This window comes from Nymphaea colorata, chromosome 5 (genome assembly GCF_008831285.2).
Source record: "Nymphaea colorata isolate Beijing-Zhang1983 chromosome 5, ASM883128v2, whole genome shotgun sequence".
In the NCBI taxonomy this organism is placed as follows: domain Eukaryota; kingdom Viridiplantae; phylum Streptophyta; class Magnoliopsida; order Nymphaeales; family Nymphaeaceae; genus Nymphaea; species Nymphaea colorata.
Window position 1 is genome coordinate 24,077,701 of NC_045142.1, and position 143,235 is coordinate 24,220,935.

The window sequence follows — 143,235 nt, forward strand, 5'->3', positions numbered from 1 at the left end:
TCCGTTTCGAATTCTCATAACATCAACTCTTCCCGCTAAAACACCAAACATGTATATGCTCACTCACTAAACATGTGAATAATAGCAACTGATGCTAATGGTTGACTTTAAATTGATAATGATGAAAACCATTGCCTTTATGCTTAATTATTTAGAAACTTAAACCACGTGTTTGTTTGTAAGTGATTATACAAAGGTCTTTGACAGATTGGACTGACATAAATTTCATCTTTTGTGGGAAACAAAATAGTTGATTTTGATATTGTAGCTTCTATAAAAAATATTATATTAAAAGTCAGAACTTTATAAAAGTTCCCCATTAGTCTTGTAGTTAAACCTTGTCTTTTACCAAGACTGGCAAAGCTAATCAGATTGGGTCTGGTTTAAAAAAAATCAAATTCGAATCCAAACTCAAGTTAAGTTGCAATAGGTGAAGCTTGGGTCTGACCCGAAACTCGTAGACACGAGCCATGTTGAGGTCGAGCTCGACTCATATATCGCTTGGCTTGATCTCGAATTGAACCGTGTAAGGTTGGCTCGAGCTTGACTCGTTTAAGCTAGTTTAGCAACTCTTCATTTGATTTGATCCCTTTTCTTGATTTTAAGTCTAGAAAAAAAAAAGTAGCTTATATTAAACCAACTCACTCAAGTTTAATCGAGTTGAGTTTATGTAACTCGAACTCGACTTATTTATAAGTTCCAAGTCAACTGGGTTAAATCAAACTTGAGTTGAACTTAATGAACGAGTTCGAGTCGAGCTGAAGTTGGTTCATGTAGAATCCAAAACGGGTCAAATTTAGATCCAAACTAAATTGGATCCTTTTTCAGTATCGACACCTATGTGCTCGTAACTACGAGCGACTCAGCCATATGTTTTCCACAACGCGCTAAAAGCCGTTGTTGTGCAATGATGAAATTTTGGTTTTTTTGATAGAGTTCGGATCCGATCCGGAAATACGAAGGCCCGCATCATTAGACGGAAGGTATTCATTTAAAAGGGCTAGCCTTTGACGTTAATTGCACATAAGGTCTCCATGTTTCTCAATTTTCTAAAACCCTCGCAGCTCTAAGGAGACTCTCCCTTACAAAAGCTTCCCTTCTTAATTGCACCATTTTTCACCAAAGTTTGGTCATTCTCAACTCTTGAATCGTAATATAAAATTCAAATTTCCAGTAGTTGATTGCTTAAATTTCAACTTTGAATTAGTTATGTATCATCGAGTGGTTACATATTCAAAAACTGTAGCAAAGTATATCATAAATTGTTGCTAAAAACACCTTAAACCGCCGGTATACCTTAAACTCTTTATAGTACTTTCATTGGATAGTGTTTTCAGACAAATCATCAACCATTTAGTCGAGACCGTCAAATCCAACATGAGCGAGGATTAAGAGAAAAACAAAAACAAAATAGTTATGAATGTTTTTTTCATATAATATTAGTTCATGCGTTTTTTTTCAACCATTCATCTATTTTAGATAAATCTAGTTTAATTTAATGAAATCGAGCTCATTAAACTTGAACTTGACTCGTTTACAAGCACTAGTTAGCTTAACCGAGCGAGTTTGAGTCAAACCTGGTTGGCTCGACCAGTTCATGTTAGATAATATAAAAAATACAGCCACTTACTACAAATTCACAAACATGGAGCCTTTTTAAGGAATAATACACAAAAGGTCGGTTTGCGGAACAAATTTTCATATATGCGGTACGCTTCATGGCATTCCGGGTCAGGATCCAGACCCGATCTGCGAAAGAAACAAAACCGATCTCCAGGGAACAAAAAATCCGATAACGGAATCGAACACGTACACGGGAAGTGGGGCCCGTTTCATCATTTTCGTAAAATTTGAAGGGGCTTCATAGTAATTCAGTGCTTTATCCTCGATCAGTCATCGGCCATCGTCATCCTTCTCACGCGACGCACAGCCGCTTCCTTGAACAGAGTCGGGCTGTCAGAGAAACCCTAAGAAGAAGAGGAAGGAGGTAGAATTGGCAGAGAATGAGAGAGGAGAGAGGAGATGGAACGGAGAAGCACAGATGCTGCAGAGAAGCAGAATAAGAGAAGGGATTGAGAAGGAAAAAGAAGAAGAGGAGGGAGGGGGAGGTGGGGGGAAATGGCGTCGGGGAGCAAGGGGAGCCACCCGGACCAGCAAGCGAACAAGGCGATTGCGCAGTACAATCTGGACGCGAGGCTGCACGCAGTGTTCGAGCAGTCGGGGGAGTCCGGGAGGTCGTTCGATTACTCGCAGTCGGTGAAGTCCACGGTGGAGTCCGTGCCAGAGCAGCAGATCGTTGCCTATCTGTCCAAGATTCAGCGAGGGGGAAAGGTGCAGCCCTTCGGGTGTACGCTTGCCATCGACGAGTCGAGCTTCCGGGTCGTCGCTTTCAGCGAGAACGCCGTAGAGATGCTGGACCTAACGCCGCAGTCGGTCCCGACCTTGGGCCTCACCGCCGGCGAGTCCCTCCTGGGAGTGGGAACCGACGTCCGCATGCTCTTCACCCCCTCGAGCGCGCTCCTCCTCGAGAAGGCCGCGAGCGCCCGGGAAATCACGCTCCTCAACCCCGTGTGGGTGCACAGCCGGAGCTCCGGCAAGCCCTTCTACGCCATCCTCCACAGGATCGATGTCGGAATCGTAATCGACCTCGAGCCCGCTCGCTCCGTCGACCCCGCCCTCTCAATTGCCGGCGCCGTGCAGAGCCAGAAGCTCGCTGTCCGCTCTATTTCTCGCCTTCAGTCCCTTCCCGGCGGCGACATCGGCCTCCTCTGCGATACTGTCGCTGAGATCGTCCGAGAACTCACCGGCTACGACCGCGTAATGGTGTACAAGTTTCACGAGGACGAGCACGGTGAAGTTGTGGCCGAGAGCAAGCGGGACGATCTCGAGCCCTACTTGGGGCTGCACTACCCGGCCACCGACATCCCCCAGGCGTCGCGCTTCCTCTTCAAGCAAAACAGGGTGAGGATGATTCACGATTGCAATGCCACGCCCGTCCGGGTGATTCAGGATCCTGCTCTCCTTCAGCCGCTGTGTCTCGTTGGTTCCACTCTCAGGGCTCCACATGGCTGCCACGCTCAATACATGGCAAACATGGGTTCGATTGCTTCTCTGGCCATGGCGGTCATAATCAGCAGCGGCAATGAGGATGATCTGGGCCACGGTGGTGGTGTAGGTGCCGCCGGAGGTGGTGCTAGCACTTCAGGCAGGCAGCCCGTGACGAAGCTCTGGGGTTTGGTGGTGTGCCACCACTCATCCCCAAGGTCGATTCCGTTCCCTCTGCGCTATGCCTGCGAGTTCCTAATGCAGGCATTTGGTCTTCAGCTCAATATGGAGCTCCACTTGGCCGCTCAGTTGATGGAGAAGAAGATTCTCAGGACGCAGACCCTTCTCTGCGACATGCTTCTTCGCGACTCTCCGACGGGAATTGTCACGCAGTCGCCGAGCATCATGGATTTGGTTAAGTGTGATGGAGCGGCTCTCTATTTCCAGGGCAGTTGCTGGTTGCTTGGGGTGACTCCCACAGAGGCGCAGATCAAGGAGATCGCCGAGTGGTTACTTACCTGCCATGGCGATTCCACTGGGCTCAGCACTGATAGTCTCGCGGATGCGGGTTTCCCAGGTGCCGCTTCGCTTGGTGATGCGGTCTGCGGTATGGCCGCTGCGAACATCTTCTCGAGAGACTTCTTGTTTTGGTTCCGGTCGCACACGGCGAAGGAAATCAAGTGGGGAGGTGCGAAGCACGATCCGGAGGACAAGGACGATGGGCAGAGGATGCACCCGCGATCTTCGTTCAAGGCCTTCTTGGAGGTGGTTAAGAGCAAGAGCTTGCCGTGGGAAAACGCAGAGATGGACGCCATTCACTCGCTTCAGTTGATCCTGCGAGACTCGTTCCGGGACGCTGCTGCTGCTGTGGCGCAGGAGGGTGGATCAAAGATGATGATTGATGGACAGCTCGGGGAGCCGATGCTACAGGGAATGGACGAGCTTAGCTCCGTTGCTCGGGAGATGGTTAGGTTGATAGAGACGGCCACAGCTCCAATTTTCGCTGTAGATGCATCGGGCCTTATCAATGGCTGGAACGCCAAAGTGGCAGAGTTGACAGGTTTGACGGTGGAGGAAGCCATGGGACGGTCCTTGGTTCATGATCTTGTTCACAGCGAATCAGCTGAAGTTGTGGATAGGCTTCTTTCTCGTGCTTTAAAAGGTAGATTCGCAATTTCTGTTTCGATGGTGGTTCACTTTCTTGAAAACTGGTAGTGTTAGAAATGCCATTTAACAAATTAGCTTTAAGTCACTCTGTACGTATGAACGCTCCCTTTTAGGCTTTTTTTTTTTGGGCATCAGTTTGTCACCTCGTGGTTACCTGTTCCTATTGGTGCTTCTGTTACTATTAAAAATTAATTTTGCCTGATTCTGAACTTTACTATGATTGCTGAACTGCTAAGTACACCACTATATGGTTTTCACATTAAGTTGGTGAACTTTAGTTTCATTTTTGGGAACCATGTGGGTAAATTGCTTATAATTGTGAAATCTTTTTTTGGGGAGCGTGATTCATTAGATGCAGGTATGTTCAGGTGAAGAAGACAAGAATGTGGAGATCAAGCTTAAGACTTTTGGCACACAGCAGCAGAAAAAGGCCATATATGTGATAGTAAATGCCTGTTCAAGTAAGGATTACACTGATAATATAGTTGGTGTGTGCTTCGTTGGCCAAGACATCACTGGTCAAAAGGTTGTGATGGATAAGTTTGTCCACATCCAGGGTGACTATAAAGCTATTGTCCACAGTCCAAATCCATTAATTCCACCAATCTTTGCTTGTGACTTGAACACTTGCTGTTCAGAGTGGAATACTGCAATGGAAGTGCTAACTGGTTGGGAAAAAGATGATGTCATTGGAAAACTACTCGTTGGGGAGGTTTTTGGCAGTTGCTGTCGGCTAAAGGGCCCAGATGCATTGACAAAGTTTATGATCATCCTACATGGTTCTATTGGTGGTCAAGACGCAGATAAGTTACCGTTTGCATTTTTTGACAGGAAAGGGAAATATGTCCAGGCACTTTTGACAGCAAACAAGAGAATTAGTATGGAAGGCCAGATAATTGGAGCTTTTTGCTTTTTACAGATCGCAAGCCCTGAGTTGCAGCATGCACTTGAAGTCCAGAGGAAGCAAGAAAAAAAATGTATGGCTAGAATGAAAGAAATGGCATATATCTACCAAGAAGTGAAAAACCCATTAAGTGGAATACGATTTACCAATGCTCTCTTGCAAAACACTAATTTAACTGAGGATCAGAGGCAGTTTGTTGAGACAAGTGCAGCATGTGAGAGGCAGATGATGAACATCTTAAGGGATGTAGAGTTAGAAAGGGTGGAAGATGGGTAAGTTACTCCTTATCTATCCATGTTTTCTCGGATGAAATTGTATACCCGAAATCAATGTTTTAGACATATGTCCTATAAGTCATAACTAAATTGTATAAGTGAACTTTGTATGTGATGTCTACGTTAACTTGATGAAATGTGCCGAGAAGTTTGTAGAATGGTACATATACAGTTGTAATTAGCTGAGAGACCACAAATGCAGTAACTGTAGGGCATGCCTATGTACATATATGTGCCCCTATAAATTCATATATTTCCTTTAAGAACGTGACTATGAGACGTACATATCTGCATCCTTCAGAGTAGATGTGGCCTTTCCTATATTTAGATCCTGGAGGTCCCTTATTGCCATACATAGCAATTGTTTCTCCAGTCTCCATTGGACTGTCCTTTCCTCACGTATGCTCTGAGAGAGTTAAGCACCTAGTTGTATTCATGTACCTTATTGTCATATGTTAGTTGTTCATAAGAATGATTTTGCAGCTTTTGCTGTTATTGTTCTTAATATATGTCATAATAATTGCTCTTTCTTTTTGCTTGTATCAGCTCCCTGGAACTTGATGTTGCTGAATTCCTGCTAGGCAGTGTTGTAAATGCTGTCGTTAGTCAAGTGATGATTCTTCTGAGAGAAAAAAATCTGCAGTTAATTAGAGAGATACCTGAGGAGATCAAGTTAATGACCTTATATGGTGATCAACTAAGGTTTCAGCAAGTTCTGGCCGACTTCTTACTAAACATAGTGCGATATACTCCAAGTTCAGAAGGTTGGGTTGAACTTCAGATCAGGCCAAGTTTAACAACTGGTGGGACTGAGTTGGCACATCTAGAATTCAGGTTTATATCCTTTTTGTCCTTTTCCAAGTTCCGTCACATTTTGGCTTCTTTGCTGATATTGATACATTGCTACAGCTACCACTTTTTTGACTGCTTCTTTATGTCCAACTCCTTAATTACGAGAAAAAAGTTCAGATCCTTCCTCACATGAATCACATTGTCAGCTTATGTGAATATTTAGGAGTCTTTACAGCCCCTCCCGTAGCTACTTTTTTGCTGCTGAGTTGTTGTTATCTTATATTTTAACACAGCAATTTTCTCTTGATTTGGGACTGTTGTACTTGTGATGCAAACTTACTTGTTTCTGAGTGGTTTGATAATCTTCTATTGTTTTTCGAATCAATCATTGAACTGCCAATGTAGTTTCACTTTCTCCTGCGAAAAGTTACAAGTTACTGTTTGAACTTTGAATCGAGTCTTGGTATTTGAAGCTTTATGTACATGAGCTATCTATCATAGAGAGATTCTAACCACTGCTGTTAGGGGGCTACGTTTTGTTTCATCCATATCGTATCTGGTCCTCTTATATGGTTTTCATATGAAGCAGTTTGTTGACATGGTGTATAGACTATAGAGGTATTCAGCAATTTTATTTGCTGAACTTGCCCTTTGCTCGTGTTTCTTAAATGACTATTGATGTCAGAAAACTTTAAATAAGCATAATTGTCGAAGGTAATGAAAAGTTATGGTGTCCTCTATGAGGATTTCATTTGACATATTTAACTCGCAAAGTCGTCACTTTTGGATATCTTTTTCTGTGTAAGGTGTGATACCTGATTCTGTCCATATCCACATAACATACAACATCATCATGCTGAGTTCTTTTTTTTTTTAATATATATATATATATGAGATCATTTAAATCTTTGCATTGTTTTCTCCTTTTCTGAGGCCTAGATATATTCATGCAAATTTTCATGAATAAATGCATTTTCATACCCATTTGTCATTTCACCTAATTCATGTGGCTGCTAAGGCGTGCAATACAATATAGTTTAACAGTTCTGGAAATCTGAGTATAATCTGGTCCGTGTGCTTGACTTTGAATAAACGTTGTCTGCTTTATGTCTCTAAATTGACCCACGGCTGTGTTCTTACTACACTGCTTTACCTTTTGTGCTTTAGCCTTTATGTCTCTGAGTGACCCGAAAGCTGCCTTTTTTTAGTCATAGCAAATATAATGTCCTAAAGGGAGTTATCTGCATTATTCTTTCCCATTTCATGAGAGATAGTGGAAGGTTAATATTCATGGTGGAACCAATTACAATGTAGTAATAGTATCTTAAGTACTAGGAGTAGGAACAGGAGCTGGACCTTAGGGTCCGTTTGGCAAACGGAACAGTATGTAACTGTCCCATGAATATGTTCCAAAGATTAGGACAGATTCATGGAACATCTTGAAAAGTGTTCTATGAATTTACCCTAACATTTAGGTCAGATTCATGGAAGCAGTTACAAATCATTCCATTTGCCAAATGGAAGGAACAATTAGGCAGTGAGGTGTGATAAGGAAATAAACTGACCAACACACCAAAAATATGCACAATAAAAATGGATTTCATATAGGGATTGAAATTGATAATTAAGGAAAATGATGATAGTCAACACACACACACACACACACACACATATATATATATATATATCAATTTATATGCAACAGACAATTCAATGTTATTTTTCTTTCTTTAAAATATAAATGAGATGGATTTTAATGCAGGAATTCTATTTATACATGTTTGAAACGTGAATGAATTTTTTTCAGTTCACTTGTTCTTTTGAGGTTTTAGAATCTCTGAAACTAGAGGGAGAAAGAGAGCTCTTTGTTGCCAAAGTGCTAGGTTAGCCTAAGTGCTTGACCTTCAAAAAGGCTTAGATGGGCCAAAAAAAGCAAATGAAAGAGAAAAAAGGATGAGGAAGAAGAAAGAAAAAGAAAAATTGAAAAAAAAAAGAATGAGAAAAGGTAACAGTAGAAGAAGAAAAAAAAAAGTTAAAAAATTAGAACTTCTTTTGGCTTGAGTTTTCTAGGTGTTCCAACCTAATCGAAAAGGTGGGCACCTAGGCAGGCTTTTGACTATACTATAGTCACTCTCTGAGATTTTTGTCCTTTTATTGCCAAATGGATGGGACATTTTTATTGGTTAAATTAAATGTTGTGGGACATTCAATTTATAGCCAAATTGCATTTCTGACGACAATATTGTGAGAAAAAGGTTCTCATTTCTTTAGAAAAGGCTTTTCTTAAAGCACATTTTTTGATTTTTCAAAAATTGCAAAACTGTGAAAGAGAAAAAGAAGAAACCTTGAAAGTTGAACTTGAAAGTCTAAGGGAGCTTGAAACTCTTGCCATTTGGAAGTTGAAACTTTGAACTCTGAATTTTGTTCATGCATTGTTATATTCTTAATGCAGTGGTTTGTTGATGACTTCGTATGCCACCATGACTTATGAGTTGTGTGGCCCACTTAAGGTGTTTTATGGTTAGTTTTGATTGTAATGCTTTACAAGTAACATCACTTGTTTGTTACTTGTGATGCATAGCATGTTGTTGAATTAGCAAAACTTAACTCATTTAGCCTTCTATTTTACATTTTTTATGTCCTCCTTTTAGCTTTTCCTCTATCTTATTTTTATTTGTCTTCTGCTATTTTTCCTTTTCCTATATTCCCGAGATTTTACCAACAATTTTGTTGGAAAATACTAAAAAAAAGCATCACTGACAAAAACACCAGAACTATGATGATTATTTTGATTACTAAGAGACTGCAAGAGAAAGAGAGAGAAAGTATTGGTGAGTTATGGTGGGATGAGGTTGCTGTTGTTGGGAGGAGAAAGGGGAAGAAAGAGAGTTGGGCTGAACCCTCTCTTCACGTTTTTTTAGTATCTTATTAATTTTTAACCCAAAAGTTGATGAAAGTGGAAAAGGTCATCAAGTCCAAATTTGGATAAAATGGTCCATGGATGTGTTGAGTGGATTGACACGCATTGACCACTTTCAAGCTGAGTCTAACCCTGCACCCATATCCGCAACCATGTCCTGTTTCGTTGATGTGTGTGTGTGGCCCTTTTGGGCGAGCCAGTCTGTAAGCTTCTGTTTGATAACTGAACAGCTAAAGCATTAGAATGCCGTGCTCAGGACAAGTGCTATAATGCACTTACGTGGTGTACTGGTGGACGGCTTGTTTTTCTTTTTACTGTTTGCTTTGCATAAATTCTGGTGTGACAAAAAAAGTGTCTTGTGTTTGACTGCGTTCTTTGGACAAGTATAGCAAAATTTTCTCTGAAAATAAATTTCCTATTTTTTGAGGTTAGTGCACCCAAATTAGTGTAAGTTGCATTAATAATTTAACATTCAAACACATACTTATATCATGTAACCCTATTTTCGTAAAAATCATCAACCTATCACACATAATATATCCATGTAAAGTATCATACATGCAGCAGCTATGTCACATGATGGGGCAGTTTGGGTGCCGCAACACTGGTCTGGTGCTGCTTGGGACCTCCGCTGGCCCAACACCCCCTCCCCACTCTTCCAAGACACTCAAAAAGGTGGGGTGGAGGGGAGGACAGCCAGAAGAAAAGAGGAGGAGTGTGGAGTAAGGAGAAGAGCTCTTACTTGAGGCTAGAGAGTGGAGAGTATAAAGCAACAACCACACACTATTGGAGTTTTACAAACTATATTTTTGTTTTAAACCTCTATTTTATTGTCATTTCCAGGAAAAGACCTGTTTAATCGTTTCTTTTTTACCATCTTTCTTTCCAAATTCTCTTTTATTAGAGGCTTATTATAATTTTTCTTCCTTCACTTTCAACCTTTTCACACACACTGAAACACAGACTTATACTAACTGCCACACCCTAAGTTCTTGCATTATCAACCTATCATATGGATACATATATGCATGTATATTATCATGTGCTGCAAAAATTACCTGTCAGGCTGTCACCAGTGCATTATCAACTTGTGATGCACATGCATGCATGTGTGACAATACATGCATTGTTGATCTATTATAGACATCATGCGTGTGGATAGATCATAGATGTATCATAGATAGATATAATCTGCGATATAAAAAAATGAAGAACAATGTCATATTCTCCAATGAGTCGGTGAATGAACATATAAATTGCTTCCTCTCCTTGAACCAATGGCTCTATATGAAACAAAAAGTTGGCTAGCTTTATAACTTCTAAATATTTTATCAATCTATAGTACATAATTTCTTATGAAACTGATGTCTTACACTTAGAGACTGTCAAGTTCCTCCATTCAATGTGAAAGAAAAAGAAAGATGCAGAAAATAAAAGTACAGCCAAACTAGATAGAAAAAACATAGTATTCCAACTTCTTACAAAGATGCACTGAAAAAGAAACAAGAAAAAAACATAAATGAGAAGAATTAGAAGAAATGGAAGCCTGATGAATAAAAAGAGGAGAAGAAGATTCTGGAAAAAGATGGATATTCTGTATGCCTGAGACTGACGCTTAATGCAGAAGTGGATGAAAAATCAGGGGATGATAACACAAGAAAAAAAAGAAAAGGAAAAACAAAAGGGGAGGGTGGGGCAGGGGAGAGGGGACAAAAGGAAGAAGAAGGGGGGTCTTCATATACGAGAAAGAAGATGCTATGGTGGCTAGTTGATGCACCCATAACGGCAGGAAACAGCAAGGAAGGGTAAATTGAGCATCAGTGGATTTCAGGTTGATTTGGCAGCAAAGAGAAAGTAGAACAGAAAAATGGAAGAAGAAAAATAATGAAATCATGAAAAGGCAATACAGAGAGCACAGAAAAAAGAGAAAAATCAAACGAACAAGAGTAATTGGGCAACCAGTAGCAAAGAGAAAAGCCAGACTAAAAGTAGGAGAAGAAAATCATAGGATTACTGCTGGAGGACAACTACTAACTCTTGCTTCTCATTAAATATCTGTTGTTTTTTTATGCACTTAACCGATTTTTGTGTCCTATATGCTTGGCTAACGCTAGATTTTATGTCACAGGATGGCGTGTCCAGGAGAGGGTCTTCCAGCAGAGCTTGTCCAAGACATGTTTCACAAAAGTAGATGGGTTACAAGGGAAGGGCTTGGGTTGAAAATGTGCAGGAAGATTCTCAAGTTGATGGGTGGAGAAGTACAGTACATCAGAGAGTCTGAAAGGTGTTACTTTCTTATAGTCATCGAACTTCCTATAAGGAGAGGTACAAAGAACGTAAAATTGTAGCGTCCAGACTGCTTTGACTAGATTTGCTAAGGAAAATCTTCAACAAGCCTTTCCAGCCTCTGTTTTACCAACTCTTGCAAAGAACATGCGTTCCTAGGCTTGAACCAATGCAATTGTGCACCTTGCTGATGGAAACTTAACCAGTAAAGTTAAAGAACAAACTGAACTGGAGATGAACTCTTCAAACTTCAAAGTTCCCCACTGATGAAAGGATGTGGAGTCACTTATTTTCTGTCTGATGACGTGGTAACTTCGTTCTGCTCCCACTGCCCAGTTGCTGGCATTGTTCCTCAAGGTCTCCCCTTCTTCTATTGCTTGTGTCATGGGATTCAAATAGTTGTCCCTTCCACGTGGAGACATAAGAGGCTTCCTTTCCTTGTGATCAAGAGGTGGCATGATTCCTCAGAGAGTGGTTAACACCACGGTTGAGCGTTCTTCTCTTAGACTGTTGTATGATTAATTAGAACTGACTTCAATTATGGTAGCTATCTTGTATGTACCATTGTCTAGTACTACTGCTTGTAATATAACTCTGCTTGCTGCCATTTGTATTTGGCCTGTAAATCCACCAGTATTGAGTTTCAATGTAAGTACTAACTACTGTATGCGTTAGAGGAGGGAACGTTGGTTATTGGCCCGATGCAAATTGTCACATAAAATTTCTAGCTTTTATTGTCCACTTATTTTATCATCGGGAAAGATGATTTGCGGAACAATGGCTGATATTAGATAAATTGTTTTACATGCCTTTGTATTGTACAGAATTCTAGGATGCTTTTGGTTGATACAAGGCACCGCGAAACATTTTGGCTCAAGATACATGGTTAGTTTTGTTTTTCTTCTCGACAGTCATTTCAAGAAGTTATTAGGTTTGCTGACTTTATTCCCGCCTCTTTTTGGTATTCGGAATGACATTTTGGTTTAATAACCTTTCTTCTTGTACCTGTTAGTTCTCCCTGCAACATGTTTATGGGTGCTCATATGTGTTTCCGTTGCGTGTGCACAGGACTGACTTCTCTGCATCCTGAGTAGTTATTATACTAAAATTTAGAGCTTCTCAAGTAGTAATGAAGTTTCCTTTTTCTCGGTTTTCTTTCCCTATCAAATGCTGAAGTATATCTTCTGATTCTCCACCAAATGCTAAAAGTGCATCCCCTTTTTATCCAACTGTTGCTTAACAGATAAGGAACAGAGCTGTGATCTAAAAGACTTCTGAAATTGATCAAGTTTGGTTGGTCTTTGCTTTTGAAGACCTATTAAGCTGAACCGATTAAAGAGCCCAAGTGGTTTGGACTAGCTGGTCGGGCCAATGGCTTGTACGAGGGCCAAGCTCCGGTTTAATTTCCGTGGGCGTCAACCTCTCTCATAAGTCAAAAGCAGGCCCGCCGGCAAGCGATAAGGTTTCTTTCTCTTGAGTGTGGTTTTAAGACAGTTAAAACTGATCAGTTTTAAAGATAAAAAGAAATTAGACAACATAACGATAATGCATCATCACAGGCTCAAGTCTTCAACTTCAATTCAAAAATAGAATAAAAAGGCTAGAAACGAAAATAAAAGGTGTAAATCTAGATTCAAAATCAACCCGACATGCACGGAAGGTACGTAGCACCTGGGCGTGGCTCAATCTTCATCGAGTCAGCTCGAGCTCCGGTCAAACTTGGTCCGAGTTTGACAGTTTGGGTCTGGCCGACTCTGGACCCAGATCATGCTCAGTCCAACCGTTCACCAGCCATTAGCTAGCTTCGGCTTGTCCCTAACTCCACTAATTACTTAATTTCTGTAAAACGCATACGCTCTCTTTATAAAAAAAATTTATGGAGAAAGAGCAGAGCATGTTGCTAAACATGCTCACTTTTGTGAATAACATGCGACCTCTATTCCCCGTCGCAGCATCGCGTGATCCTCAGTCTCGGGTTTAAGAGATGTCATGTCTTAAAAGATGGCACATCCTGAGATATTTTGTCCACCATTCGAACACATGCTAAATAGAAACTGGCATCTTCAACAAACTTTATATTTTTGGTGTTTGTATCACTAAATTTACTATACATTAGATCATATATATATATATGCGTAGCATGTACAAAAGTATGATGATCTTGTTTATAAGGGACAAGTGGCTAGATTCTAAAGTTGCCATGATGTTGGTCTAAAGAGTTTGGAGAGCCTGTAAGCAACTTTCCTCCTCAAAGGCATCTTGCTTTCTTCAATAAATTTGACTACGGCTAGAGAGAGTCGTGTGATTGGGGTCGAAGTCACGCCCATAAACGCACCTGAGTTTTTAAGATTTTTTTTTATATCTAAACATTTTCAAAATTCTCAATTTCATAAAGTGTCTAAGAAATTGTAATTTCTGAAAGATGCTTTTTTCGAAAGTTTTTTTTTTTTTGTATTGCATTATTGACATATATGTGCCAATAAGTATGAGCTCTATGGTCACCACATTAATGCGTAGTTCGCTTAGCACCTGTGGATTTGTATAATTTCAATTCAATGATATATATATTTTTTAAATTACTGTTCTCCTTAATCTAAACATGCAAATGTGGTATTATAACTCTTGTAGTCGAACTCATTAGATTGACTAGGTAGATGCAAGAAAATAAAAGACTAATTTTCCATAAAATGAAAACACTGCTGTCACACGTAATCAGGGCGAGGTAGGGGGGTCTGTACGAGTCATGGTCCTTCCCCATATTTTTAAAAATTCAATAACTTATGTGTAAATTTTAAAAAATTTAGTTTAATATATATAAACAATTTTAAAAAAATTATATTTTGACTCTTGTTAAAATTTCGAAACAATAGTTATAGTTTGACCTTTGTAACAGGTTTCAACCCTACATATAATTTACTAAAAATGATTACTATAACTAAATAACAGTGAATACATTTATAGATTTAGATTAAATTAATAACACGTCATAGTATATCATTGAGCATTTCAATCAGAAAGAACAATATATATATATATATATATATATATATATATGTATATATATATATATATATATATATATATAATTTCTCTTCATGTAGCTCGAGGGAGAGAAGGATGTCACACCATAAATTGGTCCTTTGGTATAATTTAACCTTAAATGTAATATTAATAGTAATTTAAGGGAAAATATACATATCTTATGAGTAATTTAATGGAAAGCATACATTAAGTTAGTCTTTTCTTGAGTCTAAAATTAATTTTTGGACTACTAATGACTAACGGCTTTATAAGACAAAATTTTGTTAGTAAAAAATTCATTTTAAAATAAAATTTAATATTTTATATTAAATTAGTAGTCATAAACAAATAAAACGTTGACATTATGAACGCATATCAATCATGCATTCTCAGCCAAAAACTAAAATCTTCTCATCAAAATTTCAAAAGATGAAAAATTAGAACACCTCGAAGCTTTCTCCGGTTGGGTTTCTTTCAAAACAAGACCAAGTGGCTGAAATCTCAAAAGGCGCTCTGCTCATCTTTGATAAAATTGGGAGCAGAACCGAAGTGCAAAGTAGAGAGAGAGAGAGAGAGAGAGAGAGAGAAAGAGAGAGAGATGCCAGTTGAGTGTGGTAATGGCGCTCAATTACAGGCTCAAAAAGTATCCTCTCGCCACCAAGTAGCAAGAAAGTTTTTGGGGGGAGAGAGAGACAGAGATGACTTGAATGCGAGGAATCCACACGCATGATGCCCGTTGGATGTTGATGACGACAGATTAAAAAAAGCGTCACATGCTTCTTTTGGTCAATTTGGCCGATGCCAAACACGAAAGCGGTGAGGGAGAGCCCATTGATTGTGGGGGCCGAGGAGGCTCTTCAGAGAATCCATGACCATTACCACCACTTGTCCACCACTGTGGATGCGAAACATAGGAAACCCGAGAAGTCAGTGAAGGACGAGAAATCCTCGCCATTTTTTCATGGGGACTCCAACGGAGCATCTGCTGAAGAAAATCCAGGAACTTCAAGAGGGACAAGAGCAACTGAAGCAGGAGATGTCCAAATTGATGATCAGCAAGGAGGAGAACTCAGAGGGCCGCCTCCAGCATACCCGCCACCCACCCCACCCCCAGTCTCACTATCACCAGCACCGCCAAAGATCTCAATCCGTCTCGCCGCGGAGGTCGAGGTCCCCCGGCTTAAGCCACAAGACGGATGACGGTTTCCGGCACGCCAAGGGCCAAGTTTCTTCGTCTCGACCTTCCCCGTTCCTGGGCTGGGCAGTCGATGATTCACCGTCTGGTTCTGGAACCGAATACGCGAATGTTGTTCAACAGTGCTTCAACATTCTGCATTCCATGGGACAGGCCGTCCACGTGACGGATCTTTCCGGGCACATAATCTACTGGTTAGAGTTCTTGATTCGAAGTTGTATGTTGCTATTGTTTGTTGATTTCTTGCACTTCTTGATGACTTAAAAGGTTCAGGGTTTTTGGATTCCCTTTGATTGATGGTTTGGTTGGATATTAAAAGTTGATTTGCATGGAAAGTGTAACAATCCTCTTGTAGGCCGTTTAGTGGAACGCCTATCATTTCTCATCGATGGGTATCCATTCATTTTGATGAACTGATTTGAATTTGTGAATATGCACGGATGTTCTTGATTTGTCATTGTTGGGAATCCTCAATTCGTCTTTCTGGCGAATTGATTAAAATTTTGAAGTATGTATTATTGTGCATGTTATTGTGCCGAATCAGCAATTTTTTGATTCCATGACCTGCATGGTTGCTCATGTCGCCTGATGCTAGGAACTTGCCTGTAGCCTGTACGGAAATCTATTTACAGGTTTGAAAGTATTGATGTCAATCTTATGTATTCCTCTTATCTTGAGGTTACTGGACCAGGAAAAAAAAAACTGCATTCGAAAATGTTCGCTTGGAAACTTTTCATTCCTGAATTCTGGAGATGTGAATGATCACCACTTAACTACTGGCTTTTGTGTTTCCTCAAGTGATTCATTGATCTTTGAGAAATGTAAGAAACAACCAAAATTGTAATTTACCATCTACGGAGGCTGAATATGGAGCTATAGCAACAATCAGGTTTGGAATATTTGTGTTGAAGCTTTAGGTGAAGACATGGGCATCAAAATTTTTGTACCAAGTAGTTGTATCATGCCAATGATAGTGCTGTGTAATTCTTTGGCAACCATACCTTTCGCGAGAGAATGAAGCACAAAGAAATGATGTCAATTTGTTAGAGGAAAACTTTTGAAACATTACGTAATACTTCCATATGTGATGCTGGAGAAACAGATAGTTCCAGGTCCCTGTTTCATATTCCTCCTCGGCAAACTTTTGGTGGTGGCACCTTAATTTTTTGTGGGGTGGGGTGGGGGTGTACACACACACACACACACACACACACACATGCACACGTGCACACACACATGCATGTGCACACTGTATAGATGTATATGTGTGTAGGTAAACATAGGTATTAACATGTGTATTTGTATTTATTGATCCAATGTGCATAGTTTGTTTCCCTTTCATGGGAGTACTTTTCTTCTTTTTCTGTATTTTTTTGTCTCAGTGTTGTAATAGGTGTAATTATGGAAGGGCATTATAGACTTTAGTGTTCTGGCCATTTGGCTGTCCATCAGCTAGATAGGTAAGATGAGTCTTCTATTGTCTACAAATAGGGACTCGTCTCCCCTGTATTTGTTATGAGACTTTCGCATGCATTCTAGGGGATACGATAAACAAAAAATTTTATTATTACTTTGCATGTGCATGATATAATCCGTTTCATTTTGTGGTTGAATATGTTTGTGATATATATCAAGTATGTTAGTATATTCATTACTAAAAATGTTTTGGTGGTTCCAGGAATCAAACTGCAGAAAACCTCTATGGTTATTCCACATCGGAGGTGCTTGGGAAGAATGCCTTCAAGCTAATTGTTGGCATCTCTAACTTTGATCTACCAAATCACATAATTAACCAGATAAAAATGGGAAATAGCTGGTCTGGTCAGTTATTAGCAAGGAAGAAGTCAGGGGAACAGTTCTCAGCTATTGCTTCATATACTCCATTATATGATGATGACTGTAAATTAATGGGAATTACTTGTGTCTCAAATGATGTACGTCCCTTCAAAGAAAATATAGTTGCATCAAATAGTTATAGCCCTTCTGGATCAGATTCCAAACAAAGTCAATCTAGAAGCATCTTCACAAACAAGCCTAGAGTTGATTCTCAACAACCATTTCAAGCTGGGATTGCCTCGAAGATATCAAATTTGGTGAGTTCAGCAAAGTGCATGTATCAGGATATAAAATATAATCATGCATATGCATGTACCTTTGTATGTATAGCATGTTTTCTCACATATGCGTGCATATGTGGGTATGACATCCTAAAAAACAACTAACTGCTGCATGAAGGATCCTTTTTATTCTAATATTGGTTAACTGGAGCAGGCAACTAAGGTGACAAACAAAGTCCGTTCGCATATACGAACAAGCGAGAACACTGCTGAACACGGAACTGCGGTTGTGGATGCCCATCTATGTGAGAATGGATGTTTGTATGCATCATTTATTGCTGACCAAAGAGAAGACACATGTAGCAGAGCCACTACACCAACACGTGATGTTCTGCAATCACAGTTTAGCATGCATACACCTACAGGTCCAGGAGGAAGCTCTCCAGGAAAAGTCCATAGAGATGCTAGTGAGGAAGGGGAGGGAAAAATTGGTATTCAGAAAACCTTAACTTCAAAAGTAGAGGCATGGAGTGGGAAGAAGGGAATATCATGGCATTTGAAAGGAAATGGGCATGATGTAGCAGAGGCAAAATCTCGATCCTCTTTCCCTCAGCTTATTGCTTCCCAGGAAAATAATGTGAATCACCAGAAGGCATGTGAATGTTGTGTTTCTTCTGAGAGCCATTTTGTTGAAAACAATAGAATGAGCAACAATGATGCTATGGGATCATGGAGTAGCTTGAGCAGCAATGGAAGTACTAGTAGCAATGGTATGCATAGAGTGGACATGGAAACTGATTGCTTGGACTATGAGATTCTCTGGGAAGATCTTGTCATCGGAGAACAGATTGGACAAGGTAAATATTTCAACAAAATCTTTTATCTCAGAAGGCATGTAAGGGAATATTTGTTGGAAATGGAACTAAAACTCTATCCAGGATTATGGTGCTAACTTTTGTATTCCCGATTATTTGGACATAAATCATCACAAGAAAAAAAACCAGGGGAAAGCAGTACAGTATTAGTTTAGGGACTTCCGACACAGTGGTCCACCCAAAATCAACTTTTAGAACTCAAGATGCTTTCAGACCTTAAGTCTGATAGGCAGCTTTCCATGCTTCACTGTAACCATTCCGGAAGGCTTGTATCAAGCCACATTACTTGGATTACAAAAGCACTCCATAGTGAAGTTCATGTTGTGCATCTTTTGGAAACTATAGGTTTTCTATTCCTCATTTCTTTTCTGATATTGTCTGAGATGGATAATTGGTGTTGGAAAGTTGGACATTCACATAGCGAATTATTTCCCTGTGTAAGTCTAGGAAACTTCAAAGATACATCTAACCAGGAAGAGAACAACAGAAAAAGTGGAAAAGGATTGAATTGCTAAAAAAAAAAGAGAGGAAATTACTAAAAAAGCTTGCTCAAAATGAAAGAGTCGAGACAGTTTCCCATTTTCGTACTGTATGATGAAAAAGCTATATTATTGAAAACACCATGAAAATTTTGGATTTCAATTATATTTAAAATTTCCTTGAATATTTCGAAACATTGTCATTAACCATATAAACACAAATATGTAATATATATTTCTTTTTGAGTTAAACATTTGAGATGCATCTGATCAATTTAAATGAAACTTTTGGTGCCTTCATTTAGGTTTGAGATGATGATTCCTTTCCAAATGAAAAAGGTCTGTCACTGTTCCACTTTCTTGGATGCATGAATTCACTTGTCCTTGTATGGTGAATGGTACGGGAATATATTGTGGGGATTGGTAATTCACAGTCTTCTCATTGTTCACTTTAGGAATGTTTCTTTCTCTCCTCTATAACCTCAAAATGATATTTGTGTAGCTGAAGTCAGTTGATCTCCAAAAACAAAGGCCTGAAGTTGATCCATGATTTTTCATTTTGGAATATATTGGCATGCAAAATTGCAAATTTCTTTTGTCCTTTGTATACCGCCAAAAATTTTCTTTCCCTTATGTATAAATACTTTGTGGCATGCTGAGAATTTGTTCTGTTTTTACTGGTCCTGGTCCAATCTCATCCTGTTGATGCCAAAATCAGGTCTTATAATTGGGGTAGCTGATCAAAGTGTAGAATATTCCTCTCAACACTATCCTCTCAGCTTCTGTGATGCTATTGAAATGATGGTCATGGCTTTTCCTGCTTATTTTATAAGTAACATATCTGCATTTTGAACAGCTTGTGCTTGCAATGCTATCCACATAGATCTCCCTCAGCAAATTTTCATGCCTTCTATTTTCATATATGGTCGGGCTTGTCAACTATTACCTTATCAAAATTAACTTTCCTTGGTTGAATTGATTTATTGATTATCTTAAATGAAAATAACCGGTACTCTCAGAAAATCTGCTCTCTGATTATCACATAGATGTCACAGTCTGTTATCTGTTCCTTGTTGATGAAACTGCGGTGAGGTGGATAATTTGCTCTTATGTGCTTTTACCTGAGTCTCTCATCTCAGACCTGTTAACTGTCATTTTGAGGTGTATAGTTTTGTTGCAAAAATTCATTTGTAAAACTTGACCTTTTTCTTTTAAGTGGAAAAAATGAACTCAAAGTCTTTTTGTTTGCAAGTTTAAATCTTACCAGCTTGTCAAAATAGGGGAATCACCATTAATTCCGATTCAGGCCCTTCTGTCCCAATGGAGAATATTAGTCTATTATTGGAGGCCATATCTAATTCTTCTTGCCAACTTTTGGTGTTTAATTTGGATTTTTTTTTTACCTGTGAACAGGTTCCTGTGGAAGTGTCTATCATGCGCTTTGGTATGGCTCGGTATGTGTCCTTTTTTGTCTTTGAAGGCTGATATGAAAATATTTCCTTTTGAGTATATCGATAGCAAGTGCATACTTTGATGCTTACCTGTTGAACAATTTGGTCTGAAAGCATGTTTTGCATCACTGGAAAATGTGCATATGGTTATAAGTTTGATACATGAACATCTCCTCACAGTATCTATTTGTTCACCTTAATGTTTTATCTTTGGATAAAATATCCATATATTTGTGTCTGATAACCCAACTCTTCCTGCATTTACAGGATGTGGCAGTTAAAGTTTTTGCTAAACAGGAATATTCTGAGGAAATCATTGAGTCCTTCAGGCAAGAGGTAATGAGATGAAGCAATTATTTGTCAAAACCTGATTTAGCATCAATGTTTAACTGGCTTCATGGTGCACAATGGTAGAGGATTAAGGAAAATCATGCAGATCTTGCTGCTCTTTTTTCTAAAAGTTTCCTGAATCTTCTTTCTTGATTGTGTTGCTTTATCCTGTTGTCAAACCACCCCCTCATGCATTGATGCTTTAACAGGGTGTGAGATACCTTGAACAAACTTCTCTTACTCTCCGAGACATTTTTGCTGTTTTGTGAACATATCTCGACGGAAATGCCATAAATATCAGAAATTGGTCACTTCCCTTTGAAACCTCTATATACAAGATTGACAGTTTCTAATTGCTGCTCTTTCATGTAAAGTAGTTGCTATTAACCCTGAAACTTGTTACCAGCAAAAGTCATGATAAAAGACTGTCCTTGAAAGTTGAAACAGTTTATCAAAATGATAAACGACTCAATTATAGAATCCCATTTTCAAGCAATGCTATATTAAAATATAGGAAGAGGATGTGGTCCTAGAAATACACTTGAGTATCAGGTAGTGAAGCTGTCATGCATTATTAATTGTTGGTTCTTAATGTTAGTATGTGAGAGCTTTGACACAATTTACTTCAGTAACATTGAAGTTTGCACAAAGGCATCTCATATTTTCATGGGGAAACTTGATGGTTGTTTCTGTCATATCTGTTCCACTGTTTATTTTTTGCAAGCCTTGTATGAATGCAAATCTGTGGTAGGCCTAATATATTTGTTGATGTCAAATAAATTCTGATGTCATGATTTTATCCTCATCAAGGCATTGCCTGTTCCCACTATTCCAAATGGAATTATGGAAAGCATAAAAAAAGCTACCTTTTTGTATCCCCACAAGATAGATACAACTCTTCGATCATGAAACCATAAATGGCATCAAGAAATAGCATGGTTTACACTGATTATTCAAGTATGGTGAAAGCTTGTTAAATTTCGTTTTCTGTCTTCAGTCGGAAACATATGTGCAGAATGTTTATTAGTAAACTCACAGGCTTAATAGTGGATTTCTAAAATTTGTTTGCTTTTGCCATTTGCTCTTCAACATGAAAAATGAAGTGAAACCATGAAAATGAAAATGTTGAACTGACTAAAAACAGAATTAAGAGAAAGGTGAAACACATATTCCAAGTGAAAAGCATCCTAAGGCCTTCTGACTTCCAAAGTTAACTTTCCTTTAATGCTAAAAAGAATGTTGAGAGAATCAAAATTTCATCATAACAACATCTTGTGTTTGGAAATTTTTGTGAAACAATTTATGATAATATAGGTGGAAGTGGTTCTTCTCAAGAATGTTTTGTTTGAGAAAGACAACTTCAGTAGTTATCATGTTGTTCTAGATCTGGATTCTAGATGCAGCCATAAAAAGGAGAGAGAACTAGAGAAGGATTTATTTTGACAATTTGAGCAGACATGAAGAATTTCATTGAAAGGCTAGGTGTCAATGCCTGGTTCAGATCCTGTCAGTTGTGATAAGCCTGTTTATCAAAATGCAGAATTGATCAATTTTCCAACTACATGCAGTAGCTACACAGTATGTTCCCTGCCAAGATTTTTAGCTTTAATGATGGTTTACCATACTTGATTTCACCTAGGAAATTTATTTGGTGGTTATCGTTGTACCTTTTTGCTGTTTGAATGTCTAGCCTTTTGATGGTCGTTTGTTTCTGCTGATTACTCGAAAAAATTGGGGTAGGATCACCATCTCTTTTGCATATTTTAGTGCTATTTAATGTGAAATTTTATTTTTTGCTTCCTCTTTTCTTTTTCTGGTGAAGGTCTCACTAATGAAGAGGTTGCGGCATCCAAATGTCCTACTCTTTATGGGGGCAGTCGCTTCCCCTGAGCGCCTTTGCATCGTTACCGAGTTTTTGCCACGGTTGGTTTTCCTTCTTTGGTTATTCCTCAACAAAAGGAGCACTAATCTTTTATTATGACTTAGTTGTGCCATATAGTTGGATTGCATGTGGTTTCTATTTTTTTTATATACAAATTGTTTGATTTTTTTTTTCTTTTTCCCGCCATTCCATCTGCTTGCAATCTCTGAATGGATTGCTTGATAAGTTTTCCTGTCTTTTAGAAAGTGATATGCTAACCTTTTAATGGTCAGATGGGTACCTTGAACTAGAGGTTCTTATAATTTTTTCATGGTTGTCAGAATTAATATGTGCAGTCGAAGAATCAGTAAATTAACTGTGTCATGGAGGCACTAGTTAACAACACTGTAGGGAAAGGAAACTAATGGGCTTCAAAGACGATATTCAAGCAGAAAATTTCGGGTCCTTAATTGGGTACATAGTGTTTGATAGAAGATTTATGGTGATTCATCTATTAAGACCAGTAACTATAAAGCTTTTTATTGACACTAAGACCTGAAATTGGATAATATCAGGTTACTTCCTAGAGGTTCTTTTGGTGGAATCTTGGTTTCATATGCACTTTGGAAGGAAAGAATCATGTATAGATATTTATTCTCACTATACCTATCGTAACTTTCTTGATTTAGTCTATTTATGTTGTAGATTTTACATAAAGATTCTTTTGATAGGACTTATGCAGAAAGATCTATCAGGACATCATCTGTGTAGTTGAACATGCTAAGCAGCACCTAGTATGTAGAGGGCTTAGCTGTGTGCCTAGGAAAAATTAGTTGGTTCTACTGTTCCAGTTGCACGGAGAGGAAAAATGAAAAAAGTAAAGGAAAATCAGGAGAAAAGAAAGAGAAGGAAGAAGAGAAAAAAGGGGTAAGCAGGAAAAGAGAGAATAAAAAGGGTGACAATAGCGGTTTCAGAACTCCTTAATTCAAGCAACACATCATAAGGTAAAAAAAATCAGGAAATTGAATTTTGATGGGCAACAACAAAAAGTTCCAAATTTTGCTGTTCGGCTGTTTGTGTGCCTGCCTAGGCACCTAGGTTGCTGTTCAATTATGTAGGTTTGTCTTCAACTAAATAGGACAGCATATGTGAATTTTAAATTTTTGCACTTTTGACACTAAATTATCTGTATTGTTGCAGTGTTGTGGTTCAAAAGTAGACATAGATTAACAGGAGTTTGCAGTTTGACTTTCTTTTCTCCTTTTCCAATTGCAGTGGCAGTTTGTTCCGTTTGCTCCAGAAAATCAATGTCAAGCTGGACTGGAGACGGCGTGTTCACATGGCAATCGATATTGTAAGCTAACATTCTCATGTTGTAATTTGACAAGTCTGAAGTCTCCATGCACAGGTTGTTTTTGATGTGCAAGTCATATTATCATACTACAGTTGCTATGAAATCTTGTGAATTTTTGCCTTCGAACTTGGTTTTTGGGCAGTCCGATAATGTGTCCTAATGGATTGGATCACATTCGGATCTGATCCAGGTCCAAAGTGTATTATTGTCTAATCTGTATAAGCATGTTCTCTATATGGGTGTTTATGTATCATTGTCTGTATTGCAGGACAATTATGTTGGTAAAAAATAGATAAACCCTATATATAATGAACAGAATGGGTCATGATTAACATTGGAAGAGTGACAGGTTGAGCACCAACATCTGCATCTACTTTTTGTTCTTCTCTGTTGACAGAGTTCATTATCCTCTTCTAAATCTGACAGCTGCGAGTATAGATGTGTAGCAGCAACTAACCATGGAAAGGAGGGGTAGTTTCATAACCGAACATCTATTGGAAGGTGCAGAGAAAGGTTAATGACTCCAACAAGTTTCCTCATAATTATGGTCCTCAATCTGGATGAAAAAAGTAATGAATAATTGGATGCCCTAACAGCATGAAAACCAGAAAATGTATGTAGCGCAGATAATTAAGAGGCTCTAGAGTTTTGTATTTCCAATTTAAATTTAAATTTCAAATTAAAAATTTTATTGCAAAAATTAACTCCAGATTCAGATTGAGAGTTGATTCCTTCAAGAGTTGGTGAGATTATGTAACATGAAATGGTACAAATTAACCAAAAGAAGGAAAAAACTGTCCTGGACTTTATAGAAAGACTTATTGATGGGGCTTCTAAAGAAAAACAAACTTGGACAAGGTTACACAAAGGTGCAGATTAGTGTTAACAAATTCTGATGTTTTAAGTGAATGTAGATTCAAATGTCCAGAAGTTTAGATAAGTAAATAATTTAAATAAATAATCAGGTCCGTATGGTAGATGTCTAAGATTGCAATGCAACATTTGTCTAGGTTAAGAAAAAAAAAAGATGATGAGTTAATATTTAGAAAAATTGAACTCTGGATAGTTAATATATGAGCCCAAGGATATTGAAATAATATTTTTTATATTGAAATTTAAATTTGAGCTTAAGAGAGTTTCACCATGGCTTAGGTAAGTTTGACAGGAGCTTAGCCAAGTTGTGTGTTATAGATTTTTTTTTTTAAAAAAAAAAACAGAGAAGGCACCAATGAGCTTTGAATCCAAAACACCTTTTGAACCAACAATTGGGGCAACCACTACACCAACACCTCTTTTGATAATGTTGTGAAAGGTATTGCATATACAGTCTTTCATCAATTCTGAATGAGTCAAGTCACCTAACTCAACCTTGACTCACTTTCTTCCTAAGCAGTTGTGTGCTTCAGCCTGAACTCCCAGTGTAGCACAGACGAGTTGAAGCTACCACTTTGCACATGTGGAGGTTCAACATGCTTTCATAGTAAAAGTAAAATTTAAGAAAGCAATGCTGCTTATTAAGTTGAACGTGCATTATGCAGTCCAAATGAAATGCCAATATACAAATGCAGTGTTTGCAAGGTGAGGCTTTTATCTTTGCATATGCACCATGCAACTTGTTACCTTATCCAAATTGAAAATTCTATGCAAAAATTGGTGAAAGAGAAAAGGTTTCTTGCTCAATGTATTCTCTGCTGAAGGATCTTATCTAGTGGCATAATGAACAGAATCTCTCACTCGTCATGTTTATATTGTTTAGATCGCATGAATAGTATGCTAGGTCTAGCTCTTCTGCAAGAAACCAGTAACAACAACAAAATGGGTTATAAGAGGCTATATAATGCCATATGCACTATTAAATCTATTGCTGTATTTTTATCTAATTTAGGGGGCCGTTTGATGGATTGGAAACCTGGAATTGGAAAAAAAATTCTGAAAATAAATTTCTTGGAATAAAGGAATGGAAAAAATGTTTCCGATTCTCATTTTGATGTGTGTGTGATGACTGAGAAACATATTTTCAGAAAAATTGTTTCTTAGTTTGATAATAAAGAAGCATATTTCCAGAAAAATTGTTGTGTTGCTTTTAGTGTGATCCCTTTCCCTTACAAGCAGGATAGAAGCTTAGATTTTATACACGCGATTGTAATAAGGAAAATGAAACCATAGAATGTGTTCAGAATAGATCAGGATTTCGCTTAAACTCTTCACAAAGCTCTAGCCGGACCCTCAACGAGGGTTGTGGTTTTTTTTAGAATTCAACCCTTGTCGAGGATTTTTTTAGAACCCTCATCAAGGGTTCTGAATTTTTTCAGAACTCTCGACGAGGGTTCTGATTTTTTTCAGAACCTTCGTCGAGGGTTCTATAATACCATTCAGAACCCTCGGCAAGGAATTTTTTCATGCCCTCGTCCAGGGTTTCGTCAATCGAAGGTTTCAAACTTTGATTGAAGAAACCCTCGACCAAATGGAGTGTTTCAATTTCTTTTCCTTGTACTCTTCCTCTGTCTTTCTTCTCTCCCTCTCTCTCTCTCTCTGTGTTTTTCTTCTCTCCCGTTCTGTGTCTGTTTTCTTCCTGCGCGCTGTGTATGTGGTCCTTCTCCAATACCGTGAAGAATTGACTGTGGTGGGGGTTGTGGCAGCAGCAGCATGAGACAGTGGCGGAGGATGAATTTGAGAAGAGGAAGACGAGGGTAGCCTTAGACGCGAAGAAGAGAAGCCTAACGGTCAAAAAAATATTTTCGGAAATTTTTTTTCCACCTCAGGCGGAAAAAAATTTCCCAAAATGCCTTCAACGGTCACTTTTTCCTTCCCTTGTTTGATGGGGAGGATTTTTTAAAAAAAAATTTGATTTCTTTTTCTCGTTGAATAGTGTATTTCTCATCGTCAAATGGCCTTGTTTTCTCACTCCAGATAATTTTTAGTTACCTATTTTGACTCATGCAGGCACGTGGTATGAACTATCTGCATCATTGCAATCCGCCAATTGTCCATCGGGATTTGAAGTCATCAAACTTGTTAGTTGATAGGAACTGGACTGTGAAGGTATGTTCTATTGCCTAAATTTATTTCCTTATCTACTTTCTGCATCGAAATGTTGTGATTGTTCTGTTAACAGGTTGGTGATTTTGGTTTATCACGACTGAAACATGAAACATACTTGTCTACCATGACTGGTAAAGGGACGGTATGTGCACTGTCTTCTTTATCATTTACAATAGGTGTAATATTCAAATATTGCATCTGATTGGTGTGAAAATTTAGTTTTAACAAAATTATTTTCTATATGCAGCCACAATGGATGGCTCCTGAGACTCTTCGAAATGAGCCCTCTGATGAGAAGTACATTCATTCTGCAATTATACAACTAAACTTGCACATATAACTGTAATGAATAAATTTATGACAGTGAAATTTCTTCTCTGATTTCTCAGGTCTGATGTCTATAGCTATGGGGTAATATTGTGGGAGCTTGCTACAGAGAAGATTCCTTGGGAGAACTTAAATTCAATACAGGTGCAACTTTCTGGAATATTGTAGCTGAGATATGTTTTAGAATTATGAGAGAAATCAGGTTCTAGATATTCGTTCTCATTATGTATAAATGCTGTAGCCTAGTACCACTTTTGAAGTAGTGAATTTATGGTTGTGTCATCTGTCCACAAAATTCTGAATTCACATTGTCACCATTGCAATGACAAAAACTGTGACCCTAGAGCCTTTTTTGAATTTTCCTCGCATGAATCAGGATGAAGTTGGTGGAGAATCTATATAGCTATATGTTTTGTATTTGTAATCTGCCTATGTGTCTCATTATCCAATCCTCGCATGGTACTTCAGCAGAATCCGTTTACAAATGATGCTTAGAAATCACCGTCAGAGTGATTGCACGTAGAATATGTTTGCCATGTCATCCTTTTGGTGATAATATGCCCAAAATGATCAGTAGCTCAGCATTATAATAAGTTCATAACATGTGATCAACTGAATGTTGGCTTACAGTCCTCGTATGAGAAAAGAACTGGTCCAAGTCCTGGACAATCTGATCAGGCATTTGCTTTCAAATTCCTACATCAGCATTTTATATGCAGATGCAAATCCATCTTAGTATGTCATATTTTATGAGATGTTTAACTTGAGCATGAGAGCAGTTTATTGTTCTTCTCAGGTTTTTTGAACTGCGTAATTAGGACGCTGGTTAAATTTCCTCTGTTTTGGAATAATAAACTGCCTATGTCATTTCTTTGATGGATCTGCTGTTTGAAGGTCATGTAAATGTCCTACACTTATGGTCCTGCATATCTGACTCCACTAGCCTACAAAAAATTTCAGGTGATAGGAGCTGTAGGATTCATGGATCAGCGGCTAGAGCTTCCAAATGAGTTGGATCCACAATGGGCTTCAATAATTGAGAACTGCTGGCAGAGGTACACTTTTTTCTCCTATAGTCAACTTGAGCATGTTTTCCAGCAATAACATTACTTCCTGTCATTATGCAGCAATCCACAGTGTAGGCCGACATTTCAGGAACTATTGGAGAGGCTTAAGGAGTTGCAGCGGCAGTATGCTGCCCATCCTTCTCAGGCATGTTCTTTGCGTGGCTGATGGTTAGCCAAAAAGAGGCATGGAATAGCAAATTATGGAACCCTTCTATTTTGCTGAGCATCTTGCCCTTGAGAAATTTCGAAGCAACAATCATCAAAATGAACTTACGGCCAGATGGAGTAATTTTTCTATTAAGCTCATGGCCGAGGATGCTGACATTACTTTCACTGTCACTGGTAATTAGGCCAAATGAGAACACTGATGCACAATAAGAGGAGGCCAACCGAGTGAAGAGTATACCAGGACATAGTTGATAATTTTTGTGTGCATGGTATGTGGGCAATGACAAGTCAATGTATGTACCACATAACCAATATTTATGTTAATCCTTGTAGCTGTTTTCCCTCTTCTGCCTGTTCATGCAACTTTTGGTAGGTGGTTGTACAGCTGCTAATTTCATATTTTTCGCTGTTAATGATATCAATGCTTGAGAAAAGGCAATGCTATCGTTCTCTGTTTGTTTTCTTAGTTTGCTTTAAGCTCATGATGCCATATCATGGATTAGTTATGTATGATCATTTTTCTTTCAGATTATTTTACGATTCATCATGCCAAATGTGTGGGAAGAGTTACAATTAACTGCCACATGGACCTACTGCTCTGCATCCATGAGTCTGCGGGAGAGTCCACAACATCTGGCCAGTAAAATTTTGAAATTTGTCTATGGCATTTCAGCATGTGTTTGATTCATGAAATCCGGGTGCAAGGCCAACGTATATGCTATGAAAAGTGTGAGCTATCTGTCGCTATGTGGTTAACCAACTTCTTAAATAGGAAAGAACCCCCCCAACAGCATAAAAGACTGGGTGGGTACCTGACCTTGGCTTGACTGCTGTCACTATGTGGTTAACCAGCTTTTTAAATAGGAAAGAAGCCCTCCAACAGCATGAAAAGACTGGGTGGGTACCTGAGCTTGGCTTGACTGCTGCAGCAGAACAAGTGTTTTGTTTCTTCAACCCACTCAGTTAGTCGAGGTATGTCTCTGTCAGCATAACCTAATTGGTTTCTGCCTGGCCTCATCTTTGATAAAAAACACAGAAAAGAAAAAGAAAAAGCTTTACAGATTAAGATTTTTGAATGTCATTACATGAAGTGCAACTACTGTATTTGTAATCTCACACTCCAAAAAATTTAGCTTTTAAGTTGGGATATATTTCGCATTCGGCACCACTACTGGCATTGCTGTAGTGAAATACTTTCCTGCGCAGGTTTCCATATTTTATTCTGCAATGCATCTGTAAGATGGTGTAACAGATGCTCGAGATCATTTCATACATGGCCTATGAGGGTGTTTTCTTCTAGTACCTCAACCATGTGAAACCCCAGACGCACAAGTTTTTGTTGTTTGTAGTTCAAAGATGTACATTTGATTTAAGTGTTCTATTTTCTGACTGCCAACTCCTGGAATAAAGAAAGTGCAGAAGGTGAAAAGTTGCACTAAAATCATCCGTTTGTTGTAAACCAAATGCAGCCCCGAGATTTGCTTTTCTCGAGACGCCCGGACGTCTCTAGGAGTAAGAACCATATGCCCCTTCGGTCTCTTGTCCACCAATAGCAGTAAAGTAATGTGTAGGTGATGAGTTCTAATTGCTATTGGACCTCCCCCAAAGGATACTGGTTTCGTTTGCTAGATCATCTTTGGCCATTTAGAGATTGAAGCTTCTGCTCTTTCTTCTAATAGATTTGAAAGCTGAAGCATCATATTCTCTTTAACAAGAAAATACTCTCCCTCTCCCTCTCCCTCTCTCTGACACACACACACACACACATACACACACACACACACACAGAGAGAGAGAGAGAGAGAGAGAGAGAGAGAGGAAAAAAGAGAATTGAAAAAGAAGCAAACCGAACTGAAAATAAGCAAATCTATGCATAACAGGACGCAATAATACGATACAAAAAGAAAGAAGAAAAGGGTAGAATTTGCAAAGGCTACTCAGGCTCTAATAGATGGTCTCCACGCAGTCTCTCTCTCTCTCTAGGTCTTCGTCTATATATGTACCAACAATTTCTAAGTAGCTGGACGTGCCTCGGCACTTATTTAAACAATAACAGTACCCTATGGACGATCAGAAACCATATATCCAGTATTACTGCACGCATTGAAGCAAATCAGAGACCGCCGCCACCACCGGCTCCTCCTCCAAAACCGCCACCACCACCAGCTCCACCTCCGAAGCCACCACCAGCTCCTCCTCCAAAGCCGCCACCAACTCCGCCTCCGAAGCCACCGCCACCACCAACTCCTCCTCCAAATCCAACACCCTTTCCAAATCCTCCTCCTATCCCTCCACCTGCACCACCTCCCACTCCTCCTCCAAACCCAGCACCGCCACCAGCACCACCTCCAAGGCCACCTCCAGCTCCGCCTCCAAGGCCACCTCCTAGACCACCTCCAGCTCCCCCTCCAAGGCCACCACCTACACCACCCCCATGACCACCTCCAATTCCACCACCTAGCCCACCGCCATGACCACCTCCAATGCCACCACCAAGACCACCACCATGACCACCGCCGATCCCACCGCCCAGACCACCACCATGACCACCTCCTATACCACCACCAATGCCACCACCTAGGCCGCCACCATGACCACCACCAATGCCACCACCCAAACCGCCACCATGACCACCCCCAATCCCACCACCGAGGCCACCACCATGACCACCTCCGAACCCACCTCCTAGACCACCACCATGACCACCTCCGAACCCACCACCTAGCCCACCACCATGGCCACCTCCGAACCCACCTCCTAGCCCACCACCATGACCACCTCCGAACCCACCTCCTACCCCACCACCATGGCCTCCTCCGAACCCACCGCCGAGTCCACCTCCAGCTCCTCCTCCAAGGCCACCACCTAGACCACCACCATGACCGCCTCCAAAGCCACCTCCCAAACCAGACCCTCCACCAAGCCCACCACCAGCACCTCCACCAAACCCACCACCACCACCTATTCCCGCACCAGCTCCTCCACCAAACCCACCACCACCACCAAGACCACCTCCGCCGAAGAAGTTATCCTTCTCAAGAAGCCTCCCCTCAGCAATGGCAGCCAAAAAGACAAGACCCAGAAGCCCAACAGCCTTCAGAAACCTCCCCATCTTTCTCCTACCCACAAGAGTACTTCGCTCGCAATGCCCACTTCCTCTTCCTTGACAACTATTTATACAACTCCAAAGACATTCAAGCTAGAAAGGGAGAGAGAGAGAGAGAGAGAGAGAGAGAGAGAGAGAGAGAGAGAGTAAATGAGCGCATCTGTAGGGAGTCTGCCAGTTAGTCCTCGAGATGAATTTCTACGCGTCTCAAAAGAAGCAGAAACATGCTGCAACGGTGCACTTATTGCTAGGTAGTGGTAGACTTCCACCATCACCTACGCTCTTAAATTCTTACTTTTCCAAACGATTTTTTTTTCTTTTTAGATTTTGGTTCTGCATGCATGCGTGCGTGTATATGTGTGTGTTTGTATATATAAGCAATAAGATTCCAAGACTGCATTCCTATACGTACACATTGAGTGCAATAAACTCTAGCTAGATTTCATATTTCCAAGCGTTTGATTCAATTCTTCGTGATTCTGATCACATAAATCTGATCTTTATATCTGAGAAGGCGTACCAATTAAGTGAACATCGTGTCTCATGCATAGATCAGACTTTGGTACTAAATAAAGATCGAACTAGTTATATTTAAGTTCTCACTATGCATTTTGAGTGAGCAATCCCACCGCCCAGACCCAGAAGGGAGCATATACTTGAATAGTGTCCTAAATAGTGTATATATATATCTATATATATAAAGAGGAGGACAAAGAAACTGGTTGTCTAAATAGTTTATAATGAAGTCATCATTTTGATAACGATTTTTTAACTATTTGAATAGTGTCCTAAAAAAAAATACCGCAATAAACTATAGCCTTGTGTGATAAATATTTTGCCTTTCACACACACACACACACACACACACACATATATATATATATATATGATTAATTATAAAGAGGAGGACAAAGAAACTGGTTGGAATCGTCTAAATAGTTTATAATGAAGTCATGATTTTGATAATGGTTTTTTAACTATTTGAATAGTGTCCTAAAAAGATAGACTGCATTAAACTATAGCCTTGTGTGATAAATATTTTGCCTTTCTCACACACACTTATATATCTATGTATGTATATAGATTTAGGCCGAAGGCTTTGGCTTGTGTTGAAGAAAGAAATAAACTCAATTCTAATGTTGTTGTTGTTATTCTATCACTATTGATTAACTTCTTATGTAGATGATACTTATCAAAAGGTGTATAAATACTACATAAATTGTGTGAAAATTAAGCTTTGTTTACATTTGTCATCAAGTCTAGAGTAGAAATGAGTGAAACCGGAAAAAGAGAAGGATTGTTGCTTAAGAACATAACTAGCTAGAAATAGTAGTTTACATCGAATCGAATTTAATCTGTATAAGTTCTCATGTCCTACTATAACAAGCTAAGTAAAAAGAATCATGAACTTGATTGTGCTTTTGGGATGCCAACCCCAACAAATTCCAACAGTGGAGTTCAAGAACTTGGTCACCAAACATGTTGAAAAACCACCCATCTTAATTTAGGTAGATCCTAAGTGCGCAAAACTCCTTGTTTGGATAGAATGAGCAAATTTTGCTAGTCCTTGTTGCATGCACGTCAGAATAACCAAGAAATCAAGAAATGACTATACATTTTTTTTTTACTGTAAGATGATTATATTATACATAATAAAATGTTGTAAATCATGCTTTATTATTTTTTGACATTCTTAACTAAGAAGCACAACTTGTGTATATATGGGAGCATACATAATAAATTTTTAGGTTCTATTATATATCATAAAAGAAGTGCCGTATTCAAAATCACGAAAAACTTTGTTTGTATCGGCATATCAGCATACAAAAGGCTATGTAAACTATAAGATCAATTGCATAAATGTTTCTAGTATCATGTTCCAGCATGTCACTCATCTGAGCAGCTGGCAAAAACGACATCCGAATTGAAGGATGTGCCGTATGCCGACCCAAACTCCGAAGCAAACCAAAACCTTGGATATATAAGGTTACGACCTTAGGGGTTTTGCTAAAGGCTCGGATCGAGTGCATGCCGGACCATGTCCGAGAGGTATGTGTTCCAGACTGCGATCCAGGGCCAGTTCAGGACAATACACACCAATACTGATAATGGGGTTGCAAATGGACTGGAACCGGTTTGAGGGTTCTCATTATTTGTTATTAATGAGCCGGATCCTAGTGGGACCTGACCGGATATCTATATATTTAGCGGTTTCAGATCCAGATTGCAAAACCCTGATTGGTAACACAAGCTAGAAGAGACGTCTCTTCTTATCAAGAGGCATCCGATTTGGATTGAATTGGATCCTGGATAAGGATTCACTGGTCAAGGCATGGATCCATAAAGATTTAAATCTTTCTCATGCCTATCAGTACTGCTGCTTGAATGCAATTGGGTACATTACTGCACATAATTATTGCCATGTGTAAAGATTAAAGCCTATAGATACAAAAATTAAATGCTTTTCAGTTCCAGTTGTCAAATATTATGCGAAAAGTATTCCATATCTACTTAAGCATGTGAGCTTATATAAGCTGGTAGGTGCAGGACTCCTACTTGCTAGAACTGTGTAAGGACTCATATTGATCATTGATCTTTTTAAGATAAATGATTGTAAGAAAAATAAGGAGAAAAATTTGTTAATTTTTTGCTAGAAGATTAAAATATCTTATCTCCTTTTTATCTTTATTTTTCTCTCAATTGTCAATAATAAAAAAAAAATCAACAGCCATGATGACTACTTAGGTTTAGCTCATAAGGGTTTTGGTACCTACCACTTTCACTAGAGAGAGAGAGAGAGAATTATAACATCTATTAATCTTAATAACTTAATTAATTTAATTTTTGAGTTTAATGCTCCCAATCACACACACACACACACACACACATGCATATATAAAGGGAGTGAGATAGATAATAAATTCTCTTGATCTTAATAACTTCTTTTTTAGTTTATTTCTCTTTTTATTGAATACACGGTATTAAACATTTAATGAGAAAAAAAGACTTAAAAAGTGAAGATGGTCCCAAGCAGTGGTATAAAAGTTAGAAGATAAATAGAGTCAGCCAAGGAATCGATTTGGTTGTGAGTTGAAAAAAAAAAACATTATTGCACTTTTTATTTTGAAACAACAACTGAACAAATATGTGCATTAATTAAGAATTATAAGAAATCCCTTAAATCATTTCAAAATAAAAAATGAAACACAAGCCGTGCACACAAGATATATACTAAAAAAAAGAGGTAAGAGTTGAGGTATTTTGAAACATTATTTTAAAAAATTTCTTTTTTATTTTATTTATTTTTTTCATATTTTTTTATTATTACAAAAAGTTCTCTTTTTTTATTAACCAAAGATATTTTACTCATACTAGTGCAAAAAAAAAATTTGTGCACCAGCATGTGCATATAACCAGCACTGGGTAATGTGGGGTTCTGTCCTGCTCACCCAAGTCAAGATTTTATATATTTCTCTGTATACCTATACATATAGTTGGAGGGTGGGGGGTTGTGGGGAGTTTATATATATATATATATATATATATATATATATATATATATATATATATATATAGAGAGAGAGAGAGAGAGAGAGAGAGAGAGAGAGAATCTATGGAGTTGTTTTTAATGGAAGAGATATGAATGTCCTTTAATTTCATAAAAAAAGCAATAACTTTCACCATCAAGGAAAATGAAAGACTCGATGAGTCATGCCAAATTATGAGTCATAAACAGGAAGCTGCATTTAATGAGTATGTGTATCTGCATGATGTGCATGACAGATAATAAATTGTGCATAGTTTCCAACTTTCTACAATTCAAAGATCATTAAATATGATACAGCGAACGCACATGCATCTCTTCAAGGCCGAAGACATGCACATAAAATGCTTTTTAATATTTTTCAATTTATTAAATGATGAACAGGTCACAAACATTGGCAGCTTTTTCTTTTTTAAATTTTTTTCTTCCAAAGATATTGAGATTTAATTTATTAAGAGATCTTCAAAGGCTGATACGATTGCAAGTAAAGGTATATCTTCAACAATACTTTATATACATTTTATTTTGATCGTGAGTTGAATACCAATGTTAAAAATCGACAGCTCGAAACAGCTGGAATATCAAACTAAACGATAAAATCAAGATATTGGATTTAGGTGCATGGATTCATACACTACTGTTTAATTTAGTTATTTTTTCCCTATACAGATTAATGTGAATTGGCTGACACAAAACAAGTTACAGAAAAGAATGAAGTCTCTATAGTTGCATCATTTAATTTAGTACTTTTTTTTTATGATTTTCTTAGTATTTGGCAGTACATCTTTTTACTTTTATTCTTTCTCAGTTGATTTAGGTTAATTCATAAATCATTTCAATGGGTCTTTTGTTTACATTTATCCCATGCTATTCCTTAGTTAATAATTTTTGAATTTTATTAAAAAAACATTATGTATTTTCAATCCTGCTTCAGTTTGACATCTGATTTAGTAAAAACCACTATCACAAATGTCGTTTTTATAAAACAATGAGGTTTTTCTCAAGTATAATATGAAAACTTTGTTTTTCTCAGGAAAATATTCTCGACACATTTTAAAAAAAGTTAAAAAAAAAACTAAACATAAACATGAAAAAAAAACCTAGTAACTAAAAAATGTAAAGAAAAGTGACAAAAAATGAATAAAAAGAATTTTCTTGCATTTTTTTTCATTTTGACAATTCCCCCCTCTTTTTCAGCTGTCTTGTTTTCAATTTCAGTTTTGCGTTTTTTTTTTGAATAAAACGCGTTTTCTAAAACACTGGGAAACAGTAAAAAGAAAAGAAAAAATTAATGCAAAATTTATTTTCCAGCACCGCCTGAATTCAACTTTTCCTTCGCAATATTTTTAACACCAACATACTTCCAAGCACTTGGAAAACAAAAGGACAAAAAAAAAAAAAAAAGCAACAATCTGAAATTCCTGACAACAAATTTGTGGCCATGAACTAATTTGTGCTTTCATTCCCTATGTAGCCACGGGGAGCTGGCATGCATACTTGCAGCCAATAATGGTGAAGTTAAAGAACTTCATTTTTTTTCTTCCCTTGAACATGGTCGTGACAAGCAGTTCAAAGGCTGCCACAGCCACTGGTTTTGGACCTTTAACTAAGAAGGTGCAAGGAAAGACAACAATGGCAGTGCTTCAACAGGAAAAGAGCAGGATTCTTTATTCTTTATGTGAATGAATCAGGAAAGAAGTTAGTAGAGCCCTTTTATAGTTCACTGCTAGTAAGAAGGTGCAAGGAAAGACGACAATGGCAGGGCTTGAACTGGAAAAGAGCAGGATTCTTCACCTGAATGAATCAGAAAAGAAGTTAGTAGAGCCCTTGTATAGTTCACTGCTAGTTTCTATCAACTGTATCTATATATCGACTAGTTAGTTGAACAACCTCTCCTTCAGCTCTAGATCAGTGGTAGACAACTGAAAAATGAAGCAGTACTGAGTCATTTTCTTTCCATATTTGAGGGAGAAAATTCATGAGTTCCACACGGGGTTGTAGAACCTGATAAGCTTTTAGGTGTTTGGTTTTGACTCGAAGAAACTGCACCCAGGATGAGAGACTTAGCTGAGTTTAATGGCGCAAGACTCCTAGAATAGCATGTACCCTTGCTTTCATGACATGAGCCTATGCTGCTTTGGCTTGCGCAGAAAAGGTGGTCGCGAGATTTTGAACTTTTGACCAGCATGAGAAGAATAGTATGTGAGAGGCAAAGTGGTGCTTTAATTTTATAGTATATCGTTCAATTCGAGTGACATGCATGCCATCATTTGGAGTATTTGAAGAGTAACAAACTAAAGAGACATCATGTATGTGTCATTAAGGCCTACCAGTTATGTTATACAGATAGGCAGGGGTGGAACCAAGGGGGTGCTGGCACGGGCCTTGGCCCCCCGTTAAATTTTTTTTTTTTTAAATTTACATATAAAGTTTTAAAATCTTCATTATATGAAAAGTTTGAAAAATGATATTTTGGCTCCTGTTAAAATTTTGAAATTATAATTAGATCCTCATGAAAACTAATAGTGACATTAGAAGACACAATTAGCTCTAGTTTGGATGAAAAGAGAGACGTTTGATAAATTTGAACTAGTGCAAAATTAAGACTGAATTGGCTAATTCGAATCAAATGGGTTGCAAGTCAATTGAATTATTTGCCCAATGAAGGGATGCCATGTGTCGTGCTCTATCTTATTTTTGATAAATTTTTAGATGTTTTTAAATTTTTTATTTTTGGCATCAATTTTGTTCCATTCAACTGATCCATCACAACATGAATCCTTTATTTGTTTATTTTATTATATTTTATCTAACAACATATAAACATTAACAATAACAAATATATAACTCGAATTAGTTTCAATTTACAAAATAAAATGTTAAGTGATAAAAACATCAGTTAATAGAAACGCCGTCACGAGTTGGAGAAGCGCGTTTCTCCAGATAGTAACTAATAACTAAGTGTGGTTGTCTCTTCCGAGACATCCGATAAAATTAGAACTAGTGTGCGAAACGCTACGGCAACTGCTTCCCTTTATGGAGAAACGAGTTTCCCGAGTTAAGGACGCGCGCTTCCCCATCTCAAGGAATATGTTTCCCATGCAACTCTTCAGCTTCTCTTCAGGCTTTCATTCTTCTCCACTTGTTTTAAAAGCATGTATAATCTATTATAATCTTTGCACGTTCACTTCTTCGATTTAATCAGGAATGACTAATAATTAGGATATATATGGATTAGAAAAGTTCATTAATTGCTTAATTTTGAATCTTTTCATTTATCACTTGCTAGTTCCTGATTCGGTGAATGGTCAGCAAATTATTGTTAATTTTCATGAGAGATTTCTTATATGATATAATTGGTCGATTTAATGCTTTAATACATTAAAAATAATGCCAAGTCTCGTAAAAGAGAAACTTTGTTTTTTTTAGTTTGTTCACACGCAGACAATTATGAAACAATATATCACAATTGAAAATTCTGGAATATTAATATCATTTTGTTCAGAAATCTAATATTGCTGACGGCACATTCAAAGTGAAGCATTCACTAATCATGGTAGAGGAAAACAAAAAACTAATTTATTTAGGTACTCAACTTTAGTTTTTTATCTCAGAATATTTATGTAATTTTTGGGAACCAAAGGTTAAATCTTACAGATCATAATATATATATATATATATATATATATATATATATATATATATATATATATATATATATATATATATATATATATATATTTGAAATAAATTGCCAGTGCATTTACTTCATACTTAAAAGGACTAGGAACTAAGAACCATATAATCAATCTCAGTTACCAGGTAAACTAGAACTTGTGGTATTTAACATAAAATTAAACGATAAACGCCCAATTAAGTTCAAGTAAGTGACTCTTAGATTTAACAGAAGAAGCAAAAGCAAGATCATGGACAAGAGGATATCCTATTAGGTCACCAACTCAGAACCAAGTTCCTTTTTTTGTTTATTAAGTATGATTACATTGGTGAACATTCAATAGTGTATATATATATATATATATATATATATATATATATATATATATATATATATATATATATATATATATATATATATATATATATATATATATATATATATATATAGAGAGAGAGAGAGAGAGAGAGAGAGAGACTGGTGTCCCAACAGAAGTTAACATCAATAAAAGTAGCAATTTAGATTCATTTGCTTGAAATATATATATATATATATATATATATATATATATATATATATATATATATATATATATATATATATATATATATATATAGAGAGAGAGAGAGAGAGAGAGAGAGAGAGAGAGAGAGAGAGAGAGAGTGGTGTCTCAACAGAAGTTAACAAGAATGAAAGTAGCTATTTAGATGCATTTGCTTGAAAGAATACAATATAGCGGACAAACTGTCAAACAGAATGATAATAAAAGGGGGACGAATCGATTTCGTTCAAGCACAGCCATGGAGGGTTAATTAGAAGGTACTACATCAACTCTTTACTAGGGAGGGGACAATAGCACTTATTTAAAGGATCTGAATGATTATGTATGATTGTAAGCCCTGATTTCAGAAACCACCACCGCCACCAGCTCCTCCGCCAAAGCCACCACCAACGCCACCTCCAGCACCACCTCCAAAACCACCACCAGCACCACCTCCTCCTCCTAAGCCACCACCAGCACCGCCTCCAGCACCACCTCCTCCTCCGAAGCCACCACCTGCACCACTTCCAGCTCCAAACCCAACCCCCTTTCCAGCTCCAAAGCCTCCTCCTAGTCCTCCACCAGCACCACCTCCAAGACCGCCACCAGCGCCACCACCTAAACCTCCTCCAGCACCACCTCCCAAACCGCCACCAGCACCACCTCCAAGACCACCACCAGCGCCACCACCTAAACCTCCGCCAGCGCCACCTCCCAGACCGCCACCAGCACCACCACCTAAACCGCCGCCAGCACCACCACCTAAACCACCACCACCTCCAAGACCGCCTCCAGCGCCACCACCTAAACCTCCACCAGCACCACCTCCCAGACCGCCACCAGCACCACCACCTAAACCACCTCCAGCACCACCTCCAACACCGCCACCAGCACCACCACCTCCAGCACCACCTCCAACACCGCCACCAGCACCACCACCTAAACCGCCACCAGCACCACCTCCAAGGCCGCCACCTGCACCACCACCACCTCCAAGACCACCACCAGCGCCACCACCTAAACCACCGCCAGCACGACCACCAAGACCGCCACCTGCACCACCACCTAAACCGCCGCCAGCACCAAGACCACCACCACCGAGGAAGTTATCCTTCTCAAGGAACCTTCCCTCGGCAATGGCTGCCAAGAACACAACACCCAGAAGCCCCAAACCCTTAAAAACTCTCCCCATCTTTTCTCCACTCGCAGAAGCACTTCACTTACTCGCAGTGCACACCTCCTCTTCCTCCATAGCTATTTATACAACCTCAAAAGCCACTCAGAAGAGAGAGAGGGAGGAGATCTCCACAGAGTGAGAGGGGTAATAAATGAATGCAGTTGGGGAAGGGAGTATGCCAGGGAGTTTACGCGGTTCGAAGAGGCAGAGAAAGAGAAAGAGCACTAATTGAATTTCGGCGTAGCCTTGCACTCCCATCGCCGTCAACAACCTTCTTAAATTCCATACGCTCGTTTTTCAAACAATGGCCATCGTCAGACAGTGTGCTTCAATCTTTCTGCACGACTGCATGTTGCAGAAAAAGATGCACATTTCGGGAGCACCGTCTTCTCGAGTCAGCGAATCATATCTCGAATCTTCTCTTTTTCTTTTCTCATTAAAAACAACTACGGAATTCTAGGATCTACTCGCAGAAGAGCGAAACTTCCTTCATGCTCTCTCTCTTTATCTCTCTACAACCATCGTTCTACGGGTCCCCCTTTTTTATAACAGACCTCACTCATATATATATATATATATATATTCTACTATTTGAGCTAATAATCTTGTTCAATCTAAAAGCTAGTCCCACGTAAATTCTTGCAGCTGACATGAACAAAAACTTTGGTGGCAACAAGGGAAACAGATAAAAGAAAGGTGCATGCAATATTCTTTCAAAGATTTTGCCTTAGAAATGGAGAATAGATTGAGATGGGGGATATGCACCAAAAAAGAAAAAGTTGGGATATTTGCTAGATTTTTTAAAAGAAATGTTTTTTTTAGACATTTAAATTTTTTACTATATTTTGTAGGTCTTATAGTGGGCTCTCCTTTTCACTGACCAGAGATATCTTCGTCATTAAATGCTTTAGTTCATAACCAGCTTCAGAATAAATTGTCTGAAAAGATTCACAAATGTGATCGTATCAACCGTTGCTTGTCCAAGTGCCCTCCTTCCATTGTTTTATCTCATCATTTTTTTTTTTCTTTAAGGGGTGTTTGATATAATCAGAATCATGAAATCTTAAAATCAAAATGCTAATTTTTTAGGAAGTTAGAATGATTAAACAAACAAGGTATTTTTGTTGGAATTTGAAAACTAAAACTTGGAATTTTGATTTCATTCCAGTTTGAGGATGAAAATGAAATTTTCATTCTTGACTCAAAATTCCAAACCATCAAACGCCCCTAAGAACAACTTCACAAAATCAGAGAAATACTCTCATGGTGCAAGTATAATGACCTAACTATGCTGGTCTAGCTTGTCATACTTATAATTAATGTCTCTCTGATGGTGCAAAACTTGAAGCTGAAATCCCCTTAGATCGCGTTTGAATGGCAGGATACTCTATCCTGAAACGTTATCTCCAAAACAAATGTTATAATTTTTATCCGGAACTTTTTGTCTCAACAGCCCCTGGTCATGAATAGAGGCGGCCATAGGGATTGAACCCATGACCAGAAGCCTAATACTGGGTAGGGTTTTCTTCTTTTTCCCACTTCTGCTCACTGATCAGCAGATTAATTTTGACTTGTCACTCTTCATCATTAGAAAAAAAAAATTCTGGTACTTACTGAAATATCTTTGCGCTCTGATGTCTCTCAAGCACATGGGGAATGAATATCATGTTAGTTTCACAAAAGATTCAGATGTTGAATGTCATTTTAGTTTCATTTATAAGTTTTACAATGTTGGTATATGTTGGCTAGTATTTCAGAAATATGTACTTCCAAAAGAAGGCCAACTTTTATAAGTCTTTCAACAAAGAACACATTTTTTTTATAAAAACTGTCACATCAGGGCCTCAAGATTTTGTTACCCTGACAGACAACAGATGTACTACCAAATTACGTTCTTATTATTTGGCCAACATGTTTGTCTTTCCCATATTGACTATCAAGAGTTATTCCCAGCCCTTATTTATAGATAATGTGACACTTATCAAGAAAATTACAAAAGGTATTGGGGATTTGTTTCTAAATAATAAGTAAAAGGTTACCGGAGAAAGTCAAGTTTGAAAAAATTTGCAGTCTTTAGGTATATAGTTAACGACAAAAGTTTGTAGTATTTTTGGCCATAGATTTTAAATATTTGGTCATCTAACAACGTAGTGTGCTGATTTTAATATATAAGAGAGAGAGAGCTACAAATTAAATGAAACTAACTCTTAGATGCATTTTGCTTGAATATGAGACTGATTTGCTTGAAAGGATACAAGCATAGTGTCACAAACTGGACAATATTAGAGTGGGGGTCGGAAGATAAGAGTCTTCATCAAATGAGAACTCAAAATAGACGACTACAACGACTCTTTTAACTACAACAGCACTTAAGGATCAGAAAGATAATGTATCATTGTAAGACGTGATTTGAGAAACCACCACCACCACCACCACCTCCTCCGCCAAAGCCACCACCAGCGCCGCCTCCAGCACCACCACCAAAGCCACCTCCTGCTCTTAACCCACTACCAGTACGCCACCAGCGCCATCTCCTAGACCTCCTCCAGCTCCACCTCCCAAACCACCACCAGCTTCTCCACTGAAACCACCACCACCACCAAGACCACCACCGAACATTATCCTTCTCAAGGAACTTGACTGCCAAAAACACGAGCCCCAGAAACTCAAAACCCGCCCCGTCGTTTCTCCACTCGCAGAAGCACTGCACTCACTCACAGTGCCTACCTCTTCTCCCTCCATAACCATTTATTCAAGTTCAGAAACGTCAAAAGGTACCTGAACATAGAAGAAGTTATCTCTACAGAGAGAGAGAGAGAGAGAGAGAGAGAGAGAGTAATAAATGAACACAGTTGGGAGTTTGCCAGTGCTTTTCTACGGGCTTGGAAAAGGCAGATAGAGGGAGACAGAGTGCACTTATTGAATTACTGCAGTGGTTTTGTTTCTTCCACCGCAATCGCCGTCAACTACTCTCTTAAATTCCATACGCTTGTTTTTCAAACAATGGTGGTCGTCAGAGAGTGTCTTTCAATCTTTCCGCACGATTTAATGTTGCAGAAAAAGATATTTCACGAACACCCTTTTCTCAAATCAGTGAGTCATGTCTCCGAACTTATCGTTTTTTTCCCCCAGTTAACAGCTCTAAGAATCTCTGAGAATCTACTCGCAGCAAGAACAATTAAAGGTTCAGCTCTCTCTCCAACAGTCTTTGTATCGCCTCTGCATTTTATCTCTCTTTTGTGTAATCAATCTACGCTGGAGTAATGTAGAATATATCTTCATTAGTATAGAATGTCTCCATTTTTCATATTTGTTTGTTTTCAAACAGTCCTGAATCAAACTAACGTTAATAAATTTCACCAGCTATGCTATGCTCTTTAGATGAAGATGCGAGATAAACAGGTCTATAATGGTAGTTTCCTTTTGATACTGCAAAAAACTTGAAATTGAGAACTCCTTTTAAGTAATGTTATTAAAATCAGCTTGATGCCAATTCGAATTGATGGTGGCTGACCCTTCCATTAAGTTCAAGAGGATCAAGACTGCCAATTTCCATTTTTTAAATATTTTAAGCTATTTTTCGTCAACATTAATCTTCATCATTATGTCACACTTTTATCATTTTAGTTGATGTTTTTTTGTCACACTTTTATCATTTTAGTTGATGTTTTTTTTTTCGGGTTTCTATCATATTAACAAATGCGTACTTCAATACCATGTTCAGACAATTTTGTAAGGAACTTTTTATGAAAAGACACTCATGTTCTTGTGATATAACAGAAACATACTTAAGTTTATAATTATTTGCTTGATTGTCTGTTTCCAATGAAATCTAGATGGCTAAATTGTGGAAGCAAATCAAAACTTGAATATGTTTTTGTACATTTTTCTATAGAATTCTGTTCAGGCTTCGAAATGACCCAAACTACCCCTCTGTTCAAGAAGATAGAGTCTGCTATAAGGACAAAATGAACATAAAAAGCTTGTGACTTCAACTTTAAGTGTTTCGCTTGCTATTATTTGCAAACTAAATGAGTAATACACGGGAATGTAACAGTGATCACATGATTCTAACCAGATCCTTTAATACAATACGAGTAATCTTGCAATCTTTTATATAATAATTTACTATTGTCATGTTCCAGTTTGGGTTTTGCTGGCATTTGCCCAATTTTCCTGCCTGCCTTCATTGTTGGTTGCCCGCAGTTTGACACCATATCGAAAAAAATAATAAATAAAAACACTAGCATCTAGCAACTTAAAACAATATATATATATATATATTGTTTTACATTTATATTTATGTTTCAGAACTATGGTTCTAATTGGGACGATTATTTCTTTTCTTGTATTAAAGAAGGGGAGCGGATCAATACTACGGTCAATTGTCAAAAACCAATTCAAATCGGCCGGTATCAGAATGGAATCGATAACAGGAAATGAATGTGGCAGGTGCATTGATACTGAGACAAGTTCCAACCTGATTCATCGTTGCCTAAGCTAAGGATATCCTTTTTAGTTTTATGTTCATTGCTGTTCTTATAATTTCAGTATCCTTACTCTCTGATCCAAAAACTACTGCGATTGAGCTTTTCTTCGAGCGATTTCATCGACAACAAAGATTTTGACAGTAATCAATGAAATTAGATGATATATATATATATATATATATATATATATATATATATATATATAGAGAGAGAGAGAGAGAGAGAGAGAGAGAGAGAGAGAAAGAGCGAGAGAGAGATCCTGTGCACGAGAGAGATACATGAGATAGGAATACGTAGTTTTACAATTCAAGAGGGACTGAATAGACTCGGCATTTGACATCGATAGGTAGTTTGCTATATCAAATAACTCTTCAACTAAGGGGACTTGGCCTTTGGCACTTATTTGAACACTGCAAACAATAGCATTATGAACCATTACAAGGCATACTCTGGCTGTTATATGAAATATAATTAAGCATCATTCTGCGTCCGGAAATTCAAAAGCCACCTCCAGCTCCTCCTCCAAAGCCTCCACCACCGCCAGCTCCACCTCCAAAGCCACCACCGGCGCCACCACCGAATCCACCACCGGCACCACCTCCAAAACCTCCACCAGCTCCTCCTCCAAATCCTCCACCACCACCAGCACCACCTCCACCTCCAGCTCCTCCACCAAATCCAACTCCTTTTCCAGCTCCAAACCCTCCTCCTAAACCTCCACCTGCACCACCTCCGAATCCACCACCGGCTCCACCACCAGCTCCTCCACCGAGCCCACCACCAGCACCGCCACCTAAACCACCACCAGCGCCTCCTCCTAGACCGCCACCAAGGCCACCTCCAGCACCACCGCCAAGACCACCACCAGCTCCTCCTCCAAGGCCACCACCAGCGCCTCCTCCTAGACCGCCACCAGCACCGCCACCAAGGCCACCACCGGCACCACCGCCAAGACCACCACCAGCTCCTCCTCCAAGCCCACCACCAGCTCCTCCTCCAAGACCACCACCAGCACCACCACCTAGACCGCCACCTGCACCCCCACCTAAACCACCACCAGCGCCACCTCCAAGACCGCCACCAGCGCCACCTCCTAAACCGCCACCTAAACCACCACCAGCGCCACCTCCAAGACCGCCACCAGCGCCACCTCCTAGACCACCACCAGCACCGCCACCTAAACCACCACCGGCACCGCCACCTAAACCACCACCAGCTCCACCTCCTAGACCACCACCTGCACCACCACCTAAACCACCACCAGCTCCACCACCTAAACCACCTCCCAAGCCGCCACCAGCTCCTCCGCCAAACCCACCACCACCACCAAGACCGCCACCTCCGAGGAAGTTATCCTTCTCAAGGAACCTCCCCTCGGCAATGACTGCCAAAAACACAAGACCCAGAAGCCCAAAACCCTTGGAAACTCTCCCCATCTTTCTCCACTCACAGAAGCACTTCACTCACAATGCTCGCCTTCTCTTCGTCCTCAACTATTTATACAGCTCTAAAAGGCAGTCGAAGCAGGAAGATAGAGATCGAGAGTGCGAGAAAGAGAAGGCATAGTAAATGAAAGTAGGTGAGGAGATAATGCCAGTTTGTCCTCATGATGACGATCGATTACATTTCAACGCGCTTTGGAGGCAGAGGCAGAGGCAGAAAGACTGCAGTTATTGCTACTTTGCTACTACTTGGTGGCCTCTTTCTCTCTCTGTCTTAAATTTTATGAAATCGTTCAAACAATAGTCCGTGGCTTGTAATCTTCTTGCACGACCCATGTTGGAGAATCTGTTCTACTTCTCCTTTGTCTTTTTACTTTAGTTTTTTAGTCCATTCCTCCGTAGAGAATAACAGTAAAAGTAGGAAGTTGAATGAACATGTATTGCCTTTTAATATTCGATTTCGTTTGCCACCAATTCATTTTGAATCCGTCAATTTAGCCTAACTTTTAGGAAGAGTACACGCCATGGGATCGACGCCAGTGCCACCAATCGGAATTCATCCCACGATCAACACAAACGCAGATCTCATTAATGAGATCGGTTCAATTTGGAAATTAAAATGGCCAGTAGCTCATTACCATTTTTCCTAAAAGACCGCTATCTGTCTACTGGGAAGGATCGATGATCCTTAGTTATGTTTACATTCATTGGTTAGTTCATGGAATGGTTCATTCTTAAAAATACTAAAACAGCATGAGAAATAAGATTAGTTACTTGAGATTTTCCAAAAATCAAGCATGGGTTTTCAAGTGAAAGACTTGATGATTGCCATTAAAGATTTGAGAAGTGGATAGATTGTAGGCTTTTCTCAGTGAATTAATGTTAACCTACGTGTTCTAAATGCATCTTGCAACAAGAACTCATGTCCGTTTGCCAATTTTCAGTTTCTTCTTTTGCTAGGCTGATTCTCTAAACAGAGATTTGCTTATGTTATGAACAACTGCATCTGCATATGTTCTGAACAGCTTCTTGAACATTAGCATCCTTTGTACATATCCAATTATGTGCAAAAGTTCATTGGGCTCTTGTTCTTGTTGATGAAGATTTACCCTTTCATGTGCACTAAACACCACTAGTTGTGCAAGAAAACAAGTGTACAATATGTATCTCAAACTGCAAAAGATTTAAAATCGCACATACACCTTACAATGCGAAGTTAGTGCAAACATGCAAATCTGTTGATCGATGCATGCAACAGCTTGTGTGACGCTGCATGTAACAATTTGCACAATGCATATAACTAATTTGTGCGATGCATGCAAGATTTGTCCATTGCATGCAACTCGACACTTTCGCATTCAAACCTGTCTTTACATTGGAGATACCATCCATTAATCTTGCAATAATAAATCAAATAATTTGCATCAACTACTTGGTTTATGACCAATTTTAGTGTCCTTTATAGTTTTTCTTCTGAAAAATGGTGCAAGCTAGATAAGGTGCACGTTATTCTCAACTAAGAAAGCAACAGTTCGCGACAATGTGGAGAACAAACAGGAAATCGCTTCATATATAGAAGCTCCTTGAGTCTTTAAGTGTGTGAACTTAGTTTCTTTAGGGGGAACTAGCCAATTTTGAATATAACACTGCATCCTTGTCTCTTTCTGAATCCTTAGATCCGGACTTGAATCATAAGGTAGCAGACAGTTTCTTTATGTGGTTGGACAATAATTATGTCGACCATCCATGATAGGCTAAACACAATTAACAAGAAATTTCTGGCTCCAGAACTGATTCGATCCAGGGTTCGAGTTTCATACCTGTCACTCTGCACTCAGATCCTTTTCGTGATATTGTCCTTGCAAGGCATGGTAGTCGGGGCTCACCCATATGTTTTACCCTAAGAAGCCAATTAAATGGTCTACCTTTTCAGTTCTTGATGATCAAAACCGAAATTTTTAAAAATAAGTAGGCAGTGCATTATTGCATGGTTCACTTAAGATTTTGTGGAACTTTTCCTCAATATTTATGTCTATGATGGATGCTGGTTGCATGCAACTGGACACCATAATGCATAATCTTGTTAGCTGTGAAGCATGGATGTGCCAATATATTATTATTTTTGGATACAAGTTGTTGGGTGTTAAGGAAATATGAATTTCAGTCTTTGATATTTCCTTTGAAATGAAATGATGTATGCTTCTTGTTTCTAGTTGGGACAGTCTTGCTTTTCTTGTTTTCCAAAAAAGTAGTGTAGGGAAAAGAAAGAAAATTGATGAGCCTTCCCAAAGTTATGAATCATAAATAGCTCACTGCATTTAATAGGTGTAACATGCTCTGCATGGCAGAGGGAAACACATGGTTCTATAATTCAAAGAGCAATAAATACAAATCACAGCAATGCACATCCCTTTATAATCAAGCACGTTAATGTTGTCAAATTTCAAAGCAATAATTTGTCCTTTCACTTTCATATCTAATTGGTAGATAGTGGTTTCTTTCGAAGTAGAAACATGCATTGAGCTAGTGATTCAGATCTCTGTAGAAAAATCTCTTCTTCCTTGGGAAAATTTCTCCCAAGAAAAATCTCATGAGGTGTGATATTTGGTTTTTCTCAAACAATTGTTTGCTTACATAGCATGAAAGCGTGGAGTTGGCAACACAGAAAATGCCATTTTCTTGAATCTAGAATGCCGTTTTCAGAACTAGTATATTTCCTATATTGCATTTTCTTCGTATCATGCTAGACTCGTATAAAAATCTCAGAACAAAATCCTGAGAATGCCAAAAAAGTCGTTGATATTTGTAACTGTAAAAAAAAAAATCAAAACTCTCTCTCTCTCTCTCTTTGAAGGGGGCAGAGAAGTACTAGCAACAGGTTTTTACAGTGGCATTAAACATGAAGTTAGATTAAAGTTGAAGTTAGAGATGACAACAGATAAGACATAAGGTGTTCTCTATTCATGTTCTTATCAGTACTGACAATCCTGCTATGTATGTGTTTGATTAGTTGTTAATGCAGCCTACTTTCAGTTAGTAACTTGTCACTGTCCTTGGGGCCTAATTGATTTGATATTTAACTTTAAGTGAGGCCAGTAAATGAAATAAATGAAAGATAAGCAAAGCATAATTGCTTAGAAGAAAATAGATGTGAACTAGAATCTAAAATCAAAAAGGGACCTTGCAAGGTAAGTTTATTGATACTGATATAAGTAGTGAACCAATTAGTGGAAATCCCTTTTTTGCTTTGCTTACTAACTGTTAAACATTAAACTCAAGTCCGCAGATGCAGTAATCTACTTACTGTATTATCTAGTAGGCAAGAAGTTATGGAGCTTTGATTCTAGGATGTATATACAAAGAATTTTCTGTGGTGCTTACAAATAAGGATGTAATGTATGATCAGATATCTGACCGAGCCACTCCACTTTAATGGGACATAGAAAGGGATTTGAAATCAGAATCAAAATCAGGCGCTGCTTCAGATCTGGTGTTGCATAAATGTCCCATCGGATGATGTTTATATATCATCTCCAATGTTACTATTATTTTATAAATATTTACTTAAGTGAAACTGCTTTTTGTATATAAGACTCCCAAGGCTATACCCTTATGTCTCAAAAGGTTTTGACATGCTTCGAAACTTGGGTGGACTTAGTACATCCTTCAATTCAGATGTCATGCTTTTCATTATTTTCACGCCAGAAAATAATGTGCCGGAGTGTGACGATCACCATGGTATTTGAACCTCGGACCCCTTGAGTATAAACTACCTTCTAGCCTAGCAGGAGAAGAGGCAAGGGGGCTGGCAAGGACTATGGCCCGACTATTAAAGTTTTGAAATTATAATTGGGTTCCTAAATGAAAAATTTATAGCTCCGACACCCCAGACACACACTCACAACTAGACATGTGAATGAAATCATCCTGAAAAGAGAGAGAGAAAGAGAGAGAGTTGGGTGTGTATGATATGCATGCCCGCAGGAGGGCATGCATGCACAAGTACACATGTGAAGTGAAAAAAAAGAGAGAAAGAGAGAGAGATGGGTGTGTGATGTGCATGCACGCAGGAGATGCATGCACAATCACATGTGAATGTATCATCCTGAAAAGAGAGAGAGAGAGAGAGAGAGAGAGTTGGGTGTGTGTGATGTGCATGGGCGGAGGAGTGCATGCATGTTTAGGCCCATATGGACCCAGATAATTCACTGCAAGTTAATGGAAGCTCTGCTTCGTCAATCGATTCAATTCATTTTCAGCAACGTCACGTCTACACCTTGGTTGGACAGATCGAAGGGCTTGCTATAACGGCAATTAAAGAAAGGGAGATTTTAGGTTGCGAACAAGAAACCGAAGCCTATGGGAGAACGGTGGATCGCGTGCATCGTACGCTGATCCGGTGGCAGCCATTAAACAGGTATAGTTATTCTCTAACTTGAGGTAAAAAGTTTTGAATTATTTTCTCATGCACTTGGACCATGATATAAGGCGCAACTGTACCACATGGATGTCATAAACACGTATTACACGATTCATTAAACACTATAATGACGTGTTCTATAAAGCTGTCCCACTTTTTATGGCGGATGCATAAAACAATAACGTTACTGTTGTCAAACAGCCCGTTTCGGTGTAAAACTTGTTAGGATTATTCTTGGATATTGATATTTTCAAGATAAAAAGTTAAAGAAAATGAATGAGAAAAAGTAGAAAGAATTTTTTTGGACATCTACCATAAATTAATAATTTTTCTCTTTGATTTTCTCTCAGCTTTCATTTTAAACATGATTCTTTATGGGTTATACTCCTAAGACTCTCCACATATATATATATATATATATATATATATATATATATATATATATATATATATATATATATATATATATGAACCATCCATCAACATTCGGCTGGCTCAATTCTTGTGTATACACACACACAAAAAATTGAGCCAGCCGAATGTTGATGGATGGTTAAGACTTGAAACTTGGGCTAAGTCTTTAGCCACATTGCCATTAACAACGGTTTATAGTATTAAAGTGATAATTCTGCAGTTGGCTTGAATATATACTGGGATAGTGCTGGATGGTTAAAATTTAAAAAATTATCGTTAAAAAAGTTTATGAAATGTCACTAAAGTCACTATAAATTGATGATGCTTTATACAACCTCACTAATGCTATTTTACCATAATTTTTAAAATTTTTGCCATCCAGCAACATTATCATCATCATCACACCCCGTTCCCCAATGGGGCGGCAGACAATTTGAGTTACCAGAAGTTCAACAGTTGACATTAATTAAATTTCAAGGTATAGCAACTGCAATGAGTGGACAAAAGTAAATACAGAAGGCAAATGTCCAGGAAATCTCATTGAACTGAAGACTGGATGAAGAAACAGTAACATTTCCCTGATCTTGGCATTCATCATAAACCATCATCATGAATTGGGGGCTCTGGAATTTGTCTCGCAAAGGAATTGCTGCAAAAGAAACAGTAACATTTCCATGATTTTGGCATTCCAAAGTATATTTCAATCAGCACACTTGTTGCAATACATTACAGTGCAGAAACTGTCCAAAATAACCATGGGAGAAGATTTGAAGTGGGAGCTCTGGAAGAGCTTCATCTGTGACCAATGCAACGTAAGATAGAACAAGCAAAAAGTTTTTTAAATTTTTAAGGGGCATTTGGATGACACCTTCATCTAATCATAGTTTTGTGAAAGTCAAGTTTTTTAATGGGTTTTGAAAACGTGGCTTATTTGTTTGTGTGACACATTCAAAACCTGAGTTTTGGGGAATAACTTGAGAGGAAGTCACATTTTTTCACTGTCTTTTGTAAAACCAGGTTTTGTCAAAATTGGGTTCTTCTGAAACCCAGTTTTGATGACATTTAAAAACTCCAAAAAACCTGATTTTGCATGCAAAACTAGGTTTAAGTGTCATCCAAACACCCCCATAGAGAAAACATTTTGTTTGGAGTCATGAATGAACCAGTTGAGCAATATAGTAGAAGTAAAGACTATTAAACACTGGTGCCATGCTTCAAGCGGCGAATGGTATTGCTTGTATTCATACTTTTGATGCAACAGCAGATGAATCAACAATAAGAATAAAGAAGACGATCCTAGAGCCTATGCAAGAACAGGCAGGGACTACCCGCACTAATCACTGAGATGCAAGTAGGAAAGAAAGGTGTGTTCTTACTGTTGTGGGTGAGACCAGCGTCTCATGCCAATATAACTCAAGCTTGTATAGTATGACAACCTCTGTGAGCTAATTGTCCGCAGCCATTTCACCCGCTTGGAAGTGTCAGAGCCAGGTCCGTCGCAGCCATACTCCGTGTATGAAAGATTTCTAAAACAGCAGAAATAGTCTATCAGTTTAGGGCTTTAATGGCAGAACAGAGTGCAATTATCAGAGCGAGAGGGAGGGGAAGAAAGTTTGAGTCACAGAATCTAAATTATGCATGCTACAAAGCTACTCTCTTATAGAAGTTTCTACTTTCAAGTTTCAAGAAAAACCGATAACTTTTCTTTTCGTAGATCCCAGAGATCTCACCCTGACAACTCAGGGATCTTGGGATCTCCTTGCAGAATAATTTTGACATAGAAATTTTTCTTGAGGAATTCACTGGGAAGATTTCCCTTTTTCAAGAAAAACTCAAGAATTCAAAAAATTAGAAACTACAAAAATAACAGCAAAAATGATGAAAATTTGAGTATACTACAAATTGTCTTACAAAATCATTGATAAAAGTAAAAATTAACTACTAATACAAAAGAACGTCAAAAAAATAAAATATATTAAAAACGTTATTCCCAGAACATGCAGAAACAAGAACACACTATTTTTGCCTAGGCATCGTTTCAGAATACCGCAGTTCTTTTTCACTTTTCTTTACTTTCAGGTTTCCACATTTTTTCCAAAAAACTTTGACATTTATAACAATAGTTTGGCACCAGCAAATGAGAGTAACAAATGAAGATAGATATGCCTACTACGGGTTCAAGGCTGTATGCTTGAATGCTTATGTGTGCATATCGATTCTGTAGATCACTGCAAGAGTTCTCGCAACAGATATTCATGGTTGGGATGTCAACTCTGAAACTATGATGAGCCACACGCTTCAAGATATGATATATATATATATATATATATATCGAGAGAGAGAGAGAGAGAGAGAGAGAGAGAGAGAGAGAGATACTGTGTTGGTTGATTCCAAGAATCCCATCCTGCAGGAACTATAACATCAGACATATATGTCCGATAAAAGATAACTCTGGAATAAGGCCTCCATGCTCTTCCCAGGAACACTGGTCCCGTACCAAAAACTTTAGAATGAGAAAAAACAAAGGCACTGCCAAATGAAGAATTGTTCTTATCTCTCCCCTGAGCTGTTATATAGCCATATGCCATATCTTTCATATCAACCTTGGCAAAAATTGTGCAATCCTACAAATGAATAGTATATATTTCACCTGTTATACTCAAAAGAAAAGCAAGTTCTTGCAACTTGAGAAGTTGAAAACAAAAAAAATAAAGGATTACTGCACCTCAAATAGGGACCTGCCAGAGCCAAATATGAAATCAACTGTGCCTTCTATATAACACGAACGGAAGAGGTGCCGCCCCTGAAAATCAAACAGAGTGTCCTGTATGCCAGAGAATCCACAGCCATAAAATGCCGACATATCTCCTGCAACTAGCGCTGCTACTGCCTGACTTAGGGGCTCATTTTCTTTGGGCGAAAAAGTATTCTGGATCCAGATTCACACAAGTCAGTTTTAAATGGAACCAAGGGGGGGCAAGTTTGGTTGTGTATCTATTTGTTTTTTGTGGGTTAAATTTTCAGTCGGACCCTAAGACACATGGGTACGGGTACAGAGGTATAGAGTACCAACACGACTACTTTAAAAAATGTGGGTATGAGGTATGAGGTACGACATGATATATGTATGTATATATGCAAAATAACACAAAAAAATCAAAATGAAAGAAATATTTTAGTGCACAAGTGATAAATAAAAACATTAGTATGTTAATGAACAATAACTCTAAGAATAGAAAAAATTAAATCAAAGTAAAATGATGCAATTTGAATCTAAAGGTTATTATGTAAAATAATACAAAAAATCAAAATGAAAGTGACATTTTAGTAAGCAAGTGATATAAATAAAAACATTAGTATGTTAATGAACAATACTCTAAGAATATAATGAAAAGTAAGGTGAAAAAAATTAAATCAAAGTAGAATTAAGCAATGTGAATTTAAAGGTACTCGAGTGTGTCTAAGTACTCATTTTGGGTATGGGTACGACAACACGGGTACGCAAACCTTACAGAAGTACCCATGTGACTTAGGGACTCGGACACTTTTGAGTTGAAAAGAAAAAAAAAATAGAAAATCAATACAGTGCAAGGGGGTTAAATCTGAAGAGGCTATTCAAGATTTTTGTGAAGAGGCTATTCAAGATTTTTGTAACGATGTCTGAGAGCTCTTGTAAGGTGTGCTATAAAAGCAATCAAACTTGCACTGACTATAGGTTATAGCATAAAAGCAAGGTTACTTACATTAAAGCTTATCCATCTGGCTACAAAATTGGGAGCATATGATGTGAAAGTTGCACTCCCTGCTGTACCAATCCTGGCTGCTGTGTCAGCCCATGTGATAAAAGTGGAAGTTCTTCCTTCACCTTCCAGAAAAATGAATGGTTTATCATATGGTACAACCACCTTCTCGCTATCAACAAAGAATGGAGAGGAAAAATGAACAACCAATTACTCGATTACTTCAAATATTAAAAGTGGAAACCCGAATTGAAATGCGAAATAAAGAACAGGATTGTCAGGAATTACGAACTTGTAAATTCCAGCCCTGACATGGATAGTGATCCACTGCTGATTTCCTGATGGAATAGAATCAATCGCCGCTTGAATGGTCCTAAAATCACCTCTTCCACCAGAATCTACCTGTATGGTCGTTACAGTCTGAGACTGAATTCTTCTCAGCAGAAAGTAACTTTTAGCTTTGGTGCCAGCGGAGGACAGAGACAAAAGAATAGCGAAAGACAGCAGAAAAAGTTGCAGAAAACATGGAAAAGTACGTGATACCACCATTGTAGAAAGTCCCAAAACCAGAACAACTGAAACTTTTGTAGAACTTACGAAGCCAGAAAAATGGAGGATCACTAACTAATACAGAGAACCCCACACACTACTTGTCTAGAATCAAGAATGGCAGATTCATCCACGAAGAAAAACAGTGAAAATAACTCAATATGAACCACGAACAAGCAAGACCTCCACCCGACTTCAACTTCAGAAACAGCAAATATCTCCAGACTAAGGAGCCCACAAAGATTTTTAAAAAATCCAAAACGAATCTACAAAAAAAAATCCAATAAACCCAAGAAAGAAAAACAGAGGAATCTGCAACTCAGAGAAAGACAAGAGAAGCTCCGTGTACAATAACCATATCTTCATTCAACATAAGCAAAAGAATTAACGGAGAAACACAATGGTGATTGTGATAAAAAGAGAAAGAAACGCACCATAATAGGAAGGAAAGCCCGAATTCCCTCCAAAATTAAGGCTGGAAATCACTAGGAGCAAGACATTTCCATAATAATCCCGTAATGAAGAGGGAGAGAGATGTCGATCCAGAAAAGATTTACGTGAACAAATTACTTTCCATAACCGGATCAGCGAATCCACCATGTCCCGAGACCAATTGACTAGAATCTGCGACCAAATTCAGCAACGAAAATTTAATCACCTCCCGTTGGGAGGTCGCTTCTAGAGATTTTTCCCTTCCTCAGTGCCTTCCTTTTTCCCGCGCTAAACAAACAGATTTGAGATCAACTTGGAAAACACAATCAACAATCAGAAGATTGAAATTCTGCTGAAATTACGTCCAAATATGCCTAGTTATTTTGGCTGTTTTTGGAGCCATTTCTCCTTGTTATGCTGACAAATTGGTTAATCTGCTCTTGGTTGGGCTTTGCTTCCCATCTTACGCAATTTTTGATGTCTGAACCAGGCCCAGTGCATGCATTCTCTGCGTAAAATATGTTCCTGGCATATAAAATGCCGATGGCAGAAGAAGTCAGTGAGTTGAGGCCCAACAGGAAACAGAAAATAAAGGAAATGCAATAGCTATACCAAAATCTATCTTCCAAGACGCGTCTGGAAGCTGGGAAAATGATTCGAGTAATTGACATCAGGCAGGGAAACAGAGAAATTTTCTCATATGAAATGATTTTCAGAAGGCGCATCTTTATCCTTTAAATGTGAAAACTATCTCCGGTGGAGGATGGAGGAATTGTGGAAAGAACTCTCATTCTTCCCTTTTTCTCAGATCTTCCTACAAGAGGGAATTTTTCTCACATCAGACCTTTCCCCGGGGAAGTTTTCATATCTATTACTTTTTGTATGAGGTAATGTGCAGACCAACAAATTAAAATCAGAAATGCATCTGCTCTGTCAACATACATTGGTTCAGAACTTCAGAGAGATGCATAGTATAAATATTCCGAAGTATTTCAATGCAACGTACGTTATATTTTGTTGTCAAGTTCGGCAGTGTTAATCTGCAGGGGTGGCTTTGAACTTGTGTAGCTTTTATAAAGAAGCAACTGCACGAGGAGGATTCGAACGGGAATCTGTTTGGCTTTCAATTGTTACAGACGTTCAAGTATCTTGGCGCTATAAATTTGCAATTGCAGCTTTAGTTCTTAGATCGTTGTAGAAATGGTGATGGTTCTGTTGAAACGAGTCAAATTTCTGCTTGCTACTAATGGGAATTGAAGCAGAGCCATTTGAATCTTTGAAATGATATATCAGCATAAGTTTGTGCTCTTCATTTATGTCTATTCACGTACTGGTGTCTCCATTTCATGCATATAAGCTTCAGTTACTGTAACTTCTACATAGTTGTGTTCAAACTGCCAAGCCAATATACAATATATCTCATTACTCTTGCAATCAGTATGTCCTCTCACATCAATGGCTGATTATTGTACTTGGGGTGAGGAAGGTTTGACCCACCGCTCAAAGAAAGCCGAAGCATCCACCCAACTCCTCATCTCCCAAAGTACAGGGCCTGTGTTGACGTCTCGAGATGCTGCCCCCGCCTTGCTCAAACTTGCGCGTCAGTAGCCCATCATTTGCAGCATAGAGAGTTGGCACCCCAAGGATTCGAAGCAGAGACTGGTCGCCGGCCAGCCCCTACCTGATTCCGTTTCCGTTATGCCGACCTCCTTGGGGATCAATGGCTGATTTTACAGTAGCGTTTATGGAGCGAACGACACAAAGGTTGTTTAACTAAATTACTCAATTGCAGCATCTGAATGGCATGGTCACTGGCTATGCTCCTGTCCTCTTGGACCACGTTGTGACAACGGCCCTGACTAATTTCAAAGCCTTCATATTAGGAATCGGACGATCTGTTAAGATCATTTGGGAGCTGGGAAAATGATTGGAGTAGTTGTCATCAGGCAGATAATTAGAGAAAAATTCTACAATGGGAAGATTTTTCCTTTTCATGTGAAACTTTTCTCCTATGGAGGATGGAGAAATTTGTCGAGACTCAGAAGAACTCTCTTTCTCAATCTTTTCCGTTTTTCTCAAATCAGATGTTCTTACAAGAGGGAGTTTTTCTAACATAAAATTTTTCTCATTGGGACCCTTCATGTGTAATTTTTTCTCTCCTTCTACGAGGCCTTATCTCACTTCCAAATGTGCTCTATAATATGCAGACCAACAAATATAAATCAGACAGAAATGCTTAGTCTTACAGTGTTGGTTTTCCCCATGAATCCCAACCTTTAGGAAGAAGAACATCCGACATTGTTGTATTGGAAAATATCACCCTTGAATAACCTTGCCTGCCATGAGCTGTTATTGTTCCATTTACAATTTTGCTGTTAAACTTTGTTGCAACTATATCACAATCCTGCATAAAGATACAGATAGACTGTTGCAGAGATGCAACAAAAGACATGAAACAAGCCATTTTTAGTGGGGCATGTCTTAATGAATACTACATAAATGGCATGATATTATAGTGAATTGGAGTGTTTCTTGATGCAACCACAACAGGATATTCTGTCTATGGAAGTATTTTATACATTTGATGCAAACAGGGAATGGTTACCTGGTAGAGTGACCGTGCAAAACAAAAGATGAAATCTACTACACCCTGTATGTAACAAGATCTGTAGAAGTGCCTGCCCAAGTGATCATTCAATGTGTCCTGCAATGCACAGTATCCCCAACCATGCAGAGCCGATCTATCAGCCCCAATTGTTGCTGCAGCAGCCTGCTTCGCACCCAAGCCGATGGGCGTGACAGAATTCTTGCAGCGGACAGAAGCAGGATTCACAAACTAATTCAGCAACAACTCCAGTTGCAGGGATGATATAAAGACACCCATGTCACTTGTGTTACATACCTTAAAGCTTATGCCTTTTGAAACACTAGCTAGGACAGTAAAGGTGGCACTCCATTCTGTCCCACTACTGTGAAGTGCATGGTCGCCCCAAACAATGGCAGTCTGATCTCTTCCTTCTCCTTCAAGATAGATAAAGGGCTTGCTGTGGGGTATTGTCACGTTCTCGCTGATGCCAAATAAGCCCAGAGATGAGAACCAGTGTTTAATCAACAGAGAAGAGGCTGACTTAACAAGCCAACATGAAGTTCAACAACAGTAATTGAAATAACTAGCACAATAACTACATGAAGATGTACCAACGTGAAATTCCAATAGAGGAAGATAATCAGTAAAAGGGATCTAACACAGAATAATCAAACAGTCACACACAGTATTGAACAACCACGAGGATGCATTCACATGTGAACTGAATTGGAATCAATTATACAAGAAGAAAGATAAAGATCTACTTGTATGCCCCAGCCTTTGACATGAATGAGAATCCATTCTGCATTGTTTTGAGGAACAGAATCGATTGCTGCTTAAACAGTAGCAAAATCACCGCCTCCAGAAGGATCTACAATAACACTTTTGGCAACATAGGATCTTACTCCGCTTGTTAAGAACATGATACTGACAGTTACATGCCAAATCAACTTGGGAAAAGTAGCCAAATTATGCAGTGGCACAAACTGCATTGAGCCCATTGATGCTGCCGCTTCAACTTTTTTTAAATATAGACAGACCAAGTAAAAAACCTCTGACGCCAAAAGTTCCAAACTGATCTCACAGAACAGAACCGGACACTTAGAATGATAATTTACACTTATTTACTTACAATGTATCTGAAGAACTGACAAAATTCTGCAAGAAGAAGAATTTGAAGAACCTATAAACCATAGAAAATTCTGACGTATCATTGACACCGAACCAACACAGAGTTCCTCATTTATAATGGTGCCAATTGCAGAATGTATAATTTTGATGCAAAAAAAGAACATACTTATTAACGCATGAAGTCGAATATTTCCTGAAATTTCTTAGAAATTGTATGAAAATGATGTAGAGACTGGATACTCTCCTAAGTTTGGAGAAAGTTCCTGAAGTGTCAATTGTCTCCCTGAGTGAGAAGAACGACTGGCACCTTCGTAAAACCACTTCACTGAAGTTGGAGAGTTTTCCCTCATGCTTGGAGCAGCAGCAAAGGCCAAAAACGACCGTTTCGGAACACTTCTGCGCGGGAATACGGATGAACGGGTCGGTTTCGGGTCTGATTGTAACAGGTCCGGTTTTCCATTGGAATTTGAAACTGGGTCCACGTGCTTTAACGGCGGAGACGAATGGCGAGTTGTTGACCGTCCATCTGAACAAGCACAATTTCCAACCCTTGATGTGCCACGAGTAGTCTGCTTATAAATACCCTTCATAAATACCCTTCAGGCTTCTGTTGCTCCAAAATAGAAGAGAGAGAAGCTCTGCCTGATGTTCCCGCGCAAAATATGCACGAAAATTTGGAAGAAATCGTACCTCCTGACGGTCCTGTACTCGCCCGAAATTGTTCCGGGGCGGGTTCGGAGGTGCTTAATGATCTCGTAATTGATTTTCCGGCTCCAGTTTGGCCGGAGAGCCTCTCCGTCGGCCACGATGCTCTCGTGAGAGACGAATCGCTGTTCTACGAAAAGCTTCGTGAATTTCATGCTTCTTTTCCCGAGAAAAAGCCAGTGTGAGTTGTACATTCCCAGCATCTAGGTTCTGGAACTAGGACGGGCTTCCGATCATTGTTTCTAGTCACTAAGTAGAGTTTCTGAGCGTTTTCTTTGTGGAATTATTGCCTTCTGGTTGAATATGCAGTTTATTTCGGCGTCTATTGCAATTTTCACTTAAAGTACGTCTCTCGATTCCTGTTTTTGTCGTCTTAATTGGAGTGAATTCGATTTTATTCCTTCTGACTTGTGTTCCTGTTATTGTTCTTGGATTTCTTGCTAAATTCTAGCTTGTGAATGCAATTAAGAGAAGTTTGCTTTAATATTTCATGAGATCTTTTCGTTATCGGAAATTTTAACTCCTTTGTATTTGATATGAAGAAATTGAAAGCTTGAAGCACTTAAAAAGGCATGTTTATTGTCATTTAGTATTATAAGCATCCACCAGGCCTGAACATACAGTACTCTGTTTATTCATGCCGTTATTTAATTCTAAAATTATATCAGAAATTAAGTTTTTCTATGAAGACGTTGAATTTTTCCTTCTTGATTTCAGAACTTTACATTTATTCGTTGAATGTAAATGGCTTAACTGGTTAAATTTGGAATTTTTTTGTACAGAAAGGATTTTTTCTAAACATGTAGTTTGAAATCAATCTACGTGATATTTGGCGTGCTTAATTCATCAAGTATTTTGTTTTCTTCGTGAAGGTTCTGAATATACCAGAAATTCCTTTTGTGGTTTTCGGAAAACTTATGTTTTTTAATGCTCCGTAAATTCCTTTTATGTATGAGATTGCACACAAGCACGTGGTAGGTTCTAGTCATGCTTCTGTTTGTCTATGCAGAAAAAGTAAGCTTTAATTCGGTAACTAAAACTTTTCTTTTTTTCACCTTTACGATAATTTGGTTGGCTGTGAAACTCATTGAGAACAGTGTCTGCATTAAATAGCTTGGCGTTTCTCAGATTATTCGCTTACGTTTCCATCTAAGCTAACAGCTCATCTGATACACGTTCAGGGAAATGAAATGAGCCGGTAAAATGATTATAGAGCATTTTCTAGTTTCTGCCCTCCGTCAATATCTGTTGGTTCAGAAAGATGCTTCATATAAGTATTTTGGAAGTATTCTTCAAAGCAGATTACATTATATATTGTTTTCAATTACGAAAATAATGGGAGACTTCAATTTTGGTAGTGCTGAAGCTGCAACGGAGGTTTTGGACTTGTACAGCTTTTATAAAGTAGTAACTGCACGAGGAGGATTTGAACAGGTATCTGTTTGGCCTTTAATTTTTACGGACGCTCAACGGTTCAAGTATCTTAGCATTATAAATTTGCAATTTTTGCACCTTTAATTCTTAGGAGTCATTGTAGAAATGGTCATGGTTCTTTTGAAATTTTACAAGCCAAATTTGTGCTTGTTACTACCAGGTGTTCTGTTTGTGCATTACGTTTCTCATGTAATCAGGCATTTAGCTATTAAAGGGAATAGAAGGAGAGCCAGTTGAATATTTGAAATGATATATCTGCACAAATGTGTGCACTTCATTTATGTCTACTCTGGGATTAATGTGCTAAAACTACTGTTGTCTCCATTTGATTTGATGTTTACAAGATTCAATTATTCCATTTCTGTAGTGTTTTGTTCAACTGGCAGGTGATATATAATATATTTCGTTACACTTACCATGGTTGAATGATTTCCCCTCCAACATTAATGGCCGATTATTGTAAATCTGTCACATTTATTGAGCAAGCAATCCAGAGGTTGTTTAACTAAATTACTCAGCTGCTGCATCTAAATTCTACAAGTTTTCTCTCCATCTCGGTTTTCGTTTTACTATGTAATTTTTTTCTGAAGCACTTTTTCTATTGCATCTGACGTATATTACTTATAGAGTTCGTCCTCTTAAATGTCATATTGAGATCGAATTTTTCATTTGCCATGAATCGTTGTTTAGGTTATAAAAGAGAAAAAATGGGATGAAGTTGCACATGCTTTGAACCTGGCATGCAATGGTCCAGATCTATCGTTCGCACTCCAAAAGAACTATGCGGACCTGCTTTATCCCTTTGAGCAAGTTTTCTCTTTCCATATTCTGCATCCACCACCTGGTAAGTGGAGTGAATGGGGTTTTCTGAAAAAAAAAAAAAGGGTTTTGAATTGTGTAGCTTTACATGTGCTGCGGTGCCGAACCATGTCCTGAGCTTGATATTCTGCCATGGCAGGAATTCTTCCAGCTCTGGTCACTCTTAAAAACTCATCAACCCAGCGCAACAACCAGGATTCTTCGTCACGGAAAGGAAAGCGCACAAGAAATCCTAACTTACTGCCTGACGGCACGAAAAAGAAAGGTTTCTGGTCGAGTTACTGATCTTATTCCCTAGCACTAACGTCCTCCATTTGATTGATAAAAACTTTCATTTTTTGCAACTTATTCAGGTTCTCTTGTTGGGAAGACTCTGAGTGGGTCGATCAGAACCGAGTTTCATGGTGGTTATCTCGTTACAGTCGAACTTGGGTCTGAGTTGCTGAATGGCTTGCTTTGTCATGAACCAGGAAGCGGAGAGAAGCCGTCCGCCGGCGGCGGAGGCGGGGGCGCCAAACTCGATGGCCACGCTGGTCGGGGAAAGAGAAGTGAGTCGGTGGGAATGGAGCTCTCCCATGTGAAGGCTTCCAGGAAGAGGGAAAGAAGAGACGGTAAAAGGGACCGAGACGCGCCGCTGGGAGTTCGTACGGCGTACCACTTCTTTTACGCAGTGCAGAGTGAGCGTCTGAAGAAGAAGAAGGGGGAAGGATCGAGTGGAGGGACACGGAAGCTGGTGACAGAAGCGTGGAAATCTCTCTCTCAAATTGATAAGATGGTAAGTCTTAGCTCTCGTTCGCTTTGTTCGTTGATTTTCTTTTTAGCTATAGCCCCCCAATTTTATCAGCCATCTTCCAGATTCGTCCTCCCGTTAACAAGTTTTCTTGATTGTAGTTCATTTTTCCTCTTGATGGTTCAGTCGCCTGAAACCTTCTGCGTGAGGGTTCGTCTCCGTGACGGATTTAGCGCTACAGAGAGAGAGAGGGACCGTCACTTTTTTTCGGCATAAAAAAATTAATAGAATTAAAAATGAGAAACCCATTTATTGTGTTTCCTCCTTAGGCTTCGGTGATTCAGCCGCTATCGCCGATGACGATCATTGTCTTTTTTTTCAATATTAAAAAAAAAACAATAACGAAAATGTTTTACTTCGAAAAACCCACATGTCACCGTTCGTCAAAGAGAGGAGAGGAAAGCTTTTAAGCCCGTCAGCTCCAACTTTTTCAACAGAATTTCAAATAGTTTGGTTTCCTCTTTAAAAAATTACTTCTACGTCCCACTCTTTATAAAATATTTCAACGATAAGCCATATCTTTCCAAAAATTACAAAGCCAATTTTGATTCCAATGGCTTCAATTTTATTCAACTTTGTTCCCGTCCATGCCCATCAAAAGCAGAAATGGGCTTCCTATACAAACACTAAACACAAGACCGTTTTGGAATTTTGAACACCTATTCCCGTTTCACCATCAAAATTCTGAAATGCTCATTCGAGAATTCTGATTCTGGGTGAGAAAGCGTTACCTCCGCATGATTCATATTAAGGCAACTTTTTATTTTGGTAAATCAAACTCACAACGTTCACAATGTTCTTAATTTAAGAATATATGCCTAGGACTATTACAGTAAATATTTACTTCGATTGGTTCAATTTGGAATTAGATCACTCAGGATTCAGCCTATTTGATTCGTTTTCTTTCATTCCAAAGTTGGAAAGGATTGGACATAGACCAGAGGAGCCAAATCCGTTGGGAGCTGTAAATAAGACTCATATACTGTACAGCCCAGAATAACAGAACCATATCCGATCCGTCCGCAACTAGGCACACTTATAAACACCCGGCTCATATCAGTTAATCAAATCTCAATATTTTGGATTTAAAATTATCAGCATCTATTTTGAGTGCGGGCACCGTCTCACATGTGAGCAATTAAGAGTATATATTACTGGGAGACCAATCTATATTACTGGGAGACCAATCCAGGTACATGTTTCCGTACCTCTCTGGTTATGTCTCACGAAAAAATCGGGCCATAACAGAACATGGATAACATATTTAATCTCTTGAGTTTTGAGGCATGATCAGTTACGGAGAAGCTCAAAGGTTGTCCTAAGAAAAGGGAAATTTTGAAGAACACCTTTAAAACTGGACAAAAGTTAAAAACCCCTTTAAAGTACACTTATGTTTTCCCTTACTTGATAAAAAGCATCCGTAAGTTTTCTTTTTGTCAAACCAACTGCTAAGGCAGTGGGAAATATTATTTTATTCGCTAAAAAATAACGTGTGACATAAATTTAAATTTGCATGAACATCAAAGAATTTTTCTGCATAACTTTCTGGCAACAATGGAAAAAATAACCTAACTAATTTTGACACTAATACAAAAGTAGTAGCTTACATACATGAGATGATAATGTTGTTTGATATAGTTGAAAAACCAATACAAGTTAAGCAACATATATTATCCCAAATTGAAGCAGAAATGGCCCATGGCTATGGTGGGAAGGTGATGTGTGGTTAATGGTATGAAACATATAACAATATATAAAGGTTACGCATGTTTAGTAGTTCTCAAATGCTTATGCGTATTTTTTATGATTTCCAGAAAAAAAAAAAAAACAGAACCCTGATACTATTTCGGTTTTTCACCTCCAACTTGTAGCCAAAACTATTATTTGATCCAAGCTTCTTATCTTACATTAACAGGTGCTCCACCTGAACTGCGTCTAACCGTGATACCTTAATGTGCTTTTCTTCTTGTAGCCATATATAGAGATGAGTCTTCAGGACAAGGCACGGCATCGTCGAGAAATGCAAGCATATGAAGAGCACCAGAAGGAATTACAGGCAGGTAAAATGCACCACAAAGACGAAAACAAGAGCAACATGAACGGCGTTGGCATCGATCCGGTGGACGAGCAATCAGAACAGGCCAAGCTTCATCCTTATTACCTGCAAGAAGATGATGACTGCTACCGCGTATCACTGGATATGGAGGCAGAAGCCGGAGGCGCTGCCGGAGTTCCGGCTGATGTCCAGGCTTTCGTCGATGATATTTTTTTCTCAGGCTGTTTGATGGATGACTCTGAGCTGTTGGCTCACGTGGGCAGTGCATGGGGTGCAGGCAACGCAACATGAAGAATGGCAGCCAATGGGGGTTCAATTTTTTGTAGGAATGTCCATAGCCTAAGGAAATATGGTCTGCTGGTTGATGATATAGAAGATATCTAAGGCAAGATGTGGTTTGTTGGGAAGGAAGATAATCTCTTCCTGTGTTTTGTGTGATGTGGTGCTTTCATGTTCTGGATTTGTATATAAAAAGCAGAAATAGTGGAGCGCAGTGAAGCGTTCGTATGAAGAACTGCAGTTGATGTATAGGGGTTATCTCATTCCTGACCCGAACTAAGTTTCCAATTGGAACCCGATTACTCCGGTCTGATAACGAAAATGAATCCCATTAGTAATAGGATGCAGATTTACAGTGCAAATTTCCTTTTGAACAATTGGCTTGAACGTATAGATCTTCGGATTCTATACTAATCATGTCATGTTGTTTGGTTTTAAAAACTTGAGCCCGCTTCTAGGTTTTTGAGCACAGTCTACAGGACCCAGAGGTGCACCAAGGCCACATTTGATAATACTCAAGTCCGGCCCGAGCCTGACCTATATGTTCATATATTCCTAGTTAGGCAGTCTTTGTGTCCTTGTTTAGAACGAGATATGATTTTTCCCCGTCATCGTGATATTGAAATTCTTCTCATATTACTTTATTGCTACTTGTTTTATGTCAATATATATGTTATTTATATGGTTAGTAGATCGAGTAAGAATGGTTAGGGAAAATGTCTGAGACTCTGAGACATCTTTTGACTAAGTCCCTCCCTTCCAATTCGAAACACACTGCTCTACGACATCTCCTAATTCCAAGGCGAGTTTACTCGCTTTTATAGTTGAACCGCCCTTAACGCTTGGTATATTTAGATGGTGACCAATATATATATATATATATATATACACGCACACTCTCATATTTTATTTGATCTGAGATATTACATGCAAAAGATTATGCATATTATAAAAAGAAAAAGTATATTTTTTATTATTGCATTAAGTATATTTTTGATCTAAATTAGTTTATATATATATATATATATATATATATATACACACATTTAGACAATTCCAACCAATTTCTTTGTCCTTCTCTTTATAATTAATGTTAAATTGTTAATATTTATATAATGAAGAAGCGGAATTTTAGTTGTCACAATATATGTTTTACAATATATATATATATATATATATATATATATATAAGAGAGAGAATATGTGTGTGTTAGATATGGTCGTCATTTTTATTACTTGTTGCATAAACTCAGTGTATTTTTTAAGAAAACTTTAATCTATCAGTTTTTATTATACTTTTTTTGTAGTTTAAAAATTCATTATGCATGTGAACAAAAACGAATTGAATTCATATATACTAAAGTACAATTTGTGTTCTGCTATTTCACAATTCTTAAATCGCACTTACTCCCTCAGTCTCAAATTTCAAAGTTTAATACAGCCTGTTATATTATACCAATCATCAAACAGTTCAAGAAACGAACCTCAACATGTTAGGGTCATCATTAGAAATGACTTCATTGACTTGGGCTCACTAATTCCGAACGAATGAAGAAGCATCGAGTCCCAGATACCCAAAATAAATTAATGAACTAAATTCGAACGTGCTTCGTTGAGCTCAGTGGACAATGAGTACAATTGTCATACTTTATTAATCAATCATGAAAATATTTACGTTAATAGAAATAAAAAATAAAAAAAGGCACTTAAAGAGGAAAAATTAGATTAATTGAATTAAAGTTTTTAAATTTTGATTAATGCTGAAATATTATTTTTTAAATTTTTTATATAAAACAAGTGAAATTTTTTTAAATTTACATGTAAAATGTTTAAAAATTTTGAAGTGGCGTCAGGGCCCAAACAAGCCTTACCTTGTCTCCGCCCATGCTGATTATTTATATTTAACTCAGGCAGTTAAATTTAACGTATTTAAACTTGAAATTGGTTTTTCTGTTTTCAAAATCTTTAGGCGTGTTTTAATCAATGGTACAGTTTTTTTGTTTAACATTTTACAGGTGTGCTTTTGAAAATATATGTAAAAAGATGCTTTCTCTTACATCACTTGTTAATGAATTCACTAAGCAGTCTTTGTTTTCCAGAAAAAGGTTTAAAAGTCTTAAAATCACTGAATAATAAAAAATCAGACTTCACTTTTTTCTATTGTTGAAAAATCACACGTTATTTTTCACTAACCAATACAACGAGCACATGAATATTTAAAAAAAAAAATTAATGAAACCAGTAAAAGTTTACTGTTTTACCTTGCAAAAATCCCACGAAAATAAGCCCTAACTTTTAAAAGTTAATGAAAAAAATCAAATAATTATTTTTGCTATAAAATTTAAGCTATTTGAATATAAGTGTCATGTACTAAATATTGCTATATAAGTGTTAAGAAAGTTAGCACAAATTAATGAATTTATCATTTCGGACATTAAAAATATTTTGTTCTTCTTATCATATTAATTGTTAACTAAAGTAATTCAAGTTTAAGTTAATAACAACTTAAAAATGACGAAAAATGTTTGCTTCACATCAATGGTGCGAAATTTAGCTTTTCGCTTTTTTAATTATGGCAACATTTGAGTGTTTCTTTTTGGTTAAACTATAAAAATTTCAGTTTCTTCTCTACAGAGGAGAAAAACATAACGTTTCACTTAAAAGTTAAAACCATGTTCGTCTGACAGTTGAGAGAGAAGGCGAGAGAGGAGAGGAGGAGGGAGAGAGTGGGGTAGCCAACGGCTCCCCGTATTTAAACCCGGTTTTTTCTCTCCGTTCCTTCCTCCTGTCCTTGCTTGATCCTCCGCCTCCTTGTTAATCGCTCTCTCTCCGGCGGTCGTCCGTCTTTGCTCGCTTAGATTCTCGATGGGAGACACATTCTCTTTCTCCGCTCAGATATTGTTATTGCGATTGAGGCAAGTATTGTTTTCCTCCAAATCTTACGGTCTATCTTCTAAATTTTGCTTCTTTAGTTCTGGTCTTCGTGCACCTCCATTTTCCTTTCCACGTGAGATCGCCGCATGCCACGCGCTTCTTGGTTTTTTGACTTACGCGATTTGAGTATATTGAGTTCGTGTTTCGACGCCCTATAAGGTGATTATTGTTTGGAAAATAGGGAAAAGAGCTTATGTACGCCGTGGAAAACGTAAATTTCTAGGTGTCTCGTTTTCTGGATCTTGGTCTTTTCGATTCAGCATTTTCAGTCACGACTTGTTTTCTGATTATTTGGATATTTTTATGCACAACCCACTACGTGCCTTAGTTTCAGATTTTCAGATCCATTGTCCTAGCCCTTGTTCTCTGTCGTTCTCGTTCTCCTCCGGCTGCAGCAGTCTCGCATCTCTTTCTCTCGCTCTTGCACACACAATTTTTGGTGAATTTTCTTTCTCTTTTCGTAGGTTTTTTTTATGGAATTGAGATTTTGGAGTGCTCACTTAATGAGATTTCTTGTAATGTTAACTTCATTTTCAGTAATCGTTCACGTGTTCCTTTGGTTTTAGAATGTAGCTTTGAAGGATATTGATTTCCGATCTTGCTTTCTTCAGGGTATTTTCTGTTTTCCTCCTGGAGATAATTAATTGTTTTTCCATGACAAAGTCTATTATTTGGGCGGTTTCTGGCATTTGAGCTGCATATGCTGGGACTGCCATAAATTTAGTTTTGGTGACTCATAGCGTTCATCTTACAGAGTTAATTTTTTGCTTGTCTTTTCTCTTGAGGCAATCATTCATTGAACACATTCTCCCTTCATGGTCCTTCAGAGTCCAGAGATCTCTCAAAAGGGAAAAATTTTGGGCTTTGGCATCTGGCTAACTCATGCTTTCTGCAGAAAGTTGAATCTTGCTCAAATTGTATTAATATCATTACCTGTACTGTAACTTTAATGGGAAAAAAAATATTTGTTAGACGAAACTTTTCAAGAGTGGATAAATCATAACACAAATACTTTCCCCCACCTTCCTCCATTTCCTGTCCTCGTGGCCCACATCTTTTGTATGCTAAATTGAGCTCAAAAGTGGAGACACCGGACAGATGGAAGCCCATATTTTAGGCATGCTGGATTTCACTTCAATGTTATGAAAATGATTCCAAAGTTTTGGGGTCAACTACAACTTTTATAAGTTCTTGGCAGACCTTGTAGAAACAATAAAAAAGCCATCGAATTGTATGTTTACGCTGTGTCATCATCATAATGCAATGCAACTTATATTGTGTTTAGTCTAATATAAATAGCTGTCTTGTGCTATACATACAATACAACCTGGTTCAAGGGTGTATCTATTGATCTTCTTACAGTAGAGCTTTCTGAGTGCAATTGCAAAATGTTAATCTTCTCCCCTAATACCCTATGACGTCATATATTGTGTCTTTCCTTTTGTAGCGGTAGCTCTATAACCATCTCTTTCAATTTATTAACAACAAAAGCGAAGACTTCATAGTTTCTTATCTTTCATATTTATAGGATCTAGCATCATTATGTTTATGCCAGAAGGAAAACAATCTGGAAATTTTCAATTAGAGTGGTGTAGTGTGGTACATTGAGCTTTTATGGAAGTGAATCCTTTTGACTACTTTTGCATATGGCAACATCATGACAGTTTCATTTTTTATTCTTAAGTTTGGTAATTTGTTCTGCTTTGCCTTTATGTAGCTTAGTTCCCTTATGAACTAAGCAGCACTGGGTACTTGTGAAACTGATGAATGAGGATTCATTTTTTTAACTTTTTCAAGTCTCTTTCATCCTAGTGAAGAAAATTTCTCTATCCTATATGTGTATCTTGATAAAAGATTAAACATGTTGCAGTGTTATTAAAATTTGCGAATGAAACAAGAAGAGAGTGAATCTCTAGAAAATGCCATGGCTGTTAAAGAGATCTCTGCAAATGGGATTAGCATAAAAACATCAGATGTAGTGGCAATGCTGGACGAAGGAAATATTCAGGAGGCAGAGTCTTCACTCCGAGAGGGTCTTTCACTCAACCATGAGGTATTTTTTTGTGATTATTAGTTCTTCACGGTTTTGAAGTATGTTATGTCATTTCTAGTGATTAAGAGCCATATCGGCATGAAACAAAAAGTCGAAACTCGAAACAATCTTAACATATATTGAACATATCGTACTGACTCTGTCTTGTTTAGTGTTATCTGTAATTCTTCTTGAATACTCTTCTCAGAAGCACCACAAACCCTGTCAAAAATATGGGACATTCCATTACCGTTGATGTAAGTGACAAGGTTAATGTGCAAAGCAGTTATCCTATGATACGGAGCCTTATCTTGTGATACATATTGTATAGGTTGGAAAAACCTATATGATACAGGCATGATACATAAAATGCATGGTGTATCAGCCGTACCTACAAATACGACCCACATATCATAATGATACAGCCAATATAGGCTGTATCTTACGATACAGCTCTGTTTTTCAAAAAGGGTTCTGATGCCCCTTTTTTGTTGTGATTTTTTTTAAAAAGTTTCTCTCCCCTTTCACTTTCAACACTTCTTAACAGTTGTGGGAGGGTGACTTTTCACCATTTTAAAAAGAAATTGCCAAGAAATCATTGTCTTAAGGGAGGAATCACCAGCTTGAAGGGATGAGAATGAAGATGACGAAGGTAATGATTATATCGACTAATAATAATCATGATGTCATTTAATCATAAAAGTTATTTCATTTTTCATTGCCAGTGAACAACTCCGGATTATATGTTTTGATGTGATGTAAAATACTTTAAAGTTTAGATTTTCTTTTATTAATGTGTCATTACTTATGGACGATAAAACATGAAGGTTAGTTATGTGTGAATGAGTTTTTTACATAGAACGGTTTTTCTTGATAGAACGGTTTTTCTTGATTTTTCTAGATTTTTGTGATTTTTCATTTTTCTCTATTTTCCTGAATTTTTCTATTTTTTATGAAATAAAAAGACAAATTTACATACGCTCATGATACATTATGATCTATAAAAAAAAATTCCTTCTCATGACTGACAAAAGTTGTAGACATTTCATTAGATTGATCTTCCTTTTTCTTCATTTTTGCTGCCTCTCTTTCCTTCTTTCTGCTGATTCTTTCAAGTTTCAACACAACTGATATTATCAGTTTGGTTAGACAGTCTAATTCCTTGACAGCAAATTGCAAGGGACATGCTTTAACTCATTGAAACCAGTGACCTTTTGTGTAGATTCATACCACAAGCTTTTCCGCCTTTTGACGGAAGTTCCCAAAGTGGCTGAGAGGGATCATGTTTAGATATAGCAATTGCTGCTAGTGTTGTTGAAATATCAACAACTATTTTCCCTTTACCTCTGTCAGCCACTGTATCTGGAAAAAATGACTGTATGCACATAAAAATGCTATCATTTACAGCTATGCAAGTACATAAAATGAATAGTGATAAGAAAAAATAGATGAAAGTGCGTGGAGTATGCACACTCACAGTTGGGAGACTTTTACAGACGAAATCTGTAGCATTTTCAATGCAAATATGGTTGAACTCTTTCCAAAGAAGTAGATATCTATATCCCTAATGCCAAACATCATGCATCACATCTAAGGTTGTGAAGGCCATTATATTCTGCTCTCTGTACACCACATGTCATGCATCTAACTGGGCTTTTTTGGTTCATTCAATGGGATTTCCTTCCTTTCTCTCCTCTTTTCGTACATATTTATGTGGACATGGTATTTGCTATTAATTTAATAGACTGTTGATGACATTGGCACGACGAATGATGCAGGAAGCTAGAGCTCTTCTTGGTAGGCTGGAGTATCAGAAAGGTAATGTTGAAGCTGCCCTTCGGGTCTTTGAGGGTATAGATCTTCAGGCTGCCGTTCAACGATTTCAAGCTCCAGTTGAAAAAACTTCTTCAAGGAGGAGTCGTTCTCGGAGTGAATCACTTCAGCAAGTGTCACAACATGCAGCTAGCTTGGTGCTTGAAGCTATATACTTAAAGTCGAAGTCTCTCCAAAAACTTGGGAGGGTAACTGGTATGTATTTGTGATAGCACAGGGTTACAAATATAACATGATCTGGACTTGTATGTGGGTCAGACCCAGTAATAGTCTGACCCATTGCTGAGCATATAGAAGCTCAGTTTTTTGTAGTTGAAGTATTGAGAATGAAATTAAGAAGTTTCTAGAGTTGGGAACCCTGGAATCGTGTATGTGTGTTCTCTTTTGATGTGAACAGATAACTGCAAGCTACCAATTTGTTAGCTTATAAAATGTTCCTGTGAAAAATACAAAGATTAAGACTAAATGTGATGCTCCATTGTGGCAGCCATCACATGGTTGGTTGAAGTTAATTTCAAGATGCAGAGAGTGGTAATTTCCTTGTCCTCCAGAAGCAGAAGAATGAAAAATAAGACATGTTCCTAAGGAAAGTGATGTTGTACCTTTTTTTAAAAAAATACCATGAGCACCACAAGCATTGACTTGTATAAAAAATAAAATTGAAAAGAGAAAAAAAAAGGAAAATTATATATATATATACATATACATGTGTGTGTGTGTGTGTGTGTGTGTGTGTGTGCATATGTTTGTGTGTGCGTGTGCATGTATATGTGCACATAATTTGGCACATGGAAATTATGAATATTTTTCTTTGTTGAAAATCATATTAACTTGTTGTTTTTCCGGTCCCAGTTCTCAAACCCTTGTGTTTGGTATCATTTAATATCCCACTAAGGGGCAACTGGTATGTCAATAAGATTGTTGTCTGATCATGGTGCATTTTAGTTCCTCACATTAGCAGTTCTAGGAATTGTTTACTTTTATCCTTCTTGTTTGTATCTAAGGCTTTGACATTGGTATTGCAGAGGCTGCTAATGAATGTAATAGTGTACTTGATGCCGTTGAAAAAATATTTCCTCAAGGTATACCAGAGGTTCTGTTGGATAATAGGTTGCAAGACATAGTAAGCAAAGCTGTCGAGCTTCTACCAGAACTATGGAAGCAAGCAGGAATGTTTGAAGAAGCAATTGCTGCCTATAGACGGGCTCTGCTGAATCATTGGAATCTCGACAATGAATGTTCTGCTCAAATTCAGAAAAAGTTTGCTGCTTTCCTTTTGTATGGTGGTGTTGAGGCTGGTGCACCTAGTTTAGGTGCCCAGATTGATGGTTCATATGTTCCAAGGAATAATCTGGAAGAGGCAATTCTTCTATTCACAATTCTTTTAAGAAAATCTTGCCTTGGTGTGATCAAGTGGGATCCAGAGGTGTTGGAACATGTTACTTTTGCACTCTCTCTTTGTAGTCTTACTTCTGTAATAGCGACAAAAATTGAAGAGGTTATACCTGGAATATTTACTCGCTCTGAGCAATGGATTGACATGGCTCTTTGCTATGCTGGAGGAGGGCAAAATATTGTTGCCCTAAATTTATTAAGAAAATTGCTTAGTAAACATGAAAATCCAAACGAGCTTTTGGCCTTACTGTTAGGTAGCAAAATTTGTTCAGAGGATTGTCTTCTTGCTTCTGAAGGGGTTTCATATGCACGACATGCTGTTGCAGTTGCAGAAGGCAGATCTGGACACTTAAAGGGTATTGCTCTTCATTTACTAGGACTCTGTCTAGGAAAGCAAGCGAAAGTTGCCTCGTCTGACTTTCAAAGAACTCAGTTACAAACTGAAGCTCTGAAAAAATTGGATGAGGCTATCTCTTTTGAGGGCAACAATCCAGAGATGCTGTTTGATTTAGGCACTAAATATGCTGAACTTCGTAATATGCATGCTGCCTTACGATGTGCAAGGGGATACATTGATGCCACAGGTGGCTCAGTTATAAAAGGGTGGAAACTTTTAGCCCTTGTTTTATCTGCTCAACAACGGTTTTCGGAGGCTGAAGTGGTTGTAGATGCTGCCTTAGATGAGTCTGGCAAGTGGGATCAAGGTCCATTGCTTAGATTAAAAGCAAAGCTAAAAACTGCACACTCTTTGGCCATGCATGCAATTGAGACATATCGACTCTTGCTTGCACTTGTTCAAGCCCAAAGAAAAACTCCTGGACCTGTGAAGAGTATTACTCAGGTTTGAACGTTAAACTCTTACTGATGGTAGACAAGAAAATTATGTTTTACATCATGTCATGATAATTTGTGCTTTTCTAGAGATAATGTGTTGCATTCCCTGAATGTTTGACCATCCTGGATGGTTCCTTGATAACATGAAGACTTATACAGGTTGTCATCCTTGGCAACCTCAAGATATGTTTTTTCAACCCAACGTGGTACCTCAATCCAAATTAGCAAATTTATCTGACTAAGTGCTGAGCAGGGACAAGAACTTGTACCTTGTTAATGGTGCTAATTCAATAAGCATAAGAGCTAATCTTAGTATCCTTCACAATGAAGTGAAAAAAAATGTATATTGTGTTTCTTGTTATGCTGAAAAAAGGCATCATATTTGTAGGTGAAATTCCGAATGTAGTTGATTGGTAAATCATTATTTTCACCAAAATATTTTCAATAATTACAAGAACGTTGAAATTGCTCAAAATGTTTCCTTTGCCCTTTGCTACACAAAAATTCTTGGAAGGGAAACACACCTAGGTATGGTGGTATGAGATGCAGTTCAAAAGCTTCAGACTCATATTTTGTATTTTTTTATGTAGTGATTATATTTTATGACTAAAAATAATCAATATATGTATTTCTTTGTTTTTCAAAATCTTATTGTTGCATTCTCTCTCTCTCTCTCTCTCTCTCTCTCTCTCTCTCTGTGGGGTGTGTGTGTGTGTGTGTGTGTGTGTGTATTGGGTGCGTCTCCACACCCAATTTTTAGAAAATGCTTTGCACCTTCCTCCATGTCCGGGCCCATACCAACTCTCTTGTGACATAGCCTGTCCCTTTTACTGGAGCTGAACCTTTTTATTGTCCTAGAAATTTTTTGAAAATTAGACTCTGTTGTAAAATTATGCATGAAATCTTCCTGTAGAAACCTTTAGGCATTTTATGCATATGTGATTGTGATGTTCAAAAAGAGATATCTATCACCAGGAAATCCATGACCAAGCCCATCCTTTAACTGAATTACCTAATGTAAGCCAGTATTTTACTTGAGAAGTCTCAAGCATCTGGAGCAGCCTATCTATAAGACCTGACTCAGTTAATGTGGACTAACCTCATTGTTCAAAATTACCTCTGTACTCTTCTTTTGTTCATGGTTCATCTCTAGAAGGTTTCTCAATAATTAAATCATCCTTCATTTCTTTATCTCTATTTCTTTTTAAGTTGATTTGTGTCTCAAAATAATGTTGTCTAGATGTTTTTAAATGTGAAAATGCCCTATAATATTTTATTTTTGACCCTTATCTACTTAATGAAACGAAAAAGGCAGTCTGGATATTTAGCAAAGCTAACATAGGTAGTCAATGATATGTACTTGATCCTTGTCAGTAGTTGTCACAAAGAATATTCTTATCATTTTCGTTTTTCCTTAAAGTTAGAAAGGCAATCTATTGTTTTCTGCTAGCAGCAAATTAAGATAAATGCAAAAGAGCTGTGCGATCATGATACATAAATACCTTCTACATCCAAAGCCTCTATTTCAAATTTTCAATTGATGAAAGAAACTCAGGTTCCTGTTAGAAATTGGAGGATGCTATTTGACATGAAATATCAACTAAAAAGCTAGGCTAATTGGTTGCTTTGTCACAGGGATTCCTCTCTTTGTTAGTGATTCCTATGGTGCTGGAGTGATGTGGACTTGGATGTTGGACGAAAAAACCGGTGTCACAAAAAACGTGTTTTTTTCGAAAAAAATGTAATAAATATAATAGCTGTTTAAAACTTAAAAAAACACGTTTTTTTTAAACGTGAAAACGAAAAATTGTTAAAAACGAAAAAAAAACGTGTTTTTTTCAATTTTTTTCATGTTTTGTAATGCCAAACATTTTTTTTTCATTTTCTATTTTTTATTTGTTGCAAATCTATTATATTTTGATGTTTGTGTTATTAGTTTCTCACTTACTTTATTTTTCCCTCATTTTTAGTTTTTTTTAGTTTTTAAAAATTTGCCGTACTTTTTCCCTTTTTTCCCTTTTTCTAAAGCTCGCCGTATTATATTCGAGAAAAATTCACGATTTAAAACTCTGAAACGTTATTTGTGACTATGGTTTCAATTTTACAGTTAACTTTTTTGCTTGTTTTATCTTCTAATTCACTGATTGAGGTGGAGGAATTCCAAAACCTGTATTTTGCCCCATAGGAAGCATGGAAGGGTCACGTGTCATCTTCATTTTGCCTATGATGACAGAAAAGAAAAGACTTCCCTATTAAAGAGAAAAAAACTCTTCTTTTCTGACATCATAGGCAAAATGAAGATGACACGTGACCCTTCCATGCTTCCTATGGGGCAAAATACAGGTTTTGGAATTCCTCCACCTCAATCAGTGAATTAGAAGATAAAACAAGCAAAAAAGTTAACTTTAAAATTGAAACTAAAAAATAGTATTTTCTTATTTTGTCTGCCTACAAGGATCAGCTGAAGTTTCTGGGCTGCCACCCTATGCTGAGGCCTGCTTTTGATCACAAACACTTGGGAATTTTTTACTTGGTTTATGGTAGATTATTTTACATTCTCCAAGTGAATTTTGTCAATGTTTTGAGTTGGTACTTAACACTGAAGAAATTGTCACAAATATCAGTAACATTTTGAAAATCTTGCCACATTTTGACGATATTATATCAAAAGACAAAAAGATCTTAGACTGTTATAGTTGTATCTCATTCCTAAAATAAAATTGTTGTGTAACATAATCCATGGAATAAAGACTATCCTTTTATGAAATGCCTATCCACATCTTGAAATTCATTAAACTTTCCCTTTCTTAATCAACCCAATCCACTTTCTGGTAAAAGGAAAAGTTTTATTCTTACTGACTCATCACCTGTGAACCCTATTTGACAGAGTTTTTACACAAAGGCCTGTTGCAAATAAGACTTTTTATGGCCTGATCTGCCAACAGCAATTTGATATTTTAGTAGTTCTTCTCTTTCTAAAAGTTTAAGTTTTTTGGCTTTTTGTTATGAGCTTCAGGAGTTAGCATCATAATTTTGTCACCAAATTTGATCCTTGGAGCTACAAGTCAGAAAGAGAAGTCTCTGTTTTCTTGTAGTACCTGAAACACAGTCAACAATGAATAAGCAATTAAAGCAATTTAGAGATCGGTTTTGCAGTTTTTCTGTCCAAGTGGTCCTTTGCCATGTGCGATAATGGAAAAATATACTCCAATAACAATCTATAAGCCATTAAACAACGCTTATACCTAACAAGGGTTCATACAATATTTGAGCACAAAGACTTATTTGACAAACTGCGGAAAGACACCAAAAGAAGTAAAAGTAATCTGTATGTTGACTATGATAAATGATTAGAAGAAGCATAGCATTTATAAGGGTAATTGTCTAGTATATACACCAATACATGCGTGCATATAAGAGGGAAAATGGCAAGCTCCCAACAGCTTGCCCAGTCAAGATCAAAGTTCAACCTCAACCTTACAGAAAAACAGCACATTAAGAAGAAAGAAAAAATACAGAAAGAAAATAAAATAACGTGGACCTTAAAATATATATACACCTAAAAGATATACATATATATATATATATATGTATGTATATATATAATTTCAATAAGGTTTAGGTGCTTTGCTTTGCTAGGAAGGCTTTTTTCATAGTTCGTGGCAATTTTACTTGATAATTTCCCTTGATTGTTGCTTTACGTCTATTTGGAATTTATTCAAACGTTGCTTTCATTTTCTTATTTCTTTAGTGAATATTTCTTCCAACATTCAAGTTGGTTACTGGAACTTTGATTTTGAGCAGCGTACTCATTTTAGAAGTTAGTTAAAACGGTTTGTAAATTGAATTACCAACACTTGAAGATCTATGGATGCCCATCATACAATAATAACATATCTACAAGCTTGCATATTATATGCATCCACATCACATCTCAATTTCTGTCAGATGCTTAAACTTCACAAAGGTCAGAAGCTCTGGCCTCAGACTTGGGATCTGTTTTTTAGTTACATATGCTTTTACTCATCATATTTTCATTGTTGTTATGTTGGTTTTGATGTTTGACATTATATTTCTTTTCATAGATTGAAGATGAGAGAGTCAATGAGTTTGAAGTATGGCAAGGTCTTGCAACCTTGTACTCCAATCTTTCACATTGGAAAGATGCTGAAATTTGTTTGGAGAAGGCTAGATCACTAAATTACTACTCTGCTACAACATTTCATGTTGAAGGTACTGATCATAGCTTTTGGTAACTGAATTATGAAGTGTTTTTCAAAAAACTTTATCTAGCTAAATATGTCTTCCAAATGAGCAGGCATTTTGATTTATAAGGATGAAATTGTTGTAGGAACATGATTGGAAGAGCTTTACTAAGGTTGCAAGAACTTGCATTTGCAGACTTTTTCTAGGGGACTTTGTCAGTCTAGAACAGGTAGAATAAAGTCCGGCACATGAATGGAGCAGTGGATCCGACCAACGTTTGTAAACTGCATACTGTAACTTGTATGTTATCAGTAAAAAAAAACATAAAATTTTGTGTAAAACTAATTTTAATAAGAAAGTAAAACTAATTTTAATAAGAAAATTGAAAAAATTGAATTACTGAAAGTCATACGTAGAAAACTATGTTAGATGCTAGAGGTTGACATTCAGATGACCATGAAATTACATAAAGAATTAGATGCACAATAATAAAAATATGTTGTCTATCATTTGCTCATTGAACAACTTTATGATTTTTTGGGCTCCTAGAAGAGAAAACTATAAAGTTCTAATATTTATGTATGTTATCAACCTTAAATTTTATTTTTTTTTCCATGAGTGTGTAAAGATTCTTCTCATGACACATTTAATGTTCTGTCTGAAGGGGAATTATGCAATATTAAACAAAAAAATCTTTTGCACTTTTTTGTGTTTTCAAAATGTAAAATGCAAGATACACCTAGTGTTCTACTGTAACGTAAGAGATACAAAAGTGTTTCAAAAGTTATGCCTTCATATTTGAAAATTATTTTCAAAGGTGTATCGTGTTGGTTTCCTATAACCATATTGGATTCAAGGATTTATGGAAGTCATAATGTGACATTTAAGATGATATAATTCAATGGTTAAACTAGTGAACCAGGGGTCCAGGACATAAAGTACAACCATGAAGCTTATGACATCAGATATAGTATTTTAACTTCATATTTTAGCTGACCCTTATAGTTGTGTATTTTATGTGGGACATCAGGTCTCTTCAGAGTTTAACAACTTCTAAGTGATTTGTACTCTAAATATCTAATAAGTCTGGATTGTTTTTGCTGAAGTTATAAAGTTTATTTTATGCAAAATTTGTGCCAAAAGGCAAAAGGAGTGTCACTTGTATCTCTAGGCAATTGAGTGCATCAATGCATGTTCTAGTGTAGCTTTGACTATCAATCTATCACTTAATATTATCACTTATGTCTCAGTTGGCAATAATGCATCGTTTGTTGCTTGATGCTTTTGTAGAGGTAAAATCAACGTTATACTATCAATCTATCACTTAATATTATCACTTATGTCTCAGTTGGCAATAATGCATCGTTTGTTGCTTGATTCTTTTGTAGAGGTAAAATCAACGTTATAAAGTGCATAACATAACCTCTATCTGTCAGGCCAATAGTTAGATATGTAACGTAACAAAAAATTGTCAATTTACTTTTTAGAAGTTAAAAATTCATAGAAGATAAGAAAAAATATAAAAAATTAGGAAAAAGCAAGAGAAATATGTTTTCTGTAATAAACAACTTCACATAAATGTGAAAGTGAAGATTCACCAGTCTAACATGCATAAATCATGTAAAGTCATGGCACATCAAGAAGGAAGTTTAAAGTTGTAGACTTCCCAGATAAACTTGTTCACTACAAATTATCAATGAAAATGGATCATACATCATCTTCTTGTTCATCTTCATTTCCATCGCCTTCTTCAAATTTAATATCGTTCCTAACGTATATGGGCTTCTTGTCATCAACTTTTGCTTCCCTTTCGTTGTCAAACCATTAAACATCTTCCTCGTGAAATATGGTGGCTGATTCTTCTTCAACTCATCGAATCCAGTACATCAAAGTGGTTCAAGTTGACAAGTTTTACTTGCTCTTTATGTCTGCTTGTTGAAGTTCTTTCTAACGACCTTCCTCGGTGGGCTTCATAAACTCCTCGCTCACCCAGAAAAAAAAAAAAAAGAAAAAGAAAAAAGGTAAAAATTTGTTAATATAAGTGAAAATTCCTTAGCATATAACGGGACAGTGATAGAACGGGACACCCCCCAATTCCCCCTGCCTTCGGGGTCTTGAGCTGCGTCGGTGTCAGTGATAGAACGGGACACCCTTCAACTTGGATGCCACGCCCTACCGTCTTAAGACACAGGAACATAGCGCCCACGGGAATCAAACTAGAGACCTGCCTTTTACAAGCCTCTAGCCCGACCAGCTACACTATGCCCCTTGAGGCTCCTTAGCATATGTAATAAAAATCTATATTAGCTTATTACCTTTGTCAACATAAAAATGTATGTTGTCTAGTAAGTTAAACTAGAAGCTAGTCACCTAGTTGGTTTAGGTACCAGTCAGCCAACTAGTCCCTGCCTCGAAATTGACTGGACCCATTGAGGCCCTAGTTGGGCAACTTGGTGGGCTAGTCAATGACTGGTTCATTGATATGGGCCCTTCTGAAAGAAAGACGTCTTCTAAAATGGGTCCTTAAAGCATGTCATCTTTTTGGTACCTTTTTGTTGATCTTTTTTGTTTATTTTTATTTTTTCACATTTTATTGCCTGGGAAAAAAGTTTTTTCACTGTCGATCCTTTCAACTGATTGTGTGCAATATTTGTAGGCATTATGCATGAGGCTCGTGGACAAACGCAGGAAGCATTGGCTGCTTACAGCAATGGCCTCTTGCTAGATATGGATCATGTCCCCTGCAAAGTGTCACTTGGTGCTTTGCTATGGAAAACAGGTTCAAAAGCTTTGCCAGTGGCTCGGAGCCTCCTTTCTGATGCTCTGAAGCTGGAACCCACAAATAGGCTGGCCTGGTACCACTTAGGGTTGATCCACAGAGATGATGGACGTGTTGCCGATGCATCTGACTGCCTCCAAGCTGCAAATATGCTTGAAGAATTGGAGCCTGTGGAAAGCTTCAGTTAAATCCAGTTTTTATCCTTCTTCTGTGGGTTTGGTTTTCTTGTGGATCCCATTTTTACCATTGTATATCTCTTGCTGATTGGTGTAGAATTATGTAGAGTATTTAAGTGGCATGAAAATTCTGGAAATGTTTCGCGCCCTGTTCCAACTTTTAGTATTTTCAGCTTCTGTGATTATGCTGTTGATCGATCATAAAGCAATCTCATTTCTTTCGATAAAGGCATGCTGATAAGTTATGTTAGTGAGAAAATCTGAATTCTCGACACTTATACAGAATGAGGACGATCTTAGCCTGTTACTAAGTTTCTGTTTAAGAAATTTTTAAAGAGAAAGCATGTTAACGGATACAGCTTCCCCGGTTATCATGAAAGAAGCAAAATTCGAAAGCATCCATGGCAGCCTATCGGGAAAGAAGCCATGGCATCGAATTTTTCAAAATCCTGGGTTTAACAATCCATCGCCCTAAGAAGACCAGACCAAAGCATCCCTTTCTCCTTTTCTCCAGAAATCTTGGGTACACCTTTCAATTTAAGTGTTTGTGAAAAACATACCAACTAGTTGAAACATCAAAAAAATTAAAAGATTTTAATGCAATTTTGTTTCAAACCAAGGGGAAATTTTCCTGGACTTTTGTTTTTCTATCCTTTCCTTCTTACTGATGGGTGGCCTTTCTATTTGTCAAATTTCCAACGCCAGGAAATTTTTTCTGGCGTCTGTGATTTCACAAACGTCAAGGACGTCGTCTCGAATCTCTGGTTGTTCTAGTCCCCATTTTTAACCCCACAATACATCATCATTTCTCTCTCTCTCTCTCTCTCTCTCTTGTGTTCATATTTTCTTTGGTGGGGTGCGCCCATCCAAAGTTTTCTTGATCTTTTAAAGGCAAATTTTCAGTTTTCCTGGGCTGATGAATTGTTTTCTTCAATTCAACCCTCTGTTAACCTATTGACACAATTGATGGGGCGCTCTTTCTCGCAACTTTGAACGTTAATTAATGGCGAAACGGTACCAAGAAAGCCCCTTCTTCTTTTAAACTTTGAATACAACATTTGGGATTAGTTTCCCTCTTCACAACGCTTCCGCAAATCAAATAGCCCACGGTTCCTTTTTTGTTCAAAATATTCGCCTCTCCAGCAGCGGCTTCAGATATTGCTCTTCTTTACATTGGTTACTGTATCATTTCCAGCACTTTTTTTTTTCCCGAGTGATGCTCTTTCTACCCTGTTCTCACCCTCGCATTAGCTATAAAACAAAATTGCAGGAGTTATAGAAACTGACATTTTCGTGCTTTTCGTTTGGCTTAATAAGCAATTGGCGTATTTCATTATATATATATATATATATATATATATATATATATATATATATATGTATATGTATCCGCATCTCCATGAGAGAGAGAGCGAGAGAACTGGGCCTCGTTGTCGTTGGTAAGGAAAAGAGAGAAACAAAATAAAAAATAAAATGGATGATAGGTCAGCTCAACTTAGATTTTACACGGAAAACCCTCAGCATAGGTCAGCTCAACTGGACAATAGTTCTCTGACGTATGATATAGATGATGACTACGGTAGAGAGCACAGATAATGATAGTCACCAACAAGATCATACATCAAACATGCAGTGAAAGAATGTTATGTGAGTGAAAGTTTTCTAACTAAAAAACCATTTTTTCTCCTTATAATCCTTACATGATTCTTTAATACAACACGATAGTCTCAGCATATACAGGAAACTTTTCCGTGAAAACAAAAACAGAGAACTTATCAGCTTTCCTTTTTTGTACTGGCCTGAACACATGAATAGTGTGCCTTGAACGCCTTCAACACATATCATGCACCCCTTTAAACATCAGGCAGCCTTGAAATGGCTTCTATTATCTTCTGAGGTGAACCCATCTACGACGAAGCCGTCCATATGTCTCCACTGTCTTCTCTGTCTTCTGGAAAGATCAAAAAGTTCCTGTATGCAAAATGTTCTCAACTTTGGCAACGGTGTCATATCGATAATTGATTCGATGAATGCCTTAATTTTTCAATTGAAAACAATCTAAAATCTTTTAAATTGATTTGAAAAATGAAAAATAGACATAAAATCGTGTGTTGTCAGGATTAGTTCGTGTCCGCAGACACGAACCAATCTTGACAACACTCATCTAATGCCTTCCGCTATAACGACGCGTGCTTCTCTCGCTATACTCTCATCTGCTCAAAATTTTCAACAACCAATTTGGTAGCATGCACCGTCTTTTTTAATTTGCTTTGTTCTTATGATAATCCTGTGTAGATTATGCTTGTCGTTCCTACGTATAGGTTCCCTTTGGTTTTGATTTTCAAATCTTCCTTCCTCTTTCCTATCTTCTGCTGCGATAATGATACTGGAATTGCAGTGTCCATCTTTCTTTGGCAGTCTGACTTTTGAGTCTGTTTTCTCTGTTGTGCTTCTTTTGCTTTCATTGAAATGGCGACAAATGATGTTTGGCCAGCCAGGTGCTGCTTGCTGCAATTCACTCTCTACATCCTGTGCTTTTAAACTATCTGATGGAAAACTTTCGGTTAATGGGGTTACATTACTTTCTGAGGTGCCTGAAAATGTAACTCTCACCAAATTCTGTCCAACACCCCTATCTTCAGATGCACCACTTTCCTTGTTTCAGAAGGTCCAATCTGCATCCCATAGAGGTGGGCTTCTTGCGTGCAGCACAGGTGAGGCCTCTGATAAGTGATAACCTGAAGACTTCACTGGGCCGATTCAAAGAGAGAAACTTTTTGAGCGTCTTTAGATTCAAGACATGGTGGACTACCCAGTGGATGGGACAAAGCGGATCGGATTTGTAGATGGAAACCCAATGGCTGTTCCTAGATGTCCCTGAACTCGGTTCCTATGTCTAATGTCTTGATTGTTCCATAGGTTGAAGGTTCATTTAGGTCTGCCCTCCATGCTGGAGCCATGTCATCCTCGGTGCTGAGATTGGTTCAACCAAAGTAAAAACTTCATCTTTTACAGCATGTGCTTATGTTCATGTGAGTGACAATCCATATGTGTTAATGGAGGCTTACGGTGCTGCTGGAGTTCATCTCAACACCTTCAGGTTGCTGGAAGAGAAGTCGATTCCATCCCTTGTCGACAAGTTTGGTTGGTGCACTAGGGATGGCTTCTACTTGACAGTGAATCCTGTTGGTATTTGGCATGGAATTAAGGAATTTGTAGGAGTGTCCCTAAGGTTCCTGACAATTGATGAGGGATGGCAAAGCATCAGCTTTGATTGAGAGAACCCATAAGAGGATACCAAAAACAGGTTTTGGGAGGTATCCACATGACCGCCAGAATCTATAGATTTGAGGAATGTGAAAATTTCAGAGAGTACAAGAAAGGAACAATGTTGAGTAAGTATCCACCAGCATTTGATCCAGCAAAAACGGAGATGCTGATCAGTAAGGCGTTCGAGCTCAAGCAAGCTAAGAAAGCATGCAAAAATGCAACTCACGCTGGTGTTACTGAATCATCCGCCCACCGGTCGAAGATTGAGGAACTAAGACATTAGTTGAATGAAATGTGTGCTGACAAGATAGCGGAGAGCGAATCGGTTGCAGAAAATGACTGTTGTGGGCAAATAAACATGGGAATGAAGGCATTCACTAGTGATCTGAGGACGGCTTTCAAAGGACTATTTATGGCATGCTCTGTTTGGGGCCTGGGGTGGTGTAAGGCCTGGAACAGCACACCTCCCGTTGTTGTTTCTCCAGGACTTGTATTGCTGTTGAGTGAGAAGCTTAAACAAGGTGGTATCGGACTTTTCATCCTATTCAAGCAACTGAGTTCTGTGACTCCATGCATTCTTATCTTGCAAGCGCCGAAATTACAGGAGTGAAAGTCGATGTAATTCATGTAAGTGATTTTTTTTTTTCTTTTATGCACACATACACCTACATAAGGGGTTCAGCGAATGGAAGAAAATGACAATTATGTTAACTGACTATGAACTGTCTGATCAGTTTGTTTAACAGTTTAGAAAGTATCATGTGCAAAGTTTATTTCTACAGTACTCCTTGTTGTTCACATTTTTTGCAACTCGTACTGAACCATCATTCGAGTTGATTGAACAATTCATAATCAAACTACAAATCTATTCAGTTTAACATATGCCATGAATTCCCTACATAGATACATATTGTAACACATATGAGTTTTGCTTTGCTTTCTTGTAGACGCTCGAATATGTCTCGGAGGAATATGGTGGGCGTGTTCAGCTAGCTATTGCCTACTATGAAGGCCTGACTAAATCACTTACTAAAAACTTCAAAGGCGCAGGATTGATCTCAAGCATGCAGCAATGCAATGACTTCTTATTTCTGGCGACCAGGCAAATATCACTTGGAAGAGTAGGTAAGTCTGCGAGACGAACAAATTCTTCAGAAAACCGACCAATCACCAATGTTGAAAACAGTACCTTCTTTTTATTATACATTTCTTCTTTGTTTATTCAGCATAAGACTTCTATTATCAAGATCCAAACGGAGATCCAATGGGAGTCTACTGGCTGCAAGGGGTTCACACGATATCTTGATGTTCATTTTTTAGGTCTCTTTCCCATTTCTTCTGTAATGGGAAAGATGTGTATAGAGATCTTGCAATCAATTACTGGAATGATCGCTTGTGTTCTGTTATAACACAATCGCGCAAGTCCATGATAATGTAGGAATTGGAGATTAATCATGTTCATCCAAAGAAGAGAAACAGCTTTCATCAGCCGTATAGAATCGGCCTGTGCATCAGAATTTTTTTACTTTTTCTGCTAAAAAACAGAAACTTAATTGTCTACTCGCAAGGCCCTTTACCTTATCCTGGCTAAGCAGTCATCTACCAGGAGAAGAGACGAAAATCACGAGGACATAAACTATGAAAACAGCGACCAGTATTCCCCCATAGACAAATGTTTGTGATGATTGAATAGGCATATTGTACTTGATCTCACAGCACTTCATCTTCTCCTCCGAGGCCAAAACGCGGTCGATGTATCTGAAGAAGAAAGCTGGAAAATAAATGTGGATCAGCAGGAAAGGTGATACCTGCTACATAAGCCAGACTTTTGCAACAACACGAATTGGGTAATGATTTCCATTGAAGCGAGTAGTAGTTATCTAATGCACCTAATGTAGAAACCCAAACAAAAATCCCAAGGAAGACAACTCAATTTCAAGAGTCTTCAAGAAGCTGACATAAATGGGGAGACATGAATGGAGAATAGGAACTCATCTGTGCATCTCCCGTAAGCGCACAAGGGTCAAAATCCACGCAAATTTAGGGAGCAGAGAGGAGAAACCCTCCCACCTTTCAAACGCCGAAGGGCAGGGTTTGCAGACTAAATTTTGAAAAGATGTCAGTGGTTGGATGTGAAATCCAACCCAGTTCACAGAAGATCACAAATTTGGAAGATGCCCATATCCGACTTCCGAAAAACCAAAAAACTAGAAATCATGAGTCTTATCGTTAACAAATTTTCAATTGCCGACTATAAGGCAGTGAAGCTTTCCCATGCAACTAGACAAGTTCACCCAATGTTCAAAACTGAATTAAGGTTTCAAAGAATGGGGTCCGTGGGTTGACCCCCACCTGCCTCACCCCCTCAGTTGAAGTCGAATTGCATCCATTAGATGCAAACTTATTATACATAAGGCACATATACACAGTTGAATGCGGAGGCGTGAAGTCTCCTTGCATTTGATCATTCTGATGGAAAATGTTCATGCAACGAAAAAGGTCTATACGTGCCCCCCAACTCAGTTTCTATGTCAATAATCTAGGACTGCCTTGTAACTTGGGTAGAAGACAGGACATAGAAGACAGGACATTCCCTAGCAATGCAGGAGACTAGCAACCATCGACTTGGAGATCAGACTAGGCGGACCAGCTATGCTATGATTCTTGAGGCAATCCATACTACATTATATTACATTATAAAAATCATGGATTTGTACTCCAGGGGAGTCTGAGCATAGTCAAAATATCACTATAAATAACCTTTGGCTTAGTCACTCTTATCATTGGTTCACCTATGGGGCTTTAATCTTTCCTTCTATAAGTGCCCCAGATTTTTTATTTATTTATTATCCTTGATTATTGTTCTAAAGTGCAAAGTAGAAGTGGTTATTTTTATACTTAATTAGAATCACTATGTTTAGGGCAATGTCAATTTGTGATTATTTTTCAAAAAACAGAATCAAAGCCTCCTTAAGTTTGATACAATTAAATTATGTATTTTGGGCCACACATACAGTGACACAAATGGGAAGCCATAGGATAAGAGGTATGATTCTGGAAGCTAGGGAAGACATGAAAAAGCAGTGGCGAAGCTAGAAAAAATCGTTGAAGGGGCACATGTTTAGAAACATTTATATCTAGAGGGGCACTTATATATGTATAAAAATAAATATTAAAATTTTTAATAATAAAAGTAAACCAATTTTAAAGAACTGGAGTGGGCAATTGCCCACCCTGGCCCACTAGGAATTGTGGAACTCTAAAATTAAAATTTTTCTTTTTGATGAAATGGGAATTGAGTTATCAAAAGAAGAATTTTTAATTTTGGAATTATATAGTTCATTCTTGAATCAAAATTCTAGAATTATGGTTCTACCTTAAGAGGTGAAATTACGATTCAAGAATTTTAGAATTTTTTCATCTTTTTTTAGAGCACATGTCATGACGGTTTTATCTCATCAAGTCTACAATCTTAATTCATGTTTTATTAAATGCATCACTTTCAGTTTTGTAGTCAAAATTCCAAACTATTAAACAGAAATGAAAACGATAACTAAAATTTTCATTCCAATTCTAGTTGAACTGGAATTTTGTTTCTAGAATTTTAGTTCTATAATCAAAATTCAATGCCATCAAACGCACCCTAATGAAGTGAATTGCTACGACTGTTTATGGTTTTGAGTCATCTTGCACAGTCACCACCGACTCAGAAGAACATATTTCAAATTATTGTATCCACTCTCTTCTCTAGAAAGGCCGAGCATCTATACGAACATATGATGACATAAATGTGACTCTTTCTCTCTCCCCTCTCTGTCTCTCCACATATATTTGATCCACTCTGTTTTCTAGAAAGACTGAGCACCTATACGAACATATGACATATGATTCTCTCTCTCTCTCTCTCTCCATGTATTGTATCCACTCTCTTCTCTAGAAACAACTATATATATATATATATATATATATATATATATATATATATTAGCGAATGGTATGTTTAACTTAAAATCGATTTTAAAATGAGAAAAGAAAGAAATGCAGCCCATACCGACATTAACAACAGTGCACCAATTTCGTCCGCTATAAAAATGCATGCTTCCCGGCCTGTACGTTCATTGGTTTCTTATTGTTCCACCAATTTGGCAGTGTGGAATGTCTTCTTAAATCTTTTTTCTTATGGTAATTCTTTCTTCCAATTACGGTTATAGTTCCGGCCTATAGGTTTCTCTTTTATTTTGATTTTTCAGACTTTCCTTTCTTTCTCCAATCTTCTGCTTCGACTTTTATACTGGAATTGCAGTGTCCATCTTTCTTTCAAATCCATACTTTCAGTCTTTCTTCTCTGTTGTACTTCCTTTGTTTCCACTAAAATGGCAACAAATGATGTTGGCAAATCAGGTGCTTCTTGCTGCAATTCACTCTCTGCACCCTGTGCTTTTAAATTATCTGATGGAAAACTTTCAGTTAATGGGGTCACATTACTTTCTGAGGTACCTGAAAATGTAACTCTCACCAAATTCTGTTCATCACCTCAGTCATCAGATGCGCCAGTGCCCCTAGTACAGAAGGTCCAATCTGCATCCCATAGAGGTGGGTTTCTTGGGTTCAGCACACGTGAGGGATCTGATAACCTGAAGACTTCACTGGGTCGATTCACAGAAAGAAACTTTTTAAGCATCTTCAGATTCAAAACATGGTGGTCTACCCAGTGGGTAGGACGAAGTGGATCAGATTTGCAGATGGAAACCCAATGGCTGCTTCTTGATGTCCCTGAACTGGGTTCCTATGCCTTGATTCTTCCATTGGTTGAAGGTTCATTCAGGTCTGCCCTCCATCCTGGGACTGATGGCCATGTCATTCTCTGTGCTGAGAGTGGTTCAACCAAAGTAAAAACTTCAACTTTTACAGCATGTGCCTATGTTCATGTGAGTGATAATCCATATGTGCTGATGAAGGAGGCTTACGGTGCTGCTAGAGTTCATCTCAACACCTTCAGGTTGCTGGAAGAGAAGTCGGTTCCATCCCTCGTCGACAAGTTTGGTTGGTGCACTTGGGATGCCTTCTACTTGACAGTGAATCCTGTTGGTGTTTGGCATGGAGCTAAGGAATTTGTGGAAGGAGGTGTGCCGCTGAGATTCCTGATAATTGATGATGGATGGCAAAGCATCAGCTTGGATGGAGAAAACCCATTTGAGGATGCCAAAAATCTGGTTTTGGGAGGTACCCAGATGACTGCCAGGCTCTATAGATTTGAGGAGTGTGAGAAGTTCAGGAAGTACAAGAAAGGAACAATGTTGAGCAATTCTCCACCAGCATTTGATCCAGCAAAGCCGAAGATGCTGATCGGTAAGGCGATCGAGCTCGAGCAAGCTGAGAAAACATGCGAAAAGGCAATTCAGGCTGGTGTCACCGAATTATCCGGCTACCTGTCAAAGATTAAGGAGCTAAGACTGCAGCTGCATGAAATGTATGCTGGCAAGGAACAGGAGAATGAAGCTATTGCAGAGAGTGACTGTTGTGAGCCAATAAGCAGGGGAATGAAGGCATTCACTAGTGATCTGAGGACTGCTTTCAAAGGACTGGATGATATCTATGTATGGCATGCTCTCTGTGGAGCCTGGGGTGGTGTTAGGCCTGGAACCACACATCTCAACTCCAAAATAACTCCTGTGGTTGTTTCTCCAGGACTTGCAGGGACAATGACAGATCTGGCTGTTGAGAAGATTAAAGAAGGTGGCATTGGACTAGTTCATCCTAACCAAGCAACTGATTTTTATGACTCCATGCATTCGTATCTTGCAAGTGCAGGAATTACAGGAGTCAAAGTTGATGTCATTCATGTAAGTGAACTTATTTCCTTCCCTACATTTAGTTACATATGCGGTACAGATGACATATCGATGGATAAAAATATCAGGAATATGTCAAATAACTATGAATGTTTTGATCAACTTGCATAATAGTTTGCAGGGTATCACATATATAAAGTTGTCTTATCAAAGTCAAAATATTAGTTTCCCTTCACATTCTTGAATCCTTAAAACTATATCGTACCTTGTGAACCGTTGATCAAGTTGATTATTGGATAACTCATTAATCAATCTAGATAATCTTCGCATTTACTCAGTTAACTTATGCAATGAATTTCTTACATATACATGCATGTAAGTTTGTTTTGCTTTCTGAAGACGCTCGAATATGTCTCGGAGGAATATGGTGGGCGGGTTCAGCTAGCTAATGCTTATTATGGGGGCCTGACTAAATCACTTACTAAGAACTTCAAAGGTACAGGATTGATCTCAAGCATGCAACAATGCAATGATTTCTTCTTTCTTGGGACCTGGAAAATATCAATGGGAAGAGTGGGTAAGTCTGTATCACAAACACATTCTTCAAAAAACCGATCAATCACCAATTTTGAGAAAAACAGCAACCTTTGCGTCATAAATTTCTTGTGTTCTTTCAGGGGATGACTTCTGGTTTCAAGATCCAAATGGAGATCCAATGGGAGTCTACTGGCTGCAAGGGCTTCACATGATTCACTGTGCTTACAATAGCCTGTGGATGGGACAAATTATCCAGCCAGACTGGGATATGTTCCAGTCAGACCACCTCTGTGCAAAGTTCCATGCTGGTTCGAGGGCCATTTGTGGAGGACCTATCTATGTGAGTGACTCTCTGAGCGGCCATGACTTCCAACTCATCAAGAAACTTGTTTTCCCAGATGGAACCATTCCCAAATGCCTGCATTTTGCACTCCCAACAAGGGACTGCTTGTTCAAGGACCCGCTTTCTGATGGTGAAACAATACTGAAGATTTGGAACTTTAACAAGGTAAAACGATTCCAGAAGTCAATTTTTCCAAACACAACCACCATTGTTACTCACTGAATTATACTAAATTAACCATATAATTGCAGTTTGGAGGGGTTATCGGCGCATTTAACTGCCAGGGAGCAGGTTGGAATAGGCAAGAGCAGAGGTTTAAAGGGTACCCACAATTCTATAAGCCAGTTTCAGGATCAGTTTGTGCAAAAGACATTGAGTGGGATCAGAAAAAAGAAGCTGCTCAAATGGGAGAATCAGAAGAATATGCAATCTATCTCAGCCAAGCAGTGAGGCTACTGACAGTGAATTCGAGATCAGAAGCAATTCATATCACCATCGAGCCATCTAGCTTTGAAATATTCAGCTTTGTGCCCCTAAAAAGGCTTGGACAGGCCTTCAAGTTTGCACCAATTGGACTGGTTGACATGTTCAACAGTGGAGGAACAATTCTGGATATGGTGCACAGTGAGGCAGAAGGTGAGACCAGTGTGAGGATTCAGGTCAAAGGAGCAGGTTCCTTCCTGGCCTATGCCAACGTGAAACCAAAGTCAATCAGCATGAATGAAGTAGGAACTGAATTTGAGTGGTTGGACGGTGCAAAACTTCTCATAGATGTCCCGTGCAATGAGCAGTATATCTCGGACCTCATGTTCCATTTTTCCCTTCTGTCCCTTGATTATTGATTAAGGATAGGCCAAAGGACCTATTATTTGTTCTATTGTCTTTGAATGAATTAATAGCATCAACGCTTGTATTTTCTGCTATTTTGGGTCCCATAAGTCCTGCCCCCCACCCAGGTCCTAAAGCAGAGCTTGATCTCAGGGAAAGGGGAAGGTGTTTCGGCCTTTTCGGCGCACCCTATTGAAATTAAAGATGAATTATTTTCACCTAGATAAAGAAAAAGATAAAATCAGCTTGCACCAATGTCTAACCTTTTCTGCTAGAACATAAAGTTATTTGCCTTTGTTATGTTATTAAGTAAAAGATGCGCAGCTAGTATTTGTGAATTTACTGGAAGGCCCTGAATCGACCCACGCAGACAAGAACAAACGGTAAGGACGCCACAATTTCAAGGGAAAATAGGTGTTTTTAAACAGATGGTGCAAGTTTCCTTTTACAAGGGGCTTTCTGCAACGTAATTTAGCGCCTGATTTACAATAATTGATGACCTTATCATGAAGAGCTATTGAAATATGAGCAACTAAAGACTGCTAACTCTAAGGTCACTTTCGGGAAATGAATGATCGATGCTTCGAGCTTGCAAAATTTTTTGTGACAGATTATTAGTGTCCGATCAGTATAATTTGGACAATTCAATTTATTTTCAAGGAACTGAGCCATGCAATAACAGAAGAGATACAACCCACGGGTATTAAGTAAATACTAGGGGCCAAAAGATGAAAATGCCCCTAAAAAGACCTTATGAAGGACAAAATTTAAAAAAATATTATTTCAACAAGGAAAAAAAGGTAACACGATGGGCCTCGTATTGATGGTATTGCGAGTGAATGTCCTAACATTAAATGGTGTTTCATAGATCTGCTTTATCCTTTGTTCATAGAACATTCACATCTTGTTTCATCTTCAAAACAACCCCTGAGCAGTCGTTTATCAATAACACAGCTTGTAACAAACTATTTCATGAATATGCTTTAAAATGTGACAGATTCATTGAACCCTTGTGAGCAGATTCATAAAATACTTTAATAAGCATTCTCTAAATCAATCCTAATCTTTGAACCACATTTTCGAGCACATTCTTCAGGGCCCTAAGTTTTCAATAGAACTGTCATAAGAAGGCGGCGCCCTTTCCCATGACAGAAAAACCACCAGCACCACCAACACCGACGCTCGCATCCCCAAACAAAATATGTGGCTCCACTGCTTTCACGAGTGCTAGGACCAGATTGCCCTAAACTTTTGTCCAAAAAACGGACGACTTGCCTGAAACCACTGTCTTAGTCCTTGCCCATCCAATTACAGGGTCAAGAAAACTTGGACGATAAACAAACAGCAAAGCACGGAAGGAATCATTCTTCCTGCTATTTCTTTCTGCATTTGCAATATAAATGACAAATCTACAATAACACTTACTACACATTGAAGGCTCAATTTTTTTTCTTGTCATTCTTCCGTTTGAGGATATAAACAAAAAGTTACAGAAGCCTGACAGGCACTAACAAAAATCGTGATGGCAAAACTCTACTTGCAAGCCCTTTCCCTTATTACCCCAGCTAAGCAGTCATCTATCAGGAGATGAAAAGAAAATCACGAGGAAATAAACAATGAAACCAGCAACCAGTATCCCCCCATAGATGAATGTTTGTGATGATTGCATAGGCATCTTATACTTGATCTCGCAGCACTTCATCTTCTCCTTCTCCGAGGCCAACACACGGTCGACATATCTGAAAAAGAAAGTTGGAAAATAAATGGGAATCAGCAAGAAAGGTGATGCTACATAAACCAGAATTTGCAATAAAAAGTAAGAACTGAATATAATTTTCACTGAGATCTAAAGTAGTTATCAAGAGACCCTAATGTACACATCCAAACTCTTGATTAAACAAGATACCACTCCAAAATTGATATGGTTCTCCATGTTGGGAACCAATATCAGATAACTTAGATTCTAATTTTCAGGGCCTGAAGCTCTGATATCCTTTCTATGGTATTGGCGTCTGGTTAAACACAGGTCTGCTGCCGCACGTACACCTGGGGAGGTCTCCATCAGAGCTTCCATTGAAACTCCAAGCCAAGTGAGTGGGTTGTTGGTCAGAAATGCCATAATACGTCACAGGCAAGAGAACGAAAGGCATAACACAGGGAGGATCACAATTTCGTATCCTAGGGCAAACATCCGAAACGCTCCCAGCATTAATGTCCACAAGAAGGCAACGCAATTTCAAGAATTTTAGGATGCTGATATAAGCAGGGATATGTATCACCCAAAAACGTACATGGGTCCTCATCAAGAAGTTGATTCAAGAAGTTCCATGTTTTATGTTTATTATCCCCTGTTCTAGTTGACCTTAGTTAAAAACTTTAAAGTTTAAACATCTGGATACACCTTGGAAGTTCCATGTTTTTTGTTTATCAACCCCTGTTCTAGTTGATCCTTGGTTAAAAACTTAAAACATCTGGATACACCTTGACCACCAGAAACTCCCCACAATGCTCTGGCCTCATGGGTAGATGATTGTGGCAATTCGTTGAGAACAACAATCTAACTATCAGTCTCAAAAGGAAAGATACATCTAGAAGACACGTAAGAAGGACAAGTGAAACGGCTTACTGTTGTGTAAATATCGTGCTCTGAAATATGTCTGAGCTGTTCAGATGTGCATCCTCCAACCGATGATCATACAACAGTGAGGAAAGGTCCACAAGTTGCTCTTCAAGGCTCTGCCATTAAGAAAGACCGAGATATTGTAAATGTTGGGCATTTAAGCAGTTTAAATTTTGAAATTTTCAGGAAGCTCCAGAACAAAAGGATCAGAGAAATGGCCTCCAATCAAGCTGCTAATTATTAGAACAGCTTCAGTTATTGGCATTTGCAGTAAGCTGAAATAGGAGAACTCACATCTAAGTACTTCTCTAAGCGCTCAACTAGGTCATGGGGAAGCGGTTCTGGTAAGTTGGTTGTTTTTTTATAGAACTTCTCTAGCCATAGTTCAGTGCCAGATTTCTTCTTTTTTCCTTTGATGGGTTCACCAAGAGGGGTTTTTAGGTATTGCCCAGCAAATGTTTGCACAGCCTGTAAGGATAGATAAAAGTTTAGTCAACAGAATATGAATAAAGCATAAAAGGTAAAAATGTTAATGCATTACCTCTGAAGTTTCACGTATTTTACGAAGAGAAGAGTCAACACGTGCATAAATTGTATTCCTCTGTAATAAAGCATAAAGCCACAACACAATCACTAAGCGGTTGAAACTTGTAACATAAAAGGGATATAAATAGCAAACTGATAATGGATGACAAACTCAATCAGATGTAAAGTGCAAGCTAATCTTAAAGAAAAGATGGAGAAATCAACAGAATGGTCCCAGCTCACAAGTTACAGATGCATAACCTGGGCTGCTTCTGATGAAGGCAGTCATGCACAAAGTATGGTACAGATCGCATTTCACACAGACGAAAATGGTCTCCCAGAATCACAATACCATTTTAGACTTTTTTTTGGAAGCTCAAAAAAAGGCAATACAGGTGGACAAACTAGAAGAACAAGTATGTAATGTATGGTAAACCATTAACATAAAAAATGAGTTCAAGGGGATTTGAGAACCAGATAGAATAGCGCAATTTCAGTAGCTTAAGCTCTCAATTAGTAGACTCACCAAAGCAACATCCTGAAGCATTTGACTAATCTCAGAAGAATTAGAGAACGGACCAAATGGGTGACAACCAGTGGCCCATAGCCAATTCAAAACTGGCCGTTCATGCACATGTGAGGTCTTCTCATAAGGCGCACTCAATCCACCCACTACAGAAGCCAGTCCAGCTAAAATATGCCGCTGTGCTAATGATGGTTGAGCATGTCTTCTCTCGGTTTCTGAAACATAGCTGCACCATAAAAGGTAACTTAACAACCAACTATTTTGGTTCACAGATAAAAATGCACAATCAATTGATAAGCTCATTCTATAGTCAAAGCCTCCAAGGACAGGACCTTCTTGTAACAACAAAAATCCCAGGATGCTTTGAGTATAAGCTGTTTTGATCAGTGTCAGAGATATTGCAACATTAACATAAAAATAAGGAAACAAAAAAACGGAAAATCTCAATATTTTGAAAAAGAAGGAAAATATATATATTTTGTTTTTTTCGTGTTTTTCGTTTTTTCACGATTTTTTCCTGATTTTTTTCATTTTTCTATTTTTAACAATAATATTACCATGGATTCAAATTAAATTTAAACTAAAGTATTTTTCATCATTTTTTCCATCATTAAAACATTCCTTCTATCACTTTTATATAGTTTTATTTATGTTTTCTTATTAATTTCATACTTAATTTTCTTATTTTTTTAAAATTTCTGAGATTTTTCAGAGATTTTCTCAAAGAAAATCCCCGAAAAATACCTGAAAATTTTTTCGCTGTTAAAAACCCGAGAATGATATTTGTGACAATGGTTTTAATTTGAAGGATCTCTTGAAAAATGTAAACTAATAGATAATATTAAGGTTATTTATGTTAAACATATCAAATTATAGTTTCATGAAGAAATGATCCAGGAAGATTGGAAAAGCCTAAACATGGCACCCACTCTATGTACACTTTACCAAACAGCTGAAGAACATAATCCACTAATACTCTCCTTGAAAAGAATGACAGAATTCTCCTCCATCATATAGGCACGACACCCTCCTTTTTCCTACATGTGACCCTTCTATAGCATGTTTGCCAACTTGTGCAAACTATATAAATTGTTAGGAACACAAAAAATATCCCTATAAAGGGACATGTAGCCATATGTAAAAGAATGCCAAAAGTACCACAGGAACTAGCCCTCCCTTCGGGATAGCTAATTGGCTACATAATTATTGACACTGTGTTTTTATAAAAAAATCCAATAAAATAACAAGAAGTTCAAAATATGGAAAAAAGGAGATACAACCAGTAGATATTAATCATTTAAGACATTGAATACAATCATAATTATTTATTTTTTACTTATTATAAAAAAAATGATAAATTGAAAAATACCCAAGTATCTTTTACACCTAAAATGCAAATTTTCTTGCTAACTGGAAATTCAGGATATCCTGAGGACCAATTATCTTCATATTAGATAACACAGTGTGCCCAGGAAACATTGGCATATAACTGAAACACAAAACACATAACTAGGTGATGCCGGAAGCCAAAGCGACACCTGGAGTGTCAAGTTGCAAAAGAAGGCAGCTCCATACAGATCCGCCTACAAAGGTTCCGCATGAATTGCGTACATACTACATAGTGATCCTATGACTACAATTGCATGCTATGGGTTTCTAATGATAATGATTTCATACTCCTTGTTCATCCAGGAACATTCTCTGATCAGTGATGCTGAATACAGCCTTATGGAATATTGAATCTTCCTCATCTGTTCAGGAATGCTAAGAGTTCCGTTCTATCTCTAGGTATATAAAGGGCATACCATATTGTAAAAATGTTTCAATCTCCAGGCACCTTGGAAAGCCCAAGTTACTGAAATCTGCAGCCGTTTTACTTCCATATTTCAAAGTGTCGCCCAGGATGGGAGACTGTTTGCGTCCAAGACAAGGGCCTGGATACTACTCTCTGTATATTATAGACATGCATAGAAACAAGAACAATTAATACCATAAAATCTTTCACACTGAGTAATGCATCACATCAAATGGTCAGGCTATAGCTACTAAATAATATTATTGAGTTATATTTGGCTTACAACCTATGTCACATAGGTGCAGGGTGCGGGTGCCAGAGTGGCACATCTCAACAAATTTAGGTGCGGCAGTGCGGCGAGGGTATTTTTTATTATTATTATTATTATAATATATGTGTGTGTGTGTGTGTGACAAGTTAAAGAGGAAATGAAAAAACCGTAAAACAGTAAAAAGTCAGTGCAGGCTGCAACAAAATAAATACTGATTTAACATTTTAATGTTAAAAACTTAAAACAGAACAGTTAAAACAGAAAAATAGCATTATAGAAGGCTTAGCAGCGCTCATAACTCTTGAGTGGCTGAGTCTTGACCGCAGAAACCAAAAAATGAAACAGAAAACAAATAAGAACAGTCAATGAAACATTCTCTCATTCAGATGGCAGAAGCCAAACTAAGATGCATCGTTACAAATTGAAAACTAACATGTAATGAAAAAATGAACAAACGTAAAAACGAAAAAGAAAATCCACAATCAATACGACCACAATAAACTAATAAAGCAAAGAAAGGGGTTGTAAGATGAGATTATTTGAAGTAATGAACCAAAGAAAGAGCAGATGTCAGAAAAAAATGCTACACGCTCTGCTGCCGAAAGAACAACACGCCTGCCTCCCGTCTGGTTGTAGTCACTGCCGGAAGATATAGATGCCTGCCGCTTGCCCGATGGTTGTGGAGGACGGTCGGTCACAGGTGCTTCAACACAAGAGGCAGCGGGAAGGGGCACGATTGTGCCCTACATTGTTTTAACAAGATAAAAAATATAAAAAATCAAATAATGGATGAAAAAGTCCATGACGCCACTTGACCGCACGCGAGTCGGGAGCAAGTCCAAAAATGACAAAAATGGTTAGGTGCGGCTGACCGCACCCGACTCTTTTTTACTATGACGGTGCAAATCCGGGCCGCACCTGCACCCCTGCCACTTTGACGCTGGTGCATTAACAAATTTGAAGTGTCTGTGTGACTTAGCTTACAACCTTTGTTATATGGGTACTACTGTAAAGGCAGTGTACCCGTACAGGTTAGGTACGACACCGGTGTTGGCACTGGTACTGTCCCGGGTACCTCTTGGGTATTGGTCAAACAGTACCAGATACGGTCAAGGTACCCAGGACTGTATCCGTCTGATTTAGGACTCGATCAAAGTTGAACGAGTCCTTTCCTATCCAAATTTAGGATTTCTATTTTGTTATTTACACCATTTACACTCAAGAAACACATTCAAAGCTGTGTTTTCATATTTTGTTCAATAGTTTCTTCTTTAGAAACTATAAATTTTGAATCATGAATGTGTTATTTTGTTTGAATTCTTATTTTATGTTTCATATATATAAAGATATACAGCCGTACTCCCGTACCCAAGTTTTTTTATTATAGTCCAAACCAGTACCCGTACCAAATACCCGTGTTGGCACACATACCTGTACCTATGTGACATAACTTACAACATGAACAACATGACCTGGAACCTTCTCACAAGGCAGAGTTCCAAAAAAGCCAACTAGACAATATGCATCTACTCACCTAGTTTTGTTCACATGTGTGTTCAACAAGATTCAACATCAAAAGGTTGAATAGGATGGAGAGTGACAAAAAACAGTTTATAGTGAAAATCGAACAAATTGGAAACATAACGTAAATAAAACATGCAATTGCTTACCTCAAAGGTATTTTATCATTGTTGTGCTGGAGAACGATGACAACATCATTGCTTGTCCACACCAAGCTTTCCTCATCCATCAGGAGGTTTGCATCAACATCAGCTAGGGACAGCACAAAGCTATCAAAACACAAAATAGTGAATGTACATTTAGTTTTAGATAAGAATAGGATATGCATTCATCCGTAATTAAGCATGACAAAGCTACAGTGCAGATGAAAGGAGGAATTTATCCAAAAAAAGGTCAGCTAATGGATAAAATTGCATGAGACAGAAGGAAAAAATTCTCAGAACCATCTATATATTTAAATTACATGACAGCCAATATAGCATATCCACAGCTGTAAACATGAGGTACACCTGGAAACAAGAATTAAAAGATGGAAGATTCTGAAATATGTGTGCATGATGACATCCATAACTGTAAATATAGCTGTACAATACATGTGTATTTGGCTACATGTAAACTAAAAGCATAAAGATGTAGATTGCGCTTTGGTTTAGTTATGGAGTATCAATTATGAATTAAAAAAATAAATAAAAGCATGTCATTTAATTAAGGGCAAATGGGCAATACTCCACGCAATTACCACAAAATATACAGATAAGTCATACAATTAAGAGATACTAGGATAACTAAAATAGATGGTTTTAATATTCAGTATAATGGATAAAATGGCTGGGTTGCAGAATGAATAAACCAGCCTAAAATCGACATTCCACACTACAGGCATGAAGCTCATTTAGTCTTTTGGAGGCCTGCTAGCTCATTTAGTCTTTTGGAGGCCTGCTAGGACATTCTTCTGTTCCACAAGTTGTTTGCATAAGAATTCTCCTTGTCAAAAAACCAACAGGTAGCCCTTTTCAGAGGCTAATCTTCTTTTGCACTTTGATTACCACATATGTGCATGTAAATATGAGGCATTTGCTATATACAAACGTCAAGAAGCAAAATTATTTAATTACAGACAGAATTCAGTGAATTGAAACAACAGGTCAGAAGTAAAGACACTCTTCTAGACCCTTTTCTTTCTCCATTTACATTATCATGCAAATGGACTTCCCTCACTGGAAAAAAGGTCAGATATCATCCTCATTCCCGGGAAAGAAGAAGCTGGAATAGAAATCACAAAGTAAAGCTTCCATAAATCAAGATAAGGAGGAACAAGAAGTGATAAGGAAATGTGCAAGAAGAAAGTTACTTAGATCCTCCAAGAAAGAAAAAGATGACACCATGGTCCACACTGGAAACAACAGTACTAACTAAATTTTATGCTTGAAAAAATTTGACAGATGTTAAATTATTAATGTGTTTTGATAAAAATGATTTCCTATTTTCTTATGTATGGAAATGTAAAATTTAGATTACCATCATAAATTGTATGAGAACACATATATCTTAAGTCCAGGAAACGACAATAACATTGTCAAAAGTATGGTAAACAGGAATTACAGCAAAACAAAGTACTAGCAGAAGAGAAATAAGAGAACATTTTTCGCATAAAAGAAAGTGCTGAATCTTTTTCTTTTGCTCTACTGTACATCTATTGTTTAAGAGGTCATAATTTAATAAGAACATGTTAGGGAAAGAACCTGCCATGCATGTTCTTCTTTTATCCAATTAAATAGATTAATTAAAATATTCTCCCTTATAGAAGGTGTATCTCATTCGTTATGAATGCTTTGGTTCTTATTATGTCTGCATATGCCAAGACAAAAACTGACATATGCAGAGATGTGCACCCCATGAGATGAGAAACGAAGTTCGGAATTGTCTAACTTTTCCCTCAAAGATATGAACAAAAATGTCTAGATAGACCAAAAGATCTCGCTTATGAATTCTAACCGTCAGGACAATATGAAAATTTCCAAATAAAGGGTTACTTCTGAAAATGATGTGCATGATAAGGAATTTTAAGTCCTTAATTTCTCATAACAATTTGTTTTAACTCACACAGGAATAACTCTGGTCCCATAGGTTCTATACAGATTCCCATGCTTTTTCTTCTTGCTTGTTTTCTTCTCCTTGGCAGAGGTAGGGGTGTACGAAGCCCAAATAGGCCGATGCTTGATAACGGAATCACCTGATTCATCAGACTCGTCCATCCAGTGCTGAGTAAGACATGGAGTCAGTTAAAAAATCAAATCCAATGATATGAAATAACAGCATACACAGAATAGCATAAGTATGTTCTGTAATTCTGTATGCGTCTCTGTGTGTGCGCGCATGTGTGTGTGCGTGTGAGAGAGAGAGAGAGAGAGAGAGAGAGATGACTAATTACCAACCTGGCGAAGAAAATATTTATTTGAAAGGGTAGGATCAGAAACCTCAAGCAAACCAGCAGCGAGGACATCTGTTGACCGTTCCATTTCCTACAAATAAATGGTCTTGCACAAACTATTAAAACAGAAGGAAGCAAAAATTACAATATAAGAGCTTGATAGAGAACTAAAAAAAAAAAAATGATTCTGACAATGGAAAATATCATCATTCTGGCAATGGAAAAGCTTTTGCTAAAAATGAAATATAGGGTAAATTATGTTCATTATCTGACTCTATGCAAAAACTCGAGAAAGTTCGGCTTTAAGACTTCTGCTTTTTTTTTCTGCACTGATGAAAACAGAACATTATTTTTGACAACTGTCAAAAGCTTTTATCGAGACCGTATGTTGTTCCCAAGTAGCACCTTTAGGTCAAGGAAACAAATAATGTGAATCATTTGAGCTGGAGGAAACAGACATTTTTGAAGATCAATTATTACTCCATATATTTGCACCTAGAAGTTCCACGGAAGAGCACTTACTTCTTTTAGAACTGCACCATCCAAGTAAGTTTTTGTGTGAACATGAAAGCGACCATCCGTCTTCGTCTCTTGGAGGGAATGGCCGCGTAATGCTTTTGAAACTGCAATTGCCAACTTCTCATGGCCATGTAAAGCATGAGCACCTCCAACAATGACGACTTCTTGCCCAGCATGAACCATTTTTCTCACCTGAAATAGAAGTTCCAGCATTGAATAAAAGCAATTTATTCAAAGCAATTTCAGCTTCAATGTAGTTGTATTTAACATGGCAAGATCCATTTTCATAGCTATAGTAGCAAATACCACCAATATTCAGGAATATTGAATATTCTTTGGATGCATATGAAAAAGACAAAAACAAAAAAAAAGTACATATTGAATAAATGCTCCCATGATTTCCCATAAATGTACAAAAGGCAGACAGAACGCTTGCATTGTTGTGATAACAAAGAAAATACTAGATTAAGAATCATGAGGTTCAGTTAAACCAACAGGAAAAAAATAAATTTTATTAGCATCTGTCGAGAGAGGCGAAGACACAAAAACAAGATTCTGGCCAGAGGTTGTCCCAGAAGTTGAGACATTAAAGATATCTTTGTACAATATTAAGCATGTAACCAGCTAAACATCAGGCAGCAGTCAGCCTCTCACATCAGCTCACAGGTAAAAGGAGATTTATATGTCATGCATGCTCCCGATCCACCTCCACATAGTTCTATTTTCTCGAAAAAGGAAGGGCGACCTCCTATAACACCTCCTATAACGCACGCACACACACACACACACACACGCACAGAGAGAGAGAGAGAGAGAGATGCAATGAAAACAACATTCATGTGAGGACGTGTCAATATAAGTGTCTTGACAAGGGAAGATACGTATGACATGATATGAATACTCCAGCTTTCTGCACTTTACCTTCTATATTAGCAGCGTATACCACTAACAATGTGAGGGCGTGTCAAATAACCAGCAATATCTTTTCTTCGTGCATTGCAGTTGCACTCCAAATTAGTAAAACCAAACATATAAAAACTTGCCGAGTCAACCCGGTGACTCGGCTAGGCTCGCCCCCCTAAGGAGTCAACCCAATAGGGTGACTCATTTCACTTCATACTTCAATATTTTATTGCTGTTTATAGTTGATACATGTTAAGAACTTAAGATATAAGTTTTGTTTGTTACTTTCTTAAACATGTAAGTTCAGTTAGTTAAAGTCAAGCAATATTAAATTGATTGAGTTTATTAATGTCTTTCCATTCGGCATACTAAATTGCAACAGTTCAAGGAAGATGAACTTAGTTGTGACTTCACTTTATGTTAGTTTGACTTTTTTTTAATAATATAAGTGAAATCAAGTCATTTTACAAACTTTTTATGTTTAATAAACAAGTTATATATTGCTTTTTCTTAAAGAAAAGTAAACGTAACCCGGTCTAAGTCACTGAGTTGACCCGCCAAGTCACGAGTCGAGAACCAGCTCAAAGGCTTTCCCATCCCAGAACCTAGTCGAGCCGAGTCCAGAGTCACTGGGTTTTCAAACAAACGTTGTTATGACTTATGAACATGTTTACTACAGCAAATAATCCATAACATGGAATAATAATAAATGAAAACAAAATTATGTAAGGAAATAAAGATGTGAAGCGTGGAGAATGTATCAAGATGTGAAGAATGGAGAATGTACTACAAAAGAATCTATGAAGTAATTGAGCACACCTCTCTGTCAATTGCGTGTATATCAATGCTGTAATTATGGCCAGCCTCAAATAAACTATACCGATTATGATTTTGCAGGACAATTATAGGCACAAGTAACCGAGTGTTTAGTTCAAGAGCTTCAAACCTGCAGGAAACAGAGATATTCAAATCAATGAAAACCTTGTGAATACATATAGATATGAACTTCTAGATACACACAGGATGGCGTAGCCCAACTAGGTCCATAGGCCATACAGATGAGCCAGAGCAAGCCCATGGCCTGTGGCCTGTTGCCAAGCCCAACCAGGTTAACATCCCATTAATCAGGCAGTGGTTTCCCCTACCTTTGTGCAATTCTGGAAGTGTTGTGTGAGAGAGAGACACAAAGAAGGGGGTGATGGGAGGTTGCAGAGTTGCAACCTTGAGCAAAAAAAGGTCACTGTGCCTGCATATGCAGTCATGCTTACAAGCAAAGAAGAAGATTACCGAACATCCGGTGCCATAACATGCTCAATTGTGGTTGAAATCAAAGCAGCCAGCTGTCCAACAAAGACATCCTCAGTAGAACTACTGCTCATTAGCTTGTCCCTTAAAAATATCACATTATGCAGCCTAGGGATCGTCTTATAACTGATGCTTCCTTCTTCAGCTTCTATCTTTCCATATGTGCAAGGGCCTGCTGAAAGGTCAATGACAGCATATCTGCATGGCACATAAATTTTCAATTTCCAGTCTTATGATAAAAGAAAAGTACGCAAAAAGTCACATTAATGAGGACACAAAAGAGAGAGAGTTATGGTTCAAGCTAAAATATGGAGATACAATGAAAAGTCATCAGTCATGCACTTGCAGCCACAACAATTGGTGGAGAAACTGAGTGAAGGATTATCCATAAGTGTTCTGAACCACAAACTGTAACTTCACTCAGGAACACGATCATCTAGAAAATGACTGATGCCTTAGGAACTGCACTTTCCATAAAGTTAAACCAGCGCACTAGAAAATTTATATTATTACTGTGAAAGGGGTGAGTTTATAACAAAAAGTCAGTAATCTTAGTTTTCCATTATGCCAATAAATGAAGGATGTGATGAGATCATGAAACCTTACCCTCCAAAGAAAGCCCACTAACCTCAGCTCAGGGGTCAATTGCATGTAACATTTCTCTGAAGCATCAATTAAAAAGCCAAAAGCAAAAAGCCCCCGCTCATTCCAACCAGGAAGCAAGTCTTAGCACAATGATAACTCCAGCTCCAACCAAAAAAATTCTTTAAGGGAATGAAAGAAGCAACAGAAAAGCCTCCTCCATTAGACAGCTCCAGCACCAAACCAGAATTTTTATTGCAGACAAGATGAATTTGAAAGAAAGAGACTGTAAGAAGTTCACCAACAAATCCACCTCATCACAGAAGAGGATGTCCATGAAGATGAACTATAGATGAAGGGCACCAGGAGGTTCACTTCCAAGTTTATAGACGTAATCCCAATTCAAATATCACATTATGTGGTTCGTTCTTAAAAACCATCCATCATGTGTATATCTATTAGGTGATAATGCATATGCAGGTCAGACATTTTTCCAAAAATTGAAGCTGTAGGATGAAGAGTACAGCATAAAGCTAAGAATGCATGATTCAAAACAATCTCTTTACTGACTGTACTTATATATTTTACTATGTGCAAGAAACATCCTGCACATGAAGTTTGCCCCAGTAAAAGAAAAATAATAAACAAATTGATTCTATGATTTTGTTTCCTCTTGTTACAAATAAGGGGAAAAGGCATTCAATGAGGATGAAAGCACAAGCTCTAGGTAAATATTAAGATGTCCAAGGAATGCAGATTATACAGGATGCTTTAAAAAAAATGCATGTGTCATAAAATTTATGAAATAACTTCTTTGCTAGTGCATATATTGTTCCAAAGTTCCAGCTAGTACTTTCCATGCATCAAGAGGAAACCAAACTATAATACTCATCATTATCATGCCAAAATTGAAATTTCTTGACATTGTCAACTTATCCAAAAATAAGCTCAAGCCACAGGATATCACTAATAAGGACTTCATCAAATAAGTTTAATTAGATGTAACTGCAAATCAAACATACCTGCCAGAACCTAACCAAACTTGAGAGGCACCACCTCTATTATAACGATAGCGATAAATGTAACCACCCTCTTGTTTCCTTAGCTCATCATTTGTGAGCTCATTCATTCTGTCATACATTAGCCTATCAAGATCAATTTCTTTGTTTCTAGGATCCATTCTGACCTGCAAAAGGAGGAGATATCAGCTCTAACTTAAAACAATAAACAAGAAGTTTCTTGATTATTCAAAGAACTTAGTCATCAGCTAGACAATAATGTCAACAGCATCACCCACATATGTTCTCATTGCATGCAAGCATCAAACAGAGGAAGAAGTGACATCTCATACTATTGATATATCCCGGTGTTAGTATTTACAACACGAATTAGAAGAAGCCCTTCACCTTGTCAAAATTCACAATGAAAATGACACTGGGTAGAGGTTGATCCTTCTCAGTCCTAGAAGAATCACCATCCATGTCAAATATGAAGGAGTATAGTTGCTTAAAGACAGGCTCCACTTCAGTTGCTTCCACCTCAAAAACAGGGACTGTCATGCCATATTCACTCTAGAGTGCAAAGGAATATATCAGCTTATGCACCAGCAATCCAATTTCACAAAATTATATTAAACTAATACCAACCTATTTAAAAGAAAAAATGTATGACATGGTGAAAGGCAACATTACCTCTCTTGCAGTTCCAGCAGGAACCATGGCTGCCTTCAATGATTTCTCAAGAGCTATAAGTTCTGGCTGTCCAACCTGCCAGAAATGTTCGCAATGCATATACTTATTTTCAGACTAGCAACTTAATATCAGAAAAATCCAACAAAATACAGATGATACCATTCTTAGACACTTCAAAAGTCTAAACAATGGCAACAAAAATTCTATATATTACCAGTGCTTAAGGACAAAATTGACCCTAAATGGCTAAATCCTTAACAACAACATGACAAAAAACCAATAAAATCCTAATGGAGATTAAGGTTCCTTATTCATGCAATAAAGGAAATAAGTTTCAGGATATTACATCAACATCTAATTATCAAACTACATTGATTGCTTAATTATGTAGTGTAACAGAAGATTGGATATGTTATAAATAACTAAGTAAGCAGTGCTCAAGCAGTTCCATTGCAACAGGACCATTATTATAGAAAAAAAGAGTCATAATCAACGATAAGTGATGTATTATTCAGCAGTAAGACTTCCATAACATATTGCCAGAGGCTTAATGCACATGTCCAAAGTTCCAAAAATTTTTACAACTCTTAGCATGAAAGATAGGATAATGACAGTGAAAAACCTGTTCAGAAATGGCAAATTGAAACAATAAATCATTTCAAAGCCAAACAAACTAGCCAGCAAAGAACAAAATTACATAATTACATTCAAGTGCTCCAAGTCAATAGCAAAAGGCTTGTGACAAGGTTTCTGTTCTTAGTTTGTTGAAAACACAACATATGAAATATCGATGGTACAGTGCGCTAAGTGTGGATGCCCCACATGTTTCATAATCAAGGCTTACGCACACAAACAAGAAACTTAGAAGCTGATTTTAATAATTTTATGTGGCATCCAATCTTGTCCTTGGAACAGCAAATCCCAAAGCAGTTATGCATTCATAATACATAACAGGCTAGCCAGCATTGAGGTTTTGTACTACAAAGAAAGATAAGATACTTTGTCTACTTCTATTCCAAGTATGGTACATCATATGAAAGCAATATACAAGACCAACAATCAATCATCAGAATAAAAGATGTTTAATTATGCAAGGCTTGTTCGCTTTGAACCCTGGAAAATTCAGACGTACAAGATTTGACATGTAGTCTATTATCAATTGTGTACATATCAATGTTCCGGACAACCTTCAAAGGCAAAAAAACTTTGGAAACCACCTAGATTCAAAGCTTGGAGAAAGTTTTTGAACCACAAACTCGATAGATAACAATCTAAAGTTCACAATAAATTGCAGAAAATCAAAAGTTGTCACTAAACATGGGAGCAGCTGCAACACCATGCCACAACCTCAACTACTTTTCATCGACCCAAACGAGGAAATGAACAATAACTTGTTCCTTCTTTTGCTCCCTAGGGAACGCAAGAAGCAGTCAAAAACTTACAGAGATAACATTGTAGAACAGCCGGTGTATGGGGAACGCAAGAAACAGTCAAAAACTTACAGAGATAACATTGTAGAACAGCCGGTGTTCGATATCCAGGAGCTCGCCTGTCTCCAAACAAGCGGGTCGCCGCGTCGGATAGCTGATCTTCAGAAACTCCTCCAGTTTATGTGCATCAAGTGTATATCTGTACCCGCCGTCGGCGTTAAATCCGACCAGAACAACGTTAATCTCTAGCGGCACTTGAAACGGGACCTTTTGAAACAGAAACAAAAAAAATGCATCGATAATTAGAAACCCAGAAAACGAATCGCAAACATCCTTCAATCTCCATGTCAGCAGTAGACAGTAATAGGACGAACTCAAGGCGAATTAGACAGGATATAATGGAAACCCTACAAGGATAACTTACCGTTCAGAAAAATTCACTCAGAAATAACTAACCTTCATCTCTAACTGGTAACTGCTCGCTAATTAGAACGTCAGAAAACGAATCACAAGCATCCGCCAATCTCCATTTCAGCAGTAGGAAGACGAACTCACGACGAATTGGATAATACATAATAAAAACTCTACCCAGAGTAATTTATCATTCAAGAAAGCTAAAGCGAAAATAACTTTAAGCTCTAAATGGCACTGCACAGGAATCGGGAAACAGAGAAAGAGTGTGTGCACATCCTTCAACCTCCCATCAGCAGTAAGAGCAACCAAGTCGTCGCGAATTGCACCACATATAAGAAAATTACTCGCCCGATACCGAGTTGCATTTTAAAGACACCAGAAGAAAAAAGAGCCGAAAAGAAAATTTTCGGAATAATTCAGAGGAGAAAAAAGAATTAGGGTCTAATCACCTCCGCACGGGAATGAAGCATCCGATGGAGATCAAAACGGACATCGTCCCTGACGTCGTGGAACGCGCTATGGTGCCAATGAGGATGTCCGGGATCTCGCCTGAAAACCTGCCGGACGGCGACGCATTGCGAGAGGAGTAGGAAGAAGAACAAGTAGTAGAAGACAGGGGAACTAATCCCTGGAGAAACGGGTTCCATTTTCCTCCCCCCTCTGGAGATCATCGAGTGGACTTTTCACTACCTCATCGTTCCCTCTTCAATGGATTTTCTTTGCGCCAAGATCGGCCCCTTCCCTCACGGTCGCCGTTTTATAGGCGGCTGCTTGAAAGGATCGGAAGTGACGATCGAGTAATCCATAGAATCGGCCATGGCCGATTCAGGGCTGCCAATGTTAATTGAAATATCTCCCAAAAAAAAAAAAAACTTTTATGTTTAAATTATTACTTTTTACATGTTCTGTTTATGACACTAGAAAATTAAAAATTACATCGACCCCGTATAAAAATTTAGGCATTTTTTATATTTGAATGAAATCCTTCCTCCTTCTCCTCTTAGTTTATAGGGTCTAGGGTTGCATTGAACTAAGAAGTGACCTTTTATCAATTATTTTGCCTCATAAACTATAATAAACTTTTTAATGTTATATTAATGAAATGTCTAGTCACACAACGTCTAAAGTCACCCTATTGACACTGGGTTTCCGAAATAAGAGAAAAATGAAACAATTCATGTTCAAGCTCAATTTGTTGACTTATCATCCTAGTAGCTCGAACTTGGTTCGTTTTAATTTGTCATGGCTAAGACTAACATCTAAAGAATCGACTTATGAACCAAAATGTGACCAAAATGTGTCGGCGAATCAAATGATCTATTGTTTCTTCTAAATTGGTTGACAATAAGGAAAAGTGTTTATCTTTTTTTTTTAAAGGTGAATAGTTCATTCCATTGCCTCTAAGAGATGTCACTACCTCCCTTCATCCTATTGTGTAGCCTCTTTAAGTTCACAGGCTATGTTTCGAGACCTTTTTCAGTCTAGAGGTACAGCATGCTAGGACATGACAAACATTCGAACATGAGTTTTTAGATGAGTCGGGGCAGCGGACCACCTTGCTGCCCAAATACGCTACCATTCCTCGGAGTAAAGTATTTAAAATTATAAATCTTCAAAACATTTAAAAATATTTATAACAAAAAATATGGCAGCCTTGAATCGGCCACCGAATCAAATCGGTTTGCCACATATTCTACTTGAATCGGTCAATTATTGTAGATTTGAGCAAAAACTGGTTAAGACCAACTCATTTGATAACGTACATAACTTGTTTGCTCCTCTTGTAGATTGTTCCGTAGGTTTGAACTCATTTATTTATTATTATTTATTTATTTTACTTATTTTATATTCTCATAGTTTGTATACCAAAACTCTCCCCACCATGGCTTATGGGGACATCGGACATGAAGTTCAAATTCGTCACTTGCTTTCTTTTCAATAAACTTCCCAATTTATGTTTGCCTTTTGGAAAGGAAACCCATCGCTTGCTTTATTGTAGTCTTTCTGAAAACATTGTTTTCTACTTAGGCTTCTTCTTTGCCATGTTTTTTAAATACTATATTTTGCTTAGCTAATGACTATTTGTGTCACATCCACACTTCATTTGCAAATATCAATTGCAAAAAATGGTAGCAGGATAAAAAGTTTCAAGCTATTTGAACAATTTGTTTCTGATTAGAAATATTTGAGAAGCATTAGGTTTACATACAAATAATATTTGAAAAGTATATGAGGAGAATTTCTCTCATCGCAATTGGAGTGCATACAAATGTAATGCTAAAATACATAGAGAATTTTCCTTTTTTTTTTCTCCTACCGAATTAAATTCATAATACCATTAGGTAACATTTGGTACGCTCAAATTTATTTCAAATTTTTAAAATTTTTCCAGTTTATCAAACATGAAAAAATTCTTTTGATCGTTGGAGCTGGAAACGGAAATATATGTTCGGAGAGCCGGAAAAAATTTTTCCTTTTTTATTTTGACCATTACCACCGCTGCCTCCCTCGCTCCCCTTCTTCCTCTCTCGCTCGCCTTCTTCCTGCGCCTCCCTCGCTCGCCTTTTCCTTACGCCTCCCTTCTTCCTCCGCCTCCCTTCTTCCTCCCTCGCCTCCCTTCTTCCTCCCTCCTTCACCTTCTTCACTTGAAAATATATTTCTGTTTCCTAACAACAAACTGTTATGAAATAGGAGTTGAAGAAAGCATCTGGTTGCAATCCCATTTGTCAAATGCACAAAAGTTGCAGTCAACACCAACCAAACTTTTTGCATATAAATACAATTATTTGGATTGGTACCTTGGTTGTGAATGAAAAAAAAAAAAAAAAAAAAGCCGACATCGAAACATTGATTGATGCCATGTATCAAATATAACGTACCGACGCAAACAAGTCGATTAAATGTGACATAAAATACGGCCAAAAAACACCATAAATGGTTGCTAATGCTTTTTATTTCATGGTGTTTTTAACGACAATTTTTCAAAATTTTTGCCTAACGTTGCCATGTCGGGCAGCTTATATATAACTAAAGTTCACAAAAGGCACTATACTTATAAAGATATATCAAACAAAGTTTTTTGACATTAGAGCCTGTTTATTTTTAACTAAATTTTTAAGGGTTTTTTTTTAATTTTAAATCATAAGGTGACTAAATTCTAATTCGATTCCGATAGATGTCATGGCTTTGCATATAGGAGAGCAAATGTGGATTTATTTTTAAACGGCAAGAGGTTAACCTCCGATTCACCTGGAAAGTTTAACCTTTTCATAAAATATTCAACGTTCTCTCATATTTCGTTGGCTTTTCCGACACTCCGTAGAGAAAGAAAACCTCTTTTTTCCTTCAAATATTATATACTGAGAGAGAAAGATGCATTGTGTCGGCTCCCAATTGTAAATTCAGATTGGTATTGGTGAATATTTTGCATCAGATCCCGTTTTTAACGGTTGGGTTTGTGAATGTTGCGCGGATCCAAGTTTTCCCATCGGCAATTGGAAGCTATGCCCAGAAAAGGGCGTATAGTTTCAATGCTAGATCCAGATCTGGATGATGGTACGAGGCAGACTTTGAGTCCTATATCCGAATCTATGTAAGGGTGGAATCTCATCAAAGGGTGAAAGAAATTAGTAATTTATGCAAACGAAATTCTTTAATTTATCAGAGTATCCTTCTAGGTGTGTTGGATTTTTTTCCTGGTGTAATTTGCAATGTAATAATCACTATGTTCTTTGGCTGATTTAAAAAATCTTCTAATAAAATATGGTATTTTTGCAAGTAAAATTATATGGCGCCTACTATTTTCATTATTATATTTTTCATACTTATAGGATGGTGTCAGAAAGGGCTGATGGCATATGGTATATACGGGTTTTACGTGCAAAACTTGTATAGTTAGAAACTGAAAGAAAGTATATGAAATACGTACGATTAATTGCAATTAAAAATACAAAGATAAAAGTAGACATTACGGGCTTCGGGCAAGTTTGGAATCTAAATGATCTTACATGAGAAGACACTTTTAGACTACCCAATTTGATTCCAACATAAAACTATAGTGTATCACGGGCATGTTCTTGGTTACATTTGGGTAACTCAGAGAGAGAGAGAGAGAGAGAGAGAGAGAGAGAGAGAGAGAGAGAGAGAGAGAGAGAGAGAGAGAGAGAGAGAACTAAATTTAATGTATTATTGTGCCCAATTTATTACATGATGATACATAGCACTATAAGTTGGGTTCAGCAAATGGGCACCAACATGGTTGATAGAGTGGAAAACAATGACTGGTGGTTTGCTTAGGCAGTCTAGATGGGCTCGACAATGAGAGAGTAGACACAATCCATGGACTCATGCTCCAAGACACCGATGCCATCTTCATAGTCGTACATACACTGGGAGACCCTCGCAATATTGAGAGCCACGTTTATGAAGGAACGAGAGAAGAGAAGACAGTTTGCTGCTGCTGCTGCTGAGTTGAGAGCAGCTCCCTGTTCAGCCTCCTCCATGCATCCCTTAGCAAGTTCCTTATATGCTGACGTGCTTGCTCCTCCACCACCCTTGCCTAGTTCATATAAATCTTGACCGACCTAGGTAGATTGCCTCTCCCGAATCCAACCTTAGATCAAGTGTTCAACATATAAAGAGAAGATCATCAACTAATCAAAACAGAAAAATAGAACAAGAATATTCTCAATTAAAGAAGCTAATACTAGTTAACCAGTAGAAAGTAAAGAAAACTAACCCTGTATCTCTGGAGGTCAACCGAAAGACGAACTATCATTGATGACAAGTTGATGATGTTGGAGTCAGACTACAGCTGCTGGATTGCTTGTTCCTCAATATTTTAGGAGAGGAAGAAGTAGGCAGGGAGGAGAATAGGGCCGGTCATGGTTGCTCGAATGTTGTTCAGATATTCCTCTAGCCTTGGTGTCTGTCAGGCACGGTGCCACATTGCCTCAACCAAGTAAGCTCTGCACACACTCACCCACTACCCAAGACTAGAAGAGAGCAAGTCAATTAGAAAAGTGAAGCTAATATATTAATTTGATGATGTGAAGAGTAGAAGAGAGATTAGATAGAGAAAGTGTTGTACTACTCTCCTCATGTGTGAGGTAATATCATGGCCGTGCCTCCTAAGAACAGTGTAGCTAATTTGGTTAGTTGTATTGTACACAGCCGCACAGAAGACCCTCAATGACTGTGGCAGTTGCTCTGTTGCTTGAAGATCCCACCTGCATATATACAACATAGAACCGTCATTGGCTCCTAACTATGTTAAGCAGTAACTAGAGACAGAGTTGCTCCCTCTAATATACCAACCATAATCATCATTTACCTCTCAACAACTTGCACAAAGCGTTCGAGTTCCTCAACAGACTGATGCTCACCGAAGATGTCCTCAACAGTGGCCATCAAATAGGAGACCCTAGCGAGTTGCATCCTGTACTGTGAGAACTGTGACTCATGCATCTTTCCCACTGCCATAAAGTAGCTCTCCACCAGCCTATCTCTAGCAAAGCTAATGTGCTCGCCCAAGCCCAAGTCCCTCCACCACCTACAAACACCCAAAAGAAAGGACTCATGGTTGATTATTAGTAGACCTAATGATGCAAACCGGCAATAATGTAACATACAAGACATTCATTACTGATCTACATATATACATAGAAGGGCATTAGTTGCTGCATTATTATCAACTACTAACCAAGTTATTTACGCAAAAGTGCAAAAATGAATTGTACCAGAATAACTCCTTGAGTTCTCTTTGGTGAATTGTTGCACCATATTGAAGTCCAGCCTAGCAAATTCATGCAGCACTTGGCTTCTGCGGTTCGTCCTCGCGAATGTCTCAATATACTCTCGCGCCTCGACCCTGCGAACCCTTCTATGGAGCAGAACCTGCAGAGCACGCTGTACCTGTCGAGACATCCTCTGGTCCATGCGGTTTATCTTTGCTCTAAGATGCTCTGAAGAGAAGGCCGAAGCTTCTTCCAACACAGTTTCTCCTTCAGAGGCTAGTTGTGATGCTTTGTAGAGGCTCAACAACCCTCTCACATCCTTGCGAAGATTTTCAAAGAACCGGCCAGACTGGTCCCTAAACCTACTAAAGCACTCTACGAAATGCAAAAAGAAACTTTAATGGTTCGTATTAATTAACACATTTGTAATAGACAGTCTAAATTAAGAACTAATTATAGAGTCAATACTTTGGAATTAACACACAATATATATACCTGCAGAAACATTGTAGCCATATTGCCTCAGAGTTCTGAACCGAAGTGAAGATGAGTACATGTCCTCAAATCCTCTTGTGCTCGTGGATATGACATCTAGCGACCGCCTGATCTCACTCTCAAAGTGATAGGCTACACCTAATCGTTCGAGTGAATCGATGAGCTCCAACTGAGCCACTTGCTCACCTGTCGATGTTATGATTTGTCGGACTTCTCTTCTCAATTCTTCAACTCTGGTCCTTTGTGTTTCGATCTGCCGTCGTTTCCATGTCTTTGAATCAGGATCACATCATAATACCAAATAAACAAAATAATAGTGTTAACTCAGAAGTATGGAAAATTACAGATGTTACATGGGTAATGGACTGGATGAAGTCATAGTTCCATGTTGACTGGTATCTTGAAGGCCTCCTTTGAGCAGTAGACCTACCGGACCCCTCAGCCCTAGGCTCACATCTGACTAGGGTGGTTTTCCATGGCTTGAACCCAGCCTTAGTACTAGGAACAAGCTTCGGGGAGGCAACGAAAGGAGTGGAAAGGGAGGCAAGATGAGTAGCCATTAAAACCAATATGATATTGTCAGAAGCGTGTGTTTGCTATCAAATGCTTTCAATGTCTCTCGAATGACTTAACATAAGATTGGTTTGCTATCTTATATAGTGTTGCATTTTGAGTGTACATTCTGTGTCGATCATGGTTAGACAATTTCAATAGGGTTCAAGCGCTTAAAATTTGATGTTTGCGTAAACTACGAATGTTTGATGTTTTTTCTTTGTATATAAATAGAATGCAATAAAATATATATGGTATTTGCATTAGTCATAATTATTTGGTACTGTAGAAACATGCAACACACGAAAGAAGAAGAGAGGAACACACGATATACGTGGAAAAACCTCAGAAAGAGGAAAAAACCACGGGAAGCTCTGACCTAGGTGCACATCGCAACCCTAGGAGAGAGAAAATTATATTCACTTAATCACACAATTACACTTAAGTGAAGATTATATAGGAGGGAGAGAAGAATGCCGCCTAGGGTACCGAGCCGGCCTCGGTACCCGTGCCCCATGGGACCGGGTCCAGAAATGGACCCGGTTCCCCATTACATCTATTTTAACACTCCCCCTCAAGCTTGGCATACATGTCAAACATGCCAAGCTTGCTAACATTTTTCTCAAATTGAGATGTACATAAAGACTTAGTTAAAACATCAGCAACTTGATCTTCAGACTTCATGTAGGGCAGGATCAACTCCTTAGAATCTATGTGTTCCCGTATGAAATGGCGATCGATCTCCACATGTTTGGTTCTGTCGTGCAAGACTGGATTGTTTGCCAAGTTAATAGCCGACTTGTTGTCACAATACATCCTCATCTTCTCTTCCATTTTCACCCCAATATCTGCTAACAGAATTTTGAGCCATAACATTTCTGTAACCCCCATGGCAACCGCCCTGTATTCAGCTTCAGCACTGGACCTGGAACAAACTTCTTGTCTTTTACTTCTCCATACCACCAGGTTACCTCCAAGAAAGATGCAGTATCCTGTGGTAGACCTTCTAGTATCTGTGCAACCTGCCCAGTCGGCGTCAGAGTATCCTTCAATACTGAGTTGACTTTGTCGAGTATAGAGCAGTCCTTTCCCTGGGTCATTCTTTAAGTATCCCAATACTCTTTCAGCACTTTTCCAATGACAATCAGTAGGGGCATGCATAAACTGACTTAACACACCCACAGCATACGTAATATCCGGGCGAGTAAGGGTGAGATAAATGAGTTTACCAACCAGCCGCTGATACCTCCCTTTTCCTTCATCATCCAAGATCGTCCCAGTTTTGATACTTATCCTTGTGCCAGACTCCATTGGAGTAAGAAAGGGCCTGCATCCCAATTTACCTGTCTCTTTTAGAAGGTCCAAAGTGTATTTCCTTTGGCTCATAACAAGACCAGTCTCAGATCTAGCAATCTCAATTCCCAAAAAATACCTCAGTTTACCCAAATCTTTGAGGTCAAATTCAGCAGCTAACGTTTCTTTCATCTTCCTTTTTTCTTCTTCGTCATCACCTGTGACAATCATATCATCAACATATACTAGTAGGAGGCTCACCAGACCATTTCTCTGCTTGATGAAGAGGGTGTGATCACCATTTCCCTGTTTATATCCATTAGTCTTCATCACAACCCTTAGTCTTTCAAACCACGCTCTAGGGGACTGCTTGAGGCCATACAATGCTTTCTTGAGATAACAACACTTTCCTTTCTGCGCATATCCAGGCGGCATGCTCATATAGACTTCTTCCTCAAGGTGCCCATTCAAGAAGGCGTTCTTGACATCAAGTTGGTCCATGCTCCACTTCTTTTGTACTGCCAGAGCTAAGATGACCCTTACTGTCTTTAGTTTAGCAACGGGAGCGAACGTTTCAAGATAGTCAATCCCATATTTCTAGCTAAACCCCTTTGCAACAAGACGAGCTTTATAGTGTTCTACAGTGCCATCAGGTTTGTACTTCACAGTAAACACCCACTTGGAACCAACTAAGTGAGTTCCATTAGGAATATCAACAACCTCCCACGTATTGTTCTTTGCCAGGGCGTCCATCTCCTCTGTCATGGCCTGTAGCCACTTGGGATCCTCCCTGGCATCCTCCACTGACCTGGGAATAACAGCCCTAGATAAAGAGGTAATAAAGCACTTGTAGTCTTTACTGAGTTTAGCATACGAGACAAATCTCTGAATAGGGTGAGAAGTACATGACCTGGTGCCTTTGCGTAGGGCTATGGGAAGATCTTCATTCATTGGACTTGGATCATCCGGGGAGCTCACAAGATCGGGATTGGTAACATCAACAACCTCCATCACATCATTCTTCTTCCTGGTGTATACCTGACCAAACAAATGATCACGGGACTGTTCTTCCACAGGGCCCCCTTCCATCTGACTGTCTCTGTCCTCACTGACTGTGTCATCCACACTCACACTCGGAGAACTAGCCGTGTAATCCAAGAAATCTGTGAACTGAATCAACTGATGCGAAGAATACTCGTCCACTCTCTCACCTAAACACTCCCCCTGAAGAGGATTCGCAGGAAAGTAGGCCTCGTGTTCATGAAAGGTAACATCCCTGGAGACATAGACTCTAGAAGTGCTAGGGTCAACACACTTGTATCCCTTCTGAGTGGAGGAATACCCCAAAAAGACAGCTTTGATGGACCGAGGATCAAGTTTCTTGAGAGTGGGACTATGATCATGGACAAAGCAAACACACCCAAACACCCGAGGGGTCAAAGGCCAGGGACTCTGATTAGGCCACAAAACAGAATAAGGGGAATGACCATTCAACACACGAGTAGGCATACGATTAATGAGATGAGCACTAGTGAGAAGTGCATCACCCCAATACCGCTTAGGGACATGACGTTGAAACATAAGGGCTCGGGTGACATTTAACAAATGACGGTTCTTCCTTTCAGCCACGCCATTCTGAGGAGGTGTGTGGCTACAGGATGTTTCATGTATAATACCTTTGCTTCGCAAGAAGTCATCAAGGGATAAGGAGGCATACTCTCGAGCATTGTCAGTACGAAGGGTCTGAACAGGGGTTTGGAATTGAGTTTCAACAAATGCAACGAAGTTTTTGACAATGCCGGGAACCTCACTACGTTCTTTCAACAAGTACACGAACGTACAACGAGAGTAGTCATCGATAAGAGTCACGAAATAACGAAAACCACGACCGGTGGGCACTCCCGAAGGACCCCAAACATCAGAGTGAACCAAAGCAAAAGGACGGCTGGTTTTATTGAACGAAATAGGGTACGAGGCCCTAACATGCTTAGACAACTGACACACTTCACAGGCGAAGGTGTCCAAAGAAACAGACCGAAACATCTTAGGAAACAATTGTTTAATCAACTGAAAAGGAAGATGACCAAGTCTCTCGTGCCAACGCATAATAGCGGATCTGTCCTCCACGTCAGATAACTGTCCACTGGTGGCTGAAATCAAAGCAGAGGCAACCTGTACTGGCATTCTGTAGAGACCATCAATAGCCGAACCAATCCCAATCTTCTGCCCCGTCCCCAAGTCCTGCAGTAAACAACGATCAGCAGAGAATATTAGATTACAGTTTAGCTCTTTGGTAATACTGCTGACAGATAACAAATTCACGGGAATATTAGGAACATGCAGGGCATTATGAAGACAATATTTGTTCAGTAATGAGAAACTCCCTTTTCCAGCCACAGAAATAGAAGAACCATCAGCCATAGAAACACGCTGCTGCCCAGAAGTCAACTTGTATTCTTGAAACATCTTAGGGTCCCCGGTCATATGATGAGTAGCCCCACTGTCAACAATCCAATCACCAGGAGAGGAATTACCTTGATCACTTGTAGCAACAAGAGCCTGAGCTAATTTAGCTCCATCAGACGTAGATGTGTCCTCTAACGTAGTAGAAAGGCGACTGATGTAAGCTTGTAGTTCCTTGATTTGATCAGGGGAAAGCCTCGATTTTTCACCACTTGAAGAACCACTCTGAGTTGAGTCCTGCACAAGAGGACCTCGCCGACTAGACGGAGGGCGACCACGAACAAGTCTCTTCTCAGGGTGAAGATCCCAACAAAAGTCAACAGAATGTCCTGATTTGTGACAATGTGTACATCGCCTAACAGGGCGTGGTCCAGACACAGAAGAACGGCTAACAAAGGCCGAGGGACCAGTCCCGTGACTGGGGTCAATTTGCATCACTTGACGCCTTTGTTCCTCTGATTCCACTCTGGCATAAACATCTTCTATTCCAGGAATCTCATCACAGTTGAGAATTTGACTCCGAATGGATTCAAACTCATCACGCAAGCCTCCAAGGAAGAGGAACGTCCGGTCCATCCATTCCTTTTCCCAGTACCGAGCATGATCAGAACCACAGTCCCAGTTATCATTCACATGATAATCAAGTTCCTCCCACTTAGTTTTCAGGGCTGCATAGAAGGAGGCAACAGACAGGTCACCCTGTTTCAGAGAATAAATACTGCGTTTAATCTGATACGTACGCAGAACCCTTTTCTTGCGACCATACATCCTTGCAAGCACAGTCCACATATCAAACGAAGTCGGCTTTCGCAGAATAAGAGGCTGAATATCAGCAGACACAGAGCTGATGATCCATACCTTAACCTGACTGTCTTCCAACACCCACGTCGCCCATTGAGGATCAGTTTTGCTGGGCGCCGGTTTGTCGCCTGTGATATTGGAAAGACGACCACGGCTCGTTATCCCAATCTCGAGAGTAGCAGACCAAGAAAGATAATTGTCTTTAGTCAGACGAATGGGTGTGACCTGAACCGGCAAGATCTCGCTCTTGGGAACGCTGCCCGCGTCAAAGGCCATATCACTTTTAGGTGCAAGCTCTTCTGCCATCACAAGTAGTCAAGTCAGACACAACCCCAGGCAGCAACAAAACAGCACGGCGGCGGCTGAAACACCAGCACCACACGGAACCTTAGGTGTCGGCGACGGTGCTGGATCGCCCGACGGCGGCGACGCAGAGGCGTGACGGCGCTGGACACCCACGGCAGCGGAAAGATGGGATGGCGCTGGATTGACCGACGGCGGAAAAGGAGACACCCACGGCAGCGGAAGTCACAAGCGGCAACAGGCGGCGGCGCTGGATCGTCTGACGGCGGCGGCGCAGAAGATCCCAATGGTGGCGGCGCGGGAAACCCTAACGGCACAGGCGGCTGCGGTGCAAGGGCGACTACGAAAATACGAGACGAAGCCGAACGATCTCACGGCTCTGATACCATGTAGAAACATGCAACACACGAAAGAAGAAGAGAGGAACACACGATATACGTGGAAAAACCTCAGAAAGAGGAAAAAACCACGGGAAGCTCTGACCTAGGTGCACACCGCAACCCTAGGAGAGAGAAAATTATATTCACTTAATCACACAATTACACTTAAGTGAAGATTATATAGGAGGGAGAGAAGAATGCCGCCTAGGGTACCGAGCCGGCCTCGGTACCCGTGCCCCATGGGACCGGGTCCAGAAATGGACCCGGTTCCCCATTACATCTATTTTAACAGGTACTTTATTTTCTTTGTATATAAATAGAATGCATTCACTCTTTACACTTTCGATATGCATTAGAAGCTGGCACGTGTACAATGCGCGTCTATAATGGTTAGACAATTTCAGTAAGGTTCAAACTCTTAAAATTTGAACTTTGCGTAAACTATAAATCTGTGTTTTTTTCTTAATATATAAATAGAATGAAATAAAATATGTATGGTATTTGCATTAGCCATAATTATTTAGTACTTTCTTTTCTTTGCATATAAATAAAATGCATTTACTCTTTACATTTTCAATATGCATTAAAAGCAGACACGCGTACAATGCATGTCCATAATGGTTAGACAATTTTAATAGGGTTCAAACTCTTAAAATTCGATGTTTGCATAAACTATGAAAGTTTGATGTTTTTTTCTTTGTATATAAATAGAATGCATAAAAATATGCATGATATTTGCATAAGCCATAATTATTTGGTACTTTCTTTTCTTTGCATATAAATAGAATGTATCCACTCTTTACACTTTCGATATGGATTAGAAGCCGACACGTATACATTGCGTGTCTATAATGATTCGATAATTTCAGTAGGGTTCAAACTATTAAAATTAGATGTTTGCATAAACTATGAATTTTTGATGTTTTTTTCTTTGTATATATATAGAATGCATTAAAATATGTATGGTATTTGCATTAGCCATAATTATTTGTTACTTTCTTTTCTTTGCATATAAATAGAATCCATTTACTCTTTACGCGTTCGATATGCATTAGAAGCCGACACGTATACATTGCATGTGTATAATGGTTAAAAAATTTCAGTAGGGTTCAAACTCTTAAAATTTGTTGTTTGCGTAAACTATGAATGTTTGATGCTTTTTTCTTTGTATATAAATAGAATGCATTAAAATATATACGGTATTTACATAAGCCATAATTATTTGGTACTTTCTTTTATTTGCATATAAATAGAATGCATTCACTCTTTACACTTTCGATATGCAGTAGAAGCCGACACATGTACATTGCGTGTTTATAATGGTTCGACAATTTTAGTATGGTTCAAACTCTTAAAATTTGATGTTTGCGTAAACTATGAATGTTTGATGCTTTTTTCTTTGTATATAAATATAATGCATTAAAATATGTATGGTATTTGCATTAGCCATAATTATTTGTTACTTTCTTTCCTTTGCATATAAATAAAATCCATTTACTCTTTACACTTTCGATATGCATTAGAAGCTGACACGTGTACATTGCGTCTGTATAATGGTTAGAAAATTTCAGTAGGGTTCAAACTTTTAAAATTTGATGTTTGCGTAAACTATGAATGTTTAATGTTTTTTTCTTTGTATATAAATAGAATGCATCAAAATATGTATGGTATTTGCATTAGCCATAGATGTTTGGTACTCTCTTTTCCTTATTATAAATAGAATATATTCACTCTTTACACTCACGATATGCATTAGAAGCCGACACGTGTACATTGCGTGTCTATGATGGTTAGACAATTTCAGTCGAGTTCAAGCTCTTAAAATTTGATTTTTGCGTAAACTATGAATGTTTGATGTTTTTTTTCTTTGTATATAAATAGAATGCATTAAAATATGTATGGTATTTACATTAGCCATAATTATTTGGTACTTTTTTTTCCTTGCATACAAATAGAATGCATTCACCCTTTACACTTTCGATATTCATTAGAAGCCGACACGTGTATTTTGTATGTCTATAATGGTTAGACAATTTCAATAGGGTTCAAACTCTTAAAATTTGATGTTTGCGTAAACTATGAATGTTTGATGTTTTTTTTCTTTGTATATAAATAGAATGCATAAAAATATGCATGATATTTGCATAAGCCATAATTATTTGGTAGTTTCTTTTCTTTGCATACAAATATAATGCATTCACTCTTTACACTTTCGATATGCATTAGAAGCCAACACGTGTACATTGTATATATATATAATGGTTAGACAATTTCATTAGGGTTCAAAGTCTTAAAATTTGATGTTTGCGTAAACTATGAATGTTTGATGTTTTTTTCTTTGTATATAAATAGAATGCATTTAAATATGTACGGTATTTGCATTAGCTAGAATTATTTGGTACTTTTTTTTTTTGCATACAAATAAAATGTATTCACTTTTTACACTTTCGATATGTATTAGAAGCCGACATGTGTACATTGCATGTGTATAATGGTTAGACAATTTCAATAGAGTTCACACTCTTAAAATTTGATGTTTGCGTAAACTATGAATGTTTGATGCTTTTTTCTTTTCTATATAAATAGAATGCATTAAAATATGTATAGTATTTGCATAGCCATAATTATTTGTTACTTTCTTTTCTTTGCATATAAATAGAATGCATTCACTCTTTACACTTTCGATATGCATCAGAAGCTGGCCCGTGTAAATTGGGTGTCTTTAATGGTTAGACGATTTCAGTAAGGTTCAAACTCTTAAAATTTGATGTTTGCGTAAACTATGAATAGTTGATGTTTTTTTCTTTGTGTATAAATAGAATGCATTAAAATATGTATGGTATTTGCATTAACAATAATTATTTGGTACTTTCTTTTCCTTGCGAATAAATAGAATGCATTCACTCTTACACTTTCAATATGCATTAGAAGCCGACACGTGTACATTGCATGTCTACAATGGTTAGACAATTTCGATAGGGTTCAAATTCTTAAAATTTGATGTTTGTGTAAACTATAAATGTTTGGTGTTTTTTTTTCTTTGTATGTAAATAGAATGCGTAAAAATATGCAAGATATTTGGATAAGCCGTAATTATTTAGTACTTTCTTTTCTTTGCATAGAAATATAATGCATTCACTCATTACACTTTCGATATGCATTAGAGGCTGACACATGTACATTGTATGTCTATAATAGTTAGATAATTTTAACTGGGTTCAAATTCTTATTATTTGATGTTTGCGTAAAGTATGAATGTTTGATGTTTTTTTCTTTGTATATTAATAAAATGCATTAAAATATGTATGGTGTTTGCATTAGCCATAATTATTTGGTACTTTATTTTCTTTGCATATAAATAGAATGCATTCACTCTTTACACTTTCGATATGCATTAGAAGCTGACACGTGTACATTGCGTGGTTATAATGGTTAGATAATTTCAGTAGGGTTCAAACTCTTAAAATTTAATGTTTGCGTAAACTATGAATGTTTGATGTTTTTTTCTTTGTATATAAATAGAATGCATAAAAATATGAATGATATTTGTATAAGCCATAATTATTTGGTATTTTCTTCTCTTCGCATATAAATATAATGCATTCACTCCTTACACTTTCAATATGTATTAGAAGCCGAACACGTGTAAAATGCATGTCTATAATGGTTAGACAATTTCAATAGGGTTCAAACTGTTAAAATTTGATGTTTGCGTAAACTATGAATGTTTGATGTTTTTTTCTTTATATATAAATAAAATGCATTAAAATATGTATGGTATTTCCATTAGCCATAATTATTTATTACTTTCTTTTCTTTGCATATAAATAAAATGCATTCAATCTTTGCACTTTCGATATGCATTAGAAGCCGACACGTGTACATTGCCTGGATATAATGGTTAAACAATTTCAAAATAGGGTTCAAGCTCTTAAAATTTGATGTTTGTGTAAACTATAAATGTTTGGTGTTTTTTTCCTTTGTATATAAATAAAATGCATTAAAATATGTATAATATATAATCAATAAGTATATAGAGAAAATGTTAACAACGATAATATTAACTGCAATGATGTTGGAGTAAATCCTCCACAATCCTGAGCAGTTCTTGTTTCCTCAACGAGAACAAGAAGTGAAATTTTTCACCTTAAAAAGTTACTCTATTTTTTCTTTTCTCTTTCTAAGAGACTGTTTGATGGGGCAGGGTGTTGTCTTTTCACATATGCACATCAGGTGAGTTTGCCATTAATGAACTTCAATGCAGTTTGATGATCAGTTTTACACTTCATGCATATTGCTCAACTTGTGTTCCCCAAATGGGGCCATAAAAATAATATATATATATATATATATATATAACCAAATTGGAGAAATTGGCTGGTCGATTCTTCCAAGCAACCCACTTCAAACGTAGCATGTGTCACTTTTTAAATCTTTCTAGAATTTTTATAAGTTTCTTATGTTTTTAATAATTTTTTAAAGCTTTAGTTAAATTTTTTTAAAAACATTTTCATATTCTTTTCATAAAGATTCAGCCAAAATGTGAATCGGTCGATTTGCCGACTCAGCAGTGATTCTTGCAACGGTAGGGTGGTGCTGCCTATCGACCAAAAAAGGGAGCTCATGTTAAATTGTATCATGTTACGGCTTCTTCTTTTCAGCCTTAGAGATTTTGAGTATTTGGGCAAACGCCAACAACAAACATACAACATTTGTTTACAAGGTGACAGCAAAAGTGACACCAATTGAAAAAAATTAACCATATGTGAAATTATTTAACTCATTGATAGGGACACAATAATAAACAACCATTAAAATAACAATAAAGTATTACTATAGGATAGACCTGCTAACACTCCCATTGCTTAGAATTTTTAATAATAGTTTTAAACCAACTGATTGAGTTTTTCTCTCCCTCTCATATATGTCCCTCTCTTATATGGAAAGGAGGTGAAATCTTTTGGTCATTAAGACCTTCATCTAATCATGACTGCTTGATGCACCTGTAAGAGGTCATATGATTTGTTAATTTAAATTCGGATGAAAAAATTCAGTGATTATATATATATATATATAAAGGCAAAAATGATTTTTTTTCAAAATATATTTCCACAAATTACCAAAATACCCCTTAAGTTTAATCTGAGCAGCATAACATAGAAATCGTTTGATATATATATATATATATATATATATATAAAGGCAAAAATGATTTTTTTCAAAATATATTTCCACAAATTACCAAAATACACCTTAAGTTTAATCTGAGCAGCATAATATAGAAATCGTTTTCATTGTTGCACAAGTGTTCATAATCAAATCAGATGCAAACACGTCTGATCTACTTGGTATCATGTGAAAATAAATCTTCGCCTAATGCAGGAAAAAACACGAGATTTTTAGACGTTAAAGAAACAAATACTTGAGTTTCTTGGTTTTCTAAAACACCTACAATAGAGAGAGCATTGACGCATGATCATAGAGCAAGTTATGGTTTATATTTTTAGGAGGCAAACAGGCCTGTAATTACAAATGTGTTATTTATAAATGCCAAAATCGCTTCAAAAGTTCAGAAAGTATATGAGTTAGAAGCAATATATGATTTTTTTTTTCAAATATCAAAGAATGTTTCAAATTTTAAAAGCTTACTAAAGTTGTGAACCATGTAAATTAAAATAGTTTGAAAGTGCTAAAAAAAATTAACATTAAAATTTGTCACGTTAGTCCAAAAGTTTGCATCTCCTATGAAAGTGTAAGAAGGGCAACAAGTTTATAACACAAGAAAAAAATTGAAATGATAATAGAATAAAAGTTTATATGTGAAAAATATAAGTTTATAAACCTTGTGAAAGTTTTGAGTTTATTAAGATCAGAAGCAATCTAAAACTGTTTACAAAAGTTTACTAGAAATTTGATAAATTCTTCAAAAAGTTTGAAGTGTTTGTATAACATGTAAAAAAAACATCGTAAAACAAAAGTAATTGTTAGATTTAACAATTTTCCAAGTAGTGTGAAGAATTTTAACAAAGTCTTTGATGAAATATTAGTTTAGAAAAGCTTAAACAATTACAAAAATCTCTCAAAACTGTAAAAATGTTATGGGTTCAAAACCATACTAATAAATTTTTTAAAAATGTTCATGATTTTACGAAACTTACAAAAGCTGTGTTTTTTGTAAATTAAAAATAGTTGGAAACGCAAGAGTTTCATAAAACTAGAGAAACTTTATCAAACTCAGATAAATTTCAATTTTCAAATAGTGAAATTCTTCAAAATTGAACAATGTTTTGAGCTTTTGAAAATTTTGAAAATTTCAAGTTAGAATGGTTTTGAGTTTGTAAGACTTGTTAAAGTTGTAATTTTCATAAAATTAGAAATGGTTTGAAAAATCTAAACAAAGTAACTCCTTGATGAAGTTTGAAAGAATCTATATAAAGTAACACTTGGATGATCTGGTTTAAAAAAGTCATTTTGCAAAGTCAAATTTTACCAAAATTTGTTTCTTAATCAGTTTCTAAAATTTTGAAGAACACACCCAAAATAATATTTTTTGTGAAAAAATGTAAGGGGACTAGAATATTCACTTACTTTTAAGAACGAAGGTTTGTGACCATCGTACAAACACAAGCTTTAATCAACATTTGCAAAATTTAAAAAATTGAAAAATGTATTAACATTTTGAAAATTTTTAAAACTTTAACATGTTGCTGCAAAAGTTGAGAGGTTTGGGAAGCATGTGGACGTTGAATTTTGTAGAATGAAAAAAGTTAGTATGTACATATGTTTGAATAGAAATATGTCAAATTAGTTACAAATGAAGTTTGGATGTTTATTAAACTTGTAAAAAAATGAGAGTTTTTAAAAGAAAAAAAAAACATTTATAAAGTTTTACAAAATTGTAAAAAGTACAAAACTTTTACAAAAATATAAAAGTGATAACCTTTGAAAGCCAAAACAATTGTCAAAACATCTTCAAAGTTCAAAGTACAAACATTAAGGGCGTGTTTCATGCACCCAGAAAATAAATCCATGCACTTTTTTACCATGGAAAAAAAATCCCGAAACAAGGATGGAGCAAAATTTTTTCCAACCCATTCAGGTTGTATTTGGTAACTCCAAAAAATATTTCTACAAAACATTTCAAGTGTTTGATAAACATGGAACATTTTAATTTTTATTAAAACTATAAAAAACATACCATTAACACCTAAAAACAACTCAAAACTAACCATGGATTTTTTTTTACTTTCCCCACCCACTCCTCTCTCTCTCTCTCTCTCTCTCTCTCTCTATCAATGTGAAGATGACAAAAGTTTTTCAAGAGTAATTAATTAATCCAACAACTAATCTATATCACCAAATTCAAAATTTTTGTACTATCACATGAACAGCCACCAAAGACTACAAATGAATAGAAGGCAGTGCTGAAATCGAACTTCCATTGAAGAGCAGATGTTTCTAACAAAAATTTCGTGGATATAGGATGTGCGAGACTATAATATAATAAGGAACCATCTTCACCAAGATTGGGGGTGGGAGCGGAGCCAAATGGTGGTCAGATCAGAGAGATGCCACCTAAGACGGGTATTAGACGGCGAGAAAAAAGACGGGTATAATACATCAAAGTTGTATATCTCGGAAATAAAACAAGAAAATTAAAACATTTAATAAGTCTTAAAAATTATAAAAAAATAACAATTAAAAAAATGAAAAAAGGAAAAAAAACATATAATACGGGTATTATATGGGCATTATACTTGTTTTTTGTTTTTTGAAAAACGTGTTTTTCATGTTTTATAAGGTTGACTTATTTTTCACATTTTATACGCATTTTTTTCAAATAAAACATGTTTTTTGTGACAAACTTTATCCCTTTGCCGTGAGACTATGACCGTAGCTAACTAGTGTTACGGCAGATTGAACTGCCCAAAATAGTTGAAAGTTATCGGTTACAGCTCTCCAACCCCTTTAGTTGTAGATTAAAGGATCGGACTCTAGGTTAATGAAGTTTCATCCTGTGGTTCATAAACAAACACTAGATTTTACCACTATATGGAAAAGAGGATTTAAGATCCTTAGTATATGGCTAAAATATCATCCATGAGGTTGGACTTTTTTGTGAGTGCAATCTTAAATCCATGGATATCATATTCTCAATGGTTTCAGATCACCTTGGATTTCAGATCCAACGCTATCAAACACCTTTTAAGGTTGTGTTTGTTTCACTGCGGCTCTCTAGGATCTCAATTCCATGGATTTGAAATTGGACCTCCCTCCCCCACCCTCCCCTTAGTGCGACCTTAAATCCATGGTTTTTAACATGTAGTATGGATTTTAAGTCCATGCTATTGAGATCCAAACTGAATGTTATGCAACCGTGGATCTTAAATCCAAGGTTTTCAAACTCAGCCATTGGCATTAATAGTAACCAATTACAACTTTCATTAGATCCAAACAGCACTTGGATTCTTACTAATTACCCAATGTTCAAATTTTTTTATTCATTAATATTAGCAGTCATACGATTGAATTTGGAGTGATTATATAACAGGATTCTTTCATTGTAGTTCATTAATCAATAAGAATGAGAAATTTTACTATTTGATGAATGAATTTCTACTGTTTGACAAATGAATTCCGGACATTCAAAAAGTTCAAAATATTTCTCGATGTGAAATGGGAAGCGAAAAATTTGATTGGGGGAAATTATCTCAAAATATAGTGTATGCCTTCAAACTTCTTCTGATCATTAGAAATAGTGTCATGAGTCCACTGAGGAAAATAGGCTTCACTAGGAAGATCCATCAACTGGACCAATTTTTTCAATGAGGAAAATTCTTTTTGTCCAGCACACACAAGTGGCCCCCATGACAATTGACAAGTCCTAGCTACGTTACCAGCTGGGCCCCACGGATAATGACATGGAAAAGAAGAAGCCTAGTAGAAAACAATGTTTTCAGAAAGACTACAACAAAGCAAGCGATGGGTTTCCAAAAGGCAAACATAAATTGGGAAGTTTATTGAAAAGAAAGCAAGTGACGAATTTGAACTTCTTGTCTGATGTCCCCATAAGCCATGGTGGGTAGAGTTTTGGTATACAAACTATGAGAATATAAAATAAGTAAAATAAATAAATAATATTTTCTTGTGATTGCCAACTGAGCAATCAATTTTGGTTGACTGGACCCTAGCTTCATATATATTTTTTTTAAATTTACATGTAAATTTAAAAAAAATACATGTAAATTAAAAAAAATTACTTACCTTATATAAAAATTTAAGAAATGATATGGTATTTTAGCAGGTACCCTTTCTACCTTTTCTACATCATCGTCGTGGTGTGAAGTATTCTTTCTACCTAGAGTCGATGGTGCCCTCCTCTTACCAATTGATCGTTGGCTACTAAGGATTCAGCATCAACTGCAGCATTGGCAACCCCATCCTCACCCTCTGGAGCGATGTCTACCTAGTGAAGCGATTTTTTTTATGCTATACAATTATTCGAGTATGTTGTACACATTAATAACTAAATTGCAATAATAATATATATATGCTTATTCTGTTATATATATTAAATTAAAAATAATAATAATAAAATATTCTCACCGTACCACTGTACTTAAATTTTTGAGATGTACTGCTTCGACACCCACACCTGCACCCGGCACTCAGGTGCTTGAGTAGCCAATATTACAGCTCCTACGTCCTTACTCCATATCAAGAGTCATTGAGCGCCCAGTGGTTGCCGGCTTGCAACAGGTCCGTGGTGGTTCCCTTCCACGGGCCATGTCAATATCCCCAACAACGGCAACTTCCCGATGGCCCTTAAGAGTGGATTCATGCTGGACTGGAGCCAGCCGGCGCTCTGCAACAGCTGTGAAGCAACCCAAAGGTTGCTGTGGGCAAAAGACGACCATAAAGCACTTCGTTTGCTTCTCACAAAAAACACGTCTTATTGGAAAATGATGCTTATAATACGCCAAAACATTATCAGTCATATAAAACCCATACAAAACACACTTTTTTTAAAAAACATGAAAAAAACCATTGTCAGAAAAAGATGAGTATAATACGGCAAAATTGTATATCACAGGAATAAAACGAAAAAATCTCAGCAAATTTTTAAAAAAATTAAAACATTTAAATCCTAAAAATTATAAAAAAATAAAAAATCATAAAAAATATGAAAAAAATGCAAAAAAATGAGTACAACGTGTGTTTTTTCACGTTTTTTTATTTTTTGACATTTTTTTAAAAGACGCGTTTTGTACGAATATTATATGGCTGACTATGTTTTGCCATATTACAACTTCATGGATGAGTATAATATGGCAAAACATAGTCACTCGTATAATACTCGTACAAAACGCGTTTTTTTAAAAAAAAAACATCAAAAAAAATGTAAAAAGAACACGTATTATAACATTTTTTTTGCATTTTTTAAATATTTTTATTATTTTTATAATTTTTAGGATTTATTAAATATTTTAAATTTTTTAAAAATTTGCCGAGATTTTTTCGTTTTATTTCCGTGATATACAATTTTACCGTATTATACTCGTCTTTTTTCAATGGTACTACTAGGGATACTGGCACAACTGATGATTGAGGTGATGGACAGAATTTGGTGAGAGTTACATGAGAGTGAATTGCAGCAAGAAGCACCTGATTTGCCAACATCAATTGTTGCCATTTTAGTGGAAACAAAGGAAGTACAACAGAGAAAAAAAGACTGAAAGTATGGATTTGAAAGAAAGATGGACACTGCAATTCCAGTATAAAAGTCGAAGCAGAAGATTGGAGAAAGAAAGGAAAGTCTGAAAAATCAAAATCAAAGAGAAACCTATAGGCCGGAACTATAGCCGTAATTGGAAGAAAGAATTACCATACGAAAAAGATTTAAGAAGACATTCCACACGGCCAAATTGGTGGAACGATAAGAAACCAATGAAGGTACAGGCCGGGAAGCATGCAGCTTTATAGCCGACGACATTGGAGCACTGTTGTCAATGTCGGTCCGCATGGGCTGCATTTCTTTATTTTCTCATTTTAAAATCAATTTTAAGTAAACAGACCATTGGCCAATACTTTGGCATGGCAAAGTGATACGTTTTACTTTTTGTCTGTTATTTTATTTTTAAATTAATTGCTCTTGAGTATATATATATATATATACAAATGGTAACTTTTGAATTTTAGTGGATTTATTTTTGAGATAAAATAGAAGGAATCATTTCATCATTTCATTCAATACGTGAAAAACAGAGCAAGTTCGCTTTTTCGGTGTACATTCTAATTACTATCTTGAGTTGGGAATTGAAGTTTTTGGTGTAAATGATCTTTCCCCGTCACCAGTTTCCATTATCTTGATGTCATTGGCAAATGCTGATACAGACAATATGCCCTGAAGGATAATAAGCCAGTCAGAGCAATTTATTTCCATTCTCTAGAAAGATCCAAGTTTCCTGCCAGTTTCATGCTTTGAAACTCCCTTTTTCTTGCAACAAAATATGACATACATATGATTCTCCCTCTCTCTCTCTCTCTCTCTCTCTCTCTCTCTTTATTGTAGTATCCACTCTCTTCTCTGGAAAGACCGAGCATCTATAAAGACATAATATATATATCAAAGACACATAACATGATATATATATCATGTCATATGTCCTTATAGATGCTGGGTCTTTCCACAGAAGAGAGCGGATACAAAAGAGGGAGAGAGAGAGAATCATATATATGTCCTTATACATGCTTGGTGTTTCTAGAGAAGAGAGTGGATCAAATATATGTGGAGAGAGAGAGAGAGAGAGTCATATTTATGTCATCATATGTTCGTATAGATGCTCGGTCTTTCTAGAGAAGAGAGTGGATGCAATAATTTGAAATATGTTGTTCCGAGAGTCGGTGGTGACAGTGCTAGATGACTCAAAAGCATAAATAGTCATAGCAATTCATTTCATTAGGGGGCGTTTGATGGCATTGAATTTTGATTATAGAATTAAAATTCTGGAAACAAAATTTCAGTTCAACTAGGATTAGAATGAAAATTCTAGCTATCATTTTCATTTGTGTTTGATAGTTTGGAATTTTGACTATAGAATTGAAGACGACTTATTTGACAAAACGTAAATTAAGTTTGTAAACTTGATGAACTAAAACCGTCATGACATGTGCTTAGATGAAAAAATTCTAAAATTCTTGAATCGTAATTTCACCCCTTAAGGTAGAATCATAATTCTAGAATTTTGATTCAAGAATGGGCCTATAATTCCAAAATTAAAATTCTTTGTTTGGCAACACAATTCCCATTTAATCAAAAATGAAAATTTTAATTCTAGAGTTCCACAATTCCTACCTCATCATACACCTCCTTAATGGCTCCAATATCTTCTTGCAGGCCAGTAGGCCCCAACATTCCATTTGGCCAACAAAAGTGAACCTGTCATGAAAGATTTTCTTAAATTCTTTTCTTGTCTCTTTTCCATTAAAGGCTCTGTACAAATTGACATTGCCCTAAACATAGTGATTCTAATACAGTTTCCTAAAGGAAGAGTGGTTCATTTTATTGCCCCTATGTCCTTCATCCTCAGAATTTACAGAGCTTGCTTCGTGACCTATTAACAATAAGTAGACCACATTGCCACCCAGTGTGCTACAATTGCTTGATAGCATATTTTATAACATATTTGGTTTCCTGAAGAGAGACAAGATTATGACAGCAACTGTGCCTCTGGCACTTATCTAATATCACCCTGAAAATCAATAGCACTCCCTCATTTTAATCTCAATAGAGCCTTTTTCAACTTAAATTAAAGTAGAAGAGTTCCATTTTTTTCATAACCACTTCTGCTTTGCACTTCAAAACAATAAGCAAGGAAAAATAAATAAATAAAAAATCTGGGGCACTTATAGAAGGAAAAATTGAAGCCCCACAGGCGACCAATGATAAGAGTGACTAAGCCAAGGGTTATTTGTAGTGATATTTTGACTATGTTCAGACCTCCACCTCCGAGTACAAATTCATGATTTTTATAATGTAATATGGATTGCCTCAAGAACCATAGCATAGCTGGTCGGCCTTGCAAGCCAAAAGTCTGATCTCCAACTGGATGATTGCTAGTCTCCTGCATTGCTAAGGAATGTACTACTGTCTTCTACCCAAGTTACAAGGCAGCCCTAGATCATTGATATAGAAAATGAGTTGGGGGCACATATAAACCTTTTTCCTTGCATGAACATTTTCCATCAGAATGATCATATGCACAGGAAACTTCAAGCCTCCGCATTCAACTGTGTATATGTGCCTTATGTATAAATAAGTTTGCATCTAATGGATGCAATTCGACTTCAACTCAGGCATGAGGCAGGTGAGGTCTCACACGGAGCCCATTCTTTGAAACCTTAATTCGGCTTTGAACATCTGGTGAACTTAGGTCTAGTTGCATAGCTCCAGAGAGCCAGGTTACTGTCTCATAGTCAATTGAAAATTTTTTAATAATATTTTAGGGAATCCTGAGAAAAAATTTCTAGCTCCACCACTGCTTTCAACTCTAACTCTAAGATGATTTTTGGTTTTCGAGAAGTTGGATATGGGCATCTTTCAAATTTGTGATCTTCTGTGAACTGGGTTTGATTTCACATCCAACCACTGATATCTTTCAAAATCTAGTCTGCAAGCCCTGCCCTTCGGCTTTTGAAAGGTGGGAGGGTTCCTTCTCTCTTCTTCCCAATTTTGCGTGGATTTTGACCCTTTGTGCGCTATACACAGATGAATGTCAACTTTTTGGGACATAGGTGCAGCAGCCCTTAGCACTGCTAATATATGGTCAAAGCCATCTTTGATAGCGCCAATGCACCAAGTTATTTTCTTTTCTGATGTTAGCTTCATTCAAATTTATCCAGGATCAATCTCAACTTTTCGCATAACTTTTTTCTGAAACCTTTTAATATTATTTTGACTCATTCTATTATTATCTTCTTCAACTTTTCAATTACGACTTCTTTATTATGTGTTGTTAATAACTTCAAAATCTTATTTCACCCAAGGTCCTTGAAAATGTTCCTTACGTATATGCATCCACACCCATGTAAATAAACAAGTAATCAAAGTTTTATCCACTGTGTGAATGTTTGCAGCTATTATATTCCCATATTAGCCTCCGCACTTAATTTTTCAAAAGATTTTGACGGTCATCCATTTCAATCTTCATACTCATGCTGTCCCCCATGATTGCACATGTATCTGCTCGACAAAGTTGAGAAAATGTGCCCAAACAGAAGGTCATCTTGGAATTACATGCCACACCCACTCTAGAACATAGCTAATATTTGATCTCACAAATCCACGTCATGCAGATATAGCATGCATATAACTTGAAGCAAATATGAAACTGACAAAGATCCTACACAAGGCCTTCATGGAGAATATTAAACCCATATTAGACACTTGTCTGCCCTTTCATGATCATGCCATTTATTTTGAAGTCAATTAAAAATTAGTTGGTCTCAGAATTCTTAATATGTAAACTGTGATTATCTGTATTCAGTTGCAAAATAATAATTTGGAGCTCAAACACTATATTATATGCAGTATTCAAATGTGGTTCTTGTGTCTTACGTTTGACAAACATCCACTAATGGTGTGGGTTATAGCTTGCACCAATTTCCTTACCCATGGATAATTTTTAACCTGCTAAATGCTAAAATACAATGTTGCCAAAAGCATTGTCAATATGATATGCATTATCTACTTATCTGTCTAAATTCAGGGTAAGAAAATGGATGAGTGACTTTTAGACTTATCCTTTTCTTTTTATGGATAAGACAATGATGTTATCATAAGCACTCAAGAAATTTCAACGTGCAGTTACAAGAACTGAAACAGATATACAGTAGCTGCAAAGTGAAGAACATTCTAACAAAACTATTTATCTTTGTATTAGAAATTTAGAACAGAAACTGCAATGCAAAAAGCGTTGCTCAATCAATAAACTTTACAGTTTAAGGAACATATCTACCTCAGGTGGGACTCTGGTAGGATCTTCCAAAAGATGGGAAGGTATAACTGTATCTGCTACACGATGTGTGTCAGACTGCTGATTTCTCAAAGAGCCCATGCTACTTGAACTATCATATCTTCTTGAACTATCATATCGTTTGACTACTCGTGGTGGAAACTGCCTAGAATCCAATTCATTGTCTGAGTGCCATCCATTAGGTCGGGAACTTGACCCCATTTCTTCAAGGGTAGCCCCACTTACATGGTCCTCATCTTCAGATGCACTACGAGATATTTCCCTCTGTTATAGCTTAAACTTTGCTGTTGTAGGTCTTCAGTCAGGGAGATTCCAGAACTTCTTGTTGTTAATGAAGAACTATCAGGTGAACCAACTACTTTGCGTATGAGTCCATTCACCCCCTTGAACTGACGAACAATGTCATCCATTGCATCATCTACATTAACTGCTCAATGCAAATTGCAAAGACTTGAGTTTGAAAATCTGAAAGGTGAAACTAATCAAACAAACGGATGCTAATTAACAAGCAACATTTGTGAATTGCAGAATTTGAATGACAGATAGGATCCGAACATGAAAAATAGCTGCACCATAAGTCAGCATTCATGCTCAATGTTATCCGTATCAGCGTTTTCGATACGTTACACCTAATAAAGACGATACGCGTACGTATCGTACGCGTATCGCACGTATTGTGCGATACGGTGGGCGTATCGCACGATACGTGCGATACACCCCCGTATCGCATGATACGGGAGTAAAATTAAAAAAGGGGCCGTCGGGCCCCTTTTTGCTTCTTATTTTGAAACTGACGCTCCTCTCTCTCTCTCTTCTTGTTTCTCAACGCTACCAGAGACATGGGAGGGAGAGATTTTCTCCATTGCATCAAGATTTGCCGGTGAAGAAGCTTCATTTCTCGTTGTGGGGAGTCTTGGGACGGTGGGAAGCTTGGAGAAAGAGGGTTTTTTGGTTTTTAACACCAAGAAGGTAAGAAATAACTCATTTTTGCCGTTGAATCGTTCATTTCTCTTATTTCCTACATTTATTTGTATGTTTTTACTTGTTTTGTGAAGATATAATGTCGGATCCTACATGGCAGTGGTGTACAAGGGTGAATCCCAAAGATAGATTAAAAGTTAAGTGCAATTATTGTAAACAAATCATATCAGGAGGGATTTCTCGCTTTAAACACCATATAGCTGGTACACATAGCGATGTGGTTGCTTGCAATGGCTCCCAAGAGATCCCATTGCCAACGTATGTAAAGCACCAGTGTCAGCAGCTTCTTGATGCAGTGAAAGCAAGTAGGATTGAAAAGGACATGGAAGATGCGGAGGAAGGTTATGGGGACCCACATGAAGGGGAAGAAAGTGAAGGTGAAGATGTTCAACTTGAACAAGAAGATGTTGGTGTCAGTTTGGGAACAACTAAAGGGAAAGGCGTCATGCATGGAGGTGGTTCTTCTGCAACTGCAACCAGAAAAAGAAGAGGTGCAAGTATAAGTTCAGTTTCACGAGGACGTGGCAGAAGTCAGGGTCGTATTGGTGGTGGTAGAGTACCTACTATGAAGTCGAGCAATATGTCTGGTTCGATCAAGAATTTTTTTCCCAATTATACTGCTGTTGGTGCTCAGTTTGAGATTTGTATAGCCATGCAATCAAAGGATATTATTGAAGCAGGAGATGAAACCATAGGAAGGTGGTTCTATGATGCATCAATTCCCTTCAATGCAGCAAACTCTTATCATTATCAGCCTATAGCAGATGCGATTGCTAGTGTAGGGCGAGGGTATAAAATGCCCTCTTTTCATAAATTGCGAGGTAAAATTCTCAACAATATAGTTAGATATGTGAACACATATTGTGATGAACTAAAATTGAGCTGGAAAGCTACATGATGCAGTGTAATGGCAGATGGGTGGACAGACATCAAGAACAGAACATTGGTAAACTTTCTTGTATATTGCCCTCTTGGTACTATGTTCTTAAAATCTGTTGATTTGTCTGATACTCCTAAGACTGCTGATATGTTGTTTGGGATTTTTGATAAAGTTATAGAAGATGTTGGGCCTGAAAATGTCGTATAATTTATCACTGATAATGCAGCAAATTATAAAGCTGTAGGTGAAATGTTAGCAGCACGATATGGGACATTTTATTGGAGTCCATGTGCTGCTCACTGTGTAAATCTTATGCTTCAGGATCTTGGTGAAAGAGATGATATGAAGTTGACAGTTCATAGATGCCAAGAAATCACGAAGTTTATTTACAATCATGCTTATGTCTTGAATTTGATGAGAAAATTCACAAATGGGGCTGAATTGATTCGACCTGCACAAACACGGTTTGCTACAAATGTTTTGACTGTGCAGGGTATAGTCAAGCAAAGATCTTCTCTCAGGCAGATGTTTTCAAGTGATGATTGGCCTGCATATCCACATGCCTATAAAAGAAAGGCTACGACAGTTGTGGATACCATCTTCGATGCTGACTTTTGGGAATCATGTGTGCACTTATTGAAGATTTGTGTACCTCTAGTGAAAGTCCTCAGATTAGTTGATAGTGAAGATAGACCTTCTATTGGATATTTATACGAGTCTATGGATAGAGCCAAGGAGGCCATTAGAGATAATATGAAGGGAAAAAAGAAGTTGTACATACCTATATGGAAGATCATAGATGAAAGGTGGTCTAGACAACTTCATCGCCCACTTCATGCAGTAGCCTACTACCTAAATCCTGCTATTAGATTTCTTCCCACTTTTAAGAAGGACAGAGAGGTCGAGTATGACATGTTGGATTGCATTGATGTATTAGTAAGTGATAGTAAAGAACAAGACGTTATCCATATGTCGATCAACAAATATGATACGGCTTTTGGTACCATGGCGAGAGACACAGTAGTTCGATGCAGGACAATTATGCGTCCAAGTATTAGAAAAAGAGACTTTATACTTTTTGTTTTTTAGCTTTTATTATACCTTCTCATATATTTATTTCTGACAACATTTTTACTTTCCATCTGTTATTAGATTTGTGGTGGGAAAGGTTTGGGCCTGATTGCCCAAAATTAAGGAAGCTTGTAATTAGAATCCTTAGTCAAATATGTAGTGCAACTTGATGTGAAAGAAATTGGAGTGTATTTCAGCACATCCATAGTAAGAAGAGGAATAGGCTGGAACATAAAAGGTTGAATGACCTTGTTTACGTTTGCTATAATATGAAGTTGAGACAAAGGTAAACATTTGTTTCGTTATACAAGAATATCAAATTCTAACATATATTTTAATCTCTTAACAATTTGTTAATTTTTTCTCTTGTTAGGCAACTAGAAACAACATCTACGAGGAAGCATCACAATCAATATGATCCTATCTTCATTGACCATTTTGATATATTAGATTCTTGGGTTGAAGAAGAACCAGCTGCAATACTTGATGAGGACGATCTTGATTTTTTGAATGTTGAAGGAGCAGCAGAGATTGTTGAAGAAGGAGAGGCTGGGGGGAGCAATGGAATGTTGGTGACATTCCATTTGCAACAGAGGGGATAGAAGAAGAAGTTAATGAAGAAAATGAAGATGATGATGAAGAATGAAAATGATGATGCAGATGACGATATGTTTTGAGTTTTGACTTCTGAAATTATGAATTGACGATAGGTTGCTTAATATGTAATTTTGATTTTTGAATGTTTGATACTTTGATTTCTTATTTTGGAATGTCTTGTTCATATTTAGTAAGTGCATACTTCATAGTTCATATTTCATAGTTCATAACTTCATATACATGAATGATGAATGTTCCTTTAAATACATTTTTATTGATTTTTTCTGATTTTTACTAGTTTTTTTGGATTTTTTTAGATTTTTTTCGGATTTTTTCCTATTTTTTATAATTTTTTAATATTTTTACAAATTAAAAAAATAATTTTACGATACGTTACGATACGGCGTATAGGTCGGCTCGACCGATACATGATACGATACGGCAGTGATAACATTGTTCATGCTTGGTAAGTGCCACCACGCTTGGTAGCATAAGAGGATAAAAAGTCTACTCTAATATTTGAGTTCGAAAAGTCCAGATGCTGTATAAGTCTAATTTACATGTGAGCCTAGAGCATCACATGTGGAAGCAGTGAAGCAATTAATCACATGATTGAAAGGAACACAAGCCAATTGTTCAAGTGGACCAAAAGTTGATTTAGAATCTACACACCAAGGCATACTCCAATAGTGACAAATGTAATCGTACAAGGCATAATTCAACTTCGGAGCTTATTTTGCTCATAGATAAAGATATCTGCTTGAGGAATAGAAAGCAGATAGAATTATCTTGAACAAAGGTGGAATGCAGTATAAAGAAACAATTCTGTAACAATAATAACACTGGATATGGTATCCCTACTGTGGTGCAGATATAGCATTTAACTGTTATTGAGATAATCAGACCATTAACAGGAGGTATAATGCTTAATGACATGCAACTAGAAAAAAGGAAAGTGTGACATAAAGGAAACAGAGTGGACCAGAAGCACACACAACTGAAAATAGTTCTAAGGAAAGAGAATCAAAAACCTGCCAACGTTTTCATGACTGATGTTGACTTTCCAAACGAGTAATTCTGTAGAAGGAGCAAAAAGAGAAATAATTGCAAGCGTCAGCTCAAAAGATAACCGTAGGTCCATAACCAACCTAATAGAAAGGAATTTGACTTGAATTTCGGCAGATGAGGGGTGCACTGAGGAGAAAAGGAACCTTTGATGAAGCGCTTAAAAAGTCCCACACAATACCCAGGACAAATAAGAGCAACTGAAAGTAAAAAAAAAAAAAAAAATTCAACTTGATGAAAACACATTTTAGAGCAAACCTGCAAATATTTGTCTAGCAGAATACAACGTTGATGAACAAAATAGTCATCAATACTTGATGAGAGAAACCGCTTAGGGGGCAGTTGTAAAGAATAGTTTGGCATATCCCTTAGGTGGCGATGCAATCTCTCAAAGTTTCTGTACCTGTAGGTTATGAAGCATCAAAGGATCAGCCAGATCTCCTAGAAAAACATAAGAAATCATTATTGCATAAATTACTTTGGAGTAAACTTCATTATCAAATATTACATATTTAGTCTTGATATAAAATGAAAAAAAATGACAACCAGGAAACATGGTTATGTGCAAAACTTAGCAAGCTAAATATTCCTTATTAACTCAAACATCAAATGCAGCAACTACCTTCTTTTGACAAACCATGTTTCATTGTCTACACTTGCCACGGCAGTTGAATAAACTGCAAAAGTTTCAGATCCACCTTTTTCGAAATAAGTTCCAACAACCTGCCAAAATTGGATGTGAATGTTAAGAAATAATAAAGCAATAGAAAACAACGAAATCATTTTTCATCAAATTGCCAAAACCAGAGGATTTATTGAAAATAAAAAGAAAAAAAGAACAACGAAATCATTTTTCATCAAATACAAAAAAGTAGAGGATTTATTCAAAATAAAAGGCAGAGAGAAGGAATCATAAACATCACATGAATTGGGCTTCAACCACTAAATCCATACAAGTACATTTGGTCAAATAGAACAAATTATGATAGCTTACACTAGAACTTGAAATGAAAATTTGGTGGAAAGGAAGGCTAACAGCAATCAGCAGATGACTGAATGGAATGACCATCTTTCTGTGGGACTGTCAGGAGCGGAAAGAAAATCTCGAGGACCAGAAGTATTCGAAACTTTCCGAGGAAGGATAAAGTTAATTACTGTTAAAGTGGCTTCTGAAATGAAGAAGATAGAATTCGTGAACCAAGACCAAATTACTGATGAACAACCATACTAATGATACAGGGAAACCAGACGTTCCAACTCCAATCATGGCCACCTTTTCCTGTGAAGACCAAGGAAACTTTCCGACAAAATTGGTAATCTGAAGTCTACAAAGACAGCTGAAAATTTCAAAAACTTCTTGTGCACAAAATTTTTTCCCAGCTCATCAAGATATAAATAGCCATCATCTCTAAATTGAATCTCTATCCTTCGTCCTCATCATAGACTTTTTAAGTAATTGAAATCCATATGCTTTTTCTCGAATAGCTTCTAGTTCTTTGGAAATCTATAACAAATGCCTCACAGAATCATGAAACCATTGCTTACTCCCTTCCTTCTACATTCCATTGTGTTGTCCCATACAGTAAGATACCTAGCAGACAGACAACCAATGTGGACATGCACTAAAATTTTCTATTATCATCAATATTCTAAAATTTTAGGATTAGAACTTTCAACATTTTCTAAAGATGTTCCTGAGAAAAAAGAAAATCCAAATGAACTTCTGAGGAAAATCTTTCCGAGAACAATATTTGCAACTGTGGTTCCAACTAAGTTCAGAAACTTTTTCAATTAGAAAAAGGAAAATCAATTTTCTGTTGGCTACAGGCTGGGTATGTTTTACATCATCGGACCCAGGCATGGTTTTCTTAGATGTGACTAATCCAAATGAATCTGGATCCAGCTGCAGCAACCATATCCCTTAGCTAGACATGAGTTTGAACTCTGAACCATATAGTTTCAGCAGGGATCTGACCTGACTCCTGAGACATCTCTACCCCTAAATGGGATGTGGCAATGCCTATGCTCTTGGAATTTTAGCTTCTTAAATTGATGTTTCTTTTCAGATCCAGGGTAGTACCAGAAGTAGTGTTTTTTACCAGTGTCATCCGTATCGCACGATACTGGCCCATATCGTGTGATAT

General features: G+C 37.6%; 11 protein-coding genes and 2 pseudogenes across 21 annotated transcripts; 7 read left to right on the forward strand and 6 right to left on the reverse strand.

Moving 5' to 3' along the window:
- The first annotated feature begins 1,899 nt into the window (after nt 1–1,899).
- On the forward strand, nt 1,900–12,091 carry LOC116254139 (phytochrome B-like). The gene is made up of 4 exons (XM_031629281.2): nt 1,900–4,207; nt 4,581–5,388; nt 5,938–6,225; nt 11,232–12,091. Exons 1-4 carry the CDS (start codon nt 2,119–2,121, stop codon nt 11,449–11,451), a joined length of 3,405 nt encoding a protein of 1,134 aa, XP_031485141.1. The 5' UTR covers nt 1,900–2,118; the 3' UTR covers nt 11,452–12,091.
- Nucleotides 12,092–14,911: 2,820 nt separating this feature from the next.
- On the forward strand, nt 14,912–29,082 carry LOC116254394 (spindle assembly checkpoint kinase-like). The gene is made up of 13 exons (XM_031629773.2): nt 14,912–15,799; nt 17,284–17,698; nt 17,877–18,519; nt 20,430–20,470; nt 20,735–20,803; nt 22,620–22,720; nt 23,934–24,012; nt 26,956–27,054; nt 27,128–27,196; nt 27,302–27,351; nt 27,444–27,525; nt 28,342–28,436; nt 28,509–29,082. The coding sequence occupies exons 1-13, from the start codon at nt 15,372–15,374 to the stop codon at nt 28,612–28,614; spliced, it is 2,277 nt and encodes a 758-aa protein (XP_031485633.1). The 5' UTR covers nt 14,912–15,371; the 3' UTR covers nt 28,615–29,082.
- Nucleotides 29,083–30,729: 1,647 nt separating this feature from the next.
- LOC126410105 (glycine-rich cell wall structural protein-like) lies at nt 30,730–31,728 on the reverse strand. Its single transcript, XM_050078094.1, has one exon. The coding sequence runs from the start codon at nt 31,726–31,728 to the stop codon at nt 30,730–30,732; it is 999 nt and encodes a 332-aa protein (XP_049934051.1).
- Nucleotides 31,729–39,847: 8,119 nt separating this feature from the next.
- On the reverse strand, nt 39,848–40,675 carry LOC116255264 (glycine-rich cell wall structural protein-like). Its single transcript, XM_031631040.2, has one exon. The coding sequence runs from the start codon at nt 40,673–40,675 to the stop codon at nt 39,848–39,850; it is 828 nt and encodes a 275-aa protein (XP_031486900.2).
- Nucleotides 40,676–45,431: 4,756 nt separating this feature from the next.
- Nucleotides 45,432–46,632, reverse strand: LOC116255265 (glycine-rich cell wall structural protein-like). 11 transcript variants are annotated; one of them, XM_050078054.1, is made up of 3 exons: nt 46,424–46,632; nt 46,256–46,303; nt 45,432–46,171 (listed from the first exon to the last, which is right to left on the reverse strand). In XM_050078054.1, the coding sequence occupies exons 1-3, from the start codon at nt 46,584–46,586 to the stop codon at nt 45,648–45,650; spliced, it is 735 nt and encodes a 244-aa protein (XP_049934011.1). In that variant the 5' UTR covers nt 46,587–46,632; the 3' UTR covers nt 45,432–45,647. The 11 variants fall into 11 exon arrangements, with proteins under 11 accessions (XP_049934011.1, XP_049934010.1, XP_049934009.1 ...); XM_050078053.1 differs by having other exon boundaries at nt 45,432–46,216; nt 46,301–46,327; XM_050078052.1 differs by lacking the exon at nt 46,256–46,303 and having other exon boundaries at nt 45,432–46,243.
- A 5,221-nt stretch (nt 46,633–51,853) lies between these two features.
- On the reverse strand, nt 51,854–60,773 carry LOC126410106 (probable pectinesterase 67). Its single transcript, XM_050078095.1, has 11 exons — nt 60,556–60,773; nt 59,050–59,215; nt 58,753–58,983; nt 58,468–58,551; nt 57,479–57,541; nt 55,459–55,790; nt 55,166–55,338; nt 54,152–54,336; nt 53,803–54,050; nt 52,803–52,952; nt 51,854–52,075 (listed from the first exon to the last, which is right to left on the reverse strand). The coding sequence occupies exons 1-11, from the start codon at nt 60,771–60,773 to the stop codon at nt 52,021–52,023; spliced, it is 1,905 nt and encodes a 634-aa protein (XP_049934052.1). The 3' UTR covers nt 51,854–52,020.
- A 1,132-nt stretch (nt 60,774–61,905) lies between these two features.
- On the forward strand, nt 61,906–65,960 carry LOC116255266 (high mobility group B protein 9-like). The gene is made up of 5 exons (XM_031631042.1): nt 61,906–62,004; nt 62,695–62,848; nt 62,963–63,088; nt 63,177–63,598; nt 65,586–65,960. Exons 1-5 carry the CDS (start codon nt 61,906–61,908, stop codon nt 65,958–65,960), a joined length of 1,176 nt encoding a protein of 391 aa, XP_031486902.1.
- A 2,655-nt stretch (nt 65,961–68,615) lies between these two features.
- Nucleotides 68,616–82,322, forward strand: LOC116255028 (protein NPG1). Its single transcript, XM_031630731.2, has 6 exons — nt 68,616–68,863; nt 70,753–70,935; nt 72,693–72,942; nt 73,773–74,983; nt 79,062–79,209; nt 81,839–82,322. Exons 2-6 carry the CDS (start codon nt 70,771–70,773, stop codon nt 82,147–82,149), a joined length of 2,085 nt encoding a protein of 694 aa, XP_031486591.1. The 5' UTR covers nt 68,616–68,863; nt 70,753–70,770; the 3' UTR covers nt 82,150–82,322.
- Nucleotides 82,323–83,939: 1,617 nt separating this feature from the next.
- LOC116255029 (stachyose synthase-like) lies at nt 83,940–85,690 on the forward strand (annotated as a pseudogene).
- Nucleotides 85,691–85,699: 9 nt separating this feature from the next.
- On the forward strand, nt 85,700–86,713 carry LOC116255267 (stachyose synthase-like; annotated as a pseudogene).
- A 2,849-nt stretch (nt 86,714–89,562) lies between these two features.
- On the forward strand, nt 89,563–92,921 carry LOC116255269 (stachyose synthase). The gene is made up of 4 exons (XM_031631043.1): nt 89,563–91,250; nt 91,599–91,776; nt 91,877–92,244; nt 92,331–92,921. Exons 1-4 carry the CDS (start codon nt 89,781–89,783, stop codon nt 92,919–92,921), a joined length of 2,607 nt encoding a protein of 868 aa, XP_031486903.1. The 5' UTR covers nt 89,563–89,780.
- Nucleotides 92,922–94,246: 1,325 nt separating this feature from the next.
- Nucleotides 94,247–110,181, reverse strand: LOC116254248 (uncharacterized). Its single transcript, XM_031629492.2, has 16 exons — nt 109,890–110,181; nt 109,099–109,293; nt 107,597–107,671; nt 107,312–107,476; nt 106,928–107,091; nt 105,306–105,521; nt 104,838–104,964; nt 103,119–103,307; nt 102,601–102,687; nt 102,269–102,426; nt 100,315–100,434; nt 96,579–96,804; nt 96,069–96,128; nt 95,822–95,995; nt 95,534–95,643; nt 94,247–94,646 (listed from the first exon to the last, which is right to left on the reverse strand). Exons 1-16 carry the CDS (start codon nt 110,109–110,111, stop codon nt 94,481–94,483), a joined length of 2,454 nt encoding a protein of 817 aa, XP_031485352.1. The 5' UTR covers nt 110,112–110,181; the 3' UTR covers nt 94,247–94,480.
- Nucleotides 110,182–114,370: 4,189 nt separating this feature from the next.
- Nucleotides 114,371–116,230, reverse strand: LOC116255270 (geraniol synthase, chloroplastic-like). The gene is made up of 6 exons (XM_050078096.1): nt 116,024–116,230; nt 115,671–115,941; nt 115,484–115,550; nt 114,773–114,991; nt 114,533–114,668; nt 114,371–114,424 (listed from the first exon to the last, which is right to left on the reverse strand). The coding sequence occupies exons 1-6, from the start codon at nt 116,228–116,230 to the stop codon at nt 114,371–114,373; spliced, it is 954 nt and encodes a 317-aa protein (XP_049934053.1).
- Nucleotides 116,231–143,235: the final 27,005 nt, after the last annotated feature.

What these genes read in the sequence shown, in the direction of transcription:
- LOC116254394 (XM_031629773.2), top strand. Translation starts at nt 15,372, where the DNA reads ATGGGGACTCCAACGGAGCATCTGCTGAAGAAAATCCAGGAACTTCAA. An exon ending in TCCGGGCACATAATCTACTG is followed by an intron (nt 15,800 to 17,283) that starts GTTAGAGTTCTT and finishes TGGTGGTTCCAG; the next exon opens with GAATCAAACTGCAGAAAACC. An exon ending in ATGCGCTTTGGTATGGCTCG is followed by an intron (nt 20,471 to 20,734) that starts GTATGTGTCCTT and finishes CTGCATTTACAG; the next exon opens with GATGTGGCAGTTAAAGTTTT.
- LOC126410106 (XM_050078095.1), bottom strand. Translation starts at nt 60,773, where the DNA reads ATGCTGGGAATGTACAACTCACACTGGCTTTTTCTCGGGAAAAGAAGC. An exon ending in GAGTACAGGACCGTCAGGAG is followed by an intron (nt 59,216 to 60,555) that starts GTACGATTTCTT and finishes ATTTGGCATCAG; the next exon opens with CGAGAACGTGACAATACCCC. An exon ending in TCTTGGAATCAACCAACACA is followed by an intron (nt 52,953 to 53,802) that starts GTATCTCTCTCT and finishes CTGCTGTTTTAG; the next exon opens with AAATCTTTCATACACGGAGT.
- LOC116255270 (XM_050078096.1), bottom strand. Translation starts at nt 116,230, where the DNA reads ATGGCTACTCATCTTGCCTCCCTTTCCACTCCTTTCGTTGCCTCCCCG. An exon ending in TGGCTACAATGTTTCTGCAG is followed by an intron (nt 115,551 to 115,670) that starts GTATATATATTG and finishes TGCATTTCGTAG; the next exon opens with AGTGCTTTAGTAGGTTTAGG. An exon ending in TTTGTGCAAGTTGTTGAGAG is followed by an intron (nt 114,669 to 114,772) that starts GTAAATGATGAT and finishes GTATATATGCAG; the next exon opens with GTGGGATCTTCAAGCAACAG.
- LOC116254139 (XM_031629281.2), top strand. Translation starts at nt 2,119, where the DNA reads ATGGCGTCGGGGAGCAAGGGGAGCCACCCGGACCAGCAAGCGAACAAG. An exon ending in TTAGAAAGGGTGGAAGATGG is followed by an intron (nt 5,389 to 5,937) that starts GTAAGTTACTCC and finishes TGCTTGTATCAG; the next exon opens with CTCCCTGGAACTTGATGTTG. An exon ending in TTGGCACATCTAGAATTCAG is followed by an intron (nt 6,226 to 11,231) that starts GTTTATATCCTT and finishes TTTATGTCACAG; the next exon opens with GATGGCGTGTCCAGGAGAGG.
- LOC116255264 (XM_031631040.2), bottom strand. Translation starts at nt 40,675, where the DNA reads ATGGGGAGAGTTTTTAAGGGTTTGGGGCTTCTGGGTGTTGTGTTCTTG.
- LOC116254248 (XM_031629492.2), bottom strand. Translation starts at nt 110,111, where the DNA reads ATGATCTCCAGAGGGGGGAGGAAAATGGAACCCGTTTCTCCAGGGATT. An exon ending in ATGGTGCAGTTCTAAAAGAA is followed by an intron (nt 102,688 to 103,118) that starts GTAAGTGCTCTT and finishes ATTTATTTGTAG; the next exon opens with GAAATGGAACGGTCAACAGA. An exon ending in AATGATAAAATACCTTTGAG is followed by an intron (nt 96,805 to 100,314) that starts GTAAGCAATTGC and finishes TTTATGGTGCAG; the next exon opens with CTATGTTTCAGAAACCGAGA.
- LOC116255265 (XM_050078044.1), bottom strand. Translation starts at nt 46,586, where the DNA reads ATGGGGAGAGTTTCCAAGGGTTTTGGGCTTCTGGGTCTTGTGTTTTTG. An exon ending in TGGCGCTGGTGGTGGTTTAG is followed by an intron (nt 46,196 to 46,255) that starts GTGGCGGTTTAG and finishes GTGGTGGTTTAG; the next exon opens with GTGGGGGTGCAGGTGGCGGT.
- LOC116255266 (XM_031631042.1), top strand. Translation starts at nt 61,906, where the DNA reads ATGGGAGACTTCAATTTTGGTAGTGCTGAAGCTGCAACGGAGGTTTTG. An exon ending in TGACGGCACGAAAAAGAAAG is followed by an intron (nt 63,089 to 63,176) that starts GTTTCTGGTCGA and finishes CAACTTATTCAG; the next exon opens with GTTCTCTTGTTGGGAAGACT. An exon ending in TCTCTCAAATTGATAAGATG is followed by an intron (nt 63,599 to 65,585) that starts GTAAGTCTTAGC and finishes TTCTTCTTGTAG; the next exon opens with CCATATATAGAGATGAGTCT.
- LOC116255028 (XM_031630731.2), top strand. Translation starts at nt 70,771, where the DNA reads ATGAAACAAGAAGAGAGTGAATCTCTAGAAAATGCCATGGCTGTTAAA. An exon ending in CTGTGAAGAGTATTACTCAG is followed by an intron (nt 74,984 to 79,061) that starts GTTTGAACGTTA and finishes TTCTTTTCATAG; the next exon opens with ATTGAAGATGAGAGAGTCAA. An exon ending in TACAACATTTCATGTTGAAG is followed by an intron (nt 79,210 to 81,838) that starts GTACTGATCATA and finishes CAATATTTGTAG; the next exon opens with GCATTATGCATGAGGCTCGT.
- LOC126410105 (XM_050078094.1), bottom strand. Translation starts at nt 31,728, where the DNA reads ATGGGGAGGTTTCTGAAGGCTGTTGGGCTTCTGGGTCTTGTCTTTTTG.
- LOC116255269 (XM_031631043.1), top strand. Translation starts at nt 89,781, where the DNA reads ATGGCAACAAATGATGTTGGCAAATCAGGTGCTTCTTGCTGCAATTCA. An exon ending in AATATCAATGGGAAGAGTGG is followed by an intron (nt 91,777 to 91,876) that starts GTAAGTCTGTAT and finishes GTGTTCTTTCAG; the next exon opens with GGGATGACTTCTGGTTTCAA. An exon ending in AGATTTGGAACTTTAACAAG is followed by an intron (nt 92,245 to 92,330) that starts GTAAAACGATTC and finishes ATATAATTGCAG; the next exon opens with TTTGGAGGGGTTATCGGCGC.